Raw genomic sequence first — 144,179 nt, forward strand, 5'->3', positions numbered from 1 at the left:
AACAAACCCCGATCCCAAATCCTGATCCCTGACGCTGATCCGAAAACCTGATCCCAAACCCTGATCCCAGACCCTGATAACAAACCCCGATCCCGAATCCTGATCCCTGACCCTGATCCCAAACCCTGATCTAGGGTTGCCACCTCATCCCTTTAAACCCAAACACATATTAATTACACAGGTTCTGTGGCTGATTAAGATGGTAATTAAACTCATTTGGTGCCTTATCTGCAATAAATTAGCCTCATAACCTGTGTAATTCATATGTGTCTGAGTTTAAAGGGATGAGGTGGCAACTCTACCTGGAACCTGTCCTCGATTCTAAACTCTAATGCCCCGTACACACGGTCGGATTTTCCGACGGAAAATGTGTGATAGGACCTTGTTGTCGGAAATTCCGACCGTGTGTAGGCTCCATCACACATTTTCCATCGGATTTTCCGACACACAAAGTTTGAGAGCTTGCTATAAAATTTTCCGACAACAAAATCCGTTGTCGGAAATTCCGATCGTGTGTACACAAATCCGACGGACAAAGTGCCACGCATGCTCAGAATAAATAAAGAGATGAAAGCTATTGGCCACTGCCCCGTTTATAGTCCCGACGTACGTGTTTTACGTCACCGCGTTTAGAACGGTCGCATTTTCCGACAACTTTGTGTGACCGTGTGTATGCAAGACAAGTTTGAGCCAACATCCGTCGGAAAAAATCCTAGGATTTTGTTGTCGGAATGTCCGAACAAAGTCCGACTGTGTGTACGGGGCATTACTCTCCCTGAGTTCCTGTTTTTGTCTCTGACTTCCCACACTGCGGGGATACAAAAAGGGATATATATATATATACAATATATACTATATATCCTCTGTGTGTTCAGATGGGCAACCAAAGTTTTTAGTGAACCCTATGTCCAATTAGACACAGGCTCTCCCAGGGGCGGATCCAGAGTCTAGTCTCGGGAGGGGCACTGCCAGAAAATAAGGTGTTGCTTACAGAACACATTTGTATTAAAATATATGTATTTAACATGTCATACAGGCCTAACCTTGTTTAAAACAGTGACACTGTTTTAAAGTGTTAGATGCATCCCCATGACATATTGGGACACAATAGCTGTGTGTGTCAGTAGAAATAAATGGGATGCCGGCACAGGGATTTGTGCAACACTTTATGGGACATTCCTTTCTGTTATTCCTTTTAGTATGTCCCACACTTTATTCATGCCAGTAAAAGACAGCCCGCATGTTAAACGCATGTCTGCAATACACCCTGTATGAATGAAGCTTAAAAGTGAATTTTACTGTCATTCTATAATCTATAGCATCATTATCATCATGATAATCACACAATACAGGTGCTGTGGCTCACGATGATAATGATGATTGGTAATTGTAATACGCAGCATGGAGGGGGTTAATGTACTCACTGACTTGACCAATGGCAATTGATTAACCCCTTGGTGCTGCATTAGTAGCAGTGTTTTTTTCAACCCCTTCATGCTGCAACATAAAAGGGGTTAATTAGCACTGATGGTGCCACTGCCACTAATGCAGCACAAAGGGGTTAATTAATTGCCATTGGTCACGTCCGTGAGTACATAAACCCCCTCCATGCTGTGTATTACAATTACCATTGTAACTGAATTGGTCCGCTGGCAGAAGACACATTAGTCCTATGTCAGCCCCCCCCCCCCCCCCCCCACACACACCACACCAGTAGAAAACAGCGGTCATGTAATTGCCTGGTTTACTAGTGTTAGTTTACTAGCGATCACTGAATTGCCACCTTGCGTCTCGCTCTGCTGCCAGATAGAGCATAAGCACCATTCTTCAGGAGCAGCAGTGGCTGTGCTGTTCACCTGCCTAGAAACTGATTTAACATTTTAGTTGGTGTGTTTTATAGAGGATACGTGTGTCCCTGTCAAGGAATAAGGTGTTCAATTTATAATGCTGGCAACTCAAAAAGTTGCTCGTAGTTTTGAAGCCCAATTAAAGTTTTCAGCCAAATACATTCCAGTTACATCAAAACAAAAAAAGTGTGCAAAGCCTTTCAGGTTGTTTTCTGTTGAAAGCAGATACAGCCTGAGTAGAAAGCATGTCCCCTGCCAGCATGCTGCAGAGAAGGAACCCTTGTTCTCTGTGTGGAAGCAGTGCTTTCTCTACAGAGGCCTGACACACACCTCCTACTCTGTGTCCGACCCATAGCTGTACAATTAGAATAGCTCCTGCTCCCCGCTGATAGAAGAACTCAAACTCTAAATCAGCAGGAGGCGTGCTGGACCCCTGCAGAGAAACTCCTGCTTCAACAAAGAGAGCAAGGGTCCTTCTCTACAGCACGTTGGCAGGGGACAGGCTTTTCCACTCAGGCTGTAGCTGCTTGCAAATAAAAACAAACTGCAAGACTTTGAGCTGCTTCTGTTTTGATGAACCTAGAATGTATTTAGTTGATTAAAACTGAAAGTTCGTTTGCACTTTAAAGAGATGCTGTCATCCCCAAAAAGCTATAAAATGAAAGTTCCTTCACCAGCTTCCAACATTTTGGTTGATTGCCTGATATACAATGGTCCCATACTTTTGAAGTGCTAGAACTTGCTGTTACCCATTCAGCCCTTCACCTAGGTTGATCACTATGATGGGCTACCTCACTTGTAGGCAGGTGCAGGCTACTTTCTCCACTGCGGGTGGCGCTCGTCCATAGCAGCATTGCAGTTGGAGAGGAAGTCAATAGGAACATGGTTCCTCAATGGTTTCCTGGTTCAGTGGGTAAGCTATCCAATTGGATGCTGCCACCCCATGTGACTCACCCATGGGCTTCCGCAGGTAGGAGCAAGGGGGGGGCGAGTGACCCCCCTGGAATTGGCAAGGGTCTGCCGTGGCCGCACCTGTAGCTGTGCTGGCTCTCTGGGTTTGTGCGAGTCGGCTCCACAGCTGCTTCAGATCAGTGTCACTGAGCTTACAGAGCTCTTTACTGCCACCTATGGCTGCTGCCTGTATGTGCACCCCTCGTGCTTGCTTTGCTGCCTGTTGTATTTTCACAGGGACGTGTGGAAACAGGGAGAAGGAAGACCACCTTACAAGTGGGGGCTGTAAGTACAAGTGAAGGGAGGAGGATGTTTGTGTATAGGGGGGGCAGAGCTGTGTGTGTGTGGGGGCCTGACATATATACAGACGAGGGGAGTAGCTGAGTGAATACAGGTATGATCAGTGAAGAGGGGTGATAGATACTGTATAGGAAAGATCCTATCATCTGTCCTGTATACAGCTATATAAACCCATCTTCCTTACTGTATTCCTTCATCACTGACTGCAGATATACATCATCTGTCCTGTATATATAGCTGTATACAGGACAGATGATGTATATCTGCACAGTGATGATGGAGGAAGGTCTCTATATACAGGAATGAAGGTGGGTATATACAAGTAGCTGTATATACCCACTTTCCTTCCTGTATATAGAGACCTTCCTCCATTATCACTAACTGCAGATATACATCATCTGTCCTGTATACAGCTATATACACACACCTTCCTTCCTGTATATATTATTACAATCCACCCCCTATATATACACGTACTGTACAGGCCACAATTGATGGGCACAATGAGACTGCAATTGATTGGCACATGCCCGTGTTTTATGTGATAATGACTAAGCCCCTTCATGACATTTTCAAAAAGGGGTGGAGCATGGGTGATATAAAGTTATGCCCCCCCCCCCCCCCTGAAAAAAGTTCTGCGGACGCCCATGGACTCAACCCATGTGTAGCAGCCATCTTCGGTCAGGAAGAGCCTATTTAAGATCCTGGCTCCCAGCCTAGGTGCACATTTTTGCGAGTGGATGGGGTAGAGAACAGGTAACACCGCCTGGTAAGGACAGAACTAGAAGAAAGATAAGGAAATAATTAAAGTGATGTTTTTCAGTAGGTTAGGAGCCTCCAGCAATGCAGCTTGAGTAGTGCAGTTAGGGTTCCCCTTCTGCCCTGTCAAGAACAGTTATCAACTCCAGCTTCCACTGTCTCAAAGACTTTTAATTTTTAGTACCTATACTTTGAGGATTCTTCAAAAGTGAGTCTTGAAAGTGTCCTAGATAACATTAGCGTGGGCCAAACTCCTACTTCATGCAAGGAACATGGATAGCTGATTGGGGATGTCACTGTCTGGTGAAATAAGTGGAGTCAGAAGGGATTTAGCTCCCACATGTCCGCACCTGGAAGGTTTTGTAAAATGGAAAACAAAAAAAGCAAATAAAAATAAAAAATGAAATAATTGTTTTTCAGGAGGTCCTGAGCCTTCAGACATGCAATGTGAGTAGTAGGTGGTTCAACAGATACACTGCTTCTGCCTTTTCATTAGCAGACACCAACTCCAGATCCCATTGTCTTAAAGACTTTTCAACTTTTAGTATCTCTTCTTTAAGGATTCCACAGAGGAAAGCCTTGCGAGTGTATCCCAGGTAACATTAGTGTGGACTGAACTCCAATTACATAAAAAAATATATAGATAGCTAATTGGGAATGTCACTGGTGAAAATAGAATTGTCTGGTGTCTGGTGAAAATATTGGATGTACCTCTGGATTAAATAGGACTTTAGTGAACAGTAGCAACAAACACTGCATTACCCAGCGCTAGGTCTACTCTAGAAAGTGACCCATGGATAAGGGATTAACATGTATATTGGTTCATATCAGGGTTCTTGAATCACCATATATCTATCAGGCCCATCTCCTATAATTGTGATGCAAATTAAGTAACTGGCTGCCCAACAGCACTCCAATCCGTCCCTTGTCTATCCTATAATACATCTATGACATTGTTGAAATCAAAAAGAACAATTGTAGTTAGGTCTCTTTTCTTACTTGAAAAATATGCAAATTGTTTAAGTACATGGGATTTTGGCAATAATAGAAAGAGGAACCCCCACAGTGCAAAGTAAAAAAAAAAACATATCAGCCTCATCAATTTGTATATGCCTGTAGGTGACTACTTTTATGTTTGAGAGTGCTAATGCCTCTTGAGTATTAGGTGTGGCAGGAGTGTGTGGTTAGTGTTATATTGTGATCTGCAAATGATATTCATAATATTTTTTGTCAAATGTGTCTCCTGCAGGCATACTATAGCTGGCTGGTAATGTGGCAATGCATAAAACAATGTTTTCCTTCTAACTGTTTCATTTAACCCTCCTACATCCTAAGAGTTTAACATGTTTGTGTCCTAGTCATTGCAAGAGCAGACCCGAGTTTCAGTCTGGAGAGTCCCTGTTCTATGGTGTGATCTGAGGTAGCTCGGGGGCCAGGCAGGGGGTGAGTGGGTGGTAACAGCCAGCAGGTTTGGTAAAAGCAACCAGTTCAATATTTGAGTAACAGATGAGCAAAAAAACAACTCCTGGTACATCAATTTCTACAGCAGGCTCACTGCCAATATATTGATCCCACACTGGGGTTAGTGCTCCTTCATGGCAGGGGTACCAGACAGGCCACAAAGGGGTCAGCAAACAGCGTCTTGGCTTGTTCAAAAGCTCACTCTTACTCACAACCTGTGAGCCTCTCTCTCCACTTTGCTTCTTTAACACAGGTGCTGATTTCCCTCAGCTGCCTTCAAGCTTCTTCTGCCTGTCGCTTAACCCCTTCGGGACCAGAGCCCTGGTAGTCAGGGTTTGGAGGTTCTGCTCACCCAAATCTCTTCGAACTTTCGAAATTCCAGGGTCGCAAATGTGGACTATCGCTCTAGCGCCCTCCCGGGAACAGCTCAACCTGCATGGGTGAGAATCCCCGAGTAAAACAATGTCTCCACAACTGTCCCCATTAAAGGTACCATAACCTAAATATCAGGGAAAAGTATCTTCCAACCAGGACACACTCCCAGTCATAGGTGTGTGCAGCCTATTGCATTAGAGTGTGCACCCTAAAGTTCAAACACACACGGTTGTGTGTATATATTTATGTATACTGTATATAATTTTAGCACATTTAAGTGGGCTGGGCTCGATTTCCAAAGCCAAGTGCATTCCCATCCCACTCACTCGAACTTAATTGCAGTACTAGAAGAAAGCAAGGAGGACGCAGGCTCCATTGTGGGAATGTTCCTCCAGTCATCCTGAGACCTAGAAGTGCCTGAAACTGCTTGGGGAGGAGGTAGGGGGAGGAGATTTGTCCCTGTAATGTGCATGTCATTCAAGACAGTTGGCAACTATAGGTGATTAGGGTGTGCCCAGGCACACCTGGCACATCCTGTGGGCACACCTTTGCTCCCAGTGTCCTGTACAATGGGTATAATAGGTGATTTGATTGGGTACAAGGATAAGCTTGAAGATTAAATATTGTCAGGTCTCTCTAATGAAACATCTAGACAATTAAGTCAAGTTTAACAGTTTTTAAGTCAAGTTTAACAAGAAAAAAACATGAAACAAGTGAGACCTTATCCCAACCAGTCTCTAAAACCTGAATATACTACACTAAATAGCCAGTGGGGGAAAATGCATTCAAAAGATCCATGCAGATTGCGCTGCTATTACTGTTTAAAGGGAAGACGTTCCACTACTGTGTATAGGATCAGATGATCAAGTGCAGAGACAAAGTTGGTCAGGTGCATGTTATAAGAAATTTTTATTACGGTCTAATTGCGTTAATACTGCAGAAAAAAAGTAACAGAACTGCATTTCTCACTTTGCCACCAATCTATGTTTAGAGGAGTATAACATAAAATAGGGAATATACATATTATATTTGCACTTTGGTGGAAAGATCAAGAAAACCAGAGACTCTGGAATTAGTTATGTTAAGACCAGAGTGAGCGAGAATATTCTCAGAATAGTTTTTTGTCTAAGTAGTTTAGCAGCTTGATGACAAAGGGTCATGGAGGATTACCAGTCAAAAGAGGATGCCCAGAAACCCTGTACTCACTACTTGAGACAAAGTCTCAATAAACTAAGCAGGATGTTCAAGAATACCAGTAAAGCAAATAATATTGCCCCTGAGTCTATTTTCCATATCTTCCATTTCTAACTCATGCTCATTAGTTTTTGATCTCAGTAGGGTGTTATCCTGTGTTAGGGGTACAGTGGCATTCTCTAAGTCTCCCATGCTGCTTTCTAGTGTTGATGTGCACTCCCTAATGTTTTGTAAGATATGTCTTAGGACATATTAGATTAGGATACTGCTTTCTTTAGAACTCTTGTGGCAAAGTATGAAAATTAAGAAATTACCTTTGGTCACAGTCCGCATTACCACTGCTAAGGTAGGCTTCACCTCAGTCCATTCTGTCTACAGGCTGACAAGAATGAGCTGGGTTGGCTCTTCTTGTACTTGTTCTGGGGGATCGGGAGGTGCTGGGAGAGCTGTACATGTTAGTTTGCCCACTAACCCCTTTGCAGGAGCGCAACTGTTCTAGTTTGGCTGCTGCATTCTTATTCCTGTTTGTGTGGGAGCTGATGCCATCTTGGGCCGAATGATCTGCAGCCATGAAGTCCTCCCAGTTCTTAGTCATCACCATCTTAGTTATCAGATATTCTATAACCAGAGGGGCAGGGAAGGTATCAAACACCCAGCCAGGGTAATGATGCTGCACAGTTGTGCGGCAGGATTAACAGCAGGAGCTCTCTTCTCTGCAACCAAATACACCATATTACCAAAAGTATTGGGACGCCTGCCTTTACATGCACATGAACTTTAACGGCCTCTTGCCGCCAGACGGGAACGGAGGAGAATACTTCAGCATCTAGGATCGCCCCTGTGGAGCCTTGCTGCCCAACACAATACCAACCGGACCGTTTTATCTGATGTGCCTGTAACTATCATACTCTGAGTCTGTAGGGTTCAGTATTGAGTTGGCCCACCCTTTGCAGTCATAACAGCTTAAACTCTTCTAGGAAGGCTGTCCACAAGGTTTAGGAGTGTGTCTATGGGAATGTTTGGCCCTATCTTCCAGAAGCGCATTTGTGAGGTCAGGCACTGATGTGGACTCGCTCATCCATGTCTTTATGGACCTTGCTTTGTGCACTAGTGCACAGTCATGTTGGAACAGGAAGGGGCCATTCCCAAACTGGGAAATTGTCCAAAATGTCTTGGTATGCTGATGTCTTAAGAGTTCCCTTCACTGGAACTAAGGGGCCAAGCCCAATCCCTGAAAAGCAACCCCACACCATATTCCACCTCCACTAAATGATTTGGACCAGTACACGAAGCAAGGTCCATAAAGACATGGTGAGCAAGTCTGGAGTGGAGGAACTTGACTGGCCTGCACAGAGTCCTGACCCCAACCTGATAGAACACTTTTGGGATGAATTAAAGTGGAGACTGTGAGCCAGGCCTTCTTGTCCAACATCAGTGCCTGACCTCACAAATGGGCTTCTGGAAGAATGGTCAAACATTCCCATAGACACACTCCTTAACCTTGTGGAATGCCTTCCTAGAAGCTGGTATAGCTGCACAGGGTGGGTCAACTCAATATTGAACCTTACGGAGTAGGACTGGGATGCCATTAAAGTTTTATGTGTGTGTAAAGGCAGGCGTCCCAATACTTGTGGTAATATAGTATTAATGGACGCTTGGCCAAGCTCCCCATATTTCGAAAACTCTAAACTCCTTTACTCCATTCTTTCTCCACATTGGTGACCCGCCATTGAAGCCAGCAGCAGGATGACAGCAGTAAACTATCCACTTTTAAAAAAGCATGGCTGCAATGAAAACCTCCATATTTGTATGCTACCTGATTCACTTGTGATTCACTAAGTGTGTTTGCCAATTTTGTTAACAAGAGGAAAGGGATGAAAGAGCTGGCTTCCAAAGATTCTCCCACTGGCAACAATATAACAAATTATAACAACTGTCACCTGTGTTCCAGGGCAGCTGAGGGGATCGATTAGCAAAAAGGTCAGCCCAGATCAAACAGAACTTTTACTGATCACAGGGATTCGTTGTACACCCGGGACCAGCACTTAGCCTGCTAATTCACTAATATGATGAATTATTTCCCCAAAGGACACCAGCTGCTCTGTCAGGCAGGGAACAGATGGTATTCAGTGGAAGAATTAGGAGATAACACAGCAGGTACATTCACCCTGACTTCATATGGGTCAGGAAAAGCTGGTTAATGCTTTAGATGACTCTTGTATGCCCATAGCACTAATAATTTTTCTCATCCTTGAATATTGTCTATTTTTAATATTTTTTAACTATAGTACAATGGTTAAAGTGATAAAATTATGGACATTGCATACAACAACATCATTGTAATTCAGAACATATAGCAGTCTGGCTCCACACCTTTGCGTTTGGTAAGGGGGTGTAATTAACCAATCTATTTCCTTAATAGCATCTCAATGCACCTATGCAGAATAAATAAGCCCAACTACACTTTACTGCAAAACACATACGTACACATAGAAAAATAGAAAAATAAATTGCCTGCCTCAACACAATGCAATTGGAGTCTGGAGGGTTGAGTGACATTCTGGTTTCTGAAATCTCTTTGGATGGGACGTCCAAACAGTGGTGGCTGGTGCTCAATTTACTTGGGGTTGGGGGAGGCCCATGGCCCCCCAGCCAGCCAGCCACACACTGCTACACCAGCCAGCCGATGCAAAATTGCTCTGCTCAGGTTTGAATAGGGTCTCCGCATTCATTCTATTGCTTGGTAAAAAGGAAGGGAATCGTTTGCAAATGTGGGCATAGGCAGAGGAAGGGGGTGCCCCCCGGAAACGCGTTAGCTGTACCCTGTGTTCTGTGCATAACCATGCATTGTTTTTATGGCCTTTTGTCAGTTGCATTTTGTAAATACCCACCTTTATATAAAACATTTTTATTATTAAATTATCTTTGGTAATGCACTAGGTGTGCGCACTTTCCATTTTTGTTTTTCTTGTAGTTCCTTTCGGATTACCCCATCTGAGGAAGGCAGCATCCACCCAGTTTTGGATACCATTATATACCTTTCACACCACCATTTTATTTGACATCTGTTACTCAACACCTTGGAAGACCTATTAGCGCTGGAAGTGACTGTGTTTTTAGCAATACTTGGTGTTACAGCCCTAACAGCAGACAGATGCCCTTGCTAAGCTATATGACTAAAGTTTGTGGACACCTGACCATTGCACCTACTGTAGATGAGGTTGCTGGACATCCTATTCCAAAGCCAAGGACATTAATAAAGAGTTGCCTTACGTTGCAGCTATAACATCCTTGACTCTTCTAGATTTTAGTCTGTGGGACTTTGTGCCCATTCAGCCAAAAGGGCATTTGTGAGGTCAGGTACTAATGTTGGATGAGAAGACCTGGCTGTTCCAATTCATCCCAAAGTTCATCCAAATTCATCCACAGGTGCTCAGTAGTGTTGAGATCAGGGGTCTGTGCAGGCCATTCAAGTTTCTATATCATAATGATCAAACTACGTATTTATGGAGCTGGCTTTGTACATGGGGTTCATGCTGGAACAAAAAAGAGCCTTCCAAAACGGTTTCCACAAGGTTGGAAGCGCACAATTGTCAAAATATCTTTTTAATGTATACTGTAGCATTGACAGTACCCTTCACTAAAAACAGCAGAACTCAAATATTTGGAAGGGTGTCAACATACCTTTGGCCATATAGTGTATTTTCAGGAAATTCCCAATTTGATTTTTACAATTGCAGGATCCAGGACTGTCAAGGTGTTCCTGACCACACCACACAAAAGATAAATTGAATTTAAAGAATAACTTCACTTTTGGTGGGAAAAAAACAGGAATTTTAATAAACTTAGTAGCAGATTACTACCATTTGCTGATCTGAAGAAAAAGCTGCTTGTTTCACCATGTCCCTAGCAGACCGATTCTGAATGAGAAGGCTTGGCTCATTATAATCTCCTGGTGTACTCCCAATAGAAATATTTAACCTTCGAGAAGTGTGACGCATCAAGCCTGGGTGCCTCGGTCAAGATACAGCTTCCACCACCTTGGAACCAGGAACCAAGTATTATAGTTGCGCTTTGCACCCAAGAACTAGATGACACTAGCTTAGGTGCAAACTGGAACTGACTTTATTGTAAATTCACACAGAATAAACACCACAAAAAAACAGGTAAGAGCTTGATTACATTATCCTAAACAATGCAAACTGTAGACAGTATATCTAATGAACAGCCAACATAAACAGTAAGCTAATTAAACAGTGAGTTATTTAACAACTAGTCACCTAGACAAGCCTAGGTGACTCAAGTCACTGCCCACCCGACAATGCTTTGATTTTATAGGGATCCCACCACAGACAGTCTACAACAGTCTATGAGACAAAACTCATAACATTTTCTAGCAGTCTGAAAAAGTGGAATTATTTATCTTCATAGATTTCTTGAGGGATATTAAGGATAAATATTTCTGTCTGAAGTGGAGGGGCTTCTCAAACCCAGTCTGCACCATATTTTCTCTGACAATTAACCAGTACAAGATTAATATTACAACTTTCCATCCACTCCAGTGGGGAAGTTTTATTTTCCTTATTCAGAGAATTAATCCAAGCCTCGCTCTCAGGGTTCATCACGTCGTTGTCCATCATTAGAGAATGATCTGCTCTCTCCATGGGATCAGAGGCGGAACTGACTTCTTTGACATGCTCTGACCGGGAGAAGCAGACACAATCTCCGGTCTCCTCCATGAACCATATACAGTGGGTAGGAGGCTTGCCTCTAGTCCCCTCCAAAAGCCTCTGTCCCAGTTGGGTTTGTCACAGTACGTATCTCACCAAACTAAAATTCCCATTGCTGGCTGTGCCAAAAACTTGACTCATGCAAGGTTTGGGGAAATCAGTAAATCACACAAGCATGAAATTACATTTCTGGGGGGAAGTCTGTACACAAACCTTTTAAAATGTATCTAAACCCAAAGCCAAAAATGTTATATATTGCAGCTTACTATTCCTTGTAGTGGTAGCTGCATTAGTTTTCTTTTTTTCTGGTGCCCTTTGCTTTATTTAAATTTGGGGATTCTACAGATAAAACACTTTCTGTCCCTAGTTGGTTACACTCACTTCTCCAGTGTATATACTGTATGGAGGTAGGTCATCCTTCACCCCTAATCTTAGGTCTGTTCTACTGATATGGATTACAAACATGTTCTTATCTATTTATCTACATTGTACAATCTTATAGATTAACGTAGGTAGGTCCAAATTTTGCAGAGGCACCTTTTAATTGGTTTAATTTAACAGCCAATCAGTTTTTGCCTTTACTGTGCTGGTTTAAGGAAAGGAAGAACTGATTGGTTGTTATATACAATGCAGGTTGTCTGACACTGTTATTCTTTCATATACACTATTAAATAAGACCCAGTAATCAACCACTCTCTTAGTGTAATACATTACAATTTTCGTTCCAGAAAGAAGCAGCATCAGATTATATGCGATAAGATATACTCAGATTTTTAAGGTTAATCATGGGAATGCAAGTATTTGGCATTAATCTCGAAATGTTAAACACGGCTGTGATAAAATAACGATGCGGCTCGTTATTCCTCCACAGCATAGAGCTCAGGTTGGGCAGGAAGGTCAGCCAATTAGTTAGTGAGCCCCTCGCATCGTAACCAGGCTAAATTGATTTTCTTACATCTGTAATCAGTGAATTGCATGCAGGACAGAGGTGGTGGGAAATGATAATGAAACACAATTTTCTACTAATAAAAATATACATGAGGTTGTCTAACAAGTGTGTTGGTCAGGTGTTTGCTACTATCAACAATCATGTTCAAGGATGGAAAAATCTAGGACACAATCTAGGGAGCTTGTACAATTGTCCTTAAGAGGCATTTGATAGAAAAAAAACCCCAGCTCTCACCATAATACTGTCCCCTGCTGTACCTATTCTCTACCACAAGATGTCCTCAGCCTCAGGACTGAGCACATACTATGAGTGCAGGGTGTCATGGACCCGCCCCTTAAGGGGTCATCACTACCCTGTACTAACAGTGTAATGATGCAAAGAGCTGTGCTGGTGTTATCACATCAGCGCTTTTCTATGCATCAGTGAGGACTGCCACCACTGGGAGAAAATCAGAAGGGAAAGAAGCCCCCCCCCCCCCCCCACATTACGTGACTGGCCTGAAGACTTTGGGGAAAGGTAAGAATAACAGTAAAAGCAAAAAATACAGCAGAGAAGAGGACCTCCAAGGGGACTGACCAGAGAGGCTAAGCCCAGAGTTGGACTTTAAAGTGAACCTGCACTTTGCCATTAAGGCACGCCCCCCTTCTGTTCTTAATTAGCTATCTGCACTCCCCATCACCCCATTCACCCACTAGAACCAGGTGAAAAAGCCCTGTGTAAGTTCTACGTCGGCCCTTTTGGACCTTACACAGGGCTAGGAACCTGCCCCACATTGTTCAGGCACTCGGTGCAGCAGCTCTTTCACCTAGCTCCAGTGGGTGCCGAGATTCTAACTATGTATGGGCAGGCTGAATGTAGCATGTTGGATTTTGGGCATACAATTATTTCCATAGGCTATAGCTTCTAGCAATAATCACTGGGTTCTCCTGGCAGAGATGGCTCCCTGCGTCCCCCCGTTAGAAGATCACAATAGATCTGCTAGAGGGATTCCACCATCAACACTGATTGTGTTGATGGGGGAATCCTGCGATTTTCTTCTCTGCAACCTGTAGTTGCAGGAAAGAAAGTCACCCCATCTATGGCCTGCCTAAATGAACCCATTACCCTAGGACACTAGGCACAGGAGATGCTGTACTCATCACAGGTCGAGCTACCACCACAGACCAATATCCTTTTTGATCTTGCTCCCAAGCCTTGGTGCTCACCGCTATGTATCCATCATGCAATTCATCGTGAAGAGAGAGGAATTGAGAGCATGTATGGCTTGTTACAAGACTCACTTTAGCACCTTGAGAAAGAGTGCGGGTTCACATAATATGGTCGTAGCCCGCATGTTTTTATAGCCTTTTTTAATAAGCCCTGGTAGGGTTGAAGTGAGCCATGAATTATTTTCCCCTCTCTTTATGATTGAATTTTGTATTCAAAGACATGTGCTGTTAATACCTTGGAGCAGGGGTCTCCAAACACTCTATAGAAAGGGCCAGTTTACTGTTATTCAGACTTTATGGGGGCTGGACTGTGCCCAGTTAGAGTAAAAATGCTCAATCTTTGGTATTAGAGGGAGAAATAGTTGCTGTCACTGGGAGAAATAGTGCCCCATTTTTGTTGTCAGTGAAAAGAACAATGCCCCATTGTTGGTGTCAGTGAAAGGAATAGTGCCCCAAGGGCTGGATAAAGGCAAGGAAAGGGTTGCAGTTTGGAGACCACCATTCTAGACCATACATATCCCAGCATTTCAGAAAGAAAAAAGTTACACCTGGCCCAAGGAACCCACCACCCACCTTCCCCATGATTAAACTGTAGGCATAACCAAATGTCCCTTATATAAAGAGTCTAAAATGATGCCAAACTTTCAAAATAAAGGGCCAGTTTACTGTCCTTTGCTGGACATTGGTCTCAGTGGGAGGAATAGTGCCTAATCATTAGTAGTGGGAGAAATAGTACCCCATCATTGATGTCAGTGGGAGGAATAGCAACCCATCGTTGGGGGTCAGTGGGAGAAATAGTGCCCCATCGTTGGTGTCAGTGAGAGGAATAGTGCCTAATCATTAGTAGTGGGAGGAATATTCCCCCCTTTATTAGTTTCAGTGGGAGGAATAGTAACCTATCGTTGGTGTCAGTGGGAGGAAGAGTGCACCATCGTTGGTTTCAGTGGGAGGAATAGTGCTCCATCATTAGTGTCAGTGGGTGGAATAGTGCCCCATCGTTGGTGTCAGTGGGAGGAATAGTGCCCCATCACTGGTGTCAGTGGGAGGAACAGTGCCCCATCTTTGGTGTCAGAGGGAGGAATAGTGCCCCATCGTTGGTGTCAGTGGGAGGAACAGTGCCCCATCATTGGTGTCAGTGGGAGGAACAGTGCCCCATCATTGGTGTCAGTGGGAAGAACAGTGCCCCATCGTTGGTGTCAGTGGGAGGATTAATGCCCAATCATTGGTGATAGTTTGAGGAATAGTGCCCCATCATTGCTTTCAGTAGGAAGAATAGTGCCTCATTGTTGGTGTCAGTAGATTAATGCCCCATCATTGGTGTCAGTGGGAGAAATAGTGTCTTGTATCAGTGAGAGGAACAGTGCCCCAAGGGCCGGATTAAGGCGAGCAAAGGGCCACAGTTTGGAGACCCCTGCCTTAGAGTAATGTACACTTACAAACAAACGTTTTTGGAGCCTTTTAGAATTTCTGTAGAAATGGCTCTGACAATGTGTTATGATAATCAGTCACATTAATAGACAAATATGATCTGCATAATGTAATAACAAAAAATGCCACTCTTTCATGTCTTTATTGAAAACACTTTAAATATTTTAGCACAGGCTGCAAACTACATACACATCCTTGTATTCAGAAGTAGAAGCTCCTTAAGCAACAATAGTCATCAGCAGACATTTCCAGTAGCTGAACAATGGACTTTGGTTAGGAGGAGAAGATTCCTCTATACTAAACTGTTTTATTCCACTTGTAGGCAGGTGCCACTGCAGGTGACGCTCAACCGAAACAGCAATGCTCAAGGAGAAGAAAGTTGTGAGGAACTTGCAGTCACAGGGAAACAACTGTCCGACTGGACGCTGGCGCCTCATGTGACTCCAGTGGCCATCTTGGGTCAGACAGAGTCTATTTAAGACTCCAGCACCTAGGTTTGGTGCACTTTAAGTGAGTGGCCAGTGTAGGGACAGGATCCCCGTCTGGCAAGGAGTGTGCTTAGAGGTAGGGGAAGGCTTGTTGCAGACGCTGTCAGCATCTTTAAGTCTTCAGATCACTGTCACAGTATGTAAGTGGCTATGAACGGGTGTGCCTACCTGAATAAGTTGTGTTGAACCTTTCTACAGTATAACTTTGTTGCCTGACTTGGACTCTGTGTGCCTACTGCCCACCACACCCCACTGCACCTTGCTCACACACTGGCATTTCTTGGATTACCTACAAGAGCTATTACTTTCAGATTGCACCACAGCATCTCATTTGGGTTGAGGTCTGGACTTTAGCTTGAACATTTTAGAATGTAAATTGATGTTCTTATGCTTCATGTGATTAAAGGGTCATTGTCTTTTTTTACCACCCATCTTCTCTGAAACATTGGTTGACTGTTACCTTGACATGCTCCTGAAAGAAAGAACCATAGCTGAGCAGGAATGCAGTCAGCGAAGGGAAGACATGACAGGGTGGTAAGGGTATACAGGAATGAGAGGGTTAACATAAGTAATGGAAGTTAAGATATTACCCCATTGGTTGTGGAGGAAGGGAGCTGGGGAGAGCTTAAAGTTAGTAACTGCAGGGTAGGGGTGGAGCCTCAACAGTCAGTGAATTGAGGAGTGGAAGAACGTCTGTGTTTCCATGTGGGCAACGTTATCACCCCAACAAATCAACATGAGCGAGATGGAGAGACTGCTGTAGCAGCTCAGGGCTGCTGCCGATGTCCACGGCGCGGGTGCAGAGCCAGGTCGTGGCCTCCCTGCAGGGGGTCCGGCAGAGTCCCCCGCAGCAGGGGCCTGCTTCGCAAGCTCGGAGGTCTAGGCCTCCGGAGCGCTTCAGTCCTGACAGGACCTTCCAGGCTCAGCACCGCAATGGGAGCCCACCGTCGAAACCTCCAACCCCCCTGCCAAGCGCACGCTGGCTTCGGCGGGTGGCGTGCCTGGAAGGAATCCCCAGCTTAGGCAAAGCCCACGGGGGATGGGTACTCACCAGAGTGTGGCCCCGGTTCCATCCTCCATCGTCCGGATTCCGGAGCAGGCGCTCTGGCCAGCACGTTAGCTCGGGGAGGGAGAGGTAATGCTGCGGGCTCCGGGCCTGTCCCCTGGTGGGGCTGGTGGCCCTTCGTACTGAGAGGCAGAGCGGGCACGTCTGCCCAGGGTGGAAGGAAGATGGCGGTGGCCACCTCCAGGTCACAGTCGGTGCCTGGGAGTCCCGGTCAGGTCGCGGCGCATGCTGATGACGTCAGCGGAGCCAGGAGAACCGGTCCGGAGCAGAGGAGGTTGTTGGCTGCGAGCGGATCGGCAGCAAAGGATTCCTCGGCGACAGAAGGAAGGAGCGAACGGCCTGCGGCTTGGAAGGAGAGGAGGCCGAGGACCGGTCGGATGTGGAGGACAGCAGCGCAGAGGAATGAGAACTGGAGGAGGACGTGCAAACCACAGCAAGGCTGGACCTGAGGCTGGTGAGTGTTCCTCTTCTCTTTTACCTTTCATTCCCCCTTCATTGCTTACTGGAGCGAGGGCCACTGGTCGGGAGGCACGGGATAGTGATACGCTACAGGAACGTGCTGGCAGGCCTTCGGGAACTATTGAAAAAGCTGGAAGGGGGTGCGCTTCAAGGGGGGTCTAAGGTCACAGCCCGGGACCGGGTGGAGGCACCGGAGGAATCGGCGCTTGGAGTCCCTTCCCCTGCCCTGGTGCTGGGAGAGTTAGGGACAGAGCTGCAGCAAGGGGTAGGCAGTGCAACCACGGGGGGCGGAGAAGTCCAAGGATGGGGACAAGGAGACAGAAAAGGTGAGATTGGCGGATTCCGTGAAATGTGAGGTATATGTTTGCTTTGAGGGGCCTCTGGGGGCTCACCTCAAGCCGGAAGTACAGGAGAAGATTTGGAAGGGGGAGTACGTGGAAATCTTTTCTCGTCTTTTTCTTACTCCCCCTGGAAAAGTTTAACCTGGACCGGGTTAAACCAGACGATAGCAAGAAGGAAGATGAAGAAAAGTGTAGGTATCGCCTCATCCCTTGCACGTTTGCCAATTTGCAAGCCTTTTAGATATTGGCAAGTGTGATTGGCAAAAAAGAACCGGAGAGGTGTTCTATTTTGTTATTTGGACGCTATAGGAGAGGCAAATAGGGTCTATGGCAGAGTGGCATGGCTCCGCTACAACGAGCAGTTCCTGCAGCAGAAGGCCGTTCGGCCCGCTATTCGATGGGATCATAAGGATATCGGGCTCTGTATGAAACTGATGACATTGGCCAGAGGGAGAAGCCAATTTTTTCCAGGAGGGGCTGGCGGCACCTCTTCCGGAGGTACGTCAGCCTCACGAAAAAAGGGGGTAACGACAGCTCCTGCCGTTTCGGTGGGACCTGACGCTTTAAACACGAGTGTTCCGGGTGTGGTGGTGGACATTCCCTCGCACGCTGCTTCAAGTCCGGAAAAATGCCAAGGGGGTGATACGTCCGGAAAAAGGGAGGGCTCCGGTGAGAGTGGAAAGGATGGCTCCTTTCCTAAGTAGGTACCCAGATCAAAAATCAGCACGACTCCTGGGGGAGGGTTTTAAGGAAGGTTTTCATATCCCATGTGCACTGGCAGGGGTGCCACCCTTGTCCATTAATTTACAGTCAGCAATCCAGTTCCCGGAGGTGGTGTCGGAAAAACTTGCAAAGGAAGTTTCCTTGGGCAGGATGAGCGGACCTTTTTCCTCTCCCCCATTTCTGGGCCTGGTAGTGTCTCCCCTGGAGGTTGTTCCCAAAAAAGAGCCAGGCAAGTAGCGTTTAATACATCATCTGTCCCACCCCAGAGGGGGCTTGGTCAACGATAGTATTGACCCGCAGGCTTGTGCGGTCACCTATACTTCGTTTGCGGTTCATTGTTGGCCAAGACAGATGTGGAGGCGGCTTTTCGCCTGCTCCCGGTTCATCTGGACAGTATGCACCTTTTGGGCTTTCGGTGGCAAGGTTCGTATTTTGTCAATTGTTGCCTACCTATGGGGTGTTCCATTTCCTGCGCGCTGTTCGAGGCCTTTAGTTCCTTTGTTGAATGGTTGGTGCAGGATGTGTCGGGGCTGAACTCCATCCACTAGCTGGATGATTTCCTGTGCATCGGTCCACCAGCTTCCAATGCATGTACAGTTTTGATGGAGATGTTACAACATATAGCGGACCGTTTCGGCATCCCTTTGGCCCCGGGATGGTGGCCGGTGGAACAGAGTGCAGAGGGCTGGTTGAAAAATCTGGTGTTGTTGGAATTGTTTCCGATTGTGTTTGCAGTGGAAATCTGGGGGGATGCATTTCGGAATAAGAAGGTGCGCTTTCATTGTGACAACATGGGGGTGGTGACATCTATTAATAACATCTCGGCTTTGTCGCTGCCAGTGGTGCGCCTGTTATGCCATTTAGTACTGCTCTGCCTACAACTGAATGCTTTTATTTACGCTGTGCACATTCCAGGGGTATGTAACAAGATTGCGTATGCATTGTCTCGTTTGCAGTGGGACGAGTTTCGCGTGTTGGTCCCAGAGGCGGAGCAGCATGGGACGCCTTGTCCGCAGCGGTTGTGGACGATCGCATTGGAATCGCCGCTGGATTAATTCGGACTTCCCTGAGTGTGGCGATGTGGGAGGCATATTTCAGGACATAGCATGAATGGATTTCGTTGCTGTCGGAAGTACGGGGGCTGGAGCTCGGGGTGGAAGTGTCTTCCTTAGTGCTGTATTTTGTGGTACGTAACTTTATTCGGGGGGCCTCGGCGTTGGCCGTGGACTGCAAGTTGGCGGGCCTAGCCTTCTGGTTCAAGTTACAGGTTGGTGGGGATGCCACATTATCTTTGTGGTCAGACAGGCGTTGAAGGGATATCGCAGGGGTCGCCGTACCAGAGACTCCCGGGGCCATTTTCGGTAGCAATCTTGCGATTGGTATTGGAATGCCTGCTTTTGATCTGTGCGACGGCCTATGAATGGATTATGTTCCAGGCTGCATTTTTGCTGGCTTTTTTTGGAGCCCTTAGGTTGGGGGAATTGGTTAGCCCTTCCAGGAAGGGAGCTGGGGGTGTGTTATGGGAGGATGTGGTAATTACGGCTACATCGGTTCGGATTGGAATTCGTCGATCCAAAACGGATCAATGCGGCAGAGGGAAACACTTGGAATTATTCCGGAGCAACAGCATGGGTCTTTGCCCAGTTGTTGCTATGGAACAATTTGCTGCAATTCGGCCACAGCAGGGGGGGCCTTGGTTTGTCCATGGTGATGGTTCCTGCTTATCCAGGTTTCGGTTTGTGGCGGTATTTCGTAAATGTCTGAGGGAGGCGGGCTTAGATCCCAAGCAGTATGGGTCTCACTCCTTTCGCATAGGCGCAGCCACAGAGGCGTCTAGATGAGGTTTGAGCGACATTGCGGTCAAGCAGATTGGCAGGTGGGAGTCCAACAGGTTCAGGCTGTACTTAAGGCCCCAGACGGGAAGAAGTTAGGCCTGAGGCCAGGCAGCTGGGCCTTCCATGGGAGTTAGGAAGTGTCAGATGGATCGGGGTTCGGGGCATGCTGTGGAGTCGGGTGGTTCAGGAGGTTGTTCGTTTTGCCAGACTGGACAGGGCCCCGGACATACTTATTATACATGCAGGGGGCAATGATTTAGGTATCAGTTCCTCTAGCGAACTTATTGGAGATATCCATTTTCAATTTCTCAGGCTTCGTAATGATTTCCCGGAGAAAATCATAATTTGGTCTGATATCGTGGCAAGAGCGGCCTGAAGGGAGGCCAGATCAGTTGACAAGATTAACAAGGCCTGGGTGAAAGCCAATAAGGAGGTGGGGAGGTTTTTATGTTAGGAACGGGGGCCTAGTTATCAAGCACTTGGAGTTGGAATCAGACACATGGCAATTTCTTAGGGGTGACTCAACGCGGTGGGCACTGACTTATGGTTTCTGGGATTATAGGATGGGGTGCAGAGGGCCTTTCGTATGTGGCGGGGCGTCCAGGTATAAGGTGTCACACCTGTGGCGCTGTGGACTTTTTTGGGGTCCTTGATGGCGGTATAATTCGGTGCACTGGGTAAATGGTGGGGAACCATCTCAGGTATAATATCCTCGAATAGGAACGGTTCACTACGGAGTGATCGGGTAGCAGTAAGAACCCTGGGTGGATGAGGTCAGCTGGGTTTTAGGCCCTGAGTCAATAGGTCGAGGCTGGGGTGGCAACTCAGCTAGCTGGTGCCTCTGACACAATAAATGGTATGGGTATATTGGTACCGTCAAGGATCTCAAAATAATTATATATCTGGTTTTGAATAGTTAAATATTATGTTGGTTATTTAATTAAAGTTGTTAATAAAAGGTCGTTTCGGCCATTTTGCCCCACCTCAGTTGTTGAGTGGTTTGTTATTACAACTAAAAGGGGATGCAAGGGTTACAAGGTTAAAGTGATGTGGTAAGTGGATGGTTAGCTCTTAGCTGCCCTAGTCAAGGTTTTTTTGAAGGCTGAATGGGAACAAGTATTTGACACACCCTGAATTTTGGCAGAAGCTTAAGATGTTCCAGCCAGCATTACACAGGAAGACAGCTGAGATCAGATGTACTGGTAGGCAGTGGCGTCACTAGGGGGTGGCTTTTGGAGCTATAGCCCCAAATCTGGGGCCCATAGCCCCCAGTTTCTGCAGGGGTCCCCAAGGGGACGGGAGGCTCTCTGGGCACTCTGATGTAAGTGGGGGGCTCTCTGGGGACCCTGATGCAAGAGGGTGGCTCTCTGGGAACCCTGATTTAAGGGGGAGGCTCTCTGGGGACCCTAATGTAAGGGGAGCTCTCTGGGGACCCTAATGTAAGGGGGGCTCTCTGGGGACCCTGATGTAAGGGGGGCTCTCTGGGGACCCCGATGTAAATGGGGGGCTCTCTGGGGATATATACACACACACACATATATTACTGTATATACATGTGTATGCCCGCCCAAGCGTATGACTTTCTTTACTTCACTGCTATGAGCTCTAGCCCCAGATCTTTTGTAGACCTAGCAATGCCCCTGCTGGTAGGGTATTAATTAACCTTTTCTTCTTTGCTGTCATGACTTTTGTAGTGCTTACTCCCCGGGCAGCCGCTTGCTATGATGGGTTCTCTGTTCTGCCATGACTCTGTGAACTGCTCTGTCCCCTCTGACACACCAGGCTAGATAGTGGGATGCTGCAGACAACTGTATAAGGTTAAGCGTTAGTTTAATACCCCCACTGTATTAGCATATGGAACTAGACACTAGGCTAATTGATTGTAAATAGAGTAAGTATATTATTACAATGAAAAATAAATGTCAATACATAAAAGCGCTAATGAGTAAACAAATCTGTTTGAATGCAATGAACTACCATAAATTACATAAATACTAGGCTATAATATGTAAGTTAATCCAATCCACAGTGGTACTACACAAAACAAAACCTAACTAATACCAGCAGCATTGATAATATTAACTGGACAAACAATTGATCTTATAAATAGAAAAAGCATAAACAGTAAAGAAGAATCTCAAGATAACTCCACTGCTATAAGTCAACGATGAGGTATCAGAGTGCACTCTGTATATATCCCCCTAGTAGTAGGTATGGATATACAGTATCTCACAAAAGTGAGTACACCCCTCACATTTTTGTAAATATTTTATTCTATCTTTTCATGTGACAACACTGAAGAAATGACACTTTGCTACAATGTAAAGTAGTGAGTGTACAGCTTGCATAACAGTGTACATTTGCTGTCCCCTCAAAATAACTCAACATACAGCCATTAATGTCTGGCAACAAAAGTGAGTACACCCCTAAGTGAAAATGTCCAAATTGGGCCCAAAGTTTCAATATTTTGCGTGGCCACCATTATTTTCCGGCACTGCCTTAACCCTCTTGGGCATTGAGTTCACCAGAGCTTCACAGGTTGCCACTGGAGTCCTCATCCACTCCATAATGACATCACAGATCTGGTGGAGACCACCTTCCATTTGAGGATGCCCCACAGATGCTCAATAGGGTTTAGGTCTGGCGACATGCTTGGCCAGTCCATCACTTTTACCCTCAGCTTCTTTAGCAAGGCAGTGGTCGTCTTAAAGGTGTGTTTGGGGTTGTTATCATGTTGGAATACTGCCCTGCGGCCCAGTCTCCGAAGAGAGGGGATCATGCTCTGGTTCAGTATGTCACAGTACATGTTGGCATTCATGATTCCCTCAATGAACTGTAGCTCCCCAGTGCCGGCAGCACTCATGCAGCCCCAGACCATGACACTCCCACCACCATGCTTGACTGTAGGCAAGACACACTTGTCTTTGTACTCCTCACCTGGTTGCCGCCACACACGCTTGACACCATCTGAACCAAATAAGTTTATCTTGGTCTCATCAGACCACAGGACATGGTTCCAGTAATCCATGTCCTTAGTCTGCTTGTCTTCAGCAAATTGTTTACGGGCTTTCTTGTGCATCATCTTTAGAAGAGGCTTCCTTCTGGAATGACAGCTATGCAGACCAATTTGATGCAGTGTGCGGTGCAGCAATGCTGGCAGCACTCATGCGTCTATTTCCCAAAGACAACCTCTGGATATGACGCTGAGCATGTGCACTCAACTTATTTGGTCGTACCATGGCAAGGCCTGTTCTGAGTGGAACCTGTTAAACCACTGTATGGTCCTGGCCACCGTGCTGCAGCTCAGTTTCAGGTTCTTGGCAATCTTCTTATAGCCTAGGCCATCTTTATGTAGAGCAGCAATTCTTTTTCTTCAGACCCTGAGAGTGTTATTTGCCATTAGGTGGCATGTTGAACTCCCAGTGACCAATATGAAAGAGTGAGAGTGATAACACCAAATTTAACGCACCTGCTCCCCATTCATACCTGAGACCTTGTAACACTAACGAGTCACATGACACCGGGGAGGGAAAATGGCTAATTGGGCTCATTTTGAACATTTTCACTTAGGGGTGTATCCACTTTTGTTGCCAGACTTTTTAATCATTAATGGCTGTGTGTTGAGTTATTTTGAGGGGACAGCAAATTTAAACTGTTATACAAGCTGTACACTCACTACTTTACATTGTAGCAAAGTGTCATTTCTTCAGTGTTGTCACATGAAAAGATATAATAAAATATTTACAAAAATGTGAGGGGGTGTACTCACTTTTGTGAGATACTGTACATACAGTGGGGACGGAAAGTATTCAGACCCCCTTAAATTTTTCACTCTTTGTTATATTGCAGCCATTTGCTAAAATCATTTAAGTTCATTTTTTTTCCTCAATGTACACACAGCACCCCATATTGACAGAAAAACACAGAATTGGTGACATTTTTGCAAGTTTATTAAAAAAGAAAAACTGAAATATCACATGGTCCTAAGTATTCAGACTCTTTGCTGTGACACTCATATATTTAACTCAGGTGCTGTCCATTTCTTCTGATCATCATTGAGATGGTTCTACACCTTCATTTGAGTCCAGCTGTGTTTGATTATACTGATTGGACTTGGTTATGAAAGCCACACACCTGTCTATATAAGACCTTACAGCTCACAGTGCATGTCAGAGCAAATGAGAATCATGAGGTCAAAGGAACTGCCTGAAGAGCTCAGAGACAGAATTGTGGCAAGGCACAGATCTGGCCAAGGTTACAAAAAAATTTCTGCTGCACAGTGGCCTCCATAATCGTTAAATAGAAGATGTTTGGGATGACCAGAACCCTTCCTAGAGCTGGCTGTCTGGCCAAACTGACCTATCGGGGAGAAGAGCCTTGGTGGGAGAGGTAAAAAAGAACCCAAAGATCACTGTGGCTGAGCTCCAGAGATGCAGTCGGGAGATGGGAGAAAGTTGTGGAAAGTCAACCATCACTGCAGCCCTCCACCAGTCGAGGCTTTATGACAGAGTGGCCCAACGGAAGCCTCTCCTCAGTGCAAGACACATGAAAGCCCGCATGGAGTTTGCTAAAAAAACACCTGAAGGACTCCAAGATGGTGAGAAATAAGATTCTCTGGTCTGATGAGACCAAGGTAGAACTTTCTGGCCTTAATTCTAAGCGGTATGTGTGGAGAAAACCAGGCACTGCTCATCACCTGTCCAATACAGTCCCAGCAGTGAAGCTTGGTGGTGGCAGCTTCATGCTGTGGGTGTTTTTTCAGCTGCAGGGACAGGACGACTGGTTGCAATCGAGGGAAAGATGAATGCGGCCAAGTACAGGGATATCCTGGATGAAAACCTTCTCCAGAGTGCTCAGGACCTCAGACTGGGCCGAAGATTTACCTTCCAACAAGACAATGACCCTAAGCACACAATAAAATAATGAAGGACTGTTCTTGAATGGCCAGCCAGAGCCCTGACTTAACCCCAATTGAGCATCTCTGGAGAGACCTAAAAATGGCTGTTCACCAACGTTTACCATCCAACCTGACAGAACTGGAGAGGATCTGCAAGGAGGAATGGCAGAGGATCCCCAAATCCAGGTGTGAAAAACTTGTTGCATCTTTCCCAAAAAGACTCATGACTGTATTAGATCAAAAGGGGCTTCTACTAAATACTGAGCAAAGGGTCTGAATACTTATGACCATGTGATATTTCAGTTTTTCTTTTTTAATAAATCTGCAAAAATGTCAACAATTCTGTGTTTTTCTGTCAATATGGGGTGCTGTGTGTACATTAATGAGGAAAAAATGAACTTAAATGATTTTAGCAAATGGCTGCAATATAACAAAGAGTGAAAAATTTAAGGGGGTCTGAATACTTTCCGTCCCCACTGTATGTGTGGGCTACTCCTGGAAGGTAACTGTTCAGTATATGGTGCCTGATCTGAGGCTTCAGCCAGTTAATGGTGGGGCCAAATCTGTATGGTGCTGCACTTTTACCATCTCCTTAAAACTGCATGCAGCGAGGTGTTTTTGGGTCTTCTAGTCAAATAGGCAATGTCCTGTAGCACTGAACTGCTAAACAATGGTAAAGTAAGCTCAGCTGAACATGCTGCCCAGTCTTGGCACATAGTGAACCTTGTTCTGGGCGCTTGGTGGACGGTCTGCACAACACAGTCCCCAGTAACTCAGTACTCTTTGTCAAGCCCTCTCAGCTGCAGTTTCTCAGCACCCTGATCCTCAATGGCTTGATTCCAGTACTTTGGTTGCATGGCATACAGGTGTTAGCCGTTTGGTCCTCACAGACTCAGTTTTTCTGTGTAGGCACAGACAGGTACAAGAAACAGGTCTGTACCATTCCAGATCCCCGCACACACAAGACCCAGACCCCCAGCTCAATGCTCGGGAACAGCTCACTCCTCCTTTTGCAGGGTCTTTTGTCCCCTGCAGTTCACGGATGTACTTAATTCCTCAGTACAGTGTTCTCTGCGGACTACACTTTCTATGATCCCATGCAAGTGCATCATCAAGTCCTATCAGTTTTTCAGGTCCTTCATGCCCATCAGCTCCTTCTGCGGGGGGATGCTGAACAGCATTGAATGCCAGCATAAGTGTCTTGTAGAGGCACACAAAGCAGCTGCAGCTCGGTGTATTTATAGTTCCCCTCTCTCTCTAGCCATGCTCTGGGCTAAACTTTGATTTTGAGTTTTAGAAGTGTGACAGCACCACTTTAAGATAGACCAGGGATATGCAAATAGCGGCCATCTAGCTGTTGCAAAACTACAAGTCCCATCATTCTCTGCTTCTGGGTGTCTTGCTTGTGGCTGTCAAAGTCTTGCTATGCCTCATGGGACTTGTAGTTCTGCAACTGCTGGAGGTCCGCTAATTGCATATCCCTGAGATAGACAATCACTGCTTATAGAGGGGACTCTGAACCAAAACCCAAAAACCAGTGTTGATCTTTCACGGCTGAAGGCAGATGTATTTTGCATTAACAAGACTTGGTTAAACTAAAAACGGTGATATGACTCTCCTCTTACCTTGCCATTGCATTCCTCTGAAACTCCCTACGCATATTTGACATCAGCAGCTGTATCTTGTATACTAGATTGCCTCCCCTGAGAATGGCAATACAGTAATACAGTAATCCGAGTCCTTTTACAGAGGATGTGAAAATGTCCAGATCCTTTAGAACATTCTTATCAATGACTTATAGCTTTCGTAATGTCACTTCCCCTCCGGGCTAAAAATACAATTCTCATCAGCCTGATATTGAAGAAGACACATGCTGGGGGACTCGAACAGTGTTTATAAAAACTGAATGACCTTTCCATGTGAAATGCTGTATGATTTTTTTTTCTCAAAACAAAACCCCTCTGTGTTCCTTGGACCGTCCAATAACTTCATGTAAAGGAGTAGTTGCATATTTAAAAATTTTTTTTTTTTTTTTTTAAAGTCCAATGAAACCTTTATATTTTAACAAGGAGATGCAGTCAGGTTGGCCTAAAGAAGATTTCCAAGTACATTGGACCAATGTACCTCTGCATATACCATACCTGTGGGAACCCTCCAGAAGTTGGAAATCACTGTAGTAGACATCGCTTCCCTAGTGATCTCCAATAGCTTCTGGGAACCGTGCCAAGAGGGTGCCCTGCTGCATTTAAAAATAGGAGGCGGCCTTTGTTTTTTTCAATTAATGCAAAGCGTTCTCTGATTGGATGTAGTGGCCAGGCGGGGCAGTAACATCCTGATCTCCACCTCATCCCACCTTTTCCAGGGACAACTGTCTAAGAAGGGAGTTCATCTCACTTTGGGAGATTTCCTCCAACTTCCTGTTGCATCTCTGGAACAGAAAGTGAAGGAACATTTCCCCAATGATACAAATACAATAGAACTAAAATAACTTGCCCCAGCAGCGATGGCCTGTAATGTATCTGGCCCCCTAATCTACATGCGGGGCACCGGACTCATTAATTCCAATGTTTTTTTTTTTTTATGAAGCACGTGATTAGAGCCTGAGGCTCTAATAGGCCTCAAAAAAGGGTGGGCTTGGGGCGCAGAAAAGGAAAAGTGATCCTATTGGCTTTGGAGGAGAAGGGAGGAGACGCACGGCCGCCGTGATGCCGAGAAGGAGACGCAGGGAAAGCCGCCGCCCGGAGGGAAGCGCTGCCCATGCTATAGATGGGGTAAGTGTGGGGCTGAGGGTGCGGATGACCCAGCCGACCCACCGGGGGGGGTGCGGGTAGACCGACCGTGGGGCTGGCTGTGGGTGCATTGTTTGCCGCACCCCCCCAAAAAAATATACCAACAGCCACCACCGTTGCCCAGGATATTATAACTTTCCCACTTTGTCCAAAACTAAAAAATGTTTTGGCTATGCTAAGCAGACCTGTGGTGGCAGCACACCGGTGATCCAGACTTCTACCTCAACCCTCAACAGAGTGTAAGAGTCCTACTCGCTGCTCAGTGAGCGTGAGCATCGTCTATTGGAGCACTGTGCAGGAGGTGTGTCAAACTATTCGATACTCCCCCCCCCCGCAGCACTTTCTGTGCACTGGTGCGCATTCATGTTGGAACAGGAACTGGCCATCCCCAAACTGTTCCCACAAAGTTGGGAGCATGACATTGTCCAAAATGTCTTGGTATGCTGACGTCTTAAGAGTTCCCTTCATTGGAACTAAGGGGCCAAGCACAACCCCTGAAAAACAACCCCACACCATAATCCCCCCTCCACCAAATGATTTGGACCAGTGCACAAAGCAAGGTCCATAAAGACATGGATGAGCGAGTTTGGGGTGGAGGAACATGACTGGACTGCATAAAGTCCTGATCTCAACCCAATAGAACACCTTTGGGATGAATTAGTGCGGAGGCTGCGAGCCAGGCCTTCTCGTTCAACATCAGTTCCTGACCTCACAAATGTTCTTCTGGAAGAATGGTCAAACATTCCCATAGACACACTCCTAAACCTTGTGAACAGCCTTCCTAGAAGAGTTGAAGCTGTTATAGCTGCAAACGGTGGGCCAACTCAATATTGAACCCTACGGACTAAGACCGGGATGCCATTAAAGTTCATGTGTGTAAAGGCCCAATACTATTGGTAATATAGTGTATATAAATATATACAGTGGGGACAGAAAGTATTCAGACCCCCTTAATTTTTTCAATCTTTGTTATATTGCAGCCATTTGCTAAAATCATTTGAGTTCATTTTTTTCCTCATTAACCACTTCAATACCAGGCACTTAGACACCTTCCCGCCCAGGCTAATTTTCACCTTTCAGTGCTGTTGCAATTTGAATGACAATTGCGCGGTCATGCTACACTGTACCCAAACAAATTTTTTATCATTTTGTTCCCACAAATAGAGCTTTCTTTTGGTGGTATTTGATCACCTCTGCGGTTTTTATTTTTTGCGCAACAAATAAAAAAAGACCGAAAATTTCGAAAAAAAACAAGTTTTTCTTTGTTTCTGTTAAATTTTTTTGTAAATAAGTACGCTTTCTCCTTCAATAATGGGCACTGATACGGCGGCACAGATGGGCACTGATACGGCGGCACTGATGGGCACCGATGAGGTGGCACCAATGAGGTGGCACTGATGAGGTGGCACTAACGGGCACTGATGATGGGCACTGATAGGCGGCACTGATGGGCACTGATAGGTGGCACTGATGGGCACTGATAGGTGGCACTGGTATGTGGCACTGATGGGCACTCATAGGTGGCACCGATGGGCACACATAGGCGGCACTGATGGGCACTTGTAGGTGGCATTGATTGGTATATATGGGTGGTACTGATGGGTACGTATGTGTGGCACTGATGTGTGGCACTGATAGGTGGGCACTGATGGGCACAGATGGGCACTGATGGGCACTGACAGGTGGCACTGATGGGCAATGACAGGTGGCACAGATGGGCAATGACAGGTGGCACAGATGGGCAATGACAGGTGGCACTGATAGAGCATTGCTGGGCAGATCTGGGCATATCATGGACATAATAGTGCCAATCAGTGCCCATTTGTGGGCACTGATTGGCACAGATTGGGCACATGTGGATGGCCATGGGGTACATACCTGGCCATCCACGTTGCCCCTTCCCTGGTGGTCCTAGTGGCATCCCTGGTAGTCCAGTGGGGTGATCTGAGGGGGGGCTGCGCTGATAAACAATCAGCGCAGACCCCCCCTGCCAGGAGAGCCGCCGATCGGCTCTCCTCTACTTGCGTCTGTCAGACGCGAGTGAGGAAGAGCCGATCAACGGCTCTTCCTATTGACAGCGTGATCAGCCGTGATTGGACACGGCTGATCACGTGGTAAAGAGCCTCCGCCGGAGGCTTTTTACCAAGATCAGTGTAGTGGTGTGTCAGGCTGACACACCGCTCCACCGATCGCCACGATGCGCGCCCCCGGGGGCGCGCTGCGGCATGTTATCCTGCTGGACGTCATATGACGTCCAGTCAGGATAACACAACCACTTCCCGGACGTCAATCCGCTATAGGGCGGGCGGGAAGTGGTTAATGTACACACAGCACCCCATATTGACAGAAAAACACAGAATTGTTGACATTTTTGCAGATTTATTAAAAAAAGAAAAGCTGAAATATCACATGGTCATAAGTATTCAGACCCTTTGCTCAGTATTTAGTAGAAGCACCCTTTTGATCTAATACAGTCATGAGTCTTTTTGGGAAAGATGCAACAAGTTTTTCACACCTGGATTTTTGGATCCTCTGCCATTCCTCCTTGCAGATCCTCTCCAGTTCTGTCAGGTTGGATGGTAAACGTTGGTGGACAGCCATTTTTAGGTCTCTCCAGAGATGCTCAATTGGGTTTAAGTCAGGGCTCTGGCTGGGCCATTCAAGAACAGTCACAGAGTTGTTGTGAAGCCACTCCTTCGTTATTTTAGCTGTGTGCTTAGGATCATTGTCTTGTTGGAAGGTAAACCTTCGGCCCAGTCTGAGGTCCTGAGCACTCTGGAGAAGGTTTTCGTCCAGGATATCCCTGTACTTGGCCGCATTCATCTTTCCCTCGATTGCAACCAGTCGTCCTGTCTCTGCAGCTGAAAAACACCCCCACAGCATGATGCTGCCACCATCATGCTTCACTGTTGGGACTGTATTGGACAGGTGATGAGCAGTGCCTGGTTTTCTCCACACATACCGCTTAGAATTAAGGCCAAACAGTTCTATCTTGGTCTCATCAGACCAGAGAATCTTATTTCTCACCTTCTTGGAGTCCTTCAGGTGTTTTTTTAGCAAACTCCATGCAGGCTTTCATGTGTCTTGCACTGAGGAGAGGCTTCCGTTGGGCCACTCTGCCATAAAGCCCCAACTGGTGGAGGGCTGCAGTGATGGTTGACTTTCTACAACTTTCTCCCATCTCCCGACTGCATCTCTGGAGCTCAGCCACAGTGATCTTTGGGTTCTTCTTTATCTCTCCCACCAAGGCTCTTCTCCCCTGATAGCTCAGTTTGGCCAGACGGCCAGCTCTAGGAAGGGTTCTGGTCATCCCAAACATCTTCTATTTAACGATTATGGAGGCCACTGTGCAGCAGAAATTTTTTTGTAACCTTGGCCAGATCTGTGCCTTGCCACAATTCTGTCTCTGAGCTCTTCAGGCAGTTCCTTTGACCTCATGATTCTCATTTGCTCTGACATGCACTGTGAGCTGTAAGGTCTTATATAGACAGGTGTGTGGCTTTCCTAATCAAGTCCAATCAGTATAATCAAACACAGCTGGACTCAAATGAAGGTGTAGAACCATCTCAAGGATGATCAGAAGAAATGGACAGCACCTGAGTTAAATATATGAGTGTCACAGCAAAGGGTCTGAATACTTAGGACCATGTGATATTTCAGTTTTTCTTTTTTAATGAATCTGCAAAAATGTCAACAATTCTGTATTTTTCTGTCAATATTGGGTGCTGTGTGTATATTAATGAGGAAAAAAAAGAATTTAAATGATTTCAGTAAATGGCTGCAATATAACAAAGAGTGAAAAATTTAAGGGGGTCTGAATACTTTCCGTCCCCACTGTATATACACATTCATATTCTAATAAATGAGAACCATTGTTGCACAGATATCCAGGATCAGTAAAGCGATATGCAGAGCGGGGGTTGTCACATGACCCGGCTGAGCACAGATTTGTGCGATAAGAAGCGGTGTGTATTCCACAAAGGAAATCCCAGTGGAAGAGGATGTGTGTGGAAAGCAAAGGGCATCGTAAACCAGTCTATTATACAGGAAGATATTAAAAAAAAATGAATCCCGTCTCTTTGTCATGCTTTATTACTGATCCCATCCATTAGAGGCAATGGTGCGGGACCTGTGGTGGGAAAACCATGTGAAGCATGAACAGGAACCGGTCAGGCGTTGTTCTGCTACAAGAATACAAAAAGTGAATATATTTCCATAAAACCATAAAAGCTTTCTTATGGGAAAATAAACTGACAAATGCAAAACAAAAGTTTCATGAAATTCAGTTGACATCCATTAGAACTTGTTCTTGAGGATTACAACGGGGAAGAAGTTATTAAGCTTAATATTTTGTGACCTTAAAATGCAAATTTGACTATGTAAGAAAAGCATTTTTATTCATTGTTAGAGTTGGAAGCTAGGAAACAAATATACAAGCACATTCCTGTTAAGATTGGAAAGAAAATATATGTAAACCCAATCGTTTACTGTAAATCTCAACACCAGATATTCATTAATACATCGATGTAGATTTTTTTTTGTATGTTAGAAATGCAAGTTGTGTAATTACATCATTGTGACATAGGATCAGCTTCTTGAAGTTCCTTTACATTGGTGTGTGAGAGGAAGAAGCAGCACAAGGAGCAAAACAGTTTATGTGCCGACAAGAAGCATATTGATAGGAGCAGAGAGCAAAGTGACAGGGAGATGAACTCATCAGTGTGCTACTTCTCCTATCACTGTCCAGTTAGTGGCTGAGGTAGGTTCAGGATGACCTGGGCTCAGAGGAACTGGGAAAAATGATGTTGACAATCAGACTTATGACATCTAGTGGTGAAAATGATGTTCTGCAGGAGACAGCTCTAAACCCTTCTGACAGCTCTTTTAACCCTTTAACTTATGGGATACATCAACAGCAGTGGGGGGGGGGGGGTGTTTACACACTTTCCTGGCTACTAAAAATCTGACAAGTTGGTGGAAGCAATTGGGTAGCTGTACAGCATGCTTCCTTGCATCCCTACACACACCCTCACCATGTTTTCCCAATTTAAAGTGTCAACTATGAATTATTTTAGTTCCCGAAGTTCATCATTGTTTTGCAGCGCACGCAATTTTAAGACTTGACATGTTTGGTATCTATTTACTCGACACAAGCTTATCCTTTATATTTTACTGAAACTACAATTATTGATTGTGTTTGTGCGCCTTAAAATGAACTTTTACTGAAAACTTGTGTTTGATTAACCGTTACATTAATATTGTGCAACTTAAAAATCGAAAACTACCACCATTTTATTTTTCAGGGACTCTGCTTTCAGAAAATATATACTGTTTGGGGGTTTAGGGCCGGTTCACACCAAAACACGGTGCGGGAAAGGTGCGTTCCATGTGTGTTTCCCGCACTGTGTTCAAAACGCACTGCCTTTGCCATCTGCTGTGGGTGGCAAAACATTGTTAATGGCATTTGCGGACACCAGATCGAATGGTACCGCAGTACCATATGATTTGGTGTGTTCCAGTGCAGTGTGCAGCCCTTTCAAATGAATGAGCTGCAAATCACACTGCAGGGAAACAAATCCACCAGAAGCAGATCGCGTTCCTGTGTGATTCTGGTGTGAACCGGCCATAGGCTGGGTTCACACTTATGCGTATTGCATGCGGTTTTCACTGCATCGAATTCGTATCACAGGAGACTGTGGCCGGCTCTCAATGGAGATGGTTCACACAGCTGCGGGTGGCTTAGGTCTGCATTTGGAAAGTTCCTGTGCATCTTTGGCTGCGTTTCAGGTGCAAATTCAGGTAAAAATTCCACCCCTATTCGCACCTGAATCTGTGTAGAGGGATGCACCGGACCCCCGCTGGGACCCACGGCCGCTTCAGTGTGAACCCCACCTTAAACTAATCTGTAGGCCTAAAATGATTTTTTAACCACTTCCAACCCGGCCTATTGTAAAGTGATGCTGTACTGCTCTGGTGAGAATATGTACAAAAAAAATTGTGAAAAAAAAAACCCAATTTTATTTAAATTTCTTTATTTTGCAAAAACTTCAAAATACTCGCCATGCCTCTTACTAAATAATACCTTGGACTGTCTACTTTCCAAAAAGGAGTCATTTGGGGGTATCGTTGCTGTCCTTACATTTTCGGGCCTTAATAAATGAGAGGCGTCAGTAAATCAGGATTAATTCATTTTCAAATAGATATACCAGGCTTTCACAACCTTCTTACCCCAGAGGAACTCTAAAATAATTTTCAGGTCTCAGAAAACCTGTACTAAATTTAATTCTTGGGTGGTTAGTTGTCAAAATGTCACTTCAGTATGAATAATGCCCCCTTCCAGTGGTGGTCAGAAAGCCACCCTAAAGCCTCGTACACACAATTGGATTTTCTGCAGAAAAAACCTCAGACTTTTGTCCGAAGGCGTGTGCCTAGATTTTGTCTTGCATACAAACTGCAAGGAATTCTCGGCTAACAAACACAAACGTAGTGATGTACTACGTGGTTTTTCAGCTCTTTAGCGCCACCCTTTGGGCTCCTTCTGCTAATTTCGTGTTAGTAGAAGTCTGGTGAGTCTTGATTCGCGCTTTTCATTTAGCACTTTTCAGTTTGCGCTTTTCAGTTTGCGCTTTTCAGTTCCTTTCTGAACAGCCGTTCGTCAACCAGACGTGTTGTGGAATTGGAGGAGATAACGTGTTATTTATTATTGGCCTTGGAGTTACTGCTTTGACCCAAGTCCAGGGACAGGTGGAGGAGGATTTCTTGGACCAAAAATTGCTTGCTTTATTATTCGTGACCAATTATGTCATATGCCTTTACTGCGGGAGCTCCAGGAGAATAATCTAGATGATTTTCGGAATTATCTCCGGATGACGGACCCCTGCTTTCACCAATTCTTGGCACTGTTGACCCCCTATATTAAGAAGCAGGACACATGCATGAGGCTTTTATTTTATTTTTTGGTTGAATAATAATGATTTGATTTGGTATATTTTCTATATTTTTGGATGCATAGAATGCACTTTTTGGTTAAGTTCTATTTGCAAATAGCATGTCTAATTCTATTTGTTTTCCTTTTTTAATGCACAATAAAAAAATTGTGTAGAATAATACTTGACTATGTGTTTTACTTCAAATAACAGTTTGGGAGTAGGCAGTTACATTTAAAAAATACAATGTAAAATTGGCAAGGGACACCAACATAGTTGTATCTTTGATCTTAAAAACTACGGGATAATGGTGTTGTGGTAACTTGCCCAAAAAAAAAAAAAAAAAAAAAAAAAAAAAAAAAAAAGCATAATAATATTATTTTTGATATCACTAGAAAAAAAAGCCTTTGAAAATTAGTTTGCAATAACTCCATCAGTATCACCAGCAAAGCAGCGTCATTATTATCCCATTAAAGAAGAAGAGAATTGTGTGCTGCATTTCCAGATTTCATAATTTGCCGCGTCATGAATGTTAATTACGAACGCTAGTTTACAAGACCGACCGCTTCTGGCTCGTCCTTGCTTCCGAGCATGCATGTTTGTACTTTGGACTTTTGTCCGACGGACTTGTGTACACACGCTCGGAAAATCCGACAACACACATTTGTCGGCGGAAAATTTTAAAGCCTGCCATCTAACTGACGGACTGCAAATGATGCACCGCTCCAGGTGGCGCTTCCAAGCTATCACTTCCCCCCACGTAGGGTGCCAGTTCAGTATGCAAGATACATGTGAGTAAAAAATGTCCGGATGGCCGCACTCCAAATAAATACCTTTTATTGAAAACATAATATACACAAACATTGGATACGAATCAGCTGATGCGTTTCACACACTATTACCAGTGCTTAATCATAGCCCATAATAGTGGTGTGAAACGCGTCAGCTGATTCGTATCCAATGTTTATATGTATTATGTTTTAATTAAAGGTATTTATTTGGAGTGCGGCATCCGGACATTTTTTGCTCACATGTACTGATGGACTGCACATCCCAGCCACGAGCAGCGGTTTTCATCCTTGGATAGCATCACCAGCATTAGAGCTTGGGTATTGTATCCAGTGAGCCAATACTTGTAACTGTTGCCTTTGCTGGACAGCTTGGCCTGCATGGGATTGTGCAGAGAAATAAAAAGGCATGTGACATAAAAAAAGGAATTAATATGCTGAAAACTATCATTTGAGCATTATCCAGAATATACTATAATGGTCCTTTAATGGATGCACACAGCATGAAGTGAACACAGTACGATGAGATCAGCCGGTGACTGTCCCCTTTAAGAACAGCTACACGCACAATTCAACAGCCATCATGCACTCAAAATGTGAACATAATGAACACCGCAGGGGTAATAAAATACAAAAACAACTTCAGCTTTATTGAGATGCTTGAAATTATGCATTCACGTTTGCTTTTCCACACCAATAAATAATATATACATTACGCCTCATTTCACAAGTGAAATTCTTTGTAATGGTTGCTGTATATACAGACATTCAGATCAATAGTTTCCTGTTTACTCAATACCAGACAATAAAAGTGCCCCAGTGACATTACACAGTTTAACCTTTCCATTTTATGAGTTACTCGGATACAAAGCGCAACAGCTAACCACTTCACCACTTCGATGCCAGAGGGACAATAGCACTGTGGGGTGTTTTGTAATAATCCTGTTCTTAGTTGGACCAATACATTTTTTTAACCATCAATTCAAAATGATAAACTTTTATCTTTACACAAAATAATTATTTTTTCATACTAAGTTGTGTAGTTTTAAAAAATTCACATAGCTGTTCATCTATTGAAACTGCATGTAAAATCGTGCTGTGAGAATAGGGCAAAACAGAATGTTCTCAGACTATATGCTCTGCAATTCGAATGTCTGAATGCAGAAAATACCATGGTATGGCCACTAGATGGCGCTGGCTGCCATAGGAAATAAGTATGCCCCTCTATGCCACCTAGTGGTCCCAATGCAGTATTTTTTTTATTTTTTCTAGTTTCATTCTTCCAAGGAACAAAAGATGAAATCTGATTGGGCAATACTGGTAACAATGATACTAGTATTCCCTTGTTAATATGGGATATAGAGATGGTTCCCTGACACTCCAGCTCAGACATTAAGCTAAATAAATGGAAAATGGTTTCAAAAACAAGCCTGTACATTTCCAATAGTCAAAGACTTCACATTCTTGTATAAGCCCAACCATGGGGTGGTTCTCTTTAAGGCCCTACTCTAGTATTGTGTGTTTCCATAAAATTAGCATGCTACACAAATTAAGCTGAGGGTTAGCTGTGATAGTGACAACTCAAATTCTGTATCCTAGATCAGTGGGCCTCCAAACTTTCTAAACAGTGGGCCAGTTTACTATCCTTCAGACTTTAGAGGGTCCAGACTGTGGCCAGTAGGAGTAGAAAATGTTCTGACGTTGGTAACAAAGCCTCATCATTGGTGTCTGTGAGAGGAATAGTACCCCGTTATTGGTGTCAGTGGGAAGAATAGTGTCCCATTATTGGTGACAGTGGGAGGAATAGTGTCCCATCACTGGTGTCAGTGGGACTGGGAGGAATAGTGCCCTATTGTTTGTGTCAGTGGGAGAAATAGTGCCCTTCTGTTGGTGTCAGTGCCAGGAATTATACCCCATTGTTAATGTCAGTGGGAGGAATAGTGCTCCAAGGGCTGGATAAAGGCAAGCAAAGGGACACAGTTTGGAGACCATCGTCCTAGATCATACAAATCCCAACATTTCAAAAAGAAAAAAGTTACACCTGGCCCACGGAACCCAACACAAACCTTCCCCATAATTAAACTGTAGGGGTAACCCAATGTCCCTTATATAAAGGGTCTAAATTCATGCCTTAGGTAAAAAAAAAAAACATGATGATATTATTTACAAATGAAAGAATAGCTTTTAAAACATTTATGTAATTTAAAAAAAATATAAAAAAAGTGCTTATTTATAGGTCATATTAAACAGTGAGCCCTCTGGAAAAGTATTTAAAAAACTCTAATTTCTACAAGTCTAGCCACATTTCTCAAATTTTTTAAACTAGAGGAGTTTTGGAAACTGTTTTTTAGGTCTTGGGGAACCCCTGCTAAAACCAATTCATTGGGGGTCAGTGGGGAAAATGCACTTTATATTGGTGGCCAGTGGGAAGAATTCCCCCCTCCTACAATGGTTGTCAGAATGTCACCCTTACAGGCAGCTTAAAAGATCATTGGTACTATTGGTAGCATTGAGCCTGGAACTATGCAGACACCATTAAGGAAAGGTCAAGTTTGAGGGATCTCCAGCAGTCTCAGGAGGAACCCTAGAGTTCCAGAGAACCCTTGTTGAGAATGACTGGTCCAACCCTAGAGTATTGTAAACTGTGGGTCACAGTTTAAGGAACCTCCAGTAGCTTCTGGAGAAAGCCTAGAGTTCCAGAGAACCCTTGTTGAGAATGACTGGTCCAACCCTAGAATGTTTTAAACCACGGATCACAGTTTAAGGGACCTCCAGCAGCCTCTGGAGGTAATCCAGACTTCCAGAGAACCCTAGTTGAGAATGACTGGTCCAACCCTAGAGTATTATAAACTGTGGGTCCCAGTTTAAGGAACCTCCAGCAGCTTCTGGAAAAAGCCTAGAGTTCCAGAGAACCCTTGTTGAGAATGACTGGTCCAACCCCAGAATGTTTTAAACCACGGATCACAGTTTAAGGGACCTCCAGCAGCCTCTGGAGGTAATCCAGACTTCCAGAGAACCCTAGTTGAGAATGTCTGGTCCAACCCTAGAATGTTTTAAACTGTATATCACAGTTTAAGGGACCTCCAGCAGCCTCTAGAGGTATCCTAGAGTTCCAGGGAACCGTCGTTGTGAACGACTGGTCCAACCCTAGAATATTTTAAACCGTGGCTCACAATTTAAGGCATCTCCGGAGTTCCAGAGACCTCTCATTGAGAATGACTGGTCCCACCCTAGAATGTTTTAAACCCCAAATCCTGCATACTGCATGTAAGCAAAAGCAAACATAAGATTTTCTCTTCCATTCAGGAATCTGGTTGGCTGCAGTGGGCAACACCAACAGCTCTGCTTTTGAACACTTTCATAGTCAATGCATTCACCCTACCATGAACTGCAGCCTTCTCGCTTCAGGCTACATCCTTTTGTTCTGCTAAAAAAAAAAAAAAAAAAAAAAATCTACTATTGGCTGCCACTAGGGGGAGCTATCAGAAGACAGGGGGCAGGCTGGGCTCAAAAAAGACCAGTGGTGGAAAATGGAGATGCATTGATCTCTTTAAGTAAAGTACACATTTTTTTTACTTGAGCAACCTTATGCCCGCTAAGGGATGTGCACTGATGCGCCAGTAATCCCTTAAATTGGGCATTGGCTTTTCACGGTTTAGTTGTCAGGGGTAGGCTTTTTCTGCAAGAGGTCATAAACAGAATTCAGATTATGTTCCTGACTTGAGAAGACGTTTGGTATATTTCTATAACCTGAGGCTTCCTTTTCTTAATTTACTGTCACATCATGCTGAGAAAAGGACCAAAGGCCATACAATTGGTTTTTAGAAACATCTTTTTGAATTTGCTTACTTGGACACACTCCATTTCTGCAGATATAGCTTAACCTGCACATCAAGAAGTCCAGGGCTCTCTTAAACTGTATAATTTTCTGGGGTCATTTGCAAATAAGTAAATCCATAAAACTTTCCAGTGCGTAATGCACAATGACCAAACTTTTTTTTTTTTTTTTAGAAAACTGAGACCTCTAGTGGCTCAAAAAGAGACAGCACACACTTTTTTTTTTGCTCTTGGGCTTTTTAAACATAGGAGCGTTCCTGAGATAAAACAGTGGTCTGAGAAACACAAATTCTTTTTAACCCATGTGTTCCTAAACCACATAGATATTCAATAAGGCAAAGAAAAAATGTGCAGTAGGCTATGGCAATACATGAGAGGTCATCATTAGCCAACTGCTTTTAGAAAACTTAAAGGGTAAGTTCACCTTTTCACGGAAAATCAAAAAGGTGAACTACAAATATCCTGACCACCCCTCTGGACCCCGCTGCACATAACAGACGTAATGCCCCAAGTGAATTGTACAGTGCAATACACAGCCCCATAGTGGGTATCCTTGCACTGGCCATCCCTCATTGGTCAGTGCAGCCATGTGACCGTGCTGATCAATGGGAAGTGCATCTGAATCATCTCCTTCCAGTAAGGTGTCCCAGAAGAAAGAAATGGCTGACCAATGAGCATTTGCCATTGCAAGCATTATAAGGAGCGCTACAACGGCAGCACTGGACATCACTGCCGCTATGTGCAGCGGGGTGGCCAAAATATTCGGGGTTAGTTCACATTTTCATTTTTCATAAAAAGTGAACATACCCTTTAAATGTGATTGGTTCTTGTGGACTATTTCAGCAAATCATGACCATCTCAAAAGACAAGACATAGGTTCTGTGCACAGCGTAAACAATAATATTAATACAGCTATTTATATAGCGCCAAAAAGTTAAGCAGCGCTTTAGATTCTGTACATTCACATCAGTCCCTGACCTCCACATAGTTTTTAAAACACACATAGTACAAAAAAAGTTCCTTCATTATCCGCAATACAAGAGTATAAAAATCCCAAGTTTTTATATGGAAAATACAGGACCAATAGAAAGCAAGTATATGTAATTGGAAAATATAGGCTTATATAGTTCCATAGCTGGTAAGGTTCAATAAAGACACCAGTCCATTCGGTATAACCTATGTGGGCGTGCACATGCATTTATGTCTCTACCACTTACCATACCCCTGTATATTGTGTTCCCTAAGATACCCATCTAAAAGTTTTTTAAATTATCCACAATTGCTGCTGACACCACCGATTTGTGGAAGGGAGTTCCACACCCTTATCATTGTAACTGTAAAGAACCCCTTACACAGTTTACATGTCAATCTAAATTCATCATTCTATGCTCCTTCTCTTGTGATCTCCATTATCTTACACAGTCATCTGAAAACGTTAAAAATTCCAGCAGTTAATATTTTCGTTGACCAGTTAAAAAATGTAACTTTTTCTAAAATAACAGGTTTATATGGAAGCTATGATAACAAAGAAAACTCTTTTTTCAAGCAGTGAAAACCTACCTATATTACTAAAGAGGAGCTGCCTTATGGTAAAGAATGTGACTTTATAGGGGGTCTATTTATATAACATTTAGAAAAATTTGTTGCAAGCTGAACAACATTTTACCATATATTTTCTAATAGTTTAATTCCTGCATCATCAGCTCTAACTAGGGGCCAAACTGCCGTATAGTTATCTGAAATTCCTCAATGAGAAAATATACCATACTTTGTCCACTAGATGGAGCTGATGATACAGGAGTTATGTTACCCCAACATTGCATATAGCTGAAATGTGCCTGCAGTACCATGTACTTGCATTAAAAAGTTTTCTGTACGCTTTGTATTACTTCCTTTGTGTGAAATACTTGGTGACCCTGGCAGTGCTCCTGCTCTCCTATTTCAAACTGACCACATAAGGCATGAGAGCACATGCATCGCACTGTGGTCAGTTTGGAAAAACAGCCTGCCATAATTGCTGAAACTAAAAATAGAGTCAATCAAGCAATGATCCATGCCAAAACAGAGGCTATAACTCAAGATAAAATATCCAGCTTTGAGGATATAAGGAATCCCTTGGTGACTCACTTTTTGCCTTCTAATTTTGATGCTTCCCTACTAAGACCTTTCTCTGCATTCATGATATTTGTTTATTACCATGTACTACCCCGGGGACCCCTACTACCTCTCATTTCTTTCTTCCCTATCTATTTTTTTTTCCTACCTGAGATTACTTTTTCTTTTATCTTTTTTCTCTCTTCTACTTTTCCCCCCTATTCTCTATCTCCTCTTTCAATTTACTCTTTATATAGTTCTGGTAGCAGAACTTTTATGTTCTTGGTTATCATTATACCAATTGTACATAGTTCCAATATGTAGTTTTTAGATTCTATAAAAAAAATTTCTTTTTTTTTATGTAAAAATTATACTCTTGATAATAATTAAGACCTTTTTTTTTATTTTATCTGAGGTCATCTTATATTAACCTGGTCTAAGTTGGTTTTATCCTCTCTTATACAATGTATGACACAATCTTTTGAGTAGTTAGATCCATGCTAAAATTGTTTTAGTTAAAGTGGAGTTCCACCCACTTTTACAACTCTTCAGTATCCCTCACTAAACTGTTCACTGTAAACGAATTGGATATTTTTTTATTTCTTTTCTCAGAACTTACTGTATATCTGCTTTATTCATTTTTCACTTCCTCCTCCTTGGCCGCGGCCCATTGCATCATTTCCTGTTTGCAATGCCTTCTGGGAAGGGGCGGCAACTTCCTCTGACACTGCCATTGCTATGGAAACCTGACCTGAAACCTATTACACTGCTTGTGCTGCACTGAGCATGTGCGAAATCTACAAGGATGAGATCCAGGAAGAAATACAGTCTGGCTTCAGATGCCCAGACTTAAGATGGCTACGGCCTGCTGTAAGTTTATAAAATAACAAACTACTGCTATAAACTAACAAAACAGACCTTAGTTTACAGACTAACTTTACTAGAATACATTAGGCTTGTGTATTATAGGGGTATTTTTATTTAAAAAGTATAATTTCGGCCGGAACACCACTTTAAACTACTTTTAGTTTATGTTGGAACTACATGTAATCTTTTCTTTTGCTGCTACCATATTTACTTATGTATACTAATTGTGAAAATTGAATAAATAAATTTAACAAGGAAAAACAGCCTGTCTGCCCTCCAATGATCAGACTTCTGCTGACACCCCCCCCTCGCACAGCCATTCACAGGGAAGATCACTGTACTGCTGTCTCTCCACCTCAAGCTCTCTAAGCACCTTATGCAGCTGAGAACAGAGATTATGTGATCAAAAAAAGAAAAAAAAGAAAGAAAAAAAAAGGTATTTATAAATATATATATAAAAAATTTAGATAGATAGATAGATAGATAGATAGATAGATAGATAGATAGATAGATAGATAGATAGATAGATAGATAGATAGATAGATAGATAAAGGGAATCTATCTATATATATCAGTATAAATACATTTTTGAAATAAATAATAAATGCAATACATGTTAGTGCATTGACCCCACTGTATATACACACACACACATACTCACATACACAGTGTATATATATATATATATATATATATATATATATATATATATTTTTTTTTTTTTTTTTTTTTTTACACAATGGGGTCAATGCACTTTTTTGCATGCGATATTAGTATTACAATACCTATTTATATAAATGATCACATATTATAATTTAAGAGCCAATTCATTAATAAAGAATGCGTGTCTAAAGTCAATTCACAAAAAAATAAAAAATCATTATTTATCTCATGGCACAGGCCTTCAATATTTTAGGAATGTAGAAGATAACAATCAGGGGAACTCTACACTGGCCAGTTAGTGAAAAGAAAACAATGAGAGAATGCAATTTTGTTAGCTCAGGAATGTAAATAATTTGTAACATTGCACCACAGGAAGATCATTCTGTGAATGAAGACAAACTAAGAATACATTCATAGTTTCACAACTCTAATGCCCCGTACACACAATAGGATTTTCTGACGGAAAATGTTCGATGGGAGCTGGTTGTCGGAAATTCCGACCGTATGTAGGCTCCATCGGACATTTCCATCGGAATTTCCATCACACAAAATTTGAGAGCTGGTTCTCAAATTTTCCGACAACAAAATCTGTTGTCGTAAATTCTGATCGTGTGTACACAATTCCGACGCACAAAGTTCCACGCATGCTCGGAATCAAGCAGAAGAGCCACACTGGCTATTGAACTTCATTTTTCTCTGGGTTGTACATCATCTGGGTTCTTGACGTTCGGAATTTCTGATTCAAGATTTGTGTGACCGTGTGTATGCAAGACAAGTTTGAGCCAACATCCGAAAAAAAAATGGATTTTGTTGTCGGAAAATCCTATCGTGTGTACAGGGCATTAGAGCTCTTTTGTGAAGACATTTGTTGGACGAATGTCACACGCATTATTGCTGGCTTAAATAATTTTCCCCTGTATTTTCTGTAATAGATTTATTCCTATGATCATCAGTTGCTTCTAGTAGCCAAAATGTGGTATAGTTTTCTGAAGTTCCTAAATGAGAAAATATACCAAATTTTGGCCACTAGATGGCACTGACGATCAGAGGAATTCATCTATTACTGGCTACGTGATAAGCACTTCCTCTAGTCTAGCAGCACTAGGGTCATTGGTTCAAATCCCAATCATGGCAATACTTGCCTGGAGTCTGCATGTTCTCCCTGTGCCTGCATGGGTTTTCTCTGGTTTCATCCCACACTTCAAATACAAGCTGGGAGGTTAATTGGCTCCTGTCTAAGTTGGCCCTAGTATGTGTAAGCTCAATGAGACCAGGGATTTGTTGTGAATAAATATTATATGTGTAAAGCGCTGCGTAATTGACAGCGCTTTATAAGTACCTGTAATAAAATAAATAAATATAAATATTACGGAAAATATGGGAAACATTTGTCCAGCCTGCAGGAATATGGGTGACATTCACACAAGACCCTTTAGTGTCTCTTTATTGATCTCACTCTGGTGCAGCCTGTGCAAAAAATGAGAAATAACAACAAAAATTGTATGAAATTAAGTGCTAAATATTGCAAAATAGAAAAATGCATCTCATGTGTTAAAAAGGCATGTTTTTTTTTTTAATCTACTGAGATAAATACATATGAGATATTTTAGTAAGTAAAAATGAATGTAGTATTTAACTCTTAGTGACTTGACTCCACAGTATCTCTTTTCGGACTTAGATAGCTCTAAGGAGGATGGCCTGCCACTTGCAAGAGGCACATGGTGGTCCACTTGGGGAAGTGGAGCTATAAACATGAGAGACAAAATATGACCCCGGAGGCTACAGGAGGATTAGCGATCTGATACAACTAATCCATGCAATGCATGATTTATTACCCTTGTGTATGTAACTACATTTTGTATTTTTTTCACAATAAAATTGTCCATTAAGGCTTTGCAATGCCAGTGCGCTCTCTTGTACTGTTTTGAAGGTTCACGAACTATCCAAAAAATAGGAAAACAAGGCTACAATGAGCTTAGAATCACTAAAATATTTAAAATTGATGTAAAAATAATTTGACATTGTATTTTTTATTTAATTTTTTAATCCAAAGGAAAAAATATATAAAAATTAAATTATACATATTTCAGTGGCTTTTTTTTGGTAATGGTGTACCCTGGAGAAAGCTCATTTGAAGATAGTGTAATGACAGCTTACAATATTTCACTACATAACATTCTTCATTGTGCATTACCTGTCCCTCTGGCATGAATAGTGATTTAGGACCCAACACGATTTAGACATACGTAGCACACACATTAGTATGGAAATGCAAAGTGTATTTACATCCCCATGCAGCATCCACTGCACAGATGTTTAAATCTGACCATGAGCCAGATACTTTGTGTTTCAGTGGTAATTGCCCTCAGAAATAGCTAGATGTGAATCGACTGTCAAGTGGTTCTCAATGAACCTCTGTGGGCACATTGTTCTGGGATGGGAGTGGGGGGGATGGTTGGATAATGCATAGAACATGAGAGATGAACGTCGTTATCGGCTGATGGAACCAGAAGTTACATTTTTATAAATACAATATAATCCTTCAAAGGCTGCTGAGCTCATCCAGTTTTAAGCAGACCTCATCAAGAATCCAATGCCCAATCCATAAATAGGTGAACGGATTTGCCTCAAATTCTCTGTGGCTGTTACACACCAAAAGAAGGATAACATTCAGACCTTGCTGGTTTGCATATGCCCATTGAACTCTGAGTTACGAGATGTAAGCATGGTCTCCTGTATTCGACTGCTCTTTTCTTGCCGGTTCTCTGTTTGGTCTGCATCCTTAATGCCATTGCTCTTGCGAAGGCAGAGGACCTTCTGAAAGCTCTGCTTGAAATTGTCCGAAAGAAAACCATAGAGGATTGGGTTGGCGCAGCTGTTGGCGTAGGACAACACGACCACAAAGAAATACACCCCAACATACGCTGGCTCCTCCGGCACTATAAAAGTTAAGTTGACGATGTTGAGGATGTAAAATGGAAGCCAGCAGAAGACAAACACAGCCACAATTATGACCACCATTCTTGTTACTTTGCGCTCTGATCTTCTACGCCTGGTGGAGCCTACGCGAAGTCCAGTAGACTTCACCTTAATGACAATTAGAAGATAGCAAAGGCAAATCACCAGCAGAGGTCCAAAAAAGCCCAGCACTGATGTGTAGATAATAAATGCAGTAGACCAAATGTTTACTGGTTCTGGCCAGTTTATGTTGCAGGTGTTCAAATATTGCTGGACATCCGAGAAGATGATGACTGGTAGGACCACTAAAAAGGAAACAGTCCAAACAGTGACACTAATGAGTTTCGCCACTCGTGGTCTCCTCCATTTGGTAGACCTAATGGGGTGAACCACAGCCAAGTAACGGTCAATGCTCATGACGGTTAGGCAAAAGATGCTGGTGAATTGGTTTATACCGTCCACAGTCATCACCAGTCTGCAGAGGAAAGTACCAAAGGGCCAGTAGGAGATGGCATTTTGTGTTGCAAGAAAAGGCAGTCCCAACATAAATAGGACATCAGCCACTGCCAGGTTCAAGATGTAGATGTTGGTCACAGTCTTCATCTTGGCATAACGGAGGACAACGTAAATGACTAAGGTGTTACCACTGAGCCCAATGGCACAAACAAGCAAATAAATAATCGAGATAAGGACAGAGCTCATCCGTGAAACTGAAGGCTCCACCAGTGTTGCATTATCAGTGAAATTTCGATATGAAGTTAGATTGGGCTCCTGTGTCCCAGGCTCCAGGACAGAAGCAATTGGAAGAGAAATAGGGTCCATTTTCATGCTGTAACTAGCGTTTCTCAGGACAGGAAAATGATTACATCCACTGACGTTTGTTGCTCTGAAAGACATAAACACAAGTAGTTAGTACTAAAGTCATCCACTGCTAGTACACTACTAAAGGAAAGGTTAAAACATGTCAAATTAAAGCGGAACAAAACCCATCGATTTAACAGTAAAAAAAAAAATAGTTCAATTCCCAGAACATGGTGAGAATAAAAACATTAGTTGTGCTCTTAACCAAACTGTCAAACCATCAAATGGCTGGTGTCATAACTGATCACATGTGCAGCATCATGGCAGTTGAAGATCAAACAGAGGCCAAGATGGCAGCTTCCTTGGCTGAAACCAATAGGAGAGTTTAGTTCCACTTTAATAGATAATGCAAATCAAATAGGTGGACAGGTAATCTTGTTGGCCCAGTCAAAGTGTTAAAAATAAAATAAACGTGAAACAATAAAAAATGTTTCCGCACTAAACATAGATATTGAATAAACAAGTGTCCATAAAGTGTAAACAACTAGTGCTGATCTAAATAGTGCAGGTGAATTCCTTGATAAACATTCAATAGCAGCGAGTGTAATTGATGTGCGTTTTAATCACCCAAGTGCACCTCCACCAATATTCAAAGTTTACGCCATAGCAGGGCCAGAAATCCAGTATAAAACTGAGGGGTCCATGTTCTACACCACTCAAATATATACTGTCCAAAAATTGGCCTATTTTTGGACAGTATATATTAGCAAGGTGTAGGACACGGAGTCCATGTCTGTGAGGTACCACGCACGCCAACCCTGTATACTGGTCGATCAACTTCTAGTATGTCTTGGATCTATTAATGCTCATTTTGTACCGGATTTCTGCCCTACTATGGAGTAAATTTTGCCATCAGCCATGACAGTATCACCACCTGCAATATAATAGAGGAAGTTGATTGGGTCTTCCATACGTGCATATCAGCATACCACGCCCGTCTAGACTCTTATAATTTGGAGTCCAGACCTCTGGTAAGGAGGTGCACTTGGGTGATCAAAACGCACATCAATTACACTCACTGTTATTGGATGTTTATCAATGAATTCACCTTCACTATTTAGAACAGTACTAGGTGTTCACACTTTATGGACACTTGTTTATTTAATATCTATGTTTAGTGCGGCAACATTTTTATTGTTTCACGTTGATTATGATTGGTCCTGTTGTGTTGTTGCCAGCAATTTGCACTTTTATCTGTCTGTAAACCACAATATTTATTTATTTATTTTTTTAAATAAAATAAGAACAAAGTTAAAATATTTATACAAATATGACATATTGCAAATAATACTATGCAGCCTTTTATTCAGCCAGTAGATGGAGCATTAGTCTCCTTTTCACATATTTGGCTATTTCAGTTTCAGCTTTGCATAAAAGCTGTTATTAATAGAACTCAAATGAGTCATGAGAGCAATGACTCCTCCTTTAGCAGACATCTTAGTCCCAGATTTCAATCAGACAAAAAGATGAAAAGCCAGGTGATCTGCTTTGCCCTCTCTTCAGGTGACCCAAAGTGCTCTGGGTAGCCTTTGCCATGTAATAAATATTTAAATAGATAGTGAATAAGAAGATACATAATAACAGGTTTAATATGCCATCTTTAGTTGCTTGTTAGGTTAAACATAGATGTTTTTTTCTGAATAACAATGTACCACCCTGCTTTTTTATTTGTCCATGATTTCTGTGTTATGGACAAAGTTCTCCATTAAAATCACAAATCTTGCACTACATTGCAACTGCTGCCTAGTAAGAGTGACTTTAATTTCAGAAAAATGGCACCAAGCTAAGAATGTCTGATTAGCTCATATTTATTTCACTGGCATCCACTGCACAATGCACTTGACGCCTGATTTTACTCCAGCTTGGCTCAATATCCCATACAAGCAATTATGGCAAATAAATTCATACATGATCCTAGCGGGTTATATTGTTACGAGCGACATCTTGGAAAGAGGACATGCTAGAAAACATAATTGCACCAATAGACTTTGATTTGTCAAGGGCACCTTGGGAGGCTCCTGTCCCGCGCCTTCAGCGAGCAAATTTCCCAATTTGTATGCGTGGTTTATTGCATAAGCCAACACCTGACTACTGAACTCTCTATGGAGAGAATAATAGCATGTGTCGTGTCTTGTATCAACTGTAAAAATGATTAGACAACTTCTCTGACTATTGTTTACTGGGAAATGTCACTTGGAGATTTTCCTTCTTTATTTTTTTCTTGGCTGCCTTTATCCACAGAAAATGTACTTGTCTACTACAGAGAGTTTGGTCTATATTGTATATTTTAAGACACATCTCACCCTGAATAATTATCAATATGTAGTGTTGTGCCATGTTAAAAATAAAATACTCCAGGTACAATTTTGCATCTTTTGCTGTGAATTGGCAACCTGTTCAATATGAATGGACTGTCTTAACACAATTTTATATTAACACGTCAGATGTCTCAAGTTATCACCCATGTAGTGCTGCTCTCCCAACACTGTGGGGCCAGGTCTATGACACCCTGTACTCACAGTAAGGCTTCAGTCTTCCTTGTTGAACGAAGCCCAGCACAGCCACAGTGTGGAAGACTGAGGACATCTAGTGGTGGAACTGAAATAATGCATGAGCAAGTGCCAGAAAGGAGGGCGGTAAAGTAGATAAAGCTGTTTTTTGTTTTTTTTTCAAATAATGCTGGGTACCCATTCATTAAAAAAAAAAGCCCTACATTTGAAGAAAGAGTGTAGACAAATATAAAATACTAGCACTCACCCCAGTTTTGAATTAAATAACAATATTCCTAAGGGCTCATTTACACTTGCTTAGACTTTAACCACTTAAGCCCCGGACCATTTGGCTGGCCAAAGACCAGAGCACTTTTTGCAATTCGGCACTGCGTTGCTTTAACTGACAATTGCGCGGTTGTGCGACGTTGCTCCCAAACAAAATCGATGTCCTTTTTTCCCCACAAATAGAGCTTTCTTTTGGTGGTATTTGATCACCTCTGCGGTTTTTATTTTTTGCGCTATAAACAAAAAAATAGCGACAATTTTGAAAAAACGCATTATTTTTTTTACTTGTTGCTATAATAAATATCCCCAAAAAATATATAAAAAAACATTTTTTTCCCTCAGTTTAGGCAGATACGAATTCTTCTACATATTTTTGGTAAAAAAAATTGCAATAAGCGTATATTGATTGGTTTGCGCAAAAGTTATAGTGTCTACAAAATAGGAGATAGTTTTATGGCATTTTTATTAATAATTTTTTTTTTTTTACTAGTAATGGTGGCGATCAGCGATTTTTATCATGACTGCGACATTATGGCGGACAAATCGGACACTTTTGGCGCGATTTTTTGACCATTCACATTTATACAGCGATCAGTGCGATTAAAAATGCATTGATTACTGTGTAAATGTGACTGGCAGTGAAGGGGTTAACCACTAGGTGGCGCTCTAGGGGTTAAGTGTGTCCTAGGGAGCGATTCTAACTGTGGGGAGGAGGGGCTGTGTGTGATACGACACTGATCACCGCTCCCGGTTACAGGGAGCGGTGATCAGTGTCAGTGTCACTAGGCAGAACGGGGAAATGCTTGTTTACATTAGCATTTCCCCGTTCTTCCTCTCCGTGAGACGATCGCGGGTATCCCCGCAGACATCGAGTCCGCGGGACCCGCGATCATGCTCACGGAGCTCCCGGAAGCTCCTGCCCGCAAGCTGCCTCTTAAAGGGTAACGTATAGGTACGTTAATCTGCCTGTACGTGCCCTTCTGCCGCAGTATATCTGCGTGAGGCGGTCGGGAAGCGGTTAAGGGCTCATTTACACTTGCTTTGGCTTCAACACACATTAAAGCATCTACTGCTTCAACATGCTTTTATGATGTGTTTTTGATGCTTCGGTGGTGCTTCCATGAAGCTTCAGTGATGCTTCCGTAAAGGCTCATTTACACTTGATTCGGCTTCAACACACATTAAAGCGCCTACCACCTCAACATGCTTTTTTAAAGTGTTTTTGATGCTTTTTTAAAGCTTTAAAAAGCTTGGCAAATGCCCTGTGTGTTGATTTTCTATTTGTTTTAACCTCCCCCTATATTGCTCTCACCCTGCACACCATGTGTGACATGCTAGTTTTTGCTGCTCTGGGCCCCCAGCTCTGCTGATCCTCTGTTGCTCAGTCCTCTCTCTCTATGTTGCCCACCGCGTGTGCCGTTTGCTAGTTGAAGTCCAGACTTTTCTGCTGCTCCACGCTGCAAACATACCTCCCAACTTTTAGAGAGGGACACCTATCAGCAACAGTATACAGGCATAGGACACACCCTTTACCACGCCCCCTTAAAGGAGAATTGTACAAAAAAACAAGATTTGTTAAACCCACAAGTGCTTTTTTTTTTTTACCACTATTATTCCTTTATATTGGCTTTTGGAATTTACAAATGCAACAATTTAGACATCAGATGAAAGGTTTAGCACTGGGAAACACTTTTTGAGAGATAAAAAGTGCATTTTATATACAACTATATAGATCAGACCAAAATGAGGGACAAATGAGGAGGAATGAGGGACAGAGGGACATTGCTCCAAATCAGGGACAGTTGGGAGCGATGTGCACACTAGATGTGACATCTGCACCAGACACTCCCAGAATATATAGACATGAACCGGAAGTGACTGCTGATGATGATGTATATATCCTGATTCACTTGTTGGTTTCCCAGTGCATCCTGGGATATCTCATGCCTGCGAATACCTACAAAACAAAGTGAATCTAACTTTGAATAAAAGCCTCTCAAAAGCTGCAGGTGCTGTTAGCGAGCGTTGTCATAGACTTCGATGGAGGTTTTGGAGACGCTCTGAATCACCAAGAAAGCGACACAGGCTATACTTTTTGAAGCGGAGCAAACATAACATGTGAACAGGACTGTACAGTAACCATTTTATTTAGTGACAGGAGCTTTGATTCAGTGCGTTTTAAAAAAAAGCGCGTCCAATGCCACATTTTAAAGCAAATGTAACCGAGCCCTAAATGTATTTTCTTTTTTTTTGTTTACAAACTTTTTTATTAGGTACAAAAGGTGGTACAGAGCGTTTTGACAAATATCAAGAGAAATATATAGAAAAATAGATAATCATACAAAAAAAAATTATGTTTTTGTTTACAGTGGTTATACATTTTGGTACATACAATTCAAGTGTTTTTAATTGAATAGAAGATACAGAAAATTATTTAATCCAAAATAATAAACTGATTTGCATGAGTGAACCAAGGGTTCCATTTTTGATCAAATATATGTTTTGAATTATTTAGGGTGTGAAATATTTTTTCCATAAGAAGGATATTATTGATTCTTGTTTTAAGTTGGGATAAGGGTAGCAAGGATGATTTCCAGTGGTATGCAATGAGCCAGTGTATGGCAACACATATTGTGTGGACCAGTCTCATATAAAAAGAATTTAGACTTATGATAGGTGTACATTGTTTGTTGAAATAATGGATGTGAAACCTTCAAGCTGTTTCCATATTTGAGTGACTTTTTCACAATCCCAAAAAATATGGGTGAATGAACCCGTGGAGATACATCCTCTGAAACATGTATGAGGTATTGTTGGGAAAATGGCATGAAATTTGGCAGGAGTATAATACCAAGGTGTGAAGAGTTTAATTGCTGTCTCTCTTCCCTAAATGTATTTTCAAATAGTCTCCATTTATCTTCATCTCCTGTAAGGATTATGCACAGCACTATAGGCCATTCAAAATGTAGTGCTTGCTGATAGGACAGAAGAGAACTCAGGGCTGACCTCATCAGTGTCTTGCTTTCCTTTCAGTATCCAATCAGAGGCTGAGGCGGCCCTTGACTAAACTGCTTTACTTTAACTGCAACAGACAAATGTGAAGTCAGTTCTTGGCAGTGCTGTCTGCATTAGAAAGATGAAGTGAGACATTTCACACTTAGGGGTATATTTTAAAAATATTGCAGTTATGTGTTCAGTGAAGCCTATTTTCTCTCCAGGTTTATTAATGAATTAATGTATTAATGAAAATACTGCTTTAAGGCCACTAGATAGAGCAGACAACCATAACACATAGTACACAAGTATTTATTCCCTATTTTCTATGATCTGCTTCATCCAGTGGCCATTATGGCTACTAGATAGAGCATACGCCCATAACACATACCGTAGTACTATAGTATTTATTCCCTATTTCCTATGATCAGCTCCATCTAGTGGCCATAATTCGGTATTTCCCTGATTTACATGTAGCACCCTGATGTTTAGGCAGGGTGCTCGTAAATGTATCTGCCAAGTGATAGTTGCCTTGGCCAAATGCTAGGAGGTCAATTGATTTCACGCTAATTCTGGAATTGCTGCACTTCTCTCTTCTGTCGCTAGGTGGCAGGGTATCTGGTGACATTAGATAAGACAAGGGCATTGCAAGGACATATTAGGAATGAATGGGGTGTCTCAGCCAATGGGTAGGGATTTTCTTGGGTCCCTTGGCCTGCTGGGAGAATCTATTTATTTGGTTGGAGTCAGGTGATCAGGGTTCTGTGCCACCTGGACGGCTGTCTGGGTGGATGTGTGTCGTATTGCCCCGGGCTGCTAGGCCAGAGACCTGAGGCCAATCTTGGGCACCTCTGGCTGCTAGGCTGTCTGACTATCCAGAAGCAAGAGAGCAGTGGGGCTCTATCCAGAAGCAAGGTTGGGATTGCGGCTTGCAGTCCAACCAGAAGTGACAGTTCTGCCGGCCGGCGAACCTGTCATGGTCGGGGGTAGAGGGGAAGCTGTTTCCACTAAGGGACCAACCGCCTTACTACCAGGGACCACCGTGAGAAGCATTCTTACTAACTGGGGACGGTGAAGAATTGGGAAACCAGCAGATGTCAAGCCAGGGACCCAGCCATTGGAGGTGACGCTTGCAGAGCATTATTGTGTGCCAAGCCAGGCACCGAGCAGGCCAGTGGGGTGAAGCTTGAAGAGTGTCAAGAGTGCCAAGCTAGGGACCCAGCAGGGATGAGGGGGTGACGCTTGAGGAAGATACTCAGTGAGAAGATTGGAAGAGCTCAGGAGATCCAGTGGAAGTGGATTAGTGGGTCTAAGTGATAGACTGGGAGCTAAGTTGAGTGAAGATCTAAAAAGGAGATTGTGGAGGAAGTGAAAGAATTCATTACTTTTGTTAGAAACTGTTCAAGATTGTTGCCATAGGAGACAGTGAGCCTACGCATGCAGATGTGGTATCGAGCTGGGTGCCTTTCCCTGCAAGGCGGTCTACCCATAGAAGTCTCGGAGTCTGCTAATTAACATTGCAACTACTAAAGGGTGTCCTGGCCCCAACCCTCTCTCCCACCGTTCTGTTTAAGAGAACATAAATCTGTTTGCATTTAAGAAGTGTCTGGCACCCATTAATCTATCTTGCATTACACCCACCATGCCTCGTAACCCACTCTACACAGAACAATGTCAGCTGTCCCTAACTCTGGTGGTTACCATTAGGCCTGGAGAGGCCCGGGACTTGGCTACATACACATTCGACCTGGAGAAAAAATTGCCTAATAACATTCGATTTTGTCCATATTTGCACAGAAGATGCAGTTTCACAGGTCAAATAGCTAAGAATTTTTTTTTTTTAAATAGACCCCTAACATATTTCAACTGTGAATTTAGCCTTTTGCCTTCACTTTTATTCTTATATCTTTTTAGTATCCTTCATATTGATTACCACTATGTGAAGATGTCATGGCTACAGCGACCGTTTCTTTCTTGCATGTTAAAGCTCTCCATTATCCCACAAGGGAAAAGTTGGTCTCAATTAGACGGCACCGACATCAGTTACATAGCAACATTTGCGAGCGGCCAGGGAGAATCATCTCGCCTCATTCTGTGCGGCTCCGTTACAGTCTACGCTAATTGCTGCTACCCGGCTCATCGGTGACCCACAGCCTACGGCATGCCCTGCCAAGTCATCCTATATATTCTTGTGACTCATCCGGATTCCTGGAGACAATCCTGACAAATTCTGAGCGCCTGTCCGCTGGTTCTGTCAATGCCTAGGATTGCGATCCAGACATACAGATTAGCTCCATGCAGAGGACATTGCCCCATACAAAACAGAAATCTGGGACTTTGTGAGATGAGACATGGAACGCCTACTGTGAATATCGTTACAGATCTTCACAGACGATGCTGATTATGGCGCCAAATTAACAGCTTAGAGTGATATTGTTGTTTAAAGTCCAGCCACACACTTGTTTAAAGTATATAAATCCAACAGAACAGAAATGTAATATATTGCAGCTTGCAAGCCCTTAGATGTGGTGGCTGAATTAGTTTTCTTCTTCTTTTTTTTTTAGGATTTTTTTTTGTCCTTTGTTCTCAACTATGATTCACTGGATCCTAAGGCATAGCTCCCAATTGTCCCTGATTTCGAGGGACTGTCCCTGATTTGGAGCAATGTCCCTCTGTCCCTCATTCCTGCTCATTTGTCCCTCATTTTGGTCTGATCTATATAGATGTATATAAAACACACTTTTATGTCTATCAAAAAGTGTTTTCCAGCACTAAACTTTTCATCTGATTTCTAAATTGCTGCATTTGTAAGTTCCAAAAGCCAATATAAAGGAATAGTAGTGGTAAAAAAAAGCACTTCTGGGTTTTAATCAATCTTGTTTTTTTGTACAATTCTCCTTTAAGGGGGCGTGGCAGGGGGTGTGTCCTATGTCTGCATACTTTTGCTGATAGGTGTCCCTCATTCCCATCTCAAAAAGTTGGGAGGTATGTCCTAAGGTGACAACCCTCACTCACTGTACAGTATCTTTGGAGGTGCAGCGTTGTCACCATAGGACAGGAAGTGCATTAGGTCATCAACAGAACACCTCCCCCTCCCCTAATCTGCATAATATGGTGGCTGGGTGTTCTGTAGTTCACGGAAGAGAACTTGGAAAGGCTGATAACTTTGTCTGAGACTGTAGCCCGGTGCACAGGAAGCTACAAGGACAATGGATTTAGATACACTTTAATAAAAAAATCTTTTATTTAGATTTAGATTCTATTCTTAAAGTGGTTGTAAACCTCAGACATGAAATATGAACAAAGCATATCCCTCTATAGTGTTTACTTGTCTCAAATCAGAGCACTAAGTGTCATTTCTGAGTCACTTCTGACAAGTTTTCCTGACACCAAGAGACAAATGGTGACAGGGGATGGAGCTCCAGCACACAGTCAGTGATTGACAGCCTCAGATCTGTTCCTGTGTGCTGTGTGAAGGGGGTGTGTCCCTTCCCTCCAATCAGCTCTCAGAGCTCTCCTCGCAAAGCTCTACAGAGTGTAACAGCTCTCTGCTCCCTTTTTTATGACAGCTGAAACAAGCTTTATATGTTTTGGACTTTGAACAGATAAAAGAGAAGACTGCAGATACAACTTGAGGTGGATTTGTTTCTTCTCTTTTTATCACCTGAGGCCAGTCACTTCACTGGGTGTATCTAAGGACTTACAAACCACTTAAACATGCTAGCGTGTAGGGCAGCCTAAACATTTCAATCGGCTGCCCTACCCGTGAGAAAATTGGGGAATGTTCCCAACCCTTTTGTAAAATAGCGCTATATCCAGTGCTGTGTCTTGGCCTAGGCCAACAAGGCCTAGGCCTAGGGCGGCACTGTGTGGGGGGGCGGCAGAAAGCCGCCCCCCCCCGAAAATGGCAGCGGCGCCCTCTTCCCGACTCCCGCACAGCAGGGAGTACAGCTTAGCAGTGCAGTACAGTGGCGTCCCGGGTGCCGTCAAGCCGCCCCTCCGTAAAGCTGTGATTCTGTCTCTGATTGGCCCTCTGCTGTGGCCAATCATGGGGAGGAAAACAGCGGGGAGGAAGCTGGGCAGCGGCACGGTAGAAACCAATTAGAGCCGCTCTCTCTCTCTTCTCCCTTCGGCTGACAGAAAGGGGGGGGGCGAGCGGGGGAGTTCTCTGGCAAATTGAGCAGCAGATCTGTGACAGGGAGAGGAGAGATGCGGGTTGTCTGTGTATCTCCCCCGCTCGCCCCCCCTCCCCTGACAGCCCGCATCTCTCCTCTCCCTGTCACAGATCTGCTGCTCAATTTGCCAGAGAACTCCCCCGCTCGCCCCCCCTCCCCTTTCTGTCAGCCGAAGGGAGAAGAGAGAGAGAGCGGCTCTAATTGGTTTCCCTGCGCCGTCGCCCAGCTTCCTGACCGCTGTTTTCCTCCCCATGATTGGCCACAGCAGAGGGCCAATCAGAAGACTCTGGGGGGCATCATGGGAAAAGTAGCCCCCACAGACATGCTACAGCCCCCAGCATGCATGCACTCTGCTGAGGGGGGGTGTTAGAGGAGAAAAAGAGAGTACTGTGCTGGGGGAAGCCAAAGAGGGAGCCACGCTGTACCCACACCACCAGAGAGCCACGCTGTACCCGCACCACCAGAGAGCCATGCTGTACCCGCACCACCAAAGAGCCATGCTGTACCCGCACCACCAAAGAGCCACGCTGTACCCGCACCACCAGAGAGCCACGCTGCACCCACACCACCAGAGAGCCACGCTGCACCCGCACCACCAGAGAGCCACGCTGCACCCGCATCACCAGAGAGCCACGCTGCACCCGCACCACCAGAGAGCCACGCTGTACCCGCACCACCAGAGAGCCACGCTGTACCCGCACCACCAGAGAGCCACGCTGTACCCGCACCACCAGAGAGCCACGCTGTACCCGCACCACCAGAGAGTCACGCTGTACCCGCACCACCAGAGAGCCACGCTGTACCCGCACCACCAGAGAGCCACGCTGCACCCGCACCACCAGAGAGCCACGCTGCACCCGCACCACCAGAGAGCCACGCTGTACCCGCACCACCAGAGAGCCACGCTGTACCTGCACCACCAGAGAGTCACGCTGTACCCGCACCACCAGAGGGGGAGAAAGATGAAGCCACTGCCGGGGTACAGACATGCTACACTACTGACCAAAGTCAGCCTGGGCAACCCAGAGTGAGCGAACGTCCAGCCGGAGGGATCACTGTTGCGGTTTCACCGGGTCTGGTAAGAGAGCCTGTTGGCCATTATTCATTACTGTTCCCAGGGACTGAGCCATTAGGAAGTGCCTAACCTGATATCCTCTAGGCCTTGTTGACCGCCACAATGAGCTCCAACGCTGGGCCTCCAGTCAAAAAATTAAGGGGGATGACAGAATTTTTACAGCTCCAGGTGACACCAAACCTAGTGACGCCACTGTCCCAGAGCCCACAACAAGTTCCGGCACTGAGCTTCGGTAACTGGCAGCCAGAGTGCGCTAGCGTGGGCACCCAGGAAATCTGCCACCCAGGGTCCCACAAGCGGCGATCGGCTTTCCGTAGCAGCCACCACCTCTCTCCACACTGTCAGCCACACACACTCCTTAGCTCCTCCTCCTTCTCAGCTCCAATGTTCTAGTGTACACAGCCAAGAGGAGAAGGAGCCACAGAGGAGGGACACGACTTCAGTGCAAGAGCCGCGCTTCTGCTCTGAGGTCTGTGTATAGTTTACAGTGGAGGGGGACACAGTAACCGGAAAGGGGGCAGATAACAAATTCACACATGGATGAGGGGAGGGGGGGTAAGGGGATATGTGCTGGGTGCTTTGGGAGGGGTCTGATCCTCCCCTCCCAAAGCAACCAGCACATATCCCCTTACCCACCAAATGAAAAGATGCTGCATGCCTCTCTGTCCTCTTCCCGCGGCGTCCCTCTGTCCTCCTCCAATGAAGATGACAGGGCGGATCTTTAAAAGAAAGGGGTGTGGCCTTGACAGGAAGGGGTGGGTCATATTTAAATTAGGGGGTGCGCAAGCTCAGTCAGGCCTAGGGCAGCACAAAACCTAAATACACCACTGGCTATATCCCATCACATGGTGCTGCCGCATCATGCGGTTTAACATGCAAAAACGCTCACGTGGGAGTGCCATTAAGAATTAATGGCACCCTTGCATATCTCCTAAAAAGCAGACCATGTAACTATGTAGGATGTAGAAGGGAACAGTTAGAACAGCTTTCATGTTGCTTTTTCAGGCTGTGTCTCATCCACAAAGATGTCCCTTCACTTCCTGTTCCGGTGGCACGTGTGGAATTTCTCATCAGGCCACCAGGACAAATACAGAGGGTAAATCTGACCTGTGAGGATACAGACAGCAATAAAATCATGACTTCTAACCCAACCCTACTCTGTTGAAAACTGGATAGAGGAATCCTTTAAAGCAGTGGTCTCTAAACTGTGAACTGGGGGCTGGATTCGGCTTTTTGCTTGCCCTTATCTGGCCCTTGGGGCACTATTCCATCCACTGACACCAACAATGAGGCATAATTCCTGTCACTGACACCAACATTGGGGCAATATGAAAAGGAGACAAGGTGCGCCAATCTAAGTGCAGTATCAAATGCAACTTTAATGGATAAAGTTTTCTTTCTGTTGCCGTTGCTTAGCGACCGGCGTTAGCCTATATATAATGGACAATACCTATTAGCCTATTAGATCTGAGGAAAATGTGGATGCATTGAAATGCGTCATCTGACACGTCCAGACGTCATTTCCGCTGCCTAGTTTCCAGTGATCCGTGCGCTTCACGCTGGTCCTCTTCCGGTTCCGGCTTCCGGCGCTAGAGACGACTTATGTACAGCCCTTGCTGACATCTGGGCCTCCCGGAAACCCTCCATGGCAGCGTCCCCACCGGCCGAGGATTGCAGACCACGGATTGTCTATGGACATCTTTTAGACAGCGTCCTTCACAGCTTTGGGAACCCCACTGTGAACAGCTGCGGTCTTATCCACGGACTATCTTATATACCTTACATAAAAAATACCGCGCTATACAGGATAAGTGAGAACACTAACTAATGAAAATTAAAAAATATAAATATATAGTATCATAAAGTAGTGAAAGTATGTGAAAAAACAATAGTATATATTGAAAACTAAAACCAACAAATAAAAGCAGCTGCTATAAGTGGGATACACACAGAAACATTTGGAATAGTTGGTAGCAGCGCTAACAGCAGTGATAATAAACCAAACGCTTAAATATAGATTGTGATGATTAACAAAAAAAGGTACATGAATTGTAAAAAACGTCTATCTGTATAAATGAGTATTGTTCAAAGCCTTAAGCCCATGTGGATAATCTTTCAATACAATGATTAAGTAAATCTTCCACCGCACCACAGTGATCACACCACACAGAGTGCTCGCTTACCCTAAGGCAAACTTTAAAAGCCTGCGACTTGTTACCCGGCCAGGGCCTTTGTCCAAAAGGAAATCAGGGGGGCGATATTCCAACAAACCCCTCGAAAGTGGTCAACACCGGTACAGATCTCACCAGACACGGATCACATAGGTAGCCAGATAAATATAATTCGGATGCTCCCCAAAAATGAAGAAGATTCAACATAGCGTAATACTGATAACTCTCATTTATTAGAAGATAGAATAACACTTACAATGTCACAGAGATAAAACAGCAAAGCAGCCGGCCGGCTAGTGTAAACACCCGTCCTAAAGGTGGTACACGCGGAACGTCAGCACGTGAGCTCCTCCCGACGCGCGTTTCGTCACATTATATATATTTATAATTTTATATATATAGATAGAGAGAGAGAGAGAGAGAGAGAGAGAGAGAGAGAAAGAGAGAGAGAGAGAGAGAGAGAGAGAGAGAGAGAGAGAGAGAGAGAAAGAGAGCGGGAGAGATTACAGTTTGACACTGCAAGTTTTTTATTACCATTGAACGTCATGGACATTATTATGCATATATAATTTTGATTGCTCTCCATGTTTGGTTGGTTTTTGCGCCATTTCTCCCCTTTGTTTTATTTTTGACCAACATTGGAGCACTTTTCCTCCCGCTAACACAATCGAAAGGGCACTATTCCTCCCACGGACACTAATGATGGGGCACTATTCCTCCCACTGACACCTATGATGGGGCACTATTCCTCCCACTGATACCAATGATGGGGCACTATTTCTTCTGTTTATACCCACAATTAGGTACTATTCCTTCCACTGACACCAAAGATGGGGCACTATTCCTGCCACTGACACCACAAAAGGGTGTCGCCATGCTCTTTCCGGGTGTCAGTGGCAGGAATAATGCCCCATCTTTGGTGTCAGTGGGAGGAATAGTACCTAATTATTGGTATTCCTTCCACTGACACCAACGATGGGGCACTATTCCTACCATTGATACAGACAATGAGGCACTATTACTCCCACTGACACCAATGAAAGGGCATTATTGCTGCCACTGACACCAGTGATGGGGCACTATTCCTCCCATTGATACAGATGATGGGGCACTATTCCTCCCACTAACACCAAAGATGGGGCATTGTTTACTCCCACTGGATGCCAGGACATTTTCTGCTCTCACTGGCTCTTGTCTGGCTCCCCTAAAGTCTGATGGACAGTAAACTGGCCCTTTGATTAAAAAGTTTGGCGACCCCTGCTTTAAAGTAGGACCATATTCAAAATGTAGTTTCTAAAGAATGGGAAAGAGCTTTAAACAGATTTTTGTTGCTGTCTTTACTGGAGAATTTTCCTTGCTTCTTGTTGGATCATTCGGACAGGAAGTAAAACTGTGAAGTGCAGACAGAGGTGTCAGGAGGTGGAGGGGCAGAACTGTGAACATTGTCTACCTAGTGACAGAAATGGTGATACCAGATACAGTCCCTCTAGACACAACCCTAACACAGAGTCAGACACCCCCTCCAAGCAAGAAGTGTCAGTAGGACTGGAGAGGCCAAACACTCATCAATAGTCAAAGTAACTGTTTCAATGAAGAAAGAAAGTTCTAGTAAAAAAAAAGACACATTACAGAGTAAAGACTGACACAGCTCATCAACTTACAGTTAACCATAAATGATGGCCATAAAAATTTTATTTATTTATTTTATTTATTTATTTATTTATTTCAGGTACTTATATAGCGCAGTCAATTTACGCAGCGCTTTACATATACATTGTACATTCACATCAGTCCCTACCCTCAAGGAGCTTACAATCTAAGGTCCCTAACTCATATTCATACATACTAGGGACAATTTAGACAGGATCCAATTAACCTACCGGCATGTCTTTGGAGTGTGGGAATGATTCCTCTCACTCTAGTCTGCATGGGGACACCTAATAAGTGTTGCAAAAATTGACATTTATGCACACACGTATGCCCTGGTTGCCTGTATTTGTATGCATGTGCAGGGAGTAGAGTCTTTAATTTTATTATATTTTATCATTTTATAAAAAATGTTTTAATGTAAAGAAGAAGTCTCAGTTTGACTCTTAATTATGTGTTCTGTTCCCCCCGGGGAAAAGGTACACATACTACTTTGTCCCATTCTCCTATGCGCTGTTTAAGGCTAGCTGTGAGGTCAGACAGGGCACCCCTCTACCCTCCACAACCATCCGACAATACAGCTAGCAAGGAGACAACTGCTCTGACAGACTGCACTTTTCTCTATCTCCAAGCACTTTCCCAAAACAAGCCTCTCATGAGGAATGCAGGAAAGAGGGGCTTGTCAGCTATAACGTTCACGGCAAGCGGGCAAAAGTGCTTGGAGTTGGAGAAAAGTACCATCTATCAAAGAATGCCCCTGTTTAAATACACGCCCCTGTTTAACAGGGGCATGTATTTACAATTTTTGCTCTAATATTTCACAGCAGGTCCCGTTCCTGCGTTCAACAAGAGTATCTGTGAGGCTTTACAGTGTTGTGCCACCACCACCGCTGCCTAAGGCCCAATTTTTCTGCCCCTGTTTAACAGGGGCAAGTAATTACAAATTCTTGATATAATATTTCACAGCAGGGCCCATTCCAGCACCCACCAAGAATAACTGTGAGGGCTTACAGTGTTCTGGTACCACCAACACCTAAGGCCCAATTTACCGCAGAGTATATAGGGCGGGCCGAATAGTATATACAGGCGCTCCCCTATTTTCAAACATCCAACTTACAAATGACTCCTATTTACAAACGGGGGGAGACAACAGGAAGTGAAATGAAATCTACCCCTAGGAAGGGAAAATTTTCTCCTGTAAGATTTAATATGGGAAAAAGGTGTCTCCACTGATGCTTTATCACCAATCCTAGTTTCCCTAATAACCCAAAATTTTCAAAATCCAATTGTCATTGGGACAAAAAGTGAGGTGAAATCTTCTGAAAACAGGGGCACAGATGGCAAAACAAATGTTACAGGGGTGATGATAACCCTTCCCTATGTTATCCAAAAAGATTAAAAATAGATTTTTTGGCTGGAGCTACACTTTAAAAATGTACCTGATTCCAAATTACAAACAGATTCAACTTAAGAACAAACCTACAGTCCCTATCTTGTTTGTAACCCGGGGACCGCCTGTATACTGCTGTCCAGAGTTTATACTGTAGGGCCTGGGGGGCTCCACGCCTTTTTTTTTGTAATTTTGGTGCGGGGTTCCCCTTAATATACATACCAGACCCAAAGGGCCTGGTAATGGGCTGGGGGGGGGGGTCCCATGCTGTTTTTCTCAATGATTTTCATCTATATTGCCGGGACCCGACATTACATTACAGCCGCAAGCAGTTTTAAATGACTTTTATTCCTTTAGAAATGTCATTTTGTGCAGGGACTGTTCTAAACATGGGAAAAATGCGCCATTTTACAGGCATACTATAGACACCCCCAGGTACGATATTTAAAGGAATATTTCACTTTTATTGTTTCACTTTAAGCATTATTAAAATCACTGCTCCTGAAAAAACGTCCGTTTTTAAAACTTTTTTTTGCATTGATGCATGTCCCCTGGGGCAGGACCCAGGTCCCCAAACACTTTTTATGACAATAACTTGCATACTAGCCTTTAAAATGAGCACTTTTGATTTTTCACGTTCAAGTCCCATAGACTCTAATGGTGTTCGCGTGTTCGCACAACTTTTTTGCCTGTTCGCATGTTCTGCTGCAAACAGAACCGGGGGGTGTTCGGCTCATCCCTACTTGCTATTAGCTTGCCTTAGACAGCACATAGAAGGATGGGGCAAAACAAGGCTGACAACCCACCGATTTGACAGTAATCGCTTGGTGACAGGTCATCATCAGGGTTCTTTTAGACCTACACTGAGCCTGAGTAGATCAGGGGCTGAAAGTCCCCAATATGCTGCCAACCCTGCCACAGACAGTAAGAATCTCAAAGTTGCGAACCCAAAAGTGTTTAGAACTGGGCATTCTGGGATTCACTGCACACAAAGAGGAGCATGGAATGGATGCTCATACTCAAAATCCTAAAACTATTTCCAGCCCTCCCTGCTGCCCATCTCAAAACTTGTGAGACACCAGTGGGAACCTTCATCTTCATAACCCCAAGCTTCATCTTGCAGCACCCAGTGTGCTCTCCAAACAGGGGGCATCTGAGACTCAACCCAATCCTCTGTAGACTTCTCTGCTTGTCTGCTTCTATAACAGCCAGGCAACAAGCATTGTCATATGGAGGTCAGAATAGGGGGGCCCCTGTACTTCTCACGTGTATGAATCAGTAAACATGCCATACCAATGATCATAGAGCCCAGAAAGCTTTTTAATAAATAATGGCATACGAGAGCCAACATGTTTCAGGAGACACTCCTCCATCAGTGCCTGAAACCTGGAAATGCCTTGACTCTTATGCCCCGTACACACGGTCGGACATTGATCGGACATTCCGACAACAAAATCAATGGATTTTTTCTGACGGATGTTGGCTCAAACTTGTCTTGCATACACACGGTCACACAAAGTTGTCGGAAAATCTGATCGTTCTGAACGTGGTGACGTAAAACACGTACGTCGGGTCTATAAATGGGGCAGTAGCCAATAGCTTTCGTGGCACTTTGTGCGTCGGATTTGTGTACACACGATCGGAATTTCCGACAACGGATTTTGTTGTCGGAAAATGTTATAGCAAGCTCTCAAACTTTGTGTGTCGGAAATTCTGATGGAAAATGTGTGATGGAGCCTACACGCGGTCGGTATTTCCGACAACAAGGTCCTATTACACATTTTCCGTTGGAAAATCCGACCGTGTGTACAGGACATTATACTGTATTCTATTATTTAAAAAACAAAAACATATCCTGAGCTTTATTACCATTGCTGCTTTTTTCTTATGTATTCAGACTTCTCCTTTCTTGGGGGTTCTCCGGTATATATATGTGGGCCGACTCAATGAGGGAGTTCGCCTTATCAATGAGCTGGTCATTCACAGCATTGGATAGTATTAAAAGGAGTTCTGTTCTAATCTGGTGCATCTTATGTGTGTACCCCATAATTCTCACCATAGGTTGACTTTAATTGGGGTTTTTCAAACGTGTTGAGGAGGCTCTAGTTATTGAACTACCTGTGCCGTGGTTTGTCCATGTACTCACGATGAAGTGATAATGGGATCTGTAATAGAAACTATAAATAGCTTTAGGAAAAGCTTTCAAATGGAATAATTGCGATGTATGAATAGTCTGTAATGTAAAAGTACGCTTCATTGCACTTCGCCAGTCAGAGTTCAAAGATGAGCAACCAGAGGCCAGGAAGATAGGATGGAAGAAAACTTTATTGAAGAAGAGACAGAGAGCAAAGTGCAAATAAAGCACGACCAGGGACGCTCAGCTAATTTACCTCTGCAGTGAAAGGCATGCTGCACTGCACGACAGGCTAGAATACGTGACTAACATGGAAATTCAAAGCTAATGTGATTAAACTTATCATGATTACACGTGTTTATGCTATTAAAATGTGTATGTGGTTTACGCAGGTTCCCACGCATCACATGTAGGGCAGCCCATTCATTTCAATGCACTACCCTAAGCACATGAAACACAGAAAAGGAGTCCTTGACACATGTTTGCAGATATGTGGGGGTCCCATTAACCGGCACCTTTGCTAAAGTGCAGTGCATTTTTCTGCCTGTGACCCTAGCCTTAGGCTACATTCCCATGGACACCTCTTGATGCAGCAACTGGTGGCGCTATGGCTGGCAACTGGCCACGGACAGTTTTTTTTTGTGCAGCCACCTCCTCTCACCCTGAGTTTCTCCACTGTGCAGCTTCAGCAGCAGCTCTGTATGAAGATCACTCCCTCTCCCCCTCCCTCCTGGCATGCAGCGGCAGTGGACCAATTGGGGGGGCTGGAGGAGGATCATGGGACATGTAGTCACCTTGGAAGTACTACTTACTGAAAGTAATAGGGTCTGAACTACAGCCCCCATCAGACCTGGTGGATGAAGGAGAACAGAGGATTTTTTTCCCAAGCAAATTCTGCTATAGGGAGCAGTGCAGTGTGGGGCAAGAGAGTGAGAGGACCTTCGGCTCTGTGTTGTGGGACCATCCCAGAGGGCAGAGAGAAAGAGAGAGAAAGAAAGGGACTGAGCCATTACTGCGTCTATATCCGAGGAGCACCTAGTGCGCCAGTGTGCTGAGGTACTATGCTTTTTTTTTCTCTTTTATTGGTTCAACTAGATGGACATGTGTCTTTTTTCAACCTGACTAACTATATAACTATGTAGTTGCCAGGATACAGTCCATGCTGTGCTGAGGACCGCTGTCTAGCAGGCAACCAAGATGTGATCAGACACCTAACTAGTGGGACCACTACTGCTGTACCACTGGCTCTGCTAAGAGGGCCTTGTGGCCATGATCTGTTGCCACTAGAGAGTGAGGCCTTAGAAACTAACTACACAGCTGCCTTATAGCCCAATTACTGACTGCAGACCTTATTGTGACTGACCTCTTGCACCCTAATGGTATCATTGGGCCCCAACACTAGCTGGCTTAAGAATCAGGACTAAAGATGGCCCCTTTACAGTTGTTAGACAGAGACATTTGCCCCTTTGCTTAGTTTAGAAGGTACCTCTCAGGGGTACCCTAGCCATTCCCTTACAGTACACACTAACCCAGTTGCAGTATTATTATTCACATGTTGTTGTTACTGTTTATATTTATGTGCACTATTTATGCTGATTTTGCTGATTCAAGCGTTGATTCCAGTCTAGTGGTACAGATTTCTATTCTAAGGTACTTTGGCATAGCTATTATACTGTTCGAATCTACCTTCTGTGTGTTAATTTATGCTCAACCCACCATTTATTCTAATGCATACCAATACATAGAATTAATTTACTACTGAACAGTCTTGTGTCTATTTCCTGGTACTAACTCACAACCAAATTAAAGGTTATCTATAAAGCCTTGAAAAAGTATTCATACCACTGAAAATCTTCCACATTTTGTCATATTACAACCAAAAACGTAAATGTATTTTATTGGGATTTTATGTGATAGACCAACACAAAGTGGCACATAATTGTGAAGTGGAAGGAAAATGATAAATGTTTTCCAAAACTTTTTACAAATAAATATGTGAAAAGTGTGGCGTGCATTTGTATTCAGCCCCCCTGAGTCAATACTTTGTAGATCCACCTTTCTCTGCAATTACAGGTGTAAGTTTTTGGTGATGTCTCTACCAGCTTTGCACATCTGAAAATAGCTCAAGCTCTGTCAGATTGGATGGAGAGCGTCTGTGAAAAGCAATTTTCAAGTCTAAAGTCTTTTGCAGACTCTAATGCCCCGTACACACGATCGGACTTTCCGACAGCAAAACCGTGGAAGGATGTTGGCTCCAACTTGTCTTGCATACACACGGTCACACAAATGTTGGCCAACAATTACGAACATAGTGACGTACAAGACGTACGTGATATCTCCTTTACAAACGCTAGTTTTATAAGACTGAGCGCTACCGGCTTGTACTTGATTCTGAGCATGCGTGAACTTTTGTGCGACTGACTTGTGTACACATGAACGGAAAGTCCGACAACAAAGTTTTGTTGGTGGAAAATTTGAGAACCTGTTAGCCATAATTTGTTGGCGGAAAGTCCAACAACAAATGTTCGATGGAGCATACACACAGTCGGACTTTCAACCAACAAGCTCACATCCAACATTTGTTGTAGGAAAATCCGATCGCGTGTACGGGGCATAACAGGTTTTCTTCTAAGATTGCCCTTTATTTGGCTCCATCCATCTTCCTATCAATTCTGACCAGCTTCCCTGTCCCTGCTGAAGAAAAGCATCCCTACAATATAATGCTGCCACCGCCATGGTTCACGGTGGGGATGGTGTGTTCAGGGTGATGTGCAGTGTTAGTTTTCTGCCTCACAGTGTTTTGCTTTTTGGCAAAAACGTTCAATTTTGGTCTTATCTGACCAGAGCACCTTCTTCCACATGTTTGCTGTGTCCCCCACATGGCTTCTCGCAAACTGCAAACGGGACTTATGACTTTCTTTCAACAATGGCTTTCTTCTTGCCACTCTTCCATAAAGGCCAGATTTGTGGAGTGCAGGACTAATAGTTGTCCTGTGGACAGATTCTTCCACCTGAGCTGAGGATCTCTGCAGCTCCTCCAGAGTTACCATGGGCCTCTTGGCTGCTTCTCTGATGAATGCTCCCCTTGCCCGGCCTGTCAGTTTAGGTGGACGGCCATGTCTTGGTAGGTTTGCAGTTGTGCCATACTCTTTCCATTTTCAGATGATGGATTGAACAGTGCTCTGTGAGATGTTCAAAGCTTGGGATATTTTTTTATAACCTAACCCTGCATTAAACTTCTCCAAAACGTTATCCCTGATCCCGGGTTAGAGGAAGATGCATTTAAGTGTTTTTTCAGAAGCAGGGCGGTAATACTTACTCATAATCAGATGAAAGGATTGGAGGTGGAGAGATGACACAGGAATATCAACAGCTGTAGATTCTGTGAGGTAAAGCTATATGTACTCACTTTTGTTGCCAGCGGTTTAGACATTAATGACTGTGTGTTGAGTTATTTTGAGGGGACAGCAAATTTACACTGTTATACAAGCTGTACACTCACTACTTTACATTGTAGAAAAGTGTCATTTCTTCAGTGTTGTCACATGAAAAGATAGAATAAAATATTTACAAAAATGTGAGGGGTGTACTCACTTTTGTGAAATACTGTATATCTTTATCATAACCACCCAACTAATATTTAGTAGGTCCCCCTTTTGCTGCCAAAACAGCCCTGACCCATCCAGACATGGACTCCACTAGACCTCTGTAGGTATGCTGTGGTATCTGGCACCAAGCTGTCTGTAACACATCCTTTAGGTTCTTTGAAGGTGTTAGGTGGGGTCTCCATGAATTGGACTTGTTTTTCTAGCACACCCAAGAATTTCTCGATTGGACTGAGATCTGGAGGATGTGGAGGCCAAGCCAAAAACTCAAAGACACCTTCTTCCATTCCAGTTCTGATGCTCACATGCCCATTGTGGGCCCTTTTGGCTGTTAACATAGGTCAGCATGGGCACCCTGACTGTTCTGCAGCTACATAGCCCCCTACACAACAAACTGTGATGCTCTGTGTGCTTTGACACCTTTCTATCAAAACCAGCGATAACTTTTTCATCAGTTTGTGCTACAGAAGGTCTTCTATTGGATTGGACTGTACAGGCCAGCCTTTGCTCCACACTTGCATTAAAGTGTTACTAAACTCACAACAGTAAAATCAGTCTGCATATGCAGTAAAACATGCTTGTTATACTCACTGTGGAAACTAAGGGGTTAATCTTCTGCGTTGTGCAAAAAGGCTGCTTAATCCTTAACCTCCCCTTCTTCCACTCTCCCTAATCTATCTGCTGATAGTACAGAGCTTTGGAGTCACTCTGCACATGCTCAGTTTGGTGTGTATTGCTAGAGAGTTTTTTTTTTTTCTTGGGAGAGTGCATGTGATCAGCACAGGGCCAATCAGCACTGTCCAGACAGAGGGTCAGGGGTTCTGCAGTCTCATAGGACAGTCAGAGGAGAATGAAAACTCCTACAAGTTTTAACCAGACACTGATAGAAGTCACAAGACTGCTATGTACTACTGATGATTAAGGGTAGTTAGCAGTTTATATTGACTAAAAGAATTGCATTTCCATGTTCTGTGTACTGTGGGAGACCAGATATAGTGAATGCAGGGTCCTGGGTTTAGTAACACTAAGGCATGGTCCTTTTCTTGGACCACAATTGGTTGGTCCTGACCACTACAGGAGGAACCAGTTCCAGAGTTGCTCTGACCCAGTCGCCTAGCCATTACAACTTGACCCTTGTCAAAGTCGCTCAAATCCTTATACTTGCCTATTTTTTCTTCTATCAACACATCAACATTAGGGACAGCATGTTTACTGGCTACCTAATATATCTCAACCACTTTCAGGTGCTTTTGTAATTAGATAATCAATGGTATTACTTTACCTGTCATGGTCATAATGTTATTGCTGATCGGTGTATATCTCAGCTGTACATTTAGTTGTTTGCTTGCTCCATTGAAGCTTCAATAAATGCTGAGAGTAAATATGGACTTAAACAGAAAAGGCAAACAAATATGACTATGTAAACTGGGGAAGATCGTAATAGTTAGATTTCCATTTAAATGACGCAAATCCACAGATTATTTGTCTGTGATCTTCTAAGCTCCATGTTATGAAGATTCACATCTGTTTGCCTTGCATGGCATTCTGTAAAAGGCACATCAGAGGGTAACTTTTAAAGATGAACTCCGGGCACAAAAACCTTCATTTAAATATACAGTATATTTTAGTAGCCACAAAGAATATAAATCCACTTTGTGAGCACCAAATGCCTTTGCAAACCCAGATATTACCTTGTAATGCTACAAGTGACATCATCGCTGTGCTGTACATACCCTGTGCAGAGAGCAGACCTGTGGGAAGGATGCAGGAGGCTCCACCCATTAGAGGCTGCCTGCAGAAAACTACAGGAGGGGGCGGAGACAAGACTAGTCATCTTGCACAAAGAGAGAGAGAGAGCAGAGCTGTGGGAAGGATTTTGCAGCCTCCACCTACTACAGGCTTCCTGCAGAAGACTACAGAGGTGGGCGGAGACAAGACCAGTCATTCTGCACAAGGAGAGAGAGCAGAGCTGTGAGAGGGACTATGCAGACTCCACCTACTACAGGCTGCCTGCAGAAAACTACAGGAGGGGCGGAGACAAGACCAGTCACCCTACACAAAAAGAGAGAGAGCAGAGCTGTAGGAGGGACTATGCAGGCTCCACCCACTACAGGCTTCCTGCAGAAAACTACAGAGGGGGCGGAGACAAGACCAGTCATCCTGCACAAGGAGAGAGAGCAGAGCTGTGGGAGGGACTATGCAGACTCCACCTACTACAGGCTGCCTGCAGAAAACTACAGGAGGGGCGGAGACAAGACCAGTCACCCTACACAAAAAGAGAGAGAGAGAGAGAGAGAGAGAGCAGAGCTGTAGGAGGGACTATGCAGGCTCCACCCACTACAGGCTTCCTGCAGAAAACTACAGAGGGGGCGGAGACAAGACCAGTCATCCTGCACAAGGAGAGAGAGCAGAGCTGTGGGAGGGACTATGCAGACTCCACCTACTACAGGCTGCCTGCAGAAAACTACAGGAGGGGCGGAGACAAGACCAGTCACCCTACACAAAAAGAGAGAGAGAGAGAGAGAGAGCAGAGCTGTAGGAGGGACTATGCAGGCTCCACCCACTACAGCCTTCCTGCAGAAAACTACAGAGGGGCGGAGACAAGACCAGTCATCCTGCACAAGGAGAGAGAGCAGCATTTGGCAAGGAAGTGCCTACACAGAAGCAAGTTTCACACTGGATTACAGCACAGATCCAGTGATGTTTTATATAAAAGACACACATTAGTCTGTAATCATTAATAGATCATTAAATATAGATATTTTTAAAACCCAAGCAGTGTAAGTACCTGAATGTGACCTGATGTCAGCCCCTTGTAGTTACTGTACAGGAGGGCATGAGAGGAAGAAACAATTAATCAGTTCAAATGTCAGAAAGCATGCTGATAGGGGGAGAAAGCAGAGTGACAGAGAAATTAACCCATCACTGTGCTGCTTCTCCTTTCACTGTCAGGTCACAGGCTGGACGACCTGGGACTCAGAGGAAGTGGGCTGAATGATGGTGGCCATCAGACTGAGGACATCTAGTAACAGAATAAAGTACTACAGTGGAACCTTGGTTTGCGAGTAACGCGGTTAACGAGCGTTTTGAAAGACGAGCAACTCTTTTTTTTAAATTCTGGCTTGGTTTGCGAGTGTTGTCTTGCAAAACGAGCAGAATTCAAGCTAATGGGGTGTGCAGTACCGCATTTGGCCAGAGGTGCGGGAGCGCCGGGGACACTCGGAATGGTACGGAGCAGTTCGGAAATCCTCGGAAATTCTCAGAAACACTCAGAAATACTCCGTTTCCGAGCTTTCCGAGTTCAGCCGAGCTGTCCCCAAGTATTTCTGGCGCCCCACCCCCCACCTCTGGCCACATGCGGTATTGCATGTAATAGAAGTCAATGCGGAATAAATTATCTTTGTGTCTATTGACTTCTATGGGGAAACTCGCTTTGATATGCAAGTGCTTTGGATTACAAGCATTCTCCTGGAAAGGATTATGCTCGTAATCCAAGGTTCCACTGTACAGGCAAGTCTCTGAAATGAAGGTGAACATTGCAGAAAAAAGCTGGTTTTGTTAGTTTCTCCTAGAATTTCATCCTTTGAACCATTTTTATCTTATTTTGGAGTTGAAGTTTTTAAAATTTCTTTAGCAGGTGATGTGTGAATACAAAGACTACAGGTAGCCCGTTTCTTTACCCTCATCTCACACTGAAGGAGAACAATGACAATTACTGTCCTATTATTCACGTATTGCATTCATGTCACGGCATTGGGAAATCCATCTCTTCCCCCAGCAGGACAAGAAACTCTGATCTTTATTCACGGTTGTGGATTTGGCTCCATACGATCGTACCATCTCCACAAAACTACAGGAGACACAAACATAACAATAATACAGTTCGGATGAAGTGGCTCAGCTTTACAGGTTGGTTTTATATGTTTAAAGCTGAACTCCAGGCAGATAAAAATGCGCATATTAATGCAGCTCTGGACTTATGAATTCATCATAAAAACAGAACTCTAAACAAAAGTTACAAGATAAAAATGAATAGCCCATTAAAACATAAAATAACAAAACCTGCTTCTGCTGCAATGTTTGCCTTCAATCCAGAGATTTCTCCTGCAGTACTTTTTTCTGCCACTAGGTGTCCTCGGTCTGATGACCAGCATCATTCAACCTACTTTCTCTGACCCCCCAGGTCATTCAAGACCCACCCCCTGCCTGTGACTGGACAGTGGAAGGAGAAGCAGCACAGTGATGAGCTTATCTCTCTGCCACACCGCTCTCTCCTCCTATCAGCATGCTTCTTGTAAGCACATAAGCACAGCGGTACATTGAATTGCAAGGGGCTGATACCAGGGGATGTTTAGGTACTTACCCTAGTTATCTTACATTGCTTGCAATAAAGGTATTTTTTCCTTGTCAGCACATGAACTGATTGTCTTCTTGTGCTGCTACTTTCTCTTACACTCCAGCCCTGCTGTACAGAGACTGCAAGGGGCTACTAGTCAAATTGCGCTGCCTGCATTAAAAAAAAAATTCATGACTACAGAGCTACAATAATCTGTGACTTTTATATCTGCCTGAAGTTTATCTTTAAATTTAATTTTTGAATACAATCGATGCAAGTCAACTAATGTAAGTACCTAAACATGCCCTGGTATCAGCCCCTTGCAATCCAATGTACTGCAGTGCTTATGCGCTAACAAGGAGCACGCTAATAGGAGGAGAGAGCAGAGTGACAAAAAATGAGCTCATAAGTCTGCTGCTTCTCCTTTCACTGTCCAGTCACAGGCTGGGACCTCCAAGTTTTACATAACTGCAGGAGAGAAAAATCTGGTGTTCTGCCCTGAGAAAAAAAATAAAAAGTTGAAGAAACCTCTAATTATTTGAATGCAACTTAATCTACGGTGCCTAATTATTTCTATCATTTTTGCTATTTATTTTATTTGTATTGGTTGCTGCATAAGCCAATAATACTAATAGAGTAGAAAACACTTTAACCACTTCAGCCCCGGAAGATGTGGCTGCTCAATGACCAGAGCACTTTTTGCGATACGGCACTGGGCCGCTTTAACTGACAATTGCGCGGTCGTGTGACGTTGCAGCCAAACAAAATTGACGCCCTTTTTTTCCCCACAAATAGAGCTTTCTTTTGGTGGTATGTGATCACCTCTGCGTTTTTTATTTTTTGCGCTATAAACAAAAAAAAAGCGACAATTTTGAAAAAAACACAATATTTTGTACTTTTTGCTATAAAAAATATCCCCAATTTTTTTTGAAAAAAGCTAATTTTTTTCCCCAGTTTAGGCCGATACGTATTCTTCTACATATTTTTGGTAATAAAAATCGCAATAAGCGTATATTAATTGGTTTGCGTGAAAGTTATAGCGTCTACAAAATAGGGGATAGATTTATAGCATTTTTATTATTATTTTTTTTACTAGTAATGGGGGCGATCTGCGATTTTTATCGTGACTGCGACATTATGGCGGACACATCGGACACTCTTGACACATTTTTGGGACGATTGACAATTATACAGCGATTAGTGCTATAAAAATGCACTGATTACTGTATAAATGTCACTGGCAGGGAAGGGGTTAACACTAGGGGGCGATCAAGGGGTTAACTGTGTTCCTTGACTGTGTGTTCTAACTGTAGGGGGAGGGGACTGACTATAGGAGATGACAGATCGTGGTTCCTAGCTATTAGGAACTCACGATCTGCATCTCCTCTCACAACAGAACAGGGATTTGTGTGTTTACACAGACACGTCCTTGTTCTGCCTCTTGTTCCCGTGATCGCTAGTGGCCAGCGGTCATGAGCATTGGCACCCCAGCAGTGCGGCGGGCGCGTGCGCGTGTGTGCTATTCCGCTTAAAGGAGCCGACTTATAGCTACGACGACTCGCGGGATTGTGCCGACCTGCCGCAGTATTATGACGATGGCTGGTCGGCAAGTGGTTAAAAATTTTTTTTAAAAAAAGCTAAAACTGCAGCATGCTACGGTTTTAAACCAGAAAGTAAAAAAAAAAAATTAAGTAAAAAAAAAAAACACAAATGTAATGGGAACATTCTAGGAAAATGAGCAATATAAGATTCTTAATAGTGATGAAAAAAAAAAAAACAGTCATGGATGGTTCAGGGCAGTGGTTCTAAAATTCTAGACTGTGGCCTGGTGCCGGGTCCTGGACTACTCCCTGGCGGGCCATGGCTTCCTCTCTGCTCTTTTCTGTTAGTGCAGGACAACGCTATACATTGCAGAAGCAGAAAGTAGCATTATTGCAGCCTGTCTCCACTAGAAGGCGCTGTTGTATATTGCAGAAGCAGCATACACATTTGTATACTGTACATAACTTTAGCATTTTTTAGCATAGCTGATTTAATCATTACTGTATATGCATCTTCTTTATCTTTTAATCCTTGTCTACATTTCAGTTCAAACTGAAGCCATAATTACTTTTTCTCAAAGGTGTGCACAGCCTATTGCATTAGGGTGTACACTGCAAAACTCAAAAGACACATGCCTTTCTCTGCAGCCTCAGCTGCAACTGGACAGTGAATGAATGTTAAGTGCTCTGTGCTGAGCGGCTTCCTGTTCATTCACAAACGGAAGCATAGTAAACACAGTTTACTATGCTTCAGTTATGATTGAACACAGTGTTCACTGTGTTCATTTAGAAAAGGGAGGGGCCAGTAAATGACATATTGATTAGCCCCCTTCTCCCACTCTAAATCCTGAAACATCGCCCACAGTAGCCAGGGGGGGAGAGGAGAGGAGGGAAGCCAGCAGCACTGCGGTGGGGGGGCGCAACATTGGGGGAAGCCCGGGCAGTAGGGGGAATCGGCATCACACAGCGTGATTAGGGTGTGCCCAGGCATATCCGGCACACCCCCTGCGCATGCCTATGCTGTTCCTGGTTTTCTGTTTCAGGGTGGCTCCTTTGTCTTGCAGCACCCTATGGAGCCACCCTTGCATGCAGCGACTAGAGTTGTATCGCCCTACATTGTGTGCATCAATAGATACACACAACGCCATAGCCAAGGATGGCAAGGCACTCCCCTGCTCCTCCCTTCTCCCCCCCTCTCTCTTCTCCAAACTAACAGACTGGCTGGGCACTGCACTGTCCACTGTTATCTCTTTCCCTTAAAGACAGTCAAACTAATTAAATTAAAATTAAATTAAATTAATTAATTAAAGTCTTGAAGATATTCAGGAAAGCAGCACTGAGAAACAGTGGCGGCAGCTCCATTAGGAGCACAGGGGCACCTCTCCCCTAATCCATGCGCTCGGCTCCTAATCTATATGCAGGGCGCCGGACGCATTGATTTCAGTGGGGTTTATTTCTTGAAGAACATGATTGATTGGCTTCACAATAGGGTGGGCTCGGAGCCCTTGTCTCACTAATGCTGAGAACAACTGACTTACATTTTATTACCCAAGTGTTACAGGAAATCCGTCTCCCCTATTAGAATTTTAACAGATCATTTCATTTTTATTTTGTATAAGTAAGATAGTTTGTTTGCAAGAACTGATTCCAGGCGTCTTCAGTGTGCAAAGCACTGACATCTACTGGCTGTTGATAGAATTGCAGTCACGCTTTTTGGTGTGTTCGCATACTGTAGGTGTAGAAAATAAATCAATTGCCAAGCAACCCCAACCACCAAACAACTGATTTTTTTGATTGAAAATGTATACTTTATTTTGCAAGAAAATATACAAAAAACAAATACTTAAACAGGGTACATTCAGTACTGCGACGCAGCGCATAAATACACTACATAACAGTACATTGCCAAGCATACAAATAAATTACATTCATCCTGCGGTATGAGCTATTCACACACTGATCCTCCTCCTGGCTATTAAGGAAGCCCCCAACCACCAAACAACTGATAGTACACTTCAATTGGCACTGTGCAAATAATGCGCTGGTTCGAATGTTGCACGCAACATTTGGGCGCAACACCATTCACATCAATAGCTTATGGAGAGACCAATGCAGGGTAAGCAAAGGTTGAGGCTTTAGTCAGCGCTGCTGCAGCTATGTTCGGGTGTTGGAAGGAACCAGGAGCTGTTAAAAAGTATTAGGGTACATTCATATTTTTATTAAACCCAAAAGAAAACAGTTATTATATAGCAGCTGACCAATTCTTAGATGTGATGGCTGCATTTGTTTCTTTTTTTAGGCCTTCTTTCTTCTATTTTCATCTGGTGATCCAGCCAGTAAGTCCGTTGTTTTTCAACAGAAGGAGCTTGTCAGCAAACTAGCAGTTTAGAGTGTTGAGACAAATCATTTACCACTGACAGGGTTGCTTGCAATGATCAGCTTTTAATTTTGCATGTATAACCTTTATCCCAAAAGAAAAAAATGTTGCTGTAACTGCAGTGTGAGCTGGAGTTTGGCTTAAATTTGTTAACATAACTAAATCTGCTAGTATATCTAACACTCCCTCCCCCCCCCCCCAGGCTGACAATGCTGCTGTCAAATGTGCCCCCTGTGCCTGTTCATCCAGAGTGGGGGCACTCGAATACAGGAGAGGTGTTAATAGCCAAATCACCAGGTGAACACAGAGGGAGTAAAGCTTAAAACAAGAAAACGAATGCAGCCACCACATCTAAGGATTGGTAAGCTGCAATATATTATGTTTTTGGTTTTGGGTTTAATAACACTTTAAGTGTTCCATTGCCGTGTGTTAATGTACTTCACGACATTATGTTAAGGCAGCCTGTTCATTATGAATAGAATTCAAAGCCACAGCTATGGATAAAAACAAAAAAAAAAAAAAAACAAAAGCACACAACCCTTATTTTTTTATCAACGCAACACACTACAGTGCTGCAACAGAGGCTGATCTGTCAGGCTTTTGTGAACACCAAACCGCACAGGCACCGGGATTCACATGACATGTGTCATCTCTCAGCTGGCATCTCAGTCCAGGAACTGGATGGTGACCCTGGATGATGCCTGAACAAAGATGGCTCTGTCCTTCTGGAGAGAAAAGCAAACGAAGGCATTGTCAGGGGAAATACTGTGATGTCTATGAGAGATACAAGGAAATGTTACAGTTTATCTGATGCCAGGTTCACTTTTATGTCCGCCTTCAGTTACTTAGAGAGATGAAATATAAACAGAAATCTTAATGAAAATCACTGGAACCGCAGGCCATCCGGGGATCAGTCACCATCATTCTCTGTGACTCAGCCAGTGTAAAGCACAGGAAAACGTTTGTTCCCTTTTCTATGCATAAAGAGAAGGATCAGCAGTCGGTCACATTGATTTTCCAACCTGTCAGGAAAAATCTATATATATATGTGACAGCATTTGTATCATATGGTCCGAAGAGGTTTGTTATTGGTCCAGAGTTAAACTGCAATTGTCGCAGGCAATACTTAAATCAACCGCATTGGTTTCTTTTATCTGATTACATCAAAAGAAGGCGAAAGGCCGGGCAACACACTTGATCCCGCTACAAACTTCAGCCTTTTTCTGCCACTTAAAAGTCTATATAAAACACAGTATTGATTTGATGCATTTGTCAAGCCATTTCCAGACTCACGAATAGAGTGATACGCAGAGCAGTGTGCGGTTGTTGTGCATTTTAATGGTATTTTATTTAGTCGTTTTCCTCACACAGATTTGTATCTTTTGCTCCTATTAAAAGACATTACAAACCATTTTCAATTAGTCGTTCTTTTAGTATGATATGGCTGATAACATTGGGCAAGAACCTGGATTCACAGCAAATGTAAAGGGGAGTTCCCAGATAACCATCAGAAATAACCTCCTGCAAAGATCAGGGCAAGCAATAACCCCCAGCTCTGCACAATAATAACCTCCAGCAACAAAGAATAATGACCCCCAGCAATGCACAATAATAACCCTCAGCACTGCACAATAATAACCTCCAGCAGCAAAGAATAAAAACCCCCCAGCACTGCACAATAATAACCTCCAGCAACAAAGAATAATGACCCCCAGCAATGCACAATAATAACCCTCAGCACTGCACAATAATAACCTCCAGCAGCAAAGAATAAAAACCCCCCAGCACTGCACAATAATAACCTCCAGCAGCAGACAATAATAACCCCCAGCAGCAGACAATAATAACCCCAGCTCTGCACAATAATAACCTCCAGCAGCAGCAAATAATAACCTCAGCACTAACCAATAATAACCTCCAGCACTGCACAATAATAACCTCCAGCAGCAGACAATAATAACCCCCAGCAGCAGACAATAATAACCCCCAGCAGCAGACAATGATAACCCCCAGCACTGCACAATAACAACCCCCAGCACTGTAAAATAATAACCCCCAGCAGCAGAGAATAATAGCCCCAGCTCTGCATAATAATAACCTCCAGCAGCAGAGAATAATAGCCCCAGCTCTGCATAATAATAACCTCCAGCAGCAGCGAATAATAACCTCAGCACTGCACAATAATAAGCTCCAGCAGCAAAGAATAATGACCCCCAGCACTACACAATAATAACCTCCAGCAGCAGACAATAATAACCCCCAGCACTGCACAATAATAACCTCCAGCAGCAGCGAATAATAACCTCAACACTACACAATAATAACCTCCAGCAGCAGACAATAATAACCCCAGCACTGCACAATAATAACCTCAGCAGCAGACAATAATAACCTCCAGCACTGCAAAATAATACCCTCCAGCAGCAAAGAATAAAACCCCCCAGCACTGCACAATAATAACCTCCAGCAGCAGACAATAATAACCCCAGCACTGCACAATAATAACCTTGGCAGCAGACAATAATAACCTCCAGCACTGCACAATAGTAACCTCCAGCAGCAGACAATAATAACCTCCAGCAGAAGACAATAACAACCCCTAGGACCAGACAATAATAACCCCCCAGCTTTGGTATTCAGTAGTTTTGTGTTATGTACCTGAGCACCTGCACCCGCCAAGTTCCTTCTCTTTACACACAGCAAGCCCTTCTTTCCACTTCCTTTGTGCACACAAGCCAAGAGGTAATCACTATTGACTCTAGGGCTGGCCTGGCATATGAATCTCCGGGGACAGCTTTGAGCCCCAGCAGTCTACACCGGACTGGCAGGTTCAATAACTATTTACTTACCTAAAGTGGAATTCCAGCTCACACCTAACCAGCCTCAAAACTGTCCCCTCCCCCCCTCACACCTATAGTATCTATACTGTCTAACCTGTGTAAGAACAATGTATGTGCACATCAGTGCCGCCTATCAATGCAGCCTTATCAGTACCCTCACATCAGTGCCCATCTGTGCAGCCTCATCAGCGCATATCAGTGAAGAGGAAAAATTACTTATTTGCAAAATTTTATAACAGAAACTAAGAAATTATTATTTTTTAAACATTTTTGGTCTTTTTTCATTTGTTTAGCAGAAAAAAAACAGCTGCCATTTGAGTCCACCCCCTCTCTCTCCCGATTGGCTAACTGACTTTAATTGACAGCCGCAGGAGCCAATGGTGCCGCTGCTGTGTCTCAGCCAATCAGGAGGGAGATTCAGGGATGGCCGAGGGGCTTGTGGACATTGCTGGACAGAGAGGGGGCTCAGGTAAGTATTAGGCCTTATACACACACGGACGTTTTTACAGCGGCGTTTTTGAGCTTTTTTTGCAGCTTAAAAACGCCACTCCATGTTATTCAATGGCCTCATACACACCATGGCGTTTTTGAGCTGTAACAGGCATTGGCATTTTTAAGCTCCAAAAAAAATCCAGGACCAGCGTATTCTGAGGCTCCAGCGCTAGAGCTGTAAAAAAGCCAGACGCCAGTAAAGGGTGTTAAACACGGTTTAATGAGGCTTAACGCTGTATACACGGCTGGCGTTTCTTAGCCTCTATTCAAAATCAATGGTTCCCTATGGGAGCCCATTGATTTGAATAGAAGTAACACCAGAAGTCAAATCAAGATGATCTGACTAGTGGTGCAACTTGTGTGCTGAGAATCTTGAAGGGGAACCCCGCAAAATAAAAAAAAAATTGCGTGAGATTCCCCCCCAAGACAATACCAGACCCTTCGGTCTGGTATGGATCTTAAGGGGAACCCCCAAGCCCAAAAAAATGGCATGGGGTCCCCCCCAAGATCCATACCAGACCCTTATCCAAGCACACAGCCCAGGAAAAAGGAAGGGGGGTGAGCGAGCACGCCCCCCTCCTGGACCATACCAGGCCACATGCCCTCAACATGGGGGGGGTGGGTGCTTTGGGGCAGGGGGGACCAAAGCACCTTGTCCCCTTGTTGATGAGGACAAGGGCCTCTTCCCGACAACCCTTGCACGTGGTTGTCAGGGTCTGCGAAGGGGGGGCTTATCGGAATCTGCACTCATTTGGTCTTCCATAAACTCAGTGTTCCTTCTGTGTGCTGTTGGGGTATGATCCTAGCAATAGGGTGAGGAGCCACAGTACTGAGTTATGAATATTTATGTTATGTCTGGCCAATCACTAGAAGGCTTATTGTCAGTGGTGCATGCTGGGGGAGAACATAAATATTTGGGCGCTGACCTTCTGGGGCTTTCTTTCCCCTTGGCATCGGCTTGGGGAAGATGTGTGTGTGTGTGTGTGTGCGCAAGGCACTGTGATGCAGCAAGGCCTTTGAATGTGTCTGCTGCATAGCCTGGGAGTGTGTTACTGGAAGCCTGCTTGTCTATCAGGGTAGTCCTGCTGTTGGAAGCCCTGGGTGCAAGAATCCTTGCAGAGGATGAGTGTCTGAAAGGCAGCAGGGGATGCCTGGGATGGAGTATCAAAGGGGACTCTGGAGACAAGGAACTCATGGAGAGGCTGGATACTCATTTTGGGGGCTGACCTTGTGGAGCTCTCTTTCCCCTGGGCATTAGCCTAGGGAGGGTGTGTGGGTAGGGCACTGTGATCCAGTTAGGCCTTTACATGTGTCTGCTGCATAGCCTGCTTGTCCACCAGGATAGTCCTGCTGCTGGAAGCTCTGGGTGCAAAGCGCTTCGCAGAGGATATGTGTCTGGGATGGAGTAGCAGAGGTGACTCTGGAGACAAAGAACACATGGAGAGTCTGAAGACTCATCTGAAGGATCAAATAAGTTTTTTATGGAGAAGGTAGGAACGATGAGACTTATGGAGATGGTAGGGCATAATGACTCTCTGCTAGCACAGAAGTGCTAGACAGGAGGATTCCCTACCCCTCTTTCATTTATTTAGATTTTATTCCACAAAAAAAAAAATCTAATTTTTTTTTTTTTATTTCGCAAAGGTCACCCCCTTGTAGAATAAAATCTTTAAAAAAGCATTAAAGTGACTGGTGCCCTGTTGTTATTTAACCGTTAACCACATTGTCGGCCAAGGACTAGCCCAATGCTAGCCCACCCTGCCACTGGAGGTCCCTTCACATGCCTCTGGGGGTCAAAGGCGTGCTACACTATTCTTGAAAAATACCTAGAATCCTCGATAGAAAGCAAGGTCCCATTTTCTATATCTTACACGCGTGAAACTGTACCTGCCTGCCCCCCCAGATTCAAATATGAATCTGAAAGCGAAGCGCCGCACTAAAATATTTGAGTCCAACGTAAGGCCAATGTGTTTTGAGGGGCGCTGTGTTTTGCAGACTCTAGGAATGATCTTGCTCTGGTCATGGCATGTTTGTCCCAATAAATTCAGTACCATTCAGCAACTAGTTGGAGCATCAACCTCAACAGCGCGCCACCACAGTGATGAGATCATCTTTTGACCCATCTGAGAATGCCTTCATTACAAAGCAGTGACATTCCCCTGGAAGGAAGCACAAATTGTATTGTGTTCCCCTATTATGTGAGTAGATGTTCAAGCTAAGCTACCAGACTGGACCACGCCGAAGACAGAAGTCAATCACGAAGCGTGTAATGAGACACCTTCTTCTGCAGTGAAGGGGTGCGGCAGTTGACGCTTGGTTACTGGAGAGATTGACTCCATTCCCTGCAGGTTCCCATTGACAGAGATTCTGTGTTACCAGGATACTGTCCAAGTGCTGAAATAATACAAGAGACCCCCCCCCCCTACCACCGCCACATGCACCGCCTGCCTCTTCTCCTGCGTCTACTGACCCAGCTCCAGCAATCCCCCAATATTTGCTTTGCTCTCAGCCACAGAAAGTTCATCTCATTATTCAAGGCAGCATGAATTATTAACCCAGATAAGAGGTTTGTCCTGTACAGATGCTGGCACAGATTCAGAGGGAGATGAAGCTGCTGATTGGCTCAGGGTTACCTCTTGATGCTTCAACTTCTGACATTTTAAGAACATTCCAGCGCTCAGATGGGTTGATTGTATATGAAGGCATTAAATAACATCCAAGCTTTTCGATGGTTTATTTCTGGATTGAGTGGGCAAAGGTTGAGCTGGGTATACACTAGTAAAATGTGAACGGAAATTTGTGCGAACATTTTTAGGAAAATGCGCATGAAAATTTTAGGAAAATTTACATGAAAATTCTCAGAAATAAAAAAGGTGTAGCTCTGCGGTGTGATGGGGCAGCAGTTGACACAGATAAGTAATATACAAAACTTATAAATAATCTTAAGAAAACGTGTGTAGCACCAAAAGTAAGTGAACAGCAATGAAATGTGAATACTGTGTTATAAATGGACAGCATATTGAAATAAAGTCCAAAAAAGTGCTCAAGTGAAAATAAATGCTAAAGTGAAAAAATATATATATAAATATTTAAGTCCAATCTTGAATGAAAATCAACAATAAAAAAAAAATATAGTGAAAAATATAGATTTAAATGCACAGTCCCATGATAGGATCAGCAATATAAACGTATTGGTGAAATCAAATGACAATGGGTGCCACTGCAGACCCGGTATCGGTCTGGGGCCTGACGTCAGCACTAGTGTCTCCTCAGCGACACGTTTTGTCCAATAGGACGTTATCAAGGGGTCATCTAATGTAGCAAAATGGCTGAGAGATCACTTCCTGTTTGCAATTTCTCTAAGGAGACACTGTGATTTCAGCAGTTTTGAGAGGCTATATAAACTAGTTTGGCGTCTGACACTAGAGGACCACTTGATAACGTCCTATTGGACAAAAGGCATTGGGGGGGAGACACTAGTGCTGACGTTAGGCCACTGTCCGATACCGGGTCGGCAGTGGCACACATTGTCATATGTTTTTATGATTCATTTTATTTTGGCTTTTAACATACAAATCCAATAAATACTACACTATGGAGACTTAATTTGGCTTCTGGTGAGTGTTATATACCACAGCTACATCTGGATAGTGCGAGTTGCTGAATAGCCTTCCTCACAACAGATGGCGGAACTACGCTGAGTGCGTGTTTGCTGCTGTAATGGCAGCCAACTTTTCCAGGGGGGTGTCCATTTCACTGGGGTGCGGTGGATGATTCTGGAGCACTGTACTGGATCACCTCTTCACTTTTCAAGTCACCACCAATTTTTTGTGCACATCTTTGCACTGAACTTTGTGCTTTCACCAATAAGTTTATATTGCTGATCCTATCCTGGGACTGTGCATTTCAATCTATATTTTTTGCTATATTGATTTTTTTTATTGTTGATTTTTGTTCAAGATTGGACTTATATATTTATATATATTTTTTTCACTTTAGCATTTACTTTAACTTGAGCACTTTTTTGGACTTTATTTCAATATGCTGTCCATTTATAACACAGTATTCATATTTCAATGCTGTTCATTTACGTTTGGCGCTACACACTTTTTCTTATGAAAATTCTCAGAACATTCCTATTTGGGTGATTGGAGAGGAGCGCCCGGGACACGGGGCACTCCTCTCTAATCACCCAAGTGTTCTCTGCGGTAACTGTCCCATTGTCAATATCAAAAAGGTAGGAACTCTAGACCCCAACATAGTCTATCACCTACCACCTATAACAGTGATGGCGAACCTTGGCACCCCAGATGTTTTGGAACTACATTTCCCAAGATGCTTATCTACACTGCAGAGTGCATGAGCATGATGGGAAATGTAGCTCCAAAACATCTGGGGTGCCAAGGTTCGCCATCCCTGACCTCTAATTAGGATACAACCCATTGGAAACAATTCTTTTTATACCCTCCATATAGAAACCTGCCATTAGGCAGCCTCCAGTGGCACCAGTCCAGCTCTGTCTTCCACCCAAACCTGAGAACATTCGTATGCCCTTCGAAAGTAGATTTTTTTTTACTTTTAACATTTAATTTTGGAATCAATGGACTTTACCAAACGAAATTACAAACACTGTTAGAAACTCGTACATTCCGAAAAAACGTTCCTTCCTGCTCATCTGAATTTTCTCATCATTGCGGTCAAAAACTACTATCGATTTTACCTCAATAATGATTAGCAAAACAAGCAAAGATTCTTATAACATTCTTTATTCAAAGAAAAATATTGAATGACATTCTACTAGTGTATACTCAGCCTTATGCCTTGTACACATGATCGGACTTTCCGCCAACAAAACCATGGAATTTTGTCCGAAGGGCGTTGGCTCAAACTTGTCTTGCATACACACGGTCACACAAATGTTTGCCAACAATTACGAACGTAGTGACGTACTAGACGTACTAAGTGGTTTTTCAGCTCTTTAGCGCCACCCTTTGGGCTCCTTCTGCTAATTTCGTTTTAGTAGAAGTTTGGTGAGTGTTGATTTGCGCTTTTCTTTCCGCATTTTTCATTTAGCGCTTTTCAGTTCGTGGAAAATTTGAGAACCTGCTAGCCAACATTTGTTGGCGGGAAGTCAAACAACAATTGTCCGATGGAGCATACACACGGTTGGATTTACCGCCAACAGGCTCACATCGAACATTTCCCGTCAGAAAGTCCAATCGTGTGTACGAGGCTTTAGACCCTCTGACAACATTTTATTGCTTTTCATATCCCATTTTGTACGTTTGTGCTTCACTTTGTGTACATTTATGGCTTGTTCAAATCGGGTGATGAACACAGGACACATAGCAAACAGTTGCTCATTAAGTAAAATTGAAGCAGGTCTACTTGGGACAATCATAGGTCTGTGCTCAGACCAAAAAAAAAGGGATGGGGCAGGCTTGGTCCTTTTTCTGCGATCACTCTTCTGTGTTTCTATTTTTGCACAGCACAATGCATAGAAATGTGTGCATCTTAACGTGCTGTTTTGTCATTTTGTAACAGTTTAATAAGGTTTAAAAAAAAAAAGTAGACACTTCAATGCCTTGTAATCACCCTACACACATTGCTTGGAACTATGTGGGATGTAGTCCCCAGGAAACAGCCTCTCTCAACCCCTCAAGTACTGTGGGGGACTACAAGTCCCGGGAGGAGAGGGTGCAGCAGAAGGAAGAAAAAGAAAGAGAAGCCCAAGCTAGTGAGAGGTGATGATGGAGTGGGCTACTGAGTTGAAGATGCTGCCTGTCTTGAGCATTCACCAGGGTGTCGGTGAGAGACTGGGTTGCTTGGAACATTGCTTGGAACTATGTGGGATGTAGTCCCCAGGAAACAGCCTCTCTCAACCCCTCAAGTACTGTGGGGGACTACAAGTCCTGGGAGGAGAGGGTGCAGCAGAAGGAAGAAAAAGAAAGAGAAGTCCAAGCTAGTGAGAGGTGATGATGGAGTGGGCTACTGAGTTGAAGATGCTGCCTGTCTTGAGCATTCACCAGGGTGTCGGTGAGAGACTGGGTTGCCATATTTGCATGAAGGTCAAAGCTATTGAAGAGATCCAGCGAGCCGGAGGAAAGGGGCATCACAGGTTCTGTGAGGTTGTCACTGCAGAGTCCCAGGTTGCCACCAGCACCTCCGGTCCTGGACGCCAGAGAGCGGGAGGAGGCCTAATAACAGAATGCATAGTGGTGAGAGACCACAAGTCACAACTTCTCTAGCCAACTTTTAAAGGGACACCATAAACTGGGACACAGCTTGGCAACCTACACCCTGTACTGTGGAATATGGCTAGACCTGAATGAAATACTACACTATATGGCACCCTTTGTCTATGATTTATGACATGTGATGGATGAGAGCCTCTGCGCTCCCTACAGAATATTGGAAGGATACTAGCATGACCTGCATTACTGTTGAAAGGATCTCTGTGACACCTGTATTATGATTGGAAGGATCTTAGTGACACTTGCATGGTTAATTCACAGTAGCCTTATTTGCTGCTTAAAGCTTGGGCAGCATATGTGATGGCAGTGGTGGCTGGTGCTCAAAAATTTTTGGGGGGCGCAAACAAACTGAAAAATACTGAAAAAAACCCCCATCAATTTCAGCCACTGTGCTATGCATAAATCTATCCATTGGTCATAGAGAGGGTGGCTGGAGAGAGGGGGCGGTGCCCGTGCGCCATTATGAACGCACAGCCACTGTGTGATAGTGAGGGCGCACTACATGTGGGTGGCCACTGGTGTGGTGACGGCTCTCAATGGTGTTCACGTGTCTCATGCTGTTTGGTGAATGACACTGCATGCATGGTTTTGGTACATATGATAATTTCATACAGCATTACACTCTATAATCTTTCTTTCTTCCTTTGCCATATCTGGAGTCCTAAAGACCATACAGTTATCCTGGAGGTTATGGATACATGCGTTATTGCTGCACTTAAGTAAGCAGCCAGGATTTCTAGAGACATTTGGCTATTTTGGTAGGATTTAAAAACCATTTCCACAGTGTATGAACTTTTTGAACTTTATATTGAATCTTTTAGCGCTGCAATTTTATACGCATTTGTTCCAATAAGGTTATATAGATCACCTTATTGCCAGCAGCTGTAGGATAGGCATTTAGAGCTGACTATTTTTGTTGTACATTTTGTTTGTTTTTTTTAACATTCCAGCGCAGAACTCCAGAACCCAGTGGTTAAGACTACACTGGTCATTGGGAGGGGTTTGGAGAGACTGAAGTAGCTTCCAGTACTGCTCCTTTAGTTAGGACCCCCTAGATTCAGGGTTTAGGAGACACCAGTTAGACAGTGTCTAACTGTTATTTTTTATTACTGCTGGCATTCTGTTCTTTCCCTTTCTTGTTCGGGGAAAGGAAAAGACTTCTCGGAGCTGCTTGGAACTATGAGATAGGATATAGTCCCCAAGAGACACCTTCTATCAAGCCAAGCATTGTATGGGCCTACATGTCACAGGACAGTAGAGTACGGCAGAAGGAGGAAAAGGAAAGAGAAGTCCGAGCTTGTGGCAGTAAGAGGGAAGTGAAGGGAAACTGGATATATTTTCTAAATCAGCCTTGGTGTATTAAAGCAGCCTTTTTTAACCAGGGTGCCTTGAGGTTTCTTGAGGCTCGGTTCACACAGGGGCAACACGACCTGAGGGCGACACCACAGCGCGACTTGGAGCGACTTGGGGCGACTTACATGGCGACTTCAAGTCGCCTCCAGGACAGGCGACTTTCCAGTGGCCAATCAAACTACAATCCGCTCTGGGGGAGGGAGGGGTTTGCTTGAAAAAAACATCTTCTCTTCCTGTGAAGTCGCTTCAGTATAGATCACGATCCGACTTGTAGGCGACTTACATTGAAATCAATGGGTACAAGTCGCCTACAAGTCGCCTTGAAGTAGTACAGGGACCTTTTCTGAAGTCGGAGCGACTTCAGTAGCGTACATATAGACGGCTCTCATTCACTTACATGGACTTTCAGATGTCAAGCGACTTGGGGCAACTTGAGGTCTGACAAGTCGGATCCCAAGTCGCGGTAGTGTGAACCGGCACTCAGGGTTGCCTTGATAAAATGCCTAAAAATGTATCAAAAATTGTATAGCAAGTGGATCAAACCTGGTTACCGGTCCAGGGGGATGTCTGTTGCCTCCACAGCATCCTTGTTTGACCCTCCTCTGCCCCTCTCCCTTTAGAACTGGGGTCAGATTAGCTGACTGATGGAGAGAAATTAAGGGAGAAGAGAAAGATTGGAATACTAGTCGGTACCAGTGTGTAAAAGATTTGCTTTGGAAGAATAAATCACCTCTAACATTGGGTGTCGTACGAGTGGATGTTGCTGCATTATGTAAATCTATTAGAATCATTTTTCACATTTTAGAACGAGGTGCCTCGAGACTGTCCATAATTTTAAAGGGTGCCTTGATTGAAAAAAGGTTGAGAAACACTGCATTACAGGAAGTGGCATTGCTGGAAGGAAAGTTGTCATCCGGAAACAGGGGACCAATGCACCAGTGGCTGCTACAGTGGTAAGTGCTACACAGGAAATAAAATAAAATCTCTTCACTTCCTGCTTATTTAGCAAGGACAGTCACAGATAGAAAATCTCCCATTTCCTGCTTATTTAGGCTTGGTTCACACTGCTGCGATGCGAGAACCCGTCTAAATCCAGTACGGGTTCCCGCATCGTATACAACTCGCAGGCAGTCAGGGGCGGACTGACCATTCGGCATATCGGGCGCTGCCCGAGGGGCCGGGGCCAGCAGGGGGCCCACCCCTGACTGTTGCCAAGCATCTGGAGTGGACACAGAGAGAGAGCTCTGCTGTCTGTCAGCATATACCCTGATGTTCAGGTTTCCCGGAAACTGCACTCACACTGCAGTGCTGACTCTTCTCTCCCTCCAGCATTACTTTGGGCATAACTACAAGAGCCGCTCTCACACCAATCCAGCCTGTCACTGTCACTTGTAGCCCTGCAGCCACAGCACAGATGACTCTGTGATCTTTCCTGCGCGCCCCCTGTTCTCCCTGTGATTGATGAAGGAGGTGAAGTCCATTCTGGCCAGCTACTGTCTGTTCTGGTCTCTTGGGAGTCCCTGCCACTGCACATTTCTCTGTGTTCCTTCCCGTGCTCTCCCACTCCTCTTCTTGGGCTTGATAAGAGGTCACTGCACTGGTTCCTTCTCAACATTCCAGCCAGCACATCTCCCACCCCGTTCTGTGAATCTTCCTGAGCTCCCTCAAACACCATAATAGGATTGGGGGGGGGGGGGGGGGGACGACATTAAGAGCACCTGTCTTTGCTCAGTAGTAGCTTGGCCTGTCATTACAAATTCTGTCCCTGCTACCTGCACTCTGCTGCAGGTGAGCAGCAAGTACATCTGGCTCCCTCGCTGGCCTGGCCTCAAGAGGAAAGGAGAGGAGAGCTGATAAAGAGGTTCTGTAAATGGGACAACTACTGTACATTGATATGTGCAGTCCCCACAGTGCCCACCAGTGCGGACAATCAGTGCCCTCCAGGGCTTGCAATCAGTGCCACCTATCAGGTCCCATTCACACCTGAGCGTAGCGTTTTTGATCGTTTTTCCAGCGTTTTGACGCGCGTTTTGTCATGCGTATTTGCGCGTTTACATGCAGCGTTTTCCGGCGTTTGGCGTTTTTTTAATTAGCCAATAGGAAAAATTGATCATCTGTTCCATCATTTGTTGCTATGTTTTTAGATTTTGTCATCTGCTTCCTGCTCCAAAAACGCCCAAATCTGCTCGATGCGAACGACAAAAAAGGGTCCAGAACTTGTTTGAGCTTCAGGCGTAGGGCTTCAGGTGACTTGAAGTGGAGATGTGAACCATCTCCATAGAGAATTATGGATTTTTTCCCCTCAAGCATTTTGTAGCTTCAGGCTTCAAGCTACAAAACGCTCAGGTGTGAATGGGGCCACAGTGTGCCTCCTCGTCAATGCTGCCTCATCAGTGGAGCCAATCAGTGCCACCCATAAATGGCTTTTGCTATTTATTTTTCAAGTGCCTATGAGTGCCGCCTAGCAGTGCCTCTGTATCAGTGCCTACTCATCAGTACCACCTATCATTGCCCATCAGTGCAGCCTATTAGTGCCACCCATCAGTGCCGCCTATCAGTGCCCATCTGTGCAGCCCATCAGTGCTGCCTATCAGTGCTCATCAGTGCCGCCCATCAGTGCAGCCTATCAGTACCGCCTATCAGTTCCCATCAGTGCCACCTATGAGTGCCTCCTCATCAGTACCACCTATCAGTGCCTCCTAATCAGTGCAGCCTATCAGTGCCGCCTCATCAATGCCCCTCAGTGCAGCCTATCAGTGCCCATCAGTGCAGTCTATCAGTGCAGCCTATCAGTGCAGCTTCATCAGCACACATCAGTGAAAGAGAAAAATTACCTGTTTGCTAAATTTTATAGCAAACTATGAAAAGGTATTTTTTCTTTTCATTTTTGGTCTTTTTTTCGTTTATTTAGCAAAAAATAAAAACCCAGCGGTGATTAAATACCACCAAAACAAAGCTCTATTTGTGTGAAAAAATGATAGAAATTTCATATGAGTACAGTGTTACATGACCGCGCAATTGTCATTCAAAGTGTGACAGTCCTAAGAGCTGAAAATTGGCCTGGGCAAGAAGGGGGTAAAAGTGCCCAGTAGGCAAGTGGTTAAATAGGGGCACCCTGGAGGAGCAGAAAGGGGGCACTCTACAGGAGGATGTAAGGGGGCACTTTGAAGGTACTAACTCCTCGAGTTCCTCTTAGTGCTTCTAAAGAGCACACTTATTTCCTCCAGAGTGCCCCATCCTTTCCTTTACCGCTGGCAGCAGCTGCAGGTAATTGTGTTTCCTATGCTTCAGTTCATGAATATGTAGGTAGGAGCCTCTTCTGTTAATTCATTTGCAGTGCAGCTAAGGCTACAGAGAAAGGGACTGGGGATGTGTCCTCAGTCCCATTCTCAGTCTCAAAAATGAGACTTCAGGGGTCTATAGACCCCTGATACTTCTTTAAAGTGCCCCCCCCCAACAGCATTGTGAATGTAAAAAAAAATTATATTAAAATTATTTGAACATTAAAATTAAAAAAAAATTGTAAAAAAAAAAAAAATTTTTTTTTTGTAGAAAATCAGACTAAAATGTCTTATTAGATTAAAAAGCTAGACTAAATACGCAGCATAATTTAGCCACAGCACACTATTCACACCGCAGGTCACATTAATGTTGCGTCATAAAGATGGCTGCTGCGTGGTGGCCATCTTTAAACCTTGGGGCCCCATAATCTCCTATTGCCCGGGGGCCCCATGAGTTGTCAGTCTGCCCTATGTGAACTGCTGCGGGTGTTAATACAAAGTTAATGACACCCACAGATCGGTTCGCATATCGTAGTGCGAACTGTCAATTTGGACAGGGATTGGATCGCATGGGTGTGAACACCCAATGCGATCCGATTCTGATGCGGACCAAAAAAAGAGTCCTGCACGACTCTGGTCCTAATGCAATGCAAATTCAGGCAAACAATCTGTATGGCTGAATTCACATCGCACAGACATAGCATGTGAGTTGCCCAGCAGTGCGGTGCAAATCACATGCGATGTCGGACAGAGCAGCGGTGTTATGCCGCGTACACACGAGCGGACTTTACGGCAGACTTGGTCTGACGATCTTTCCGACGGACTTTGTAGCGTAGGTGCGCCGGACTTACAAACGGACGGACTTGGACACAAGCAATCACACCAAAGTCCGACGGATTCGTACGTGATGACGTACGACCGGATTAAAATAAGGAAGTTCATAGCCAGTAGCCAATAGCTGCCCTAGCGTCGGTTTTAGTCTGTCGGACTAGCATACAGACGAGCGGATTTTTCGACCGGACTCGAGTCCATCGGAAAAATTTGAAACATGTTTCATTTCTAGGTCCGTCAAACTTTTGGGGAACAAAAGTCCACTGGAGCCCACACACGATCGAATTATCCAACGGAGTCTGGTCCGCTGGACCAAGTATGCCGTAAAGTCCGCTCGTGTGTACGCGGCATTACTCGAGCCTTAAGGGGCATCAGACAGAGCAGGAGTGAAAGGAACTCTCCTTGCTTCCTCTCTATTTGGCTGGTATCATTCAGAACAGGAAGTGAGAGGAAATCTCCCTGCTTCCTATCTATTTGCTGGGTGTTGGACAATATAGGCAGTGAGAGAACACCACATGATGCCTTCTGTTACTACGCTTAGACCTTTTCAAACACATTTAGGCACTTTTAGATGCGTTCAGGTGTGTGAAGTATTTGGACGTTCTCTCAGTCTATGTGCTGCTGAACCCCATATTGTCTCTGCTTATCCCAAGTATATTGAAAACGAGTCAATTGCCAGCAAAGGGGTTCAGAGGTGTCAGCAGAGCAGACATGCAGACTAGAAAGTCAATATAATTAAACAATAAAGCAGCAGGGCAGCCAGGCAAAGAGCATTGTCAGAAGAAGTCTGCTCCTGAATCCTCTACGTCTATTCAAATCTGACATGTATTTAATGCGAAGCAAGGATTGTGAGACAGTACAAGGCGCATACACATCCAGTTCTAGGATACGGCTTCATCTAAGAGCTCCAGGTTACCGGCACAACCATTTACTGGTCCACCTTTGTACCCACCACTGGACAGACGCAGCACAGTGATCACATATATATATATATATATATAGTGTATAATCACTAATCATCACATATATGCATATCCATAATGCACTAATCAACCACGCACATACATAATGCACTAATCACCAACACACACATATACAGTAATATATATATATATTTATACAGCATCTCACAAAAGTGAGTGCACCCCTCACATTTTTGTAAATATTTTATTCTATCTTTTCATGTGACAACACTGAAGAAATGACACTTTGCTACAATGTAAAGTAGTGAGTGTACAGCTTGTATAACAGTGTAAATTTACTGTCCCCTCAAAATAACTCAACACACAGCCATTAATGTCTAAACCGCTGGCAACAAAAGTGAGTACACCCCTAAGTGAAAATGTCCAAATTGGGCCCAAGGTGTCAATATTTTGTGTGGCCACCATTATTTTCCAGCACTGCCTTAACCCTCTTGGGCATGGAGTTCACCAGAGCTTCACAGGTTGCCACTGGAGTCCTCTTCCACTCCTCCATGATGACATCACGGAGCTGGTGGATGTTAGAGACCTTGCGCTCCTCCACCTTCCACTTGAGGATGTCCCACAGATGCTCAATAGGGTTTAGGTCTGGAGACATGCTTGGCCAGTCCATCTTTACCCTCAGCTTCTTTAGCAAGGCAGTGGTCGTCTTAGAGGTGTGTTTGGGGTCGTTATCATGTTGGAATACTGCCCTGCGGCCCAGTCTCCGACGGGGGGATCATGCTCTGCTTCAGTATGTCACAGTACATTTTGGGATTCATGGTTCCCTCAATGAACTGTAGCTCCCCAGTGCCGGCAGCACTCATGCAGCACTCATCAGACCACAGGACATGGTTTTCAGAAACCATGTCCTTAGTCTGCTTGTCTTCAGCAAACTGTTTGCAGCCTTTTTTGTGCATCATCTTTAGAAGAGAGACTTCTTTATGGGATGACAGCCATGCAGACTAATTTAATGCAGCGTGTGGCGTATGGTCTGAGCCCTGACAGGCTGACCCCCCACCCCTTCAACCTCTGCAGCAATGCTGGCAGCACTCATATGTCTATTTCCCAAAGACAACCTCTGGATATGACGTTGAGCACGTGCACTCAACTCCTTTGGTCGACCATGGCGAGGCCTGTTCTGAGTGGAACCTGTCCTGTTAAACCGCTGTATGGTCTTGGCCACTGTGCTGCAGCTCAGTTTCAGGGTCTTGGCAATCTTCTTATAGCCTAGGTCATCTTTATGTAGAGCAACAATTCTTTTTTTTAGATCCTCGGAGAGTTCTTTGCCATGAGGTGCCATGTTGAACTTCCAGTGACCAGTATGAGAGAGTGAGAGCGATAATACCAAATTTAACACACCTGCTCCCCATTCACACCTGAGACCTTGTAACACTAATGAGTCACATGACACCAGGGAGGGAAAATGGCTAATTGGGCCCAATTTAGACATTTACACTTAGGGGTGTACTCACTTTTGTTACCAGCGGTTTAGACATTAATGGCTGTGTGTTGAGTTATTTTGAGGGGGCAACAAATTTACACTGTTATACAAGCTGTACACTCACTACTTTACATTGTGGCAAAGTGTAATTTCTTCAGCGTTGTCACATGAAAAGACAGAAGAAAATATTTACAAAAATGTCAGGGGTGTATTCACTTGTGTGAGATACTAAAAAAAAAAAAAAAAATATATATATATATATATATATATATATATATATATATATATATATATACACATATACATATACATATATATATACATATACATACACACACACACAACACAGATCACAAATACACACACAGTACAAATTACACACATATACAAAGTATTCACTACAGGTCAGCAGTACAGTCATTAAAACATAGCACAGCTTACACACATTTCACAAACCACATACAGTACATATACAAAGTATACACAATGTATCAGCAGTGCTGTCATTATAACACAATACAACTTAAACACATAGCATAAACCACACATTAGTATATACTAAGTATACACTACGTATCAGCAGCACAGTAATTATAACATAGCACTATTCACACACATATACACACATGACACAAATCACACACATGTACACACACATAGCACAAATCACACACATATACACACACATAGCACAAATCACACACATATACACACACATAGCACAAATCACACACATTTACACACACACATAGCACAAATCACACACATCTACACACACATAGCACAAATCACACACATATACACACACACATAGCACAAATCACACACATATACACACACACATAGCACAAATCACACACATCTACACACACATAGCACAAATCACACACATATACACACACACATAGCACAAATCACACACATATACACACACACATAGCACAAATCACACACATATACACACACATAGCACAAATCACACACATATACACACACATAGCACAAATCACACACATTTACACACACACATAGCACAAATCACACACATCTACACACACATAGCACAAATCACACACATATACACACACACATAGCACAAATCACACACATATACACACACACATAGCACAAATCACACACATCTACACACACATAGCACAAATCACACACATATACACACACACATAGCACAAATCACACACATATACACACACATAGCACAAATCACACACATTTACACACACACATAGCACAAATCACACACATATACACACACATAGCACACATCTACACACACACATAGCACAAATCACACACATATACACACACATAGCACACATCACACACATATACACACACACATAGCACAAATCATACACATAGCACAAATTACACACATATACACACACATAGCACAAATCACACACATATACACACACATAGCACAAATCACAAACATATACACACACATAGCACAAATCACACACATATACACAAAGCATCAATCACACATACACTCACACACAGTACAAATTCCACACAGCACACATTTTGGATGGGAATTTGTGCGCTGCGGATGCCTCCCTATTCCTATATATGTCTAATCATTGCAATATCACCCCCCCCCCCCCTCCCACCGACAGCTCCCCCATCCAGACAGATCATAATTAACATGATAAAAGACTCTCAGGGGTAGCCAAAGAGAAAAAAAAATAAAAATAGAAGGAGAGATTAAAAAAGCTGATACATGAGCCCTAGCGACAGGCGATATAAATAAAGTATAATCATCCGATCGCCAATTTGTCTTCATGATGTGGGAACAATAAAAGGCTTACCATCATCAACTTCCCTGACAAATATAGTTCTCTGAATACCGATAACGGCTGAATTAATTCCCTAACGCACGCATCGATCAGAGTGATAAAACGAAATTAGGGCTCAGCCACATGTGAGATTCCACGCCATTTAACCCCTCGCTGCCAGCTTCCTCCTACAGAAATCAGACAGGTGGCAGAGGAGGCACTTTTCAATGAGGGGGTTATATCTCACAAGGGTTTAATTTCATGATGACTGAAAAATAAGGGGACTCCCCTGAAATGTATTGAGGAGTCCTAGGCGACTGTCAGAGATTATGGGCTATAGAAAGGTGCAGGTCCACCTTGAAGTAGTTGGTCACTTTTAACTGAACTTGCTCTGTAATGCTGAGACTGTGTAAGTTTACATTGTACAACTACAATTGTCAGCATGCCCTGAAGATGGCCATACACCTTACGATCTAACTGGACAATCTTTTTGAGATGTACCAACAATCCTACCTGGTTAGATACAAGAGTGGATTGTTTAGGTGGGACTCCTTCTACTACGTCGTTTTGGTAGATCTAGATTGAGGCTGGATTCACACCTTTGTATTTTTACTTGGCGGGGTTTGCAATAAAGTCAATGCAAAACTTGAAGGCTGGGTTCACACCATTGCAAATTGGATGCCGGGATCCCCCCATCCAATTCGCAATAGCAGGAGATTTTGACCGGCTCTCTATGGAGCCAGTTCACATATCTCCACAGTGGGTCCGGTGCGTTTTGCACAAAAAAAGCTGTGCATCTTTTGGTCTGTTTCAGGTCCGAATTCAGCCCAAAAATCGGGCTGACATCGAACCTGAAACGATGAACCAGGACGCACCGGACCCCTGCTGGGAGCCGCATGTGGCTCATATGTGAACCGAGCCTTAAGCACATCTCAATGTATACGTTAAGACGTGCGTCAATAAGTGTCAATAAGTCATGACACACATCAACGCATGTTATTAAGCATGTTGACATTAGGGGACAAAATAGATTTCTGTGTTCGTTACTGCAGCGCCGTTTCCTATGTTAGTACATTGTGCTGCCATTCATTTTGAACGCACTAATGCAATAAAGCTCCAAAGTACATGAGTTGCAGCACACCACGACGCATGGTAACGGTTGCCATATGGTGCGTGTCTGTGTTCTAGGACATGACTAGGGTAGCTAAGAGCTAACCACCCCACTGGCAGCCTCACCAGTGCCCATCAGTGCAGCCTCACCAGCGCCCATCAATGCAGCCTCACCAGCGCCCATCAAATGCAGCCTCACCAGCGCCCATCAAGTGCAGCCTCACCAGTGCCCATCAGTGCAGCCTCACCAGCGCCCATCAAATGCAGCCTCGCCAGCGCCCATCAAATGCAGCCACGCCAGCGCCCATCAAATGCAGCCTCACCAGCGCCCATCAAATGCAGCCTCACCAGCGCCCATCAAATGCAGCTTCACCAGCGCCCATCAATGCAGCCTCACCAGCGCCCATCAATGCAGCCTCACCAGCGCCCATCAATGCAGCCTCACCAGCGCCCATCAAATGCAGCCTCACCAGCGCCCATCAATGCAGCCTCACCAGCGTCCATCAAATGCAGCCTCACCAGCGCCCATCAAATGCAGCCTCACCAGCGCCCATAATGAATGTTTGCTTGCTTCCATTCATTCGGGAGTCGGAACACAGACACAGTCCCCTGCCACCACTGCACCTCTGACACTATGTGCAAACGGAGCGGCGGCTGCCTGCTGATGCTGAGACTTAGTTGCTTGCTGCAGAAAGAAGAGAGTAGGAACACCAGTGGCCAGGCGCCCTAGGCAGCTGCCTAGTTTGCCTAGTGGTAGCACCGGCTCTGTTGACGGTACCATATATACCTAACATTTTTGTGTCTGAGGCACCAGCTAAGCTGAGTTGCAACCCCAGCCTAGGGCCTAAACCCAACTGACCTCAGCCTCCCAGGGTTCTTAAAAATACCCGGTCACTACGCAGTTAACCATTCCCACTCAAGGATACCATACCTCAGATGGTTCCCCACTATTTACCCAATGACCAGATTTAGACCCCCGTCAAGGACCCCAAAACACCAACACCGAAAGTCAAACAGCTATAACTAAGGTAATTACATGAAGGGCGGGAGGGATGTTCTTCCACCGATTACTACTCTGCAACTGCTGAAGCCCCACCTACCCAGCCACTAACACCACCTAAGCTCCCCCCCCCCAGCCCCCTTTCTCCTCAGCCAATAAGTAAGAGCCTACGTTTAAATAAAAATGCTTTATTTTTATAAATTCAGTTCCTCTAATCTTTCCTCATAGCTGATCTCCTCCATGCCTCTTATCAGTTTGGTTGCTCTTCTCTGCACTTTCTCCAGTTCCCCGATATCCTTTTTGAGAACTGGTGCCCAAAACTGAACTGCATATTCCAGATGAGGTCTTACTAATGATTTGTACAGGGGCAAAATGATCTCTCTCTCTGGAGTCCATACCTCTCTTAATACAAGAAAGGATTTTGCTCGCTTTGGAAACCGCAGCTTGGCATTGCAGGCTATTATTGAGCTTATGATCTACCAGAACACCCAGATCCTTCTCCACATGTGTTATACGCGCGGCAAGGGGTTAATACATGAAAAAAAATGCATGATAATGAGCGTGCGGTAACGCACATGAGTTTGTTTAATGCACAAGGACACCAAAAAAAGGCCCCTCAATACAAAGTGTATTGCAACATGTGTTGAAAACCCATGTTAACCTTCCTTGACATGCGTTTTGATGCATTTCCAATGATTTCAGATGAAAACGCATCGGAGGAAAAACGCATTGGTGTGAGACCAGCCTTTTAGCACAGCTGGGAGGTCTACTCATTGGCTTGTCTAGCTGTTGTAGAGCTACAAGTCCCAGTGGACCTTGCCAGTGTAGTCACATTCCATATCTGTTGATAATCTGCTCAAGCCTGCATTCAGATTCCACCATCCAATGTCATTGGGCTTCTTTTCTGAGATTTGTAGTTCCACAGCAACTGAAGGGACACTTGAATCCACAACAGACTAACTTCATAAAATACATTTCAGAACATCCTTCATATTTTTCCCTTTCTTTTTAATGGAAGACTACAAGTTCCCCGAATCAGATGCACACTAACTCACAGGTATGCTGGGACTTGTAGTCTCCAACCCTCTAATCTTATCTTTGTTACCATATCAGTTCTGTAGAATTAAGCCTCAGCAAAACCTGCTCTTCTGCCTTCCAATTGGAGAACTACAAGTATCTGCATGCACTGACCCCCATGGCTCTGCCTGGCTTGCACAATAACCTACTTTTGGGATTACTGCACTTTGGAAATAGTCATTGCATGGCTTTCTAACACCAGCCCATTGTCATGCTGGGTGTTGTAGTCCCCCCCAGAGCCTGAACTGCACACCTATTCACTACCTGTTTTGCAGAATCCACATAAAAATGATAAAATTATAATTCCTCCATCCTGATTCTGTGTTCTCGTTCCTAACTGTTAACTCTTAAATACAGCAACCCACAGCAATCAAGTGGAATTCACTCAGCAGAGGTCAGATTAGATTCTGATTGGTTGCTGTGTGTGTGTGTTGGTACTTATGGGGATAAGATATAGGCTGTGCAAAGAGCAGTGATGATGTTCCCAACATCCAGCCAGATGACTGTCATTTGAGTGCCCATTCATGCTCATGCATTGTGGTAGTGCACCCTAAAATTGACTAAATGTGAATAAGCCCTAGAACTCATTCATTTCCGGAAGTGCAACAAGGTTCCACAACAACATTTCCATTTGTTTTTGCTATGGGGCTCATTCACATCTGAGCAATGTGCTGTCGCTGATCAAGCAATAGAAGTACAGGCACTTCTTTGGGGCAGGATCAAGTATTTTTAGTCCTATGGATTTCAATTGGAGCACATGAAAAAAAAAAGCTTTACATGTGTTTATTGCACATTTTTTGCTCCTAACAGACAGTTTCCTCCTTCTAGTAACCTGCTCTCCATTGGTCTAAACTGTGAAATGCTTGTGCCTGAAAATGCGTGTAAAAGCACACTTTAAAAAAAAATGCTTGAAGAAGCCAATACTCAAGTGTGAACCTATCCTATGAGAGACCTCTGCTAAGTTGTTATGGGTCCCTACCTTTTGCACACCATCCCTGCCCTTTGCATACCCTTCCTGCACTTTGCACACCCTCCTTTCCCCTTTGCACACCCTCCCTGCCCTTTGTACACTATTCCTTCCCTTTACTTACCCTCCCTGCCCTTTGCATACCCTTCCTACTCTTTGCATACCCTCCCTACCCTTTGAACGCCCCCCCCCTGCCCTTTGCATGCCCTCCCTGTGCTTTGCACACCCTCCCTACCCTTTACATACCCTCCCTGCCCTTTGCACACCCTCCCTACCCTTTACATATCCTCCCTGCCCTTTGCACATCCTTCCTACCCTTTGCACACCCTCTCTACCCTTATAATACCCTCCCTACCCTTTACATACCCTCCCTGCCCTTTACATACCCTACCTTTCCTTTGCACACCCTCCCTGCCCTTTGTACACCCTTCCTGCCCTTTGCACACCATTCCTGCCAATTGCACACCCTCCCTGCCCTTTGCACTCCCTTCCTGCCCTTTGCACACCCTCCCTGCCTTTTGCACACCTTTCCTGCCCTTTGCACACCCTTCCTGCCAATTGCATACCCTCCCTGCCCTTTGCACTGCCATAACAAAAAAGCCAAACACACACAATTAACTATTATGCCAGCTCACGTCTGAAAACTATAACCTGACGGACCTAGCCTATGAGAAACCTCTGATAGGTTGCTATGGGTCCCTACCCTTTGCACACCCTCCCTGCCCTTTGCATACCCTCCCTGCACTTTGCACACACTCCCTGCCCTTAGCATACCATCCCTGCCCTTTGCACACCCTCCCTTTCTTTTGCTCACCCTCCCTTCCCTTTGCACACCTTCCCTGCCCTTTGTACACTGTTTCTTCCCTTTACATACCCTCCCTGCACTTTGCACACCCTCCTTGCTATTTACATACCCTCTCTTTCCTTTGCATACCCTTCCTACCATTTGCATACCCTCCCTACCCTTTTCATACCCTCTCTGCCCTTTGCACACCCTTACTTCCCTCTGCATACCCTCCCTGCCCTCTGCATACCGTCCCTGCCCTCTGCATACCCTCCCTGCCCTTTGCACTGCCATACCAAATAAGCCAAACACACCTAATGAACTATTATGCCAGCTGACTGCTGAAAACCTGACCCTGAACGTACCTATCCTGGTGAGGGTGTTATCAGCCCCCTCTTTGCATTGTGCATTTCTTTTTTTTTTCTAAATCTTCCTATAATTTTGGTTGGATTCAAAGTCATCTGTAAGAAACTCCAACACTTGCACCCACCCTTCGTTTCTCCTGAAAAAAATCCGTATTTATTTCCCTAAGCAGTGATCGGAACTTGTAGCATAGTAGCATTAAAAGCAAACACGCAATAAAGGAGCTACAGAATCAAAAATATACTCTCAGAGTTTGAGGTATTTGGGGGGGGGGGGGGGGTTGCCTGTGATTTTTAAGAACTCCCCAAAATTCCAAATTTCTTATATAAATTTTCTATATAAATTACTTATAAAATTTCCTTTATACATTTCTTTAAAAAAATCTTATAAAATGTCTTATATAAATTTCTTAAAAAATCTCTTACATAAATTTCTTATAAAATTTCTTATATAAATTTCTTAAAAAAAAAATCTTATAAAATTTCTTATATAAATTTCTTATATAAATTTCTTTTAAAAAAATCTTATAAAATTTCTTGTATACATTTCTTATAATTTTTTTTAGATACATTTCTTATAAAATGTCTTATACAAATTTCTTTAAAAAAATCTTTAAAAAATTTTTTATATACATTTCTTATAAAATCACTTATATAAATTTCTTATAAAATTTCTTATATAAATTTCTTTTTAAAAAAATCTTATAAAATCTCTTATATAAATTTCTTATAAAATTTCTTATATAAATTTCTTTAAAAAAAAATCTTATAAAATCTCTTAGATAAATTTCTTTAAAAAAAATCTTTTAAAATGTCTTATATAAATTTCTTATAAAATCTCTTAGATAAATTTCTTTTAAAATAATCCCCCCGGCTTACCTGGCTGCTTTCCTTCCTCCGTGGCTTCCAGTAACTTTCCCATAGCTGTGCCATTAATCTGTAGATAGAACGGTGAGTGCCCGTGCTGCGCTCAGTCGGCGTATTGCTGCCAAGCACCTGTTATCGCTGAGCTCGACAGCGACAGACTGATCCCTTTTCAAGTCTTTGAGGCTGCTTTATAATCCAGTCCCATAGTCTGAAGTTATTGTCATTGCTTCTCTGGAAACAAAGCAGCCTTCACATTGTCCGTGACCACAGGAGTGTGGCGGAGGGCAACCAGCTCGCCGCTTTCTTTTCTTGTTTTATAGACCTCTAACAGCTCCGATAGGATTTCACGCACCTTCCGGCAGCAGTCCAGGTGCGCTGCTCCTCTGCTGACATCCCAACGCTTGCTGCTTCCTTAGCAGTAGCTGATATAGATATCAGCTCCTTGTGTGATGTGAATATGAAATGTTTCATGTTCCCCCCCCCCCCCTCCCCTCCCTTCACGTTGAAACTGCACATACATGCACAGCAGTAGCGCCTGGCTCAGCCCCGTCTGTCCTGTGTCAAGCCAAGAATGAGACTGATCTGGCCACAGAGCAGGGAAGGTGGATTATGGATTTCCATTATCAGGTCCCTGCTAATCCAAACAGTCAAGGGTTGAGAGGAGAGGAACGGTGGGTGGCCATACTGGACAGACCTGGAGAGGAACACTCCTCAATATCTGCTCAGGTTCAAGATTCTCCATCATTTTCCATAAAATTGCAATGCTGGAGGACTTTTCGGGTGAGTGCCAGTCATTGCCGAGGTTAAAGTCAACTTGGATGTGACTTTCAGATTCAGAATACTTTATTAATCCCAAAGGGAAAGTATTATGATACAAAGACAACACAATATCACAATAATGAACAGAACAAGACACAATAACACAATAAAATTACCAATAACAGCAATTAGTACCAAATAAAACAAAATTCTTAGGCTTAATGTACACAGAACGTTTTGAAACCTCTCCTGAATGATTTAAAGTGATTGTAAAGGATAATTTTTTCTTTTTAAATTTTTATGCCTCCAAACGCCTCTGAAAGTTTATCTGTGTATGGACACATAATCTAACATGGAGAGGCATTTAGAGGCACTAAAAAATAACATCGGACACCCCTAACAGCAGCTGTAAAAATGTCCTTGCTCTTCAACATTGTACTGAAGTAGACCTGCGCACTACTTTATCATAGTGTTCCTCACCCCTATCTTTACCACACTTGCAAATATTTTTTATTTTAATTTTTTTATGTTTTTTTAACTTTTTTTTTGTACAAAATAGCCATAGATTTCACCTTTCCCTCCTAGGTGGGCATAATGTAGCCCCAGCTACCTGCAGCCCCCTGGGATATTAATGACATGCAAGCCTGTAGGATTCAGGGCAATCTGCACCACACTGCATGCCCCGGGCAATCTGCACCACACTCTGCATGTCCCGGGCAATCTGCACCACACTCTACATGTCCCGGGCAATCTGCACCACACTCTACATGCCCCGGGCAATCTGCACCACACTCTGCATGTCCCGGGCAATCTGCACCACACTCTACATGCCCCGGGCAATCTGCACCACACTCTGCATGTCCCGGGCAATCTGCCCCACACTCTGCATGTCCCGGGCAATCTGCACCACACTCTGCATGTCCCGGGCAATCTGCACCACACTCTGCATGTCCCGGGCAATCTGCCCCACACTCTGCATGTCCCGGGCAATCTACACCACACTTTGCATGTCCTGGGCAATCTGCCCCACACTCTGCATGTCCCGGGCAATCTACACCACACTCTGCATGTTCCAGGCAATCTGCCCCACACTCTGAATGTCCCGGGCAATCTGCACCACACTCTGCATGTCCCGGGCAATCTACACCACACTCTGCATGTCCCGGGCAATCTGCACCACACTCTGCATGTCCCGGGCAATCTGCCCCACACTCTCTATGTCCCAGGCAGTCTACACCACACTCTGCATGTTCCGGGCAATCTGCACCACACTCTGCATGTCCTGGGCAATCTGCATCACACTCTGTCTGTCCCGGCAATCTGCATTACCCTGTGCATGTCTCGGGCAATCTACACCACACTCTGCATGTCCCAGGCAAACTGCACTACCCTGTGCATGTCCCGGGCAATCTGCACCACACTGTGCATGTCTCGGGCAATCTGCACCACACTCTGCATGTCCTGGGCAATCTGTATCACACTCTGTCTGTCCCGGCAATCTGCATTACCCTGTGCATGTCTCGGGCAATCTGCCCCACACTCTGCATGTCCCGAGCAATCTGCACCACACTCTGCATATCCCGGGCAATCTGCCCCACACTCTGCATGTTCCGGGCAATCTGCACCACACACTGCATGTCCCGGGCAATCTGCACCACACTCTGCATGTCCCGGGCAATCTGCACCACACTGCATGTCCTGGGCAATCTGCCCCACACTCTGCATATCCCGGGCAATCTGCCCCACACTCTTCATGTCCCGGGCAATCTGCACCACACTCTGCATGCCCCAGGCAATCTGCACCACACTCTGCATGTCCCGGGCAATCTGCACCACACTGCATGTCCCGGGCAATCTGCACCACACTCTGCATTTCCTGGGCAATCTGCACCACATTCTGCATATCCCGGGCAATCTACATTACACTCTGCATGTCCCGGGCAATCTGCACCACACTGCATGTCCCGGGCAATCTGCACCACACTCTACATGTCCCGGGCAATCTGGCCCACACTCTGCATGTCCCGGGCAATCTGCACCACACTGCATGTCCCGGGCAATCTGCACCACACTCTACATGTCCCGGGCAATCTGGCCCACACTCTGCATGTCCCGGGCAATCTGCACCACACTGCATGTCCCGGGCAATCTGCACCACACTCTACATGTCCCGGGCAATCTGGCCCACACTCTGCATGTCCCAGGCAATCTACACCACACTCTGCATGTCCTGGGCAATCTGCCCCACACTCTGCATACCCCGGGCAATCTGCCCCACACTCTGCATACCCCGGGCAATCTGGCCCACACTCTGCATACCCCGGGCAATCTGGCCCACACTCTGCATACCCCGGGCAATCTGGCCCACACTCTGCATACCCCGGGCAATCTGGCCCACACTCTGCATGTCCCGGGCAATCTGGCCCACACTCTGCATGTCCCGGGCAATCTGCACCACACTCTGCATGTCCCGGGCAATCTGCCCCACACTCTGCATGTCCCAGGCAATCTACACCACACACTGCATGTCCCGGGCAATCTGCACCACACTCTGCATGTCCCGGGCAATCTGCACCACACACTGCATGTCCCGGGCAATCTGCACCACAGTGCATTTCCTGGGCAATCTGCCCCACACTCTGCATATACCGGGCAATCTGCCCCACACTCTTCATGTCCCGGGCAATCTGCACCACACTCTGCATGCCCCAGGCAATCTGCACCACACTCTGCATGTCCCGGGCAATCTGCACCACACTGCATGTCCCGGGCAATCTGCACCACACTCTGCATTTCCTGGGCAATCTGCACCACATTCTGCATATCCCGGGCAATCTACATTACACTCTGCATGTCCCGGGCAATCTGCACCACACTGCATGTCCCGGGCAATCTGCACCACACTCTACATGTCCCGGGCAATCTGGCCCACACTCTGCATGTCCCGGGCAATCTGCACCACACTGCATGTCCCGGGCAATCTGCACCACACTCTACATGTCCCGGGCAATCTGGCCCACACTCTGCATGTCCCGGGCAATCTGGCCCACACACTGCATGTCCCGGGCAATCTGCACCACACTCTGCATGTCCCGGGCAATCTGCACCACACACTGCATGTCCCGGGCAATCTGCACCACACTCTGCATGTCCCGGGCAATCTGCACCACACTGCATGTCCTGGGCAATCTGCCCCACACTCTGCATATACCGGGCAATCTGCCCCACACTCTTCATGTCCCGGGCAATCTGCACCACACTCTGCATGTCCCGGGCAATCTGCACCACACTGCATGTCCCGGGCAATCTGCACCACACTCTGCATTTCCTGGGCAATCTGCACCACATTCTGCATATCCCGGGCAATCTACATTACACTCTGCATGTCCCGGGCAATCTGCACCACACTGCATGTCCCGGGCAATCTGCACCACACTCTACATGTCCCAGGCAATCTGGCCCACACTCTGCATGTCCCGGGCAATCTGCACCACACTGCATGTCCCGGGCAATCTGCACCACACTCTGCATGTCCCGGGCAATCTGGCCCACACTCTGCATGTCCCGGGCAATCTGGCCCACACTCTGCATGTCCCGGGCAACCACACTCTGTATGTCCTGGGCAATCTGCCCCACACTCTGCATACCCCGGGCAATCTGCCCCACACTCTACATGTCCCGGGCAATCTGGCCCACACTCTGCACATGTCCCAGGCAATCTACACCACACACTGCATGTCCCGGGCAATCTCCACCACACTGCATGTCCCAGGCAATCTGCCCCACACTCTGCATGTCCCGGGCAATATGCCCCACAATCTGCATGTCCTGGGCAATCTGCACCACACTATATATGTGCTGGGCAATCAACAATACAATGTGGATGCACTGGGCAATCTACACTATTACTGTGAAAGCACCACAATGCCAGGCAATCTACACCACAGTATGCATGTGCTGGGTAATACATACCTCCCAATTTTTGAGATGGGAACAAGGGACACCTATTAGCAAAGGTATGCAGGCATAGGACACGCCCCCTTAAAGGAGAATTATACTAAAAAAGGATTAGATAAAGCCACAAGTGCCTTTTTTTACCACTACTATTCCTTTGTATTGGCTTTTGAAATGTACAAATGCAGAAATTTAGAGATCGGATGAAAGGTTTAGCACTGGGAAACACTTTTTGAAAGATAAAAAGTGCATTTTTATATACATCTATATAGATCAGACCAAAATGATGGACAGATGAGGAAGAAAGAGGGACAGAGGGACATTGCTCCAAATCAGGGACAGTTGGGAGCTATGGATAATGTACACCACACTGTTCATGTAACAGGCAATCTGCACCACACTATGTATGTGCTGGGCAATATACACCACACTATGTATGTGCTGGGCAAAATACACCACACTATGTTTGTGCTGGGCAATATACACCACACTATGTTTGTGCTGGGCAATATACACCACACTATGTTTGTGCTGGGCAATATACACCACACTATGTTTGTGCTGGGCAATATACACCACACTATGTATGTGCTGGGCAATATACACCACACTATGTATGTGCTGGGCAATATACGCCACACTTTGTATGTGCTGGACAATCTACACCCCACTATGTATGTGCTGGGCAATATACACCACACTTTCTATGTGCTAGGCAATATACACCATACTATGTATGCGCTGGGCTAATATTCACCACACTATGTATGCGCTACAATGCATCATCAGAGGCTAAGCGCAGGAACCAAAAAAAGACAGCTGGCCCCTGATGACAATGCAATGCCCATTGTGCGATGGCGGATTACACCAGACAACATTGGATTTGTTGGGTATGTGAGTATTATACCTATAGAGATTTGTAGATTAAACACTGGAAGGAGCTCTCATTGACTCATTACAGTTCTGTCTTTATCTCTCTGGTTCACATTGGTGCGTCTTGACATGTCAAAAATTCAGCTGAACTTGCACGGCTTCATTCCCGCAGCTCAGTATGAACCTGGGCTTAAAGGATATGTCAACCCTGACAATGAACTTCTCTTCTTTGATGGCTTTTGGTCTGTTAAAGCTGAACTCTGGAACATAGACAAGCTCTACCCTTGCATTCGGCGCAGTGCTGGTCTCTTCCACCCAAGTTTCCAGGCTGTGGAAGGTCCCTCATTGTCATCACATACAGTACAGGGCTATTATCCCTACATTGTACTCGAGGAGGTGAGCATGGATAGAGGGAGCCAGCAATAAGGTAAGTATTACACCTTATCTCTGTCTGGCTCCCTAGACTAAACAAGCATTTCTTTCCTAGAGTTCAGATTTAAAGATAACATTGAAGGAAATGTGTTATATCTGCTCTATAACAGCAAAAAATACCTGTTGATCCTGCCAGAAATCTTGGCAGCTGATATATATATTTGGTGTTCTTTGCATGTGCTGCATTCTTATCAGTAAAATGTTACCCATTTATTTCTGTGAACTACAGAACCCCTCCAATCTATGATATGGAGATGAAAAGATGGGGGAGGTGTTCTGTAGCTTTTACTAGGGTAACAACTCTGCTCCTCCATAAATACAGTTCAGTGAGTTAGCGCTGTCACTCCAGGATAAGAAATGTGTTACTGCCTTTGGAAATGAGTAATAAAAGCTCATCCCTTGTATAGAGCTGTAGAGCAGGAAGCAGAGGCTGCCTATGTAATGAACAAATGTGAGCGCCCACCATGTATATACAGAATTAGAAATGACACCCAGAAAAACATTAATGTATTCTGGTAAAAGTATTTACATTTGTTAAAGATCCACTCAAATGCCTTCTTCAATATCCCATCTTATACTGGAATGAAGACAGCTTGGACCCAATTAACATGGACAGGGGACACTTCTTCCATCACCCCCTGTACAACCCTTCCTATATAATTACCTGTGATACCAATATGTCCTCACATTTATTTATGTTTCAGATTATCTAAGCATGGCTGACTAATTCCACAGAGGTATGAAATACACATTTATTATCATCAGCCGTCTCCTAGAAGGATGACAAACCTCTCTATGATGGGTGCTGGAGGAGTACAGAGAGGGGAACCGGGTCTTCCTAATGAGTCCTTCTAATTGATGTGTACAGATTGGATGTAATCAGAGTTGTCATCTGCCAGCCTCAGGGTGTTCTGTCTTCTATAAATGGGGATTTATTTATAGGAAATGTCATGTACAGTATACATAATATATATTATTCATCTATCTTTTCATTAATCTATTTATCGTTAAGATCTGTGTGGAGTCTTTTGCTCCTGTACTCATCTCATTTTCTTTGGGGTCTATCTATTTTTATTTTTTTTTGAGTCCTATCTATTTTTTCGTTCTATCTTAGATTGGGCAACCTGCACCACACTATGTATGGGCTGGGCATGGGCATTTTAAGGGACGATGGTGCCTATTGTTTGAGTCTGTGTCTTGATCACTCTAATGCCCTACTTTCTATCTTATTCTCTGTGTGTCCATCCATCACCCATCCCTCCATCCATCATCCTTCCCTCCATCCTTTCCTCAGTCCATCTACAGTGTCATCCATCCCTCCATCCAGCCATCATTCATCCATCCCTGCATCCATCATCCAGCTTTCATCCATCCTTTCCGCAATCCATCCCTCATCTGTCCCTACATCCATCCATCATTAATCTATCCCTGCATCAATCATCCATCCCTCATCCATCCTTTCTGCAATCCATTCGTCATCCATCCCTCCATCCTTTCCTCCATCCATCATTAATCCATCTCTGCATCCATCTATCATCCATCCTTTCTGCAATCCATCCTTCATCCATCCCTCCATCATCTAACATCCATCCTTTCCTCAGTCCATCCACCATTCATTCATTGCTCCATCCATCATCCATCCATCCTTCCATCCATCATCCATTCCTCCATCCATCCATCATCATCCATCCCTCCATTCATCCGTCCATTCATTCATCCATTATCTATATATCAGCATTATATAGTTAGTCTGCTTGCAAAACCAATAAAGGGGGGAAAATATATATATATTCCCATATACACAATCCTATACCCACAGGTGATCCAGAGGAAGGTGAAAAACCCCAGCAAAGCATGACAGAATTTGCTCCGGCAGGGGAAAAAATTCCTTCCTGATCCCCCGAGAGGCAATCGGATATTCCCTGGATCAACTTTACCTTTAAATGTCAGTATCCAGTTATATTATGTGTATCTAGGAAAGAATCCAGGCCTTTCTTAAAGCAATCTACTGAGCTGGCCATCCATGCATCATCCACCCCCACCCATCCATCCATCCTTCCCTCCATCTATCTATCATCTATCCATCCATGCATCACCCACCCCTATCCATCCATCCATCTATCCATCATCCATCCTTCCCTCCATCTATCATCCATGCATCATCCATCCATCCATCCTTCCCTCCATCTATCATCCATGCATCATCCATCCATCCATCCATCCATCCATCCTTCCCTCCATCTATCATCCATGCATCATCCATCCATCCATCCATCCTTCCCTCCATCTATCATCCATACATCCATCCATCCTTTCCTCCAGCTATCCTTCATCTATCCATTCATGCATCATCCATCCATCTATCCATCAATGCATCAGTCATCCTTCCCTCCATCTATCCATCTATCCATTTATCCATCCTTCCCTCCATCTATCATCCATGCATCATCCATCCATCCATCCTTCCCTCCATCTATCCATCTATCCACCATCCATCCATCCTTCCCTCCATCTATCCATCTATTTATCATCTATCCATCCATGCATCATCCATCCATCCATCCATCCTTCCATCCATCTATCCATTCATCCATCCTTCCCTCCATCTATCCATCCTCCCCTCCATCTATCCATTCATCCATCCTTCTATCTATCTATCTATCTATCTATCTATCTATCTATCTATCTATCTATCTATCTATCTATCTATCTATCCATCCTTCCCTCAACCAATCATTCATCCAGCCATCCTTCCAGCCATCATCATCCATCCCTCCATTCATCCATCATCTATACATCCATCCATCATCCATCCCCATCCATCTCTCTATCCATCCCTCCATCTATGCATCATCCATCCATTATCCATCAACCTTCCTTCAAATCATCCATCCATCCATCCATCCATCCATCCATCACATAGTTACTAAACTGACCACATTTTAGTGCAGCCTAACAGTGTAAGTGGATGAATCTGCAGAGCTGGATATTGTATTCTGACACCCGGAACAGGCAACTGTTAGAATACCTGAACAGCACAATTGGAAGCAGCCACTATTCGGCTGACAATTTTTTGCCAGGCTTCCTTCATTTTTACATCAAGGGATGTAGGGCAGGAGGGAGCTGATAGGGCCACCCACAAAGTGAATTTCGGCCGGTTTATGAGGAACAAGAAATTGGCTCAGTGTATGGCCAGCTTAAAGGGTTAGTTCACCTTATCAGAAACAATGAATGAACAATGCACACCCTCCCCACCCCACTCCTCTCCTTCCTAATTCTGCGGCACTTCCGGGACAGATCGGACTCAGAGGGATGCTCTGTGCTGACATTGACCAATCAGAATCAGCTCTGATCCATCCTGGAACTGCTATAGAACCGCTATAGAAAAAGAGGGAGAAGAGCAGGGATTTACACTGCTGGACTAGCTACATGGGCACTGACAGCTTAGCACCCATGAAGGTAAGTATAGCAGGGACTGGGGGAGAGAGGAGGGTGCATGGTATTATCTCACCTTTTCAGCCCCCCGACTCCTGGGAAATGACACATCTCCCAGGAGCAGTAGCGAGCGGAGGCGTCGAGGGAAGTGACGTCAGGAGCCGAGGTGATGAAGGATGAAGATTTTAATGGACCGCATAGCAACAGGCAAAAAGAAGTAAGTAAAAAAATTCTCCAAATATTTTTTTTTTATATTATTTCATACAAATTAATGATTTTTTTTTTTTTTGGGTGGAACTCCACTTTAAGGCAAAACTAAACCATCCTATCCTTTACAGCCTTTAGCTGTTTTGGAAAACAGTTAAATGGGTTTAGCTTGAAATCCCAGCTGTTGCATTACACCTTCTGATCAGTAGATGGTGATATAGAACCAATCTAGCCTGCACTGGGTGCTTTAGCTTTTAGCAATTTGTAGATACTTATTGAGTTCTTTGTATTTGGGGTAAGACAAGAAGGTAAGTAAGGTGTGTTGGGACAACCTTTGCATTCTGTGCACATATACAAGCATGCAATGTTTTCTTGGGAGAATAAAATAGATTTCTGACACTCCAGGGATGATCCCAATGATTAATTCGTGAAACAACTCACAGTGATTGTGGAAATAATTCCATACAGCCCATTGACCAAACTACTTCTCCGCAGCCGTCTCTGACCTGCAGGACGCCTCCATTCGGCCTGACTGCATGTCTTAACCAAGGTTACCTGCTGGCCCTATAGACTTGTTAACATTGCTCATAGATGACAGCATCAGCAGTATTAGAGAGCATGCCCTCCAGTTTATTTTAGGGTATGAAATATTTATTATACATTTTTCCTGCTCAAAATCTATAAATAATGAGTTATGTAATTCATTATGAATAAGGATGGTTGAAAAATAGTTAGATGTTTAAATCTTAAGTGTAATCCACCTATATTTTGCCTTCACTGGTTCCTCCTTTACCCTATCATCATCAACATATTAATGACATTTTACATAAAATCTTTCCATTTTCATTACATACCTTATTTTAGATCTAGTGACATCATCACTGGGTCTCTGTGCTTCTCTATGTAATGTAGTCATATCAGGTGTGGTGGGAGGGGCCAGCAGGGTGCTGTACATTACTTCCTGAAAACATCACAGCCCCCTGCCTCAGTACTTCTCTGATACAAGCAGTGGGCTGGCTATTGGGAGGAGTTATGCAAATATTACAAATACCTTGATGGGTGTGTCAGTCTGGAGTAGTGGACGTTCCTAGGTGGAATGTATTTGCATGCAGACCACCCTAGGTAATGTCACATGTACAGTAATACCTTGGATTACAAGCATAATTCTTTCCAGAAGAATGCTTGTAATCCAAAGCACTCGTATATCAAAGTCAGTTTCACCATAGGAAATAATGGAAACTCAGATAATTCATTCCACAGCCACTGCTTTTCTATGCAGTACCGCATGTGGCCAGGGGTGCGGGGGCGCTGGAGACACTCGGAGACACTCGGAGACACTCGGAAATGGAGTGCTTCCGAGTGTCTCAGAATGGCTCTAAGCGCCTCCGAGGGTCACCGGCGCCCCCCGCACCTCTAGCCAAATCTGGTACTGCACACCCCAGAGGCTTGAATCCTGCCCTTCTTGTGAGACCGCGCTCGCAAAGCGATTAAGGATTTAAAGAAAAAAAAAATAGCTCGTATTGCGAAACGCTTGTAAACCGCGTTGCTAGCAATCCAAGGTTCCACAGTAATGGTGAGCCTCCATGATTGGATGAAATGAAATGTAATGCCGCGTACACACGAGCAGAATGTCTAACAGAAAAAGTCAGACGGGAGCTTTTCATCGTATATTCCGATCGTGTGTAGGCCTCATCGGACTTTTTACGTCAGAAATTCTGACGGACCTAGAAATAGAACATGTTCTAAATTTTTCCGACGGAACCAATTCCTATCGGGAAAACCGCTGGTCTGTATGCTGTTCCGACGCACCAAAAATGACGCATGCTCTGAAGCACGTACGAGACGGAAGCTATTGGCTACTGGCTATCGAACTTCCATTTTCTAGTCCCGTCCTACGTGTGGTAAGTCACCGCGTGCTGGACGGTTGGAATTTGGTGTGACCGTGTGTATGCAAGACAGCTTGAGCGGAATTCCGTCGGAAAAACCTTCAGAGTTTATTCTGACGGGAAAACCGGTCGTGTGTAAAGGGCATTAAAATTCCAGTCCAAATACAGGTTTCTTTGAGTCCATTTAACTCCTTATTCTATTCTTCTGGGTCCCAAGGAAGAATGAGTTTTGTTATTTTGCCTAATATTATAATGCTTAATACAGATTTTTTTCTTAGGCCTTGGTGCTGTGCACAAAAACCAAACACCGAAAATGAACAAAGAGTGCATGTGAACACTCACAAAAAAGTGAGCTTAGGGTGTGTCGTATGGTCCCCTCCCGAAGAGGAAGGACCCTTCTCTGACCCCCCAGGGTATTCGATTCATGACTTGTTAAGGTACACTTAGGTCCACCTGGCCAAAAGGCCCGACAGGCCCCTATTCTCATGGTAAGCTGAAGCTGATCCAATGAGTCCTAGGTTGGAGGTAGACGTCAGAACAGAAAAATGTGTTTCGTTTTGCATAGATTCATTATGTTGATGTAGCCAGGAGCGGACTATGGTTATCTGACTTTTGCAGACTGTCTATTACTATTCTAGCCTTGCTCCTATGTCCCCCTAGTGCTGGATCTGAATCACTGACATAATCTCCTGAAGCACAGAGAAAGTGAGGCCCGGAACGTCAAAGAAGGAAAAGAATAGTGCAGGGCCGGGCATGACAGTGTGTCTAGTGACACACAGGGTTAACCTGGGTTGTGTTTTGGTGGGGGGCGGAGGCAGCAGGAAACTTGAGGGGAGCGGCCATACAAAAGGAGGGGCGGAGTTTTGCTCTGGGTCAGTGGATCGAGGAAAGACACGAGGAGGCAGATTTTCTCTGCTCCTCTACAGCTATGGCCGACATTGATCTGATCCTGGCTCGTTTGCGGCAGGCAGCGGCGTCCAGGGGACCGGAGTGGCTCCATAGCCAGGTGGCGGGGATCATCGATACTGAGGCTGGCGGTTCGGCGGAGGCAGGTGAGGGGACTGCGCGTGCGCGGAGGTCGCGGCCTCCGGCGCGTTATTCGCCGGGACCCGGTGGCCGATCGGGTCGCCAGGCACGAAGCCCTAGGGGAGAACAGTCAGCCCCACCGGCCAAGAGGAGTCACCCGACGGCCGCTGCTGGGACCGGGCGGAACACACGCCGGGACCACGGCGCGGTGGGCGGGGCTACGAGGCAACATGGCGCCGGTTGCACAATTACAGGGCCTAGGCGAGAGCGAGCGAACCCCCCAGCAGCTCAGCACGAGCCGAGGGGGGAGGACAGAAGGGAGAGGACAGCTGCAGCGGCGTCCAGGGCCGTAACTAGAAGTCGGACCGGCACTGCAGGTGGGCATCGGTCACCTGGCGTTGGGAGAGAGCTGCAGAGGGAAGGCCAGAAGACTGATCAGGCCGGACGGGTGTCAGTCACTCCAGGGCAGCGCGGACTCCAGTCGGGAGGCGGGGCTTCGGAGGTCGGACAGATCGGGTCCCAGCGGGGACACACGGCCTCCAGGAGAGACGCGCCTGGGGGGCTCACTACGCCGGCAAGCCCATCTCAAGGGGACCCGTCGGATGATGAGGAGTCAGAAGAAGGTGAGGTGGAGACACGCCCACAAGATACGGCGGTGGAAACCAGATCAGCGGCTGTCGGGAGGTCTCCGGGTCGGCCCGGTAAGTCCAGTAATAATTTTTCTGTCACCAATGATTTACAAAGTATATGGGCCATGGCTACCTCGGGTACGGCAGGGGTAGCCGCCTACCCGCCACATTTGCAGGGACAGGGCCAGGACCACCAATTGGCGGGACCAGGATCCGCCAGTTCGGGGTCAGGGGGACAACTTCAGGAGCTGTTGGAGGGCCTGAGGGCACTAGTGGGGCGCTTTGGGGAACAACCTCCTCAGGCGACCACGAGTTCAGCATCGCAAGGAGCGCAAGGGACTGGCGGGGGTGTGTCCGCGGGGGGGGAGGTAGAAGTCACTTCAGGGGCGTCTGCTGACAAGACCCTGGAATCGGGGGTCAGTAAGGAAAGGATGGGGGAAAGAGGGGCAGCGGAGGCTCTGGGTAGAACGGACATTGTCAGGATCGCGGACGCAGCGAAATGCGAGGTATACGTCTGTTTTGAGGGCCCGCTGGGTGCGCATCTGAAACAGGAGGTGCGGGAAAAAATTCAAAAAGGGGAATATGTGGAAATCTTTTCCTTGTTGCCGTTGGAAAAGTTTAACTTGGACAGGGTTAGGCCCGATGACTCCAAGAAGGAAGAGGAGGAGAAGAGGAGATACAGGTTGATTCCAAGGACGTTTGTTAACTGGTTACAAGCGTTCGCTATCATGGCCAGCGTCATTGGCGAAAAGAATCCTGAACATTGTTCAGGGTTGTTTTGTTATATGGATGCTATCGGAGAGGCTCACAGAGTTTATGGGGGAACGGCTTGGCTGCGCTATGACGAGCAGTTCCGGCAACGCAGAGCGGTTCGTCCGGCCCTGCGTTGGGACCATAAGGACATTAGTCTGTGGATGAGACTGATGTCCTCGGCCAAGGCCTCGCCTCAGTTTTTTCAAGGGGGGGCCGGGGGTACACACTCCCCAGGAACGAATGTTCAGGGTGCGGGGGAGCCCACACATTTGCCAGATGCTTCAAAAAAGGGAAACGTACCGGGGAGCCTGCTAACAAGAGGGATGACGCCGGTGAAGGTGGAAAGGATGCTGCCTTTCCTAAGTAAGTATCCGGATAAGGAAGCGGCATCGCTAATCACTGCAGGTTTTAGGGAGGGGTTCAAAATACCATGCACATTGGAGGCGGTTCCCCCCATGGCAAGGAATTTAAAATCAGCATGGCAACACTCGGGGGTGGTGGGCGAAAAATTGGCAAAAGAAGTGGCGTTAGGCCGCATGGTGGGGCCATTCAAGGAGAAGCCACTACCGGATTTAGTCGTGTCCCCACTGGGGGTGGTCCCCAAAAAAGAACCTAATAAGTTTCGGTTAATTCAGCATTTATCCTTTCCAAGAGGGGGCTCGGTCAATGACTTCATTGACCCTGATGCCTGCGCTGTATCCTATACTTCATTCGATGCAGCGGTGCGGTGGGTTAGGAGGTACGGAAAGGGGGCACTGATGGCAAAATCCGACATAGAAGCGGCGTTTCGGCTTCTCCCAGTGCATCCGGACAGCTTTAGGCTGCTGGGTTGCCATTGGCAAGAACAGTTTTATGTCGATAAATGTTTGCCCATGGGTTGCTCCATTTCTTGCGCCATGTTCGAAGCATTTAGTTCCTTTTTGGAGTGGGTGATTAGGGATGTGTCAGGGCTGGACTCGGTTATCCATTACTTGGATGACTTCCTTTGTATAGGTCCTCCTTCCTCCAGTGTGTGTGCGATTTTATTGTCCACGTTGCAGCACATTGCGGAAAGGTTCGGTGTGCCATTGGCAGCTGAGAAAACAGAAGGCCCGACAACTGAGATTAGTTTCCTGGGTATCGTTATCGACACGATACAAATGGAATGCAGGTTACCGCAAGAAAAATTAGTGGATTTGCAGAAGGAGATCCGGGAGATGCATGGCATGCGGAAGGTGCAATTGCGGACCCTGCAGTCATTGCTAGGTAAGCTAAATTTTGCTTGTAGGATCATACCTATGGGTAGGGTGTTTTGTAGAAGGCTGTCCGCAGCCACGGCGGGAGTTAAAGCCTCTACACATTTTATCAGGTTGACTCGGGAGCATCGTGAGGACCTGAAGGTATGGTATCAATTTCTGTCAGTGTATAACGGAAGAGCAGTGTGGATGTCAGGTCCGGTAAGTAACTTTGACGTGGAGTTAGTTACGGATGCGGCGGGTTCCACGGGTTACGGAGCATATTTTCAGGGGCAATGGAGCGCCGAACCTTGGCCACAATCATGGGGGAAGGCAGGGCTTCTTCGTAACCTGGTACTGTTGGAACTGTTTCCAGTGGTGCTGGCTATTGAGTTATGGGGGCGGTCCTGCCAGAATTTAAAGTTGAGGCTTAATTGCGATAATATGGGGGTTGTGGAGGTGGTCAATCGCATGTCAGCGTCTTCCCAACCCGTCATTAGGCTGATGCGACAGTTGGTATTACGGTGCTTGCAATTGAATATCTTTATATATGCTGTACACATACCGGGAATTGACAACTCATTGGCTGATTCGCTGTCTCGCTTTCAGTGGGACAAGTTCAGGGAACTAGCTCCTGCGGCAGAGAAGGAAGGGATTCCTTGCCCGGAGTGGATTTGGGAGCTGGCATTGGAGTCGCCGCAGGATGGATCCAGCAATCAGTGAGTAATTCAACTTGGATGGCATATGTGAAGGTATGGAGAGAATGGGCAGATCTAATACAAGAAGCTGGGGTGGAGAAGGATGGGTCCGAGGTGAGACTACTGGTCTTGTATTTTGCGTCCAGACATATAGAAAACGGGGTTGCGGTTTCGTCTATTGAAAAGAAGATGGCGGCTTTGTCATTTCTTTTCAAGTTACAAAGGAGGGAGGACTGGACGAAGGATTTTGGGTTAGGCAAGCCCTCAAGGGGTACAAAAAAGGAAAAAAAAGAAAAGATACAAGAAGGCCCGTCACTTTTGCAAACCTGATGTCCATTTGCGGGCAGTTAGGGTCAATATGTTCTTCTAGTTATGAACGTTTGCTGTTTACAGCAGCTTTTTCATTAGCGTTTTTTGGAGCGTTCAGGATTGGGGAATTGGTTAGCCCGACACGGGGGACTGCGGGTGGCATTTTGGCAAAGGACGTTAGGTCACACAGGGATAAAGTGTGTTTGCGATTGCGGAGGTCAAAGACTGATCAGTCGGGGAAGGGGGTAGACGTATGGTTGTTCGCTCTGCCTGGATCCACGGTATGCCCGGTAAGGGCGGTCGAGGAATTGGCACGAGTGAGGCCGACGGGTGGGGGACCATTTTTGCGTCATGAGGACGGGTCCTATTTATCTAGGTTTCAATTTGTAGCAGTATTTAGAAAATGTTTGATGAAGTTGGGTTTGGATGGGAAGGCTTACGCTTCACACTCCTTCCGCATTGGGGCGGCTACCGAAGCTGCCAGATGTGGGTTGGATGAGGCAGCCGTGAGGAGGATCGGTAGATGGGAATCGAGAAGGTTCCGCACCTACATACGACCTCAGCTGATTGTAGAATAAAAAAAAAAAAAAATAAATAAATAAATAAATAAAATAATATAAAAAGAGAAAGTCCGGGTAAGTGGGGGTTCTTGTCAAGTTCATTATAAATAACGATGCCTTGGTTTGTGATCTTTTCATTTCAGAAGGAGGTGCTCCACGCCTTGTTTGGATTCTTGGGCACTCTTACGTGTGTTGGGGGGCCCGGAGAGGTGATGCGAGACCCGATGGGCGGCAGCTGGGAATATCAAGGAGAGAGGCTTATATCAGGTGGCTGGGGAGACCGGGTATGATGTGGAGTAGAGTTGTTCCAGAAGTAGAACGTTATGCGTGGTTAGACAGACTACCAGATGTGTTGGTCATTCACGCAGGAGGAAATGATCTAGGGGTACGTACGGTCAGAGCATTAATGGCAGATGTTAAGTCGGATTTGTTATATATCCGCACGATTTTTCCTAATACACTTCTGTTATGGTCCGACATGGTGGCTCGAACCACCTGGCGGATGGCAAGATCTGTTGCACGGCTTAACAAAGCACGAATACGCGTTAACAAGGTAGTGGGGAGGTTTTTGGTGCAACAGGGGGGTATGGTGATAAGGCATAGAGAGCTGGAGATTAATGTTGGCCTTTATTTACGCAGGGATGGTGTTCACCTCACGGATGTGGGGATAGATTTGTGGACCATGGGGTTGCAGGATGGAATCCAAAGGGCGTTGAGGGTGTGGAGGGGCCCTTAAGGATAAGGTTTCATCCTTTCGGGCTGTGGCTGTGTTGTTTCTGTTGGTCGGTGGCGGTAGCAGTAAACAAATGTGGTAAAAGGGGTGGGGGGTCATCGATAGTATGGCCCCTCCGGTGTATTCCCGAAATGGGAATACCGGTATGTTTACACTGCGGGCAAGGGGTTGTCTCCGAGCGGCACAGCTGGAGGCCTATCAAGTTGGAAATGGTTCCCGCAGTGTATTGTTTTGATATGTGGTAAAAGGGGGTAGCTCTGCCATTGACCAACAGATTGCGGTTAATAATATGTCGTTTGCACTGAAGTTATATGGTATTTTTATACTTTAAGTTATTGGAGTTATTTATTCATTTTGTTTAATAAAAAGGCTGTTGTGGCCAGTTTATACTCCAGCAAGTTGGTGTGGTCTCGTTAATTAAGATAAGAAGTAAAAGGGGTCAGAGTAAAATGGTATAGCGATAAGAGGTAGTAGGTGGGTACATCTGGAATACACTAGTCAAGTGAGGCCCGGAACGTCAAAGAAGGAAAAGAATAGTGCAGGGCCGGGCATGACAGTGTGTCTAGTGACACACAGGGTTAACCTGGGTTGTGTTTTGGTGGGGGGCGGAGGCAGCAGGAAACTTGAGGGGAGCGGCCATACAAAAGGAGGGGCGGAGTTTTGCTCTGGGTCAGTGGATCGAGGAAAGACACGAGGAGGCAGATTTTCCCACCCTCCCTCCCTTTTTAGGTCTGTTTTAGTGTGGTTAACGTGTGTGTTTATTTTTCAGGTTCGGAAGAAGAGGTCGTCATGACAGCTGGGGGGTTGGCTGTGTTGTTTCTGTTGGTCGGTGGCGGTAGCAGTAAACAAATGTGGTAAAAGGGGTGGGGGGTCATCGATAGTATGGCCCCTCCGGTGTATTCCCGAAATGGGAATACCGGTATGTTTACACTGCGGGCAAGGGGTTGTCTCCGAGCGGCACAGCTGGAGGCCTATCAAGTTGGAAATGGTTCCCGCAGTGTATTGTTTTGATATGTGGTAAAAGGGGGTAGCTCTGCCATTGACCAACAGATTGCGGTTAATAATATGTCGTTTGCACTGAAGTTATATGGTATTTTTATACTTTAAGTTATTGGAGTTATTTATTCATTTTGTTTAATAAAAAGGCTGTTGTGGCCAGTTTATACTCCAGCAAGTTGGTGTGGTCTCGTTAATTAAGATAAGAAGTAAAAGGGGTCAGAGTAAAATGGTATAGCGATAAGAGGTAGTAGGTGGGTACATCTGGAATACACTAGTCAAGGCATTGTGGGAGATATAGTCCTCTGATAGGCATCGCTGATCTCGCAGAAATTACTGTGAACTGCATCTCCCAGCAGACCGTCTGCTCTGCAGGGGAATTGTGGGAGAGACTATATAGGGATCTGCGGACCAGGCCCATGCTCTCTTGCTTCCTGGATCTCACCGTGTGAGCACCACTCCGCGGCTGTGCACACGGCACACAGCTCACCGCTCCAGCCCCAGCGAGTCCAGCTGTCGCCCGCTAGCAGAAGGACACCCTCGAGCAGCGATGAACACCACGGAACCAGATTGCTGAGTTAGCAGACTGATCCCTGTCTCTGCCCATCTGTAATAGGAAGAATCATTTGTTGGTCCCACCGGGAGGCTCCGAGGTCTACCAGGATTGGTGAGGGGGCTTGCGTCCCCAGATCCCATTGCTCTGCTAAGTTCTACACCTTCAACACAGTGCACATGTGACATTCCCTTGAATTAAAAATAGTATTGCTATCAACCAGGGTTTGCCATCTTGCATTGTTCATCATCACTTTGCTGCAGCCAGGAATCTTTGTTCTATGAGCTCCAATGTTACCGGTGAAGACAGTGCAAGGCCTTGCTTTTAGGACAGTGTTGTTAGTACTCTTAAAGGGGGACACTTTACTGATTGCTATAGTATACTAACTCTCATTAGGATAACAAGAAAATGAGGACCTGGTGCCAAATGGCACGGTCTGACCCCTCCGGACTTTAATAGACAGACCAAGTGAGTAGATAAAATAAGTAAAGTTTATTACAAAATAGTCATAAAAATATTTTACATCATAAAATGCATCAGTACAAAAATAATATTATACCCAAATACACGCGTCTGCATGTAAAGCAAGCTGTGCCTAGAGAGTGAGTGGGCTAGCAAAATTGCATTCTGAGGGATACACCTGACATGTTTCGGACCTAAACTGGTCCTTCTTCAGAGGTTTTTATGCCATTTGGGTCATAGGAATTCTATAATGTAAATATATAGTATACATTAGTAAGACGTGTAGCTTTAACAAGTAAGTATTCAAGTAATTACACAGATGCTTTTTATCAACATTCAGACTATCATAGGCGTGCCCACGGGGTGTGCCAGGTGTGCCTGGGCACACCCTAATCCCCCAGCAGTGTTTAGCCCCATGCCGCCTGTATCCTGAAATCTGTCTGGGCTGATGTGCAATGTGTACCCCGCACTGCCTGTGAGGTAGTATAACATTGCCGATATTGGGGCTCGTAAGATCTGCTTAGTGTGACACTGTCCTGAGGAGCTGTCAGAATTCCTGTATGATGTCGGGGTGGGCGGGACCGAGCAGGTATCGAATACCAGCCAATGGGATGAGTCTGGCGGGGCCGTTACGTGTATGTAGCCCCGCCCCTTTTCTCAAGCTGCTCAATTATAACTGATGTTCAATAGCTGCTCGGTCCTGCTCGGATGTCACACAGGCACAGCAAGCAGAGTGAAGCCGCCTCCCCCTCCGGTGTTTATGTGTACACAGGGGAAGGGGACCTGCTGTGCCTGTGCCGCGCTAATCTGAGGTACTGAATGGGATGGGGGAGGGGGGTCTTTCTGTGCTGAAGGGGGGTGTGCTCAATGGGGGAGTCCATCTGTGCTGAAGGGGGGTCCATCTGTGCTGAAGGGGGGGTTTGTTTAATGGGGGGTCCATCTGTGCTGAAGCGGGGGGTGTGCTTAATGGGGGGTCCATCTGTGCTGAAGGGGGGTGTGCCTAATGGGGGGTCCATCTGTGCTGAAGGGGGGTGTGCTTAATGAGGGGTCCATCTGTGCTGAAGGGGGGGTGTGCTTAAGGGGGGTCCATCTGTGCTGAAGGGGGGGTGTGTTGAATGGGGGGTCTGTGCTGAAGGGGGGTCCATCTGTGCTAAGGGGGGACCTGTGCTGAATGGGGGGTCTGTGCTGGATGGGGGGGTCCATCTGTGCTGAAGGGGGTCTGCGCTAAAGGGGGGTCCGTGCTGAGTAGAGCTGAATAACGTAAAGGGGTCCAGTGGTGCACAGTGGGGTGTTTTTACATTTTAAGGTGGGGGGGTGCCAGACATAGGATCTGCCCCAGGTGACAAATGCTCTAGGTACGCCCCATGGAAACCCCCCTCTCCTCTGTCAGTGCTTCCACTAATGCCACCTGTCTATGCCAGTCAGTGCCGCCTGTCAGTTTGTGAGTGCCAATCAGTGCTTCCAATTAGTGCCACCTGTTAGTGCCAATGAGTGCCAGTGCCACCTGTCAGTGCCAAACAGTGCCAGCGCCGCTTGTCAGTGCCAATTAGTGCTTCCACTCAGTGCCACCTGTCAGTGCCAATCAGTGTCAGTGCCACCTGTCAGTGCCAATTAGTGCTTCCCATCAGTGCCACCTGTTAGTGCCAATGAGTGCCAAGTGCTTCCAATCAGTGCCACCTGTCAGTGCCAATGAGTGCCACCTATCAGTGCTTCCAATCAGTGCCAACTGTCAGTGCCAATCAATGCCAGTGCCAATCAGTGCTTATAATCAGTGCCACCTGTCAGTGCCAATCAGTATCAGTGCCGCCTGTCAGTGCCAATCAGTGCCAGTGCCGACTGTCAGTGCCAATTAGTGCTTCCAATCAGTGCCACCTGTTAGTGCCAATTAATTCCAATCAGTGTTACCTGTTAGTGCCAATCAGTGCCAGTGCCGCCTGTCAGTGCCAATCAGTGCCAATGCCGCCTGTCAGTGCCAATCAGTGCTTCCAATAAGTGCCACCTGTCAGTGGCAGTCAGTGCCAGTGCCGCCTGTTAGTGCCAATCAGTGCCAATGCCGCCTGTCAGTGCCATTCAGTGCCAATGCAGCCTGTCAGTGTCAATCAGTGCCACCTGTCAGTGTCAGTCAGTTCCACACCAGTGAAAATGAGTGCCACCTGTCAGTGCCAATCAGTGCCGCTTATCAGTGCTGTTAATCAGTGCCCATCAGTGCACTGAGTGCAGGGATGGGGGTGATGAACTCAGCAGCCAGGCAAATTGTCCAAGGGGGTGCCGGCCTGGTGGGGCACAACTGAAATCTGTTGATGTTTATTAATGCCACATACCGATTTTAGTATAATAGGTACTCACCACACTACTATTTACAATAAACTATTGGAGGTAAAATAAAAAAAGTGTAATTGAAAGGCCGGCCGCTAAGCACAGTTATGTGTTCCCACACCACAAAATAAAAAAAAAAAAAGTGCAGTGCTAACTTACTGATCAATAATGGTGGAATCCTCTAATGTATGTAAATCTCAATAAACTTCAATATTATCACAATACCGATCTCTGTGATATGTAACTTCACATATAATACACATCAAACTGAAAATAAGACATACTGTATAAAAATAAACTTAGCAGGGATGGTGGAAACCCCTCCTATAGATATTTACCATACAGATTAATCTTAAGTGAAATTTTTTTTAGTTGGGAGGTTCCCACCATTATAGCACTTTGGAATTTTTATTTTTTAAATCGTTACACTTAATTTTAGATTACTATTTAGTTACTATCATAATGTGAATTTTTGCACTTGAAGTTAATTTCCCACCATCCTTGCTCAGTCCATGTCTTTATGGACCTTGCTTTGTGCACTGGTGGGCAGTCATGTTGGAACAGGAAGGGGTCATCCCCAAATTGTTCCCACAAAGTTGGGAGCATAAAATTGTCCAAAATATCTTGGTATGCTGACTCCTTAAGAGCTCCCTTCACTGGAACTAAGGGGCCAAGCCCAACCCCTGAAAAACAACCCCCAACATAATCCCCCCCCCCCCCCTTCACCATAATCCCCCCTCCATCAATGATTTGGACCAGTGCACAGAGCAAGGTCCATAAAGACATGGATAAGCGAGTTTGGGGTGGAGGAACTTGACTGGCCTGCACAGAGTCCTGACCTCAACCTGATAGATCACCTTTGGGATAAATTAGAGCAGAGACTGCGAGCCAGACCTTATCATCCAACATCAGTGCCTGACCTCACAAATGCGCTTCTGGAAGAATGGTCAAACATTCCCATAGACACACTCCTAAACCTTGTGGACGGCCTTCCCAGAAGAGTTGAAGCTGTTATAGCTGTAAAGGGCAGAGCCAACTCAATATTGAACCCTACGGACTAAGACTGGGATGTCATTAAAGTTCATGTGCGTGTAAAGGCAGGTGTCCCAATACTTTTGCCTGTTTGAGCTTTGGGGTGCACACCCTAATGCAATAGGCTGCGCACGCCTATGCAGACTATACTTACAAAAAATGCACAAGCAAGTGGGATGGTCAGCTAAAGACGTGATGGTTAGTGGCCAGCAAACCACGCAGAACAGCCGGATGGGCCCAGGGTGGAATAGGGGGATGCGGACACTAAGTAGGAAAGGCAGCGAGTGTCTCAACTGCTTGGACCCCTAGGTATTGGAATGGGAGTTCCTGCCTGTTGTTGACCAGCAATCAAATGGGTAGTGAAAATGAAGGCATAATGTTATATATATATATATATATATATATATATATATATATATATATATATATATATATATATATATATGTGTGTGTCTCTAGGTTTCAGCATCAACCATCTGTAGTCCATGCCACATAGGTGATGCTGAGAAGAGGGGATATCTGACTGTACAATCAAAACCTCCTGACATACCTTGTACTTGGTTGACAGACTGTATGTGGTGTGTGTCCTTCAGGCAATCCCACGGCCTCACAAATGAAGCCTGGGATGGCAGTAAATATAGGGCCTTGATTGGTCCAATCATGTCAAGCGCGTTTGGAAACAGCTGGGCAAAGGCAGAGGACAATGGCGCCAGGAATTGGCATCAGAGGTCCCCCGACACAGTGACTGCCAGAAGGGTGGGGTCACGTCCTGCTCCATCGCGCCATCTGCGCGCATTCCGCCATCCCTTCGCGCTCCAGAGTGGAATGCAAATAGGATAGGAGCCAATGGGGAACCATGGTTCCTACTGCTGAAAGTGTTCAGGGCGCCCCAACCCGCGCGTTGGACAGTGGGACAAACACCAACATCCTCCAGGTGGCCACATGGGACAACGACCGCAACCTCAAGACCAGCGGGCAGGAAACTATCACATCCTGGCGGCCACTAGAATTGGTGACAAAGGAAACAAAAAAGAAAACAAAATGAGAAAACATATGAAAAAGAACATAGAAGTAATATAAAAAAGCAAGGACAACTAATAAAGCAAAAACTGAAATATAAGTGAACATGTAAATATGCACTATTCAGTACATGTATCAAAAGACATTATACCAAAGTTTTGTGTCTCTAATAGCTTATCAGTTAACAAACATACATCCCTGTCATATAAGTAAAATACAGACATGTATATAACAAAAAGGGGAAAAGAGGAACCGATGGAAGATATATGTCTATAAGACCGATCTGGTTTCTATGGAGGTTACAAGTCCTATTCACAAACGCCTGACTGAAAACCTGAAAGATAGGGTCTAAAGCCTCATTTAGGCCGGGTACCTGAGTAGCTTTTGGAAGGAAGATCCATCTCAGTTCGCTTTGTAAGAGTAACTTAATAAAATCTCCACCTTGTGGGTCAGCATATATGTGGTCCAGTGCAAAGAACCTCACTACGTGAATGGTGTCCCCATGCACTAGATGACTATGTCTCCCGAGAGGTAGATCGGGATCTTTTTTTGGTGATGCTTACAATATGCCTGTAAATTCTGCACCAAAATTCTAGTTTGGTTTTGCCCACATAGTAACAGCCGCACTCACATGAGAGTAAGTATACTATACCGGGAGTGCGGCAGTTAACAAAGTATTTGGGTTTAAATTTGTCTCCATTAGGCAGTGTAATATGTTTGCGTGTGTCCATATATTGGCAATAGACGCAATGACCACAACAAAAGGTTCCCATGACCCTGTGTCTAGTATCAGTAACTTCTTTGTATTCACTGTGAACTAGTTTGTTAGGGAGGGGGCCCTCTTGTAAGTGATTTGAGGTTTGTCAGACACCAGGGGGCCTATGGTAGCATCCATACTCATGAGGTACCAGTATTTCTGCAAAATAAAACTAATTTGTTTGTGTTGACAGCAATATCTGGTGATCACTCTGGTGGTGTTGTTGTCTTTAGTTACTTTGTGCGAAAACAGTAAGTCAATAAGTTTTTTACTTTTGGCTTTCTTAAAGGCTTTTTTTAGAATATTGTTGGAATAGTCTCTTTCATGTAGTCTGGTTCTCAACACTCAAACAGAGCCTCAGTGGACCAATTATGTCTGGCCCGGATATATTTCCCATATGGTATAGATGCTAATAATGGTCTGGGATGGAAACTGAAGGCTTCAAGTACTGTATTCCCAGCTGTGGGTTTTGTGAATAGCTCACTGTAAAGATACCCGTCAGGATGTTTTAATATTGTCAAGTCAAGAAATGTGATACTGGATGTACTATGAGTCATGGTGAATTTCAAATTGAATACATTTTCCTGATTGATGTAGTCAAGAAATTGATAAAGAAGTGTAGTTGAATCATCCCATAAAAGCAAAATATCATCTTTATACCTATACCAAGCTAGGGCATGTTTGGTATATATGGATGCTGTATCACCTGTAAACAAGAATCGTTCCCACTCCCCAGGTACAGGTTGGCATAGGAAGAGGCGCAGCAAGTTCCCATAGCAACCCCCTGTACCTGGAAGTAGTGGGAACTGGACAAAGAAAAGTAATTGTGTCGAAACACAAAATCAAGGGAGGCCAAAATAAATTTGGCAAGTTGTGGATCCAAGTGACTTTGTCGACAAAGTACATGTTGTATACCTGAGAGGCCCCTGTCACGCCACCAGGGTGATGTGGCCCTCAACATGTAGGCCATTCAACATCTGCATCAGATGGATGGTATCCCTTGTGTATGATGGAAGCTCCTCTACAAGGGGTTGAAGTTGGCTGTCAACGAACCTGCTGAGATAAAATATTTGACATCATAAAATGCATCAGTACAAAAATAATAATATACCCAAATACATGCGTCTGTATGTAAAGCAAGCTGCCTCTAGAAAGTGAGTGGGCTAGCAAAATTGCATACTGGCGGATACACCTGACATGTTTCAAACATAAACTGGTCCTTCTTCAGAGGTTTTTATGCCATTTGGGTTATAGGAATTCTATAATGTAAACTTCATTCCCATGGACATACTGTCATTAATACCTCCGTTACTCTTATACACACAGTCTACACCATAATATCATGCCTTCATCTTCACAACCCATTTGATTTCTGGTCAACAGGCAGGAACTCCCATTCCAATGCCTAGGAGTCCTTGCAGTTAAGACACTTGCTGCCTTTCCTACTTAGTGTCCGCATCCCCCTATTCCACCCTGGGCCCATCTGGCTGTTCTGTGTGGCTTGCTGGCGACTAACCATCACGTCTTTGGCTGACCATCCCACTTGCTTGTGCATTTTTTGTAAGTATAGGCTGAATGTTGATACTAAGCATCTGTGAAATTACAGTCATGCATACTTACTTGTTAAAGCTACACATGTCTTACTAATGTATATGTTTACATTCTAGAATTCCTATGAACCACATGGCATAAAAACCCCAGAAGAAGGACCAGTTTAGGTCCGAAACATGTCAGGTGTATCCGCCAGTATGCAATTTTGCTAGCCCACTCACTCTGTAGGGGCAGCTTGCTTTACATACAGTCGCATGTATTTGGGTATATTATTATTTTTGTACTGATGCATTTTATGATGTCAAATATTTTGATTAATATTTTGTAATAAACTTTACTTATTTAATCTACTCACTTGGTCTGTATATTAAAGACTGGAGAGGTCAGACCGTACCATTTGGCACCATGTCCTCTTTTTCTTAGGTGGGGAGGACCCTCACCATGTCAACATCCAAAATATATATACAATTATTGACCAAGTAAAAAAATTGGCGGACTTTGTGGGCACACAATGAGAGGGAGAATCAATAAAAAAGTATACGTTTTTTACAGCATCATTAAAATTACAGAAACATACAACCAACATATAAACAACACCCTCTATGGACACAGTTACCAGTTACCCAATGGTGCAGTTACAGAGGGCTGAATCTAAGGTACAGAAATTGATGTCATAAAGTATCAAAATAGGAGAAAAATTTCTGATCCAGTAATGCCTCCAAAAACGTGCTTGTCGATGCGTTTCACTGAGATATTAGCTTCCTCAGGACAAAGACTGGGTAGGTGCTGGTATATTTAAAAACAAAAGAGTGCATGTGTAACTATTTAGTATAGTATATATCTGTATAAGTATAGGTGTGACTGTTTCATTTCTCCAGAAGAAGTAAATAAACAAAAAGACCAAATACATATAGACATAACAACATGTATGCTTGCCTGGTAAACTTGTGGCTCAGGGTATGGGGGAACCTCACATAACTAACAGACAACCGAAAAAAACTTCAGATTTTCATATGTGTGTGTAGATACACGCATATCCTGTGGTCTATGATATGTATCACTAGATAAAACAGAGACATATGCATTATAAACACGGGTGCCACTATGAAAAAATCCCCAGATCAAAAAATTGGTTTGTACTAGAGTAGCTCTCACCTGGTATGTAACAGTTATGTGGAAGTATATTAGAATATAGGTCTCACACAGTGGTAAGTAGTCACAAATTCCTGCTATAAATGTATTCAACACAGTATCTAAGAGTAGACAAAGTCTATAATTAAGTGTTAACCCTAAGCAGATTATATATATTGGAATAGAATACACAAGAGATACACAAAATATGTATGAATGGTACTTACCAACAGTACCGAGAAATGGCCCATGGGTACAGGACCACTATTTAAATGGAGTGCTCAATCACTTTAAGTATAGAAACCGATAGTATATCTAAGAAGGGGGGCATAACAACCTATTAGTATATATGTATAAACACCTAAATGCATAGCTGACAAGAAAAAACAAATAAAAAAACGTAAGAACCCACCTAAATATGTAAATACTTATCCCATAGGGGGGAGACCTTTTATTAGGGCTCGGACCAGTGTTGCCGCAAAAGCAGGGGAAAATGTACCCCTATAATAGAAGCAGTTGTATAGATGGAGTAAATATCCAGTTTCAAAAAAAGATGTCACATAGTGATTTGTTAAAGTGGCTAAACAAACATTACGGCTTACCCTTCTGCACTACACCCCTATGTACGGCTTTCCTTGCTGTGTATGGCACTCAAAGTCCATATATAGTCTTATATAGAAGGATGGAAGTGACAGAAGGAGGGAAAGGGGGCATGGCGGCACAAAAATGGTGCCAAAATGGCCAAATCATGTGACGTATAATAGCGTCACCTGATCACGGGTCACATGATCAGAGTCATGTGACCATATACATACTCATATGGAGGGTATGGAAGTAACAAAGGAGGGAGCGTAATGGAGAAAATATGGTACCAGAGAGTAACCAGTCACATGACATATAACAATGCCATGTGATCATAGTCATGTGATTGCAAACTGCTTCTTAAATGATTGGGCAGATAACAATATCTGACCATATATCTTCTAATGGGGCATTGAGATAATAACAGGGGTGGGAGCATGGCGGCACAAATACGGCACCAAAAGGTATCTTGATCACATGACGTGTAACAATGCCATGTGATCATGGTCATGTGAGTGAGATCATGTGACCACGAATGCTTCTCAAGTAATTGAGCAGATATCAACAGGAAGTGACAAGGCCTGCAAGACAACGCACCAACACACAACCACGCAAACATAACCCTCATCAAAACACAGCCACCAAATGGATGGACAGACAAGAGGAGCCATCCATGGTAAATAATATGCGGCAGACAGCGCAATAATATATTGCATGAACACCACGCATACAATCAGTCCATAGCGGTGCAACCACATGACGCAGAACCCCAGATCCAAAACCCATCAACATGAGAGTGTGACGCAGCATCTACAAACACCCATATCTTGTACCCTACACAGCAGCCAAGGGAAAAAGTGCAAAATTAATTTTGTAAAAGGAAACCACCCCCCCAACAAGCAAGCTAAATAACAGTTTAGACAGACAAACAAACAAACAAAACAACCAACCAAAAAAACAGCAAAAATAAAGTTTACAGAAAAGATTTATAACTAATAGCATCATTAAGGCCAGGAGCAGTAGTGGCATCCAAGGTATGGAGCCATCTCATTTCTCTTTGTAGGATTTTTTTATCGTGATTACCACCTTGAGAGTTTGTTGGAATGTGTTCTAATGCTGCAAATTTTACTACACTGCTATCACCAGCATGCATTTGATTTACTGTACATGTCGTCATATTGGTGTAAGCAGTTGATTACTGTTAATGTAGTATATACTACATTATATATAGACTTCACACAATATATAGACTTCACACAATATAAATCTGCCCTCCTAAAATACTACTCCTGCCTTCACACTGCCAAACAGACCTACTTTATCACACTCATTAACACCTTCTCATCCAGTCCACGTCAACTCTTCTCTACCTTCAACACTCTACTCTGTCCTCCACTGCCTCCACCCACCAACTCATTTACTGCTCAGGAGATTGCCAATAACTTCAAAACTAAGATTGATACAATTCATGAGGAGATCACCAATGCGCAAAAACCTCCCCCATGCAACACCCCATATCCACAGATACAATCATTACTTCCCTCATTCAACCCTGCTACTATTACTGAGGTTGCTAAACTTTTATCTAACACTCATCTAACCACCTGCCCCCTGGATCCTGTTCCCTCGCAAATGCTACGCTCACGCTCTGACTCGATTCTACACTCTCTAACTCACATTTTCAACCTCTCCCTCTCTTGTGGCATCTTCCCAAACTCTCTAAAACATGCGCTAGTCACCCCCATACTTAAAAAGCCCTCACTGGACCCCACCAATCTCAACAACTTACCTCCCATCTCCTTACTCTCCTTCTCCTCCAAACTTCTTGAAAGACTGGTCTACAACCGACTAAGCGACCATCTGACCATGAATAAACTTCTTGATCCCCTTCAGTCCGGTTTTCGCCCTCAACACTCCATGGAAACTGCTCTCCTTAAACTCTCAAATGACCTACTAATGGCTAAAGCCAATGGACACTATGCTGTACTACTTCTCCTGGATCTCTCTGCTGCCTTTGACACAGTGGACCACCCCCTCCTCCTCAAAAAACTCCACTCCTTTGGTCTCCGTGACTGTACTGGTTCTCATCCTACCTATCCCACCGCTCCTTCAGTGTCACTTACAACTCTACTTCCTCCTCTCCTCTTCCTTTCTCCGTTGGGGTCCCCCAAGGTTCTGTTCTTGGACCTTTCCTTTTCTCAATCTACACCACCTCCTTGGGTCAGTTGATTGCCTCCCACAGCTTTAAATATCATCTCTACGCTGATGACATCCAAATCTATCTCTCCACCCCCCAGCTCTCTCCATCTGTCTCCTCACGCATTACCAACTTACTAGCAGACATATCAGCCTGGATGTCACATCACTTCCTCAAACTCAACCTATCCAAAACCGAGCTCATGATATTTCCTCCCTCAGGTGCCACTTCCCCTGATTTCCCTGTCAATATCAACGGCTCAACTATCAACCCATCTCCCCATGCCAAGGTCCTAGGTGTAATCCTGGACTCTGAACTAACCTTTCTACCCCACATTCTATCACTATCCAAAACTTGCCGCCTCAATCTCCGCAACATCTCCAAGATACGCCCCTTCCTAACCAATGTCACCACAAAGCTTCTAATCCACTCCCTGGTCATCTCCCGCCTCGACTACTGCAACTCCCTCCTCATTGGTTTACCTCTAAATAGGCTATCCCCATTTCTGTCCATCATGAACGCTGCTGCCAGGCTCATCCACCTCACAAACCACTCAGCGTCTGCTACACCCCTCTGCCAATCCCTCCATTGGCTGCCACTCAGTCACAGAATTAAATTCAAGATACTAACTAAAACTTACAAAGCCATCCACAACCTGGCCCCCAGCTATATCTCTGACCTAGTCACAAAATACCAACCTAATCATTCTCTTCGCTCCTCCCAAGACCTCCTGCTCTCAAACTCCCTTGTCACCTCATCCCATGCTCGCCTTCAGGACTTCTCCAGAGCCTCCCCCATCCTCTGGAATGCTCTACGCCAATCCGTCCGATTTTCTCCTACTTTATCCACTTTCAAACGATCCCTGAAAACTCATCTCTTCAGAGAAGCTTATCTGGCCCCCACCTAACAACTGTACATTTATCTTCTCAATCAGCACATCACCCACAGTTATTACCTCTTGTATCTCTTGACCTTCCCTCTTAGATTGTAAGCTCTAAGGAGCAGGGCCCTCTGATTCCTACTGTATCAAAGTGTATTGTATTTGTACTGTCTACCCTCAAGTTGTAAAGCGCTACGTAAACTGTTGGTGCTATATAAATCCTGTATAATAATAATAATAATAATAATAATAATAATATACGGTCCTTAATGCGATGCCAAAAGGCTTGTTTGGTTTTGCCCACATAGAAGCCACCACATTTATAGAACATAATGTACACCACGCCCTCCGTCTGACAGTTGACATGGTGCACAGCAGAGTGTAATCTGCCATTTGGCAGATACATTGCATGGTTTTCATATATCCATGGGCAAAACGAGCATGAGTCACATTGCCAAGTTCCTTTCGAGGTGGTATCCTCGCTAGCTGTTTCGGAGAAATGGCTTTGTGTCAATCTGTCCCTGAGTGATCTTGCCCTCCTAAAAGTGATATTAGGTTTAGAACCTGTATATTTACAGAGAATGGGATCGTTGGTAATAAGGTACCAATGTTTCTTAAGTATTTCACGTATACATGAGTGTTGGCGATTATAAGTAATAATTATCCTGGTAGTGTCTACCTCACTTTGTAGGGGTCTCTTAACCACTTGCCGACCGCCTAACGCACATATACGGCGGCAGAATGGCACGGGCAGGCAAAATCACGTACCCATACATGATCTGCCTCCCGCGGGTGGGGGGTCCGATCGGACCCCCCCCCCGGTGCTATAGGCGGTCGGCTCTCGTTTGCGGGCGATGAAAGGTCAGGGGGAGGCCATCCATTGATGGCCACCCCCTCCCGATCGCTCCCGGCGAATGAAAACGCTTCCTTTCCCTCTGTAATGTAAACGGAGGGAAAGGAAGTGATGTCATCCCTCCTCGAGCCGGTCTTTTCGTCCCGGCGCAGAGGAGAGAAGACATCCAAGTAAGTGCACCAACACTACACTTACAGTAGAACACGCAGGCACACTTTTCACCCCCCAGTCACCCCCCGATCACCCCCCTGTACCCCCTGTCACTCTGACACCAATAGCAGTTTTTTTTTTTTGCATTGGTGTCAGTTTGTGTCAGTTACAAGTGTTAGGGCAGTTAGGTTAGCCCCCTTTAGGTCTAGGGTACCCCCCCTTAGGTCCAGGGTACCCCCCTAACCCCCCCTAATAAAAGTTAACCCCTTGATTACCCCCCGTCGCCAGTGTCGATAGGCGATCGTTTTTCTGATCGCTGTATTAGTGACACAGGTGACGCTAGTTAGGGAGGTAAGTATATAGGTTCACTGTCAGTGTTTTATAGCGACAGGGACCCCCATATACTACCTGCTAAAGGTTTTAACCCCTTGATTGCCCCCTAGTTAACCCTTTCACCAGCGATCACCGTATAAGTGTTACGGGTGACGCTGGTTAGCTAGTTTGTTTTTTGTAGTTTATTACAGTTTATTATAGTTAATTATAGTTTTAGGGCACCCGCCGTTTATTACCTTATAAAGGTTTAACCCCCTAATTGCCCGGCGGTGATATAAGTTACGTTTTTAGGGTCAGATGAGGTCTGCGTCGCCCAAGGCAGCGTCAGGTTAGCGCCAGTACCGCTAAAACCCACGCACGCAGCATACACCTCCCTTAGTGCTATAGTATCTGAACGGATCGATATCTGATCCGATCAGATCTATACTCCCCAGCAGTTTAGGGTTCCCTGAAACACAGTGTTAGCGGGATCAGCCCAGATACCTGCTAGCACCTGCGTTTTGCCCCTCGGCCCAGCCCAGCCCAGCCCACCCAAGTGCAGTATCGATCGATAACTGACACTTACAAAACACTAAGCACACATAACTGCAGCGTTCGCAGAGTCAGGCCTGATCCCTGCGATCGCTAACAGTTTTTTGGTAGCGTTTTCAATCAATCGCTAACAGTCAGGAGCTTTTTTGCCTGTGAGTCTCACTAGTGTACCCCTAAATTTAGAGGCCAAAATGGCAAATCGAAGGTACACTAGTGAAGAGGCCTACACATTTCTGAGTATGACAGATAGTGAAGAGGAAGTCACTCATCTGTCAAGTTCAGGCTCAGAATACGAACCTGTAGAGGACAGCGGCTCCATGACAGATAGCTCTGACGACGGAGTTGTGGTCCCTGCTAGGGTCAGGCGTACCAGACCCCGAACTTCTTCTGTCCTTGAAGTGCAAGAACCGCAGGGCTCTCGTATGGAGCAGAGAAGTACTAGCGCCGCTACTCCTTCTGGTGAACTGGCAAGCACCAGCGGCCTAGTACACCCTGGTCATACATCCAGCACTGCAGTATCACGTGGTGATGTGGCGAGTCCCATAAGTGCAGTTCAAGCTGGCGAGGTGGCAAGCACAAGTAGTGTCCCGCTGCCACCAAGAAGAAGACGAACACAGGCCCGTCGTGCCCATAGTGCCCTTCCTGCTGCATTCGCCAATCCGAATTGGGAACCCATCACTTCTGCAGCACCCGTACTTCCCCCTTTCACTGGCCAACCCGGAATTCAGGTGGAAACAGTTGACTTTACGCCACTGGATTTTTATTCGCTGTTTTTCACCGAAGATCTCTATAGATCTATTGTGGACCAAAGCAATTTGTACGCTGGTCAACACATCGCCACTATTCCCCAGTCCACCCTTGCCAGAGATTGGAGACCAATTACGGTCTCCGAATTTAAGATCTTTCTGGGCCTTTCCCTCCTCATGGGCATAACCAAAAAGAGTGAGTTGCGGTCATATTGGTCCACTGACCCAATTCACCATATGCCCGTGTTCTCTGCCTCCATGACCAGGGCACGATACGAGCAGATTTTGCGGTTCATGCACTTCAACGACAATGAACTCTGTCGTCCTCGTGGAGACCCTGCATACGATCGGCTCTACAAAATTCGGCCCCTCGTAAACCACTTCAACCAACGTTTTGCAGACTTGTTTACCCCCCATCAAGTTGTCTGCGTTGATGAGTCCCTGATTAAGTTTTCTGGCCGCTTGTCCTTCAAACAGTACCTTCCCAGCAAGCGTGCCAGATACGGGGTCAAGATGTATAAGCTCTGTGACAGGGCCACAGGCTATACATGTAGATTTATGGTTTACGAGGGCAAAGATAGTCACGTAGAGCCGATAAACTGCCCTGACTACATAGGAAGCGCTGGCAAGATAGTGTGGGACTTGGTGTCACCCTTATTCGGAAAGGGGTACCACTTGTACGTGGACAATTATTATACGAGCGTGCCACTTTTTAGTCACTTGTTTGATCATCAGATTGGAGCATGTGGCACCGTGCGACCTAATCGCCGGGGCTTTCCCCAGCGGCTTGTAGAGTCCCGTCTTAGGCTGGGGGAGAGAGCCTGCTTGCAGTATAATAATTTGCTCGCTATGAAGTGGAGGGACAATAAGAATGTTTTCGTTCTTACCTCCCTTCATGCAGACACGACGACCCAAATTACTACGGCGACTGGTGTTGTGGAGAAACCCCTCTGTGTCCACGAATACAACCTTAATATGGGAGGGGTGGACCTCAACGACCAGTTGTTGGCGCCGTACCTAGTTGCCCGTAAGGCCAGACGCTGGTACAAAAAAGTGTCTGTTTATTTATTTCAATTGGCTTTGCTGCATGCTCATGTGCTATACAGAGCTTCAGGACGGACTGGATCCTTCCTTAAATTCCAGGAAGAGATCGTCAGAGCCCTTCTGTTTCCAGATGGTGCTCCACCTCACCTTCCCAATCCAAATGCAGTAAGCCGGCTGCATGGGAGGCATTTTCCTTATGTCCTCCAGAGTACCCCTACCCAACGAGCCCCCCAAAAAAGATGTCGTGTCTGCAGCAAGCGCGGATTTAGGCGTGACACCCGGTATTGTTGTCCCTCCTGTCCTGACAATCCTGGTCTATGCATTGGTGAATGTTTTGAACGCTACCATACACTAGTGGAGTATTAGCGTAGGGTTCAGCACGGCACAGACTAGGCACACTAACACAGGGTCTCCCAAGATGCCATCGCATTTTGAGAGACCCAAACCTGTTACAGTTAAAAGTTAAAGTTACTAAAAAAAGTGTTAAAAAAAAAAAAAAATAAAAAAATAAAAATACAAAAAAAATATAAAATAAAAAAACCAAAAATAGTTGTCGTTTTATTGTTCTCTCTCTCTCTATTCTCTCTCTATTGTTCTGCATTCTATACTGCAATGTTTTATTGTTATGTTTTTATCATGTTTGCTTTATAGGTATGCAATCTTTTTATACTTTGTTTTTTTATTGCTAACCACTTTGTTTTCAGGTACGCCATTCAGCTGCAGAGCAGATGTATTTATCTTGACAGCAACAGCGTTTGCTCCCACGATATATAAAGCCATGACTCCAGCGCTGTCGGAGGTGATTTCACCACCACAGTTACATACTTCAGCATATATGCCGAAGCGTGGGGGCAGCAGTGGGTGGAGGAGCAATTTGCTCCTGCCTTTTGCGGGAGGATGCCCCCATGCTTCGGCATATATATATTTTAGGTAGGCACAGGTTGCGTTAAATGTTTTATTTTTTACTATGTTTTTTTTTGTATTTGCTTTGCAGGTATGGTAAGTATTACTGTTATACTGTAATGTTACTTTGTTTTTTTGTTAACCATCATTTGCTTAGCAGGTACGCCATTCAGTTGCAGCGCGGATTTATTTATCTTGACAGCAACAGCTTTTGCTCCCACGATATATAAAGCCGTGACTCCAGCGCTGTCGGAGGTGATTTCACCACCACAGTTACATACTTCAGCATATATGCCGAAGCGTGGGGGCAGCAGTGGGTGGAGGAGCAATTTGCTCCTGCCTTTTGCGGGAGGATGCCCCCATGCTTCGGCATATATAAATGGTGCATGTATGCCCATCATTAGAAGTGGGCGGATGAAGGGAGGTATTCTAATGGTGGGCATACCCACCGATCAATATCTTTTTTTCGTTCAGCCCACAGGCTGCATGAAAAAAAAGTTTACAATACAAGGACCAGCAACGTACTGGTATGTTGCTGGACTTTGAGTGGTTATACCAGAATGATGCCTGCAGGTTTAGGTATCATCTTGGTATCATTCTTTTCAGCCAGCGGTCGGCTTTCATGTAAAAGCAATCCCAGCGGCTAATTAGCCTCTAGACTGCTTTTACAAACAGTGGGAGGGATTCCCCCCCCCCCACCGTCTTCCATGTTTTTCTCTGGCTCTCCTGGCCCAACAGGGAACCTGAGAATGCAGCCGGTGATTCGGCCAGCTGACCATAGAGCTGATCAGAGACCAGAATGGCTCCAATCATCTCTATGGCCTAAGAAACCGGAAGCTACGAGCATTTCATGACTTAGATTTCGCCGGATGTAAACAGCGCCATTGGGAAATTGGGAAAGCATTTTATCACACCGATCTTGGTGTGGTCAGATGCTTTGAGGGCAGAGGAGAGATCTAGGGTCTAATAGACCCCAATTTTTTCAAAAAAGAGTACCTGTCACTACCTATTGCTATCATAGGGGATATTTACATTCCCTGAGGTAACAATAAAAATGATAAAAAAAAAATAAAAATGAAAGGAACAGTTTAAAAATAAGAAAAAAAATTAAAAAATTAATAAAGAAAAAAAAAAAAAAAAAAAAGCACCCCTGTCCCCCCCTGCTCTCGCGCAAAGGCGAACGCAAGCGTCGGTCTGCCGTCAAATGTAAACAGCAATTGCCCCATGCATGTGAGGTATCACCGCGAAGGTCAGATCGAGGGCAGTAATTTTAGCAGTAGACCTCCTCTGTAAATCTAAAGTGGTAACCTGTAAAGGCTTTTAAAGGCTTTTAAAAATGTATTTAGTTTGTCGCCACTGCACGTTTGTGCGCAATTTTAAAGCATGTCATGTTTGGTATCCATGTACTCGGCCTACGATCATCTTTTTTATTTCATCAAACATTTGGGCAATATAGTGTGTTTTAGTGCATTAAAATTTTAAAAAGTGTGTTTTTTCCCCAAAAAATGCGTTTGAAAAATCGCTGCGCAAATACTGTGTGAAAAAAAAAAAATGAAACACCCACCATTTTAATCTGTAGGGCATTTGCTTTAAAAAAATATATAATGTTTGGGGGTTCAAAGTAATTTTCTTGCAAAAAAAAATAATTTTTTCATGTAAACAAAAAGTGTCAGAAAGGCCTTTGTCTTCAAGTGGTTAGAAGAGTGGGTGATGTGTGACATAAGCTTCTAAATGTTGTGCATAAAATGCCAGGACAGTTCAAAACCCCCCCAAATGACCCCATTTTGGAAAGTAGACACCCCAAGCTATTTGCTGAGAGGCATGTCGAGTCCATGGAATATTTTATATTGTGACACAAGTTGCGGGAAAAAGACAATTTTTTTTTTTTTTTTTTTTGCACAAAGTTGTCACTAAATGATATATTGCTCAAACATGGCATGGGAATATGTGAAATTACACCCCAAAATGCATTCTGTTGCTTCTCCTGAGTACGGGGATACCAAATGTGTGAGACTTTTTGGGAGCCTAGCCGCGTACGGGACCCCGAAAACCAAGCACCGCCTTCAGGCTTTCTAAGGGCGTAAATTTTTGATTTCACTCTTTACTGCCTATCACAGTTTCGGAGGCCATGGAATGCCCAGATGGCACAAACCCCCCCAAATGACCCCATTTTGGAAAGTAGACACCCCAAGCTATTTGCTGAGAGGTATAGTGAGTATTTTGCAGACCTCACTTTTTGTCACAAACTTTTGAAATTTGAAAAAAAGAAAAAAAAAATATGTTTTTCTTGTCTTTCTTCATTTTCAAAAACAAATGAGAGCTACAAAACACTCACCATGCCTCTCAGCAAATAGCTTGGGGTGTCTACTTTCCAAAATGGGGTCATTTTGGGGGGTTTTGTGCTATCTTGGCATTTTATGGCCTTCAAAACTGTGATGGGTAGTGAGGAGTGAAATCAAAAATTAACGCTCTTAGAAATCCTGAAGGCGGTGATTGGATTTTGGGGCCCCGTATGAAGCTAGGCACCCAAAAAGTGCCACTCATGTGGTATCCCCGTACTCAGGAGAAGCAGCAGAATGTATTTTGGGGTGTAATTCCACATATGCCCATGGCATGTTTGAGCAATATATCATTTAGTGACAACTTTGTGCAAAAAAAAAAAAAAAAAATTGTCACTTTCCCGCAACTTGTGTCAAAAAATACAATACTCCATGGACTCAACATGCCTCTCAGCAAATAGCTTGGGGTGCCTACTTTCCAAAATGGGGTCATTTGGGGGGGTTTTGTGCCATCTGGGCATTTTATGGCCTTCAAAAATGTGATAGGTAGTGAGGAGTGAAATCACAACTTTACGCCCTTAGAAATCCTGAAGGCGGTGCTGGGTTTTCGGGGCCCCGTACGCGGCTAGGCTACCAAAAAGTCCCACACATGTGGTATCCCCGTACTCAGGAGAATCAGCAGAATGTATTTTGGGGTGCAATTCCACATATGCCCATGGCCTGTGTGAGCAATATATCATTTAGTGACAACTTTGTGCAAAAAAAAAAAAAATTGTCACTTTCCTGCAACTTGTGTCAAAAAATAAAATATTCCATGGACTCAACATGCCTCTCAGCAAATAGCTTGGGGTGTCTACTTTCCAAAATGGGGTCATTTGGGGGGGTTTTGTGCCATCTTGGCATTTTATGGCCTTCAAAACTGTGATAGGTAGTGAGGAGTGAAATCAAAAATTTATGCCCTTAGAAATCCTGAAGGCGGTGCTTGGTTTTCGGGGCTCCGTACGCGGCTAGGCTCCCAAAAAGTCCCACACATGTGGTATCCCCGTACTCAGGAAAAGCAGCAGAATATATTTTGGGGTGTAATTCCACATATGCCCATGGCATGTTTGAGCAATATATCATTTTGTGACAACTTTGTGCAAAAAAAAAAAAAAAAAATTGTCACTTTCCCCGCAACTTGTGTCAAAATATAAAATATTCCATGGACTCAACATGCCTCTCAGCAAATAGCTTGGGGTGTCTACTTTCCAAAATGGGGTCATTTGGGGGGGTTTTGTGCCATCTTGGCATTTTATGGCCTTCAAAACTGTGATAGGTAGTGAGGAGTGAAATCAAAAATTTATGCCCTTTGAAATCCTGAAGGCGGTGCTTGGTTTTCGGGGCCCCGTACGCGGCTAGGCTCCCAAAAAGTCCCACACATGTGGTATCCCCGTACTCAGGAGAAGCAGCTAAATGTATTTTGGGGTGCAATTCCACATATGCGCATGGCCTGTGTGAGCAATATATCATTTAGTGACAACTTTTTGTAATTTTTTTTTTTTTTTTGTCATTATTCAATCACTTGGGACAAAAAAAATAAATATTCAATGGGTTCAACATGCCTCTCAGCAATTTCCTTGGGGTGTCTACTTTCCAAAATGGGGTCATTTGGGGGGGTTTTGTACTGCCCTGCCATTTTAGCACCTCATGAAATGACATAGGCAGTCATAAAATAAAAGCTGTGTAAATTCCAGAAAATGTACCCTAGTTTGTAGACGCTATAACTTTTGCGCAAACCAATAAATATACGCTTATTGACATTTTTTTTTACCAAAGACATGTGGCCGAATACATTTTAGCCTAAATGTATGACTAAAATTGAGTTTATTGGATTTTTTTTATAACAAAAAGTAGAAAATATCATTTTTTTTCAAAATTTTCGGTCTTTTTCCGTTTATAGCGCAAAAAATAAAAACGGCAGAGGTGATCAAATACCATCAAAAGAAAGCTCTATTTGTGGGAAGAAAAGGACGCAAATTTCGTTTGGGTACAGCATTGCATGACCGCGCAATTAGCAGTTAAAGCGACGCAGTGCCGAATTGTAAAAAGTGCTCTGGTCAGGAAGGGGGTAAAACCTTCCGGGGCTGAAGTGGTTAATTAGAGCTTCCTGCCTAGGCTTCCTAAATGCTCTTTTATACGCTTTTTTAAGCGCTGTCTTTGAGTATCCCCTATCGGACAATCTAATTTGTAATGCGTCCACTTCCTGCTTAAATAGGGTTAGATATTGTCCGTAAGGGATACTTTTAATAAGAGGAGTTGGATGGAAGCTACTAGCATGTAAGAGGGTGTTCCCTGCTGTGTTGATATTCCCATTACCTTCAATCACAACTGCAATATCCAGGAAGGGAATGGATTTCTTACTTTGATGCATGGTAAATTTTAAATTGAATGCATTCTGATCTAAGTCATGCATGAATTTAACTAGATCAGTGGTAGAACCGGTCCATAACATCAAAACGTCATCTATATACCTATTCCACATCAGGATGGAATCCCGATATTTGGCGTACCTGTCGTCAGAAAAGAGCTTACGTTCCCACCCTCCCAGGTACAGGTTGGCATATGATGGGGCACACAAAGTCCCCATCGCAACCCCCTGCACCTGGAGGTAGTGCGAATCGTTAAAGGTAAAGACATTGCCTGTAAAAATGTGCTCTAAAATAGAGAGGATACATTTACTAAAGGACCAGTAGTCCTGAGTTCTCTCCCCCAAAAGGTCCTGTATCACAGACAGACCCAAAGAGTTTGGAATACTGCTGTACAGGGCTTCGATGTCAATAGCTACTAAAATAGTATCCGCTGGGACCTGAATATTTTCCAGATATTGTAAAAGATCTGGTGTGTCCTGGACATATTAGGGAAGCGATATAACATGGGAGTGGAGGTATTGGTCAATTAGTTGACTAGCCCCCAAGGCAGGGGAGTTAGGAACCTAATGGTCACACATCCTCCCCCTAGACATCAGGATAGACCCCAATACAGCTTTTTCAGGCTTTTGGCCCCTCCCGAAGAGTAAGAACCCTTCCCTGACCCCCTACAGCGTAAGGTTCGTTACAGGGCTAGGTAGACCGTAATACAGCTTTTGGCCCCTCCCAAAGAGGAAGAACCCTTCCCAGAGCTCCTATGGCATAAGATTTGTTACAGGGTTAAGGCACACTCAGTTCCACCTAGCCAAAAGACCTGGCGGGCCCCTCATCTCATAATCAGTTGAAGCTGACCAATGCAGTCCTAGATGGGGACTCAACTTAAGAGAGACCCCCCCAAGGCAGAGGAGTTAGGAACCTAATGGCCACACATCCTTCTCCTAGACTTCGGGGAAGACCTGAATACAGATTTTCCAGGCTTTTTGGCCCCTCCCAAAGAGGAAGAACCTTTCTCTGACACCCTAGGGCATAGGATTCATGAGAGGTTTAGGGCACACTCAGTTCCACCTAGTCAAAAGCCCTTGTGGACCCCTCATCTCATGATTAGTCGAAGTTGACCAACGAGTCCTAGGTGGGGACACTCCTAAAGAGAGACTCCCCAAAGCAGGGAAGGACCCTAATGGCCACACATCCTCCTCCTAGACTTCAGGGTAGGCCATCATCAGTGCAGGGAAACAATGGCTTCTACATAGTGGGACCCAAAAGGACAGTCAGGCAATACAGGTTATGGTGATAAGGGACTAAAGTTGGGGTCTCCAAACTATAGCCCTCAGGCCACATCCGACCTGCTACATGATTTTATCTGGCCCGCAGCTACGGTCAGTGCTGTATACTTAATGCACACTGATGTTTTTTTCGGCCCATGAATATTTGTAAAATATAAGATGTGGCCCTTGTAGTGAAAAGTTTGGAGACCCTTGGACGAAAGCAATCAAAAAGGCCTCCAACCGAATCAGTGCGCAGCACAGTAAAGCCTTCTGTCCTATGAAGGCT

The 144,179-nt window shown here is 44.6% G+C and overlaps 1 protein-coding gene across 1 annotated transcript; it reads right to left on the minus strand.

Annotated features, from left to right (window-relative positions):
* Nucleotides 1–36,143: 36,143 nt before the first annotated feature.
* On the minus strand, nt 36,144–103,137 carry LOC141148728 (somatostatin receptor type 5-like). The gene is made up of 2 exons (XM_073636422.1): nt 102,452–103,137; nt 36,144–46,819 (listed from the first exon to the last, which is right to left on the minus strand). The coding sequence occupies exon 2, from the start codon at nt 46,759–46,761 to the stop codon at nt 45,646–45,648; it is 1,116 nt and encodes a 371-aa protein (XP_073492523.1). The 5' UTR covers nt 46,762–46,819; nt 102,452–103,137; the 3' UTR covers nt 36,144–45,645.
* Between the last annotated feature and the right edge of the window lie 41,042 nt (nt 103,138–144,179).

Source organism: Aquarana catesbeiana, linkage group LG06 (assembly GCF_042186555.1).
Source record: "Aquarana catesbeiana isolate 2022-GZ linkage group LG06, ASM4218655v1, whole genome shotgun sequence".
Lineage (NCBI taxonomy): Eukaryota > Metazoa > Chordata > Amphibia > Anura > Ranidae > Aquarana > Aquarana catesbeiana.

Coding starts and splice junctions, on each gene's coding strand:
- LOC141148728 (XM_073636422.1), bottom strand. CDS start 46,761: ATGAAAATGGACCCTATTTCTCTTCCAATTGCTTCTGTCCTGGAGCCT.